This window comes from Mauremys reevesii, unplaced genomic scaffold (genome assembly GCF_016161935.1).
Source record: "Mauremys reevesii isolate NIE-2019 unplaced genomic scaffold, ASM1616193v1 Contig85, whole genome shotgun sequence".
Lineage (NCBI taxonomy): Eukaryota > Metazoa > Chordata > Testudines > Geoemydidae > Mauremys > Mauremys reevesii.
This window is the reverse complement of record NW_024100901.1, coordinates 141,116-281,631: the sequence shown is the minus strand read 5'-3', so window position 1 is coordinate 281,631 and position 140,516 is coordinate 141,116. Positions and strand designations below refer to the sequence as shown.

The 140,516-nt window shown below is 54.0% G+C and overlaps 1 long non-coding RNA gene, 11 other non-coding genes and 2 pseudogenes across 12 annotated transcripts in view; 9 read left to right on the top strand and 5 right to left on the bottom strand.

Moving 5' to 3' along the window:
• Nucleotides 1-8,739: 8,739 nt before the first annotated feature.
• Nucleotides 8,740-8,811, top strand: TRNAE-CUC. The gene has a single exon. It is a non-coding gene; the product is annotated as a tRNA-Glu (tRNA).
• A 1,619-nt stretch (nt 8,812-10,430) lies between these two features.
• Nucleotides 10,431-10,502, top strand: TRNAA-UGC. Its single transcript has one exon. It is a non-coding gene; the product is annotated as a tRNA-Ala (tRNA).
• A 17,715-nt stretch (nt 10,503-28,217) lies between these two features.
• On the top strand, nt 28,218-28,291 carry TRNAI-AAU. Its single transcript has one exon. It is a non-coding gene; the product is annotated as a tRNA-Ile (tRNA).
• A 2,732-nt stretch (nt 28,292-31,023) lies between these two features.
• Nucleotides 31,024-31,097, top strand: TRNAI-AAU. Its single transcript has one exon. It is a non-coding gene; the product is annotated as a tRNA-Ile (tRNA).
• A 36,939-nt stretch (nt 31,098-68,036) lies between these two features.
• LOC120394950 lies at nt 68,037-68,172 on the top strand (annotated as a pseudogene).
• Nucleotides 68,173-69,963: 1,791 nt separating this feature from the next.
• LOC120394942 lies at nt 69,964-70,127 on the top strand. The gene has a single exon (XR_005592438.1). It is a non-coding gene; the product is annotated as a U1 spliceosomal RNA (small nuclear RNA).
• Nucleotides 70,128-72,057: 1,930 nt separating this feature from the next.
• On the bottom strand, nt 72,058-72,173 carry LOC120394946. Its single transcript, XR_005592442.1, has one exon. It is a non-coding gene; the product is annotated as a U5 spliceosomal RNA (small nuclear RNA).
• Nucleotides 72,174-75,412: 3,239 nt separating this feature from the next.
• On the top strand, nt 75,413-75,570 carry LOC120394947. Its single transcript, XR_005592443.1, has one exon. It is a non-coding gene; the product is annotated as a U1 spliceosomal RNA (small nuclear RNA).
• Nucleotides 75,571-77,500: 1,930 nt separating this feature from the next.
• On the bottom strand, nt 77,501-77,616 carry LOC120394945. The gene has a single exon (XR_005592441.1). It is a non-coding gene; the product is annotated as a U5 spliceosomal RNA (small nuclear RNA).
• A 3,233-nt stretch (nt 77,617-80,849) lies between these two features.
• Nucleotides 80,850-81,003, top strand: LOC120394948 (annotated as a pseudogene).
• Nucleotides 81,004-99,883: 18,880 nt separating this feature from the next.
• On the bottom strand, nt 99,884-100,023 carry LOC120394944. The gene has a single exon (XR_005592440.1). It is a non-coding gene; the product is annotated as a U4 spliceosomal RNA (small nuclear RNA).
• A 5,081-nt stretch (nt 100,024-105,104) lies between these two features.
• On the top strand, nt 105,105-105,186 carry TRNAL-UAA. Its single transcript has one exon. It is a non-coding gene; the product is annotated as a tRNA-Leu (tRNA).
• Nucleotides 105,187-128,380: 23,194 nt separating this feature from the next.
• TRNAI-UAU lies at nt 128,381-128,474 on the bottom strand. Its single transcript has 2 exons — nt 128,437-128,474; nt 128,381-128,416 (listed from the first exon to the last, which is right to left on the bottom strand). It is a non-coding gene; the product is annotated as a tRNA-Ile (tRNA).
• A 10,898-nt stretch (nt 128,475-139,372) lies between these two features.
• LOC120394940 overlaps nt 139,373-140,516 on the bottom strand; it is a 2,408-nt gene continuing 1,264 nt past the window's right edge. Inside the window, exon 3 of the long non-coding RNA XR_005592435.1 lies at nt 139,373-139,448. This is a non-coding gene — a long non-coding RNA (uncharacterized LOC120394940). The remainder of the gene's footprint in view (nt 139,449-140,516) is intronic.

Below are 140,516 nucleotides of genomic sequence, written 5' to 3'. Positions count from 1 at the left end.
CAAGTCTAGACATATTCAGAGGCTCTATGCCAGGGTTCCTCAAACTTCCTTTCACTGCAACCCCGTTCTGCCCAAAAAAACCTTACTCCATGGCCCTGGAAAGAGGGACCAAGCCCCTCCACACTGGGCAGAGGCAGGGAAGACAAAGCCTGAGCCCTGCCCCAGTTAGGGGAGGGCAAAACCAGAGCTTGAAGGATTCAGCCCTGGGTGGTGGGGCTCAGAAATTTGGCTTCAGCCCCAGGCCCCAACAAGTCTAACGCCAGCCCTGGCAACCCCATTAAAACAGGGTCACGTCCCACTTTGGGTCCTGACCCACAGCTTGAGAACCACTGCTCTATGCTGATGGGAGAGAGTTTTCCTGGGGGTGTAGTTAATCCACTTTGCAAGAGGTGGCAGCTATGTCACTGGGAGAAGCTATATCAGTGGGTGTGCAAGCTGTGGTGTTTGCCACATTTAAGAAGTTTAATCAAACCCCATTTTTAAAACCACCTGTGGTCTGGGAATGGCAAAGGAGCTCGATGAATCAGGGTCTGTCCTTCAAAGTCCTGAAAATCACAATTCTCTATTCAGCTCATTGTGCTGGTATAGCTCAGTGGTAGAGTGGTTGATTGCAGCTCCAGTGATCCTCAGTTTAAACCCCAGTGTTCTCTTATAACCTTCTTTCCTTTTTTTAAAAAAAAGGAAAACATTTTCATTTCCATTCTCCATTCTGTTCAGGGGCTCCTCTATACGGGAGTGCTTGATATGAATGTAAACACTCAAGATTTCGCTGTCCAAATGCATAAAAACCTAGCGAAGCTGTCCATCCGCTGAAATCAGTTCCAATCCTCTAAGTGTCTAGTTTATTTTTTCATCAATTAAACAAAGGTATCATATGAATGTACATTTGCAGATCCCTCTTCTCCAGGAGCTATGTTGTGCAGAAGAACAAGAACCACATACAGCTGTAGTTCAGGAGTCTGATGACAAATGTTCTGAGGGCTGGAAAAAATGCCTTCTAGTGAGCTATTGAACAAGCTCAACCTGTTTAGCTTATCAAAAGAAGATTGAAAGGTGACTTCATTGAAGTGTTGAAGGGCCTTAATGGAGAGAAAAGGTTGTGTATTAAAGGGCTCTTTAATCTAGCAGAGAAAGGAATAACAAGACCCAGTGGCTGGAAGGTGAAAAGAGACAAATTCATATTACAAATAAGACACAAATATTCAACAGCGAGGATGATTCACCACAGGAACAAGCTACCAAGGAAAGTGGTGGATTCACAATCTCTTGATGTCATCTAATGGAGACTAGATGCCTTTCTGGAATGTGTTTGCCCAAAAGTAGCTATTGTGTCATACAGGAGGCCTGTGATATGCAGGAGGTCAGATTAGATGCTCTAGTTGTCTCTTCTGGCCATAAAGTCGACTAATTTCTGAAAAACTGAGTGTAGCATTGGGAGCAGCGTCTGATGTTTTCCTGTCTAGCCGGCTTGCTGCCTAGAACAAACGCTCCTTGAGTGGGGTGATCCACAGGGAGTAGCTCAAACCTCCAAAGTGCCTGGCCAGGGGCAGGACATTAGCCCAGCAAGGGAGGGGTGTGGCAGTGACATCACAAAGGCCTTTTGCAGGGGCTCAGACTATTGGTCAAAGGTGGTGGGGAGGTGGTGACCTCACAGAGAGATGCTGACATCAGCCAGGCAGGAGAGGGGCGAGGGGCCAGGGAAACCTCAGAGACCCCTGTGGCTTTGCTTCAGCAAGTCTCCTTCTCCAGGTCTCTATTTGAGGACTAAGAGAGTATTTGGGTTCAGGCACATGAGCGCCAGGAGGAACCTCTTTCGAGTTTTCTCCTTCCCTTTTAGTGATTTTACTAGAAAACAGAAGTCCCTGTTTAGAAGGTAAGAGCTTCCTCAAGGGAAGGGGTGTCATGGGTGTGTCACAGTTCGGATGCCAGTGGCCCCCCTACACTGTCAGGAAGTTCCCACCACCCTGCTCTGTGTTCGCAGGGCAGGAGAGAGCAGCATCCACGGCAGTGATTTGCTCCTGGCTGCCGGAGCAGAGCAGCAGGCTCAGCTGTCAGAACTTCCCAGAGCGATGAAAGGGGAGGGGCCCATCGCTCTGTAGCAGGAGTGCAGGGCAGGTGAGTTCACGGCGGGCATTGTGGGATACTGGGAAGGCCAGTTATGGTGATATAATGAACAGCAGCATTTACTCTGTTACTTTAAGTTTGCTGCAAAAAGCTCTAGACCTCTCATCGAAGTCGTTTTATTTTGTCAGCAAAACAGGGCAGTTTTGTCACCAGACATGGCATTGCAGTGTGTACACCAGCCACAAGCTACCGACCGAGAGAGTGTTGTGTGTTTTTCACACACCTGAGCAATATAATTCTGCTGAAACAACTTTGTAGTGCAGACCTGGCCAAAGATTCACTCACACACAGCTTGCAAGGAAAATGTCACCTGCTCCTCTGCTTTGCGGAATCCAAAGACAAGCAAAGCTTGTCAGGCCCTGGTGGCGATGGCAGGGAGTCAGGTGTGGGCAGACAGTGTGTTATAGCCACCTACAGGCACCATGGCTTAGCTGACTAAAGCTTCTGTTTCATAAACAGGAGATCTTAGGTTCAACTCCCAGTAGTGCCTGGTTGCTGGGGCACCTGTTATTTGCTACTGTCAGAAGACAAGATTCAGAGCTAGATGGGCCTTTGGTCTGGCCCAGTGTGGTTTTTCTTATGGTTTAAATAACACTCACAGGCACTGATAACAGAGTTACTGAATGTTTGGGAGTTAGGAGCGGGTAGGTCAGTGGTCCAGTCTCCACACAGATGACACCCTCCCTATGGGGTAGGGGCAGTTCTGAGCTCTCACCCAACTGCTCATTGTGGCTGCCAGAATCTGTGAGCAGCTTGTTTAGTTTACAGCAAAGGTTGAGTCCTGCTTTGTGCACCGTGTGTGAGAATGAAAATCCTAAACTGCCCTTTGAAATAACGAAAGCAGCAGGACGGGTTATTGTCCCTGCCCCCAAGCAGACAGACCAATGGAGAAATGCCGTCAAGTCCAAGGTGACACTCCACTGCCATTTTACCTTTTTTGCTTGCTAAACTCCTTCTTATCTGCCTGGCCCAGGCTGTCCTCTGCCTCAACTGCTGCTCCCGGCCTGCTCTAGAGTCAGGGTACGTCTACACCACGGGACTATTCCGAATTTGCATAAACCGATTTTGTAAAACAGATTTTATAAAATCGAGTGCGCGCGGCCACACTAAGCACATTAATTCGGTGGTGTGCGCCGCGTCCGAGGCTAGCGTCGATTTCTGAGCGTTGCACTGTGGGTAGCTATTCCTAGCTATCCCACAGTTCCCGCAGCCTTATTTCCGGGTTGAGATCCCAGTGCCTGATGGGGCAAAAATCATTGTTGCGGTGGTTCTGGGTAAATGTCGCCAGTCACTCCGTCCTCCGGGAAAGCAACGGCAGACAAGCATTTCGCGGCTTTTTTCCCTGGATTGCCCTGGCAGATGCCATAGCATGGCAATCATGGAGCCTGTTTCGCCTTTTGTGACTGTCACCGTATGTGTGCTAGATGCCGCTGACAGAGGCGATTCAGCAGCGCTACACAGCTGCATGCTTTTGCTTTTGCATGACAGTAGAGATGGTTACCAACCATACTGTACCATCTACCAATCCATAAATTGGTAAAAAGATGATCATGGTTACCAGTCCTTTGCACTGCGCCATCTGTTGCTGTTATAAGTGCCCCTGGCTGCTCTTAGCCAGGGGCGCAAAGCTAAATTGGGAATGACTCCTGAGTCAATTCCTCCTTTCAAAAAACAATTCTTCCTATCAAAAAACAGAATCAGTCCTGCCTAGAATATGGGCAAGTGTACTAGAGAACCACTGTATCATAGAACCAGAGAGCATAGCTGCTCTGTGTCAGAGCCTGCAGGAATGATGAGCTGTATGCTATTCACAGGGGGTGCTCCTGCAACAACCCCACCTGTTGATTCCGTTCTTCCCACAGCCTTCCTGGGCTACCATAGCAGTGTCCCCCCACTTGTGTGATGAAGTAATAAAGAATGCAGGAATAAGACACAGTGACTTGTTAGTGATAAATGAGTGGAAGGCAGCCTCCAGCTGCTATGATAGTCCAGACAGGACATTAAGGAGTGTGGAGAAGAGGAGCCCAGCATCCTGCTGCTAGTCCAGGGGCAATTGAATCTTTTCTTTACACATGAAGGGTGGGGGCTGATGAAGCTCAGCCCCCTGTTGCTATGATGAAGACGGTTATCAACCATACTGCACCATCTACCATGAAAAATTAGGTGCATATGACATTGGGGGACCTGACAGATGCTAGTCGGCATGGTTACCAGTTCTTTTGCACTGCACCACATGCTAAAAAGCTCATGATGATGAGAACGGATACCAGTCATATTGCACCATCAGCCACCCATAGCGGGGGAGATGGGAGCAAGGATGTTGGTGTTGACTGCTGCAGCATTGTGTCTATCTGCAGCATTCAGTAAAGATAGGGTGACATGTTAAATAGTCACGAGAGGATTTTTTCCCTTTTACTTCTGGGGTGGGTGAGGGGGTGTACATTGCCGAGCTATGCCCTGAACCACCATGGACACTGTTTGTTTGACCCTAGAGCAGGGGCAGCTCTAGAAATCGGGCTGCCCCAAGCAGCGCGGAGCGCTGCGCCGCCCTTCCTCGTCCCGCGGCGGGTCTCTCGCGGCTCGTTGAGCTCCTGCCGCATGCCCGCGGCAGGTCCACCGGAGCCCGGACGAGCGGACCTGCCGCAGTCATGCCTGCGGAGCTCAACCGAGCCGCTGGAAGACGGGACCCACCGCAGTCATGCCCGCGGCAGGTCCGCTGTCCCGGGCTCCGGTGGACCTGCCGCAGGCATGCCGGCGGAGCTCAACCGAGCCAAATGCCGCCCCGAAACGGCCGCCCCAAGCGCCTGCTTGGCGCGCTGGTGTCTAGAGCCGCCCCTGCCCTAGAGGCACTTGGAGCTCAGCCAAGAATGCAAATGCTTTTCGGAGACTGCAGGAACTGTGGGATAGCTTGAGTCCTCCAGTCCATGAGCATCCATTTGATTCTTTGGCTTTCCGTTACGCTTGTCATGCTGCAGTGCGCTGAGTCCCTGCTATGGCATCTGTCTGGAGAATTTTTAAAAATGATTCTGAATTTCGTCTTCTATAACGGAGCACTGATAGAACGGATTTGCCTGCCCTTACTGCGATCACATCCGCATGGTCCATGCTGGAGCTCTTTTTTTATTTTGATTTCGGACTGCATCGCCACCCGTGCTGATCGGAGCTCCACGCTGGGCAAACAGGAAATATTCAAAAGTTCGCGGGCTTTTCCTGTCTACCTGACCACTGCATCCGAGTTCAGATTGCTGTCCAGAGCGGTCAGTGGTGCACTGTGGGATACCGCCCGGAGGCCAATACCGTTGATTTGCGACCACACTAACCCTAATCCGATATGGCAATTCCGATACTAGCGCTACTCCTCTCGTTAGGGAGGAGTACAGAAACCGGTTTAAAGAGCCCTTTATATCGATATAAAGGGCCTCTTGGTGTGGATGGGTGCAGCGTTAAATCGGTTTTATGCTCCTAAAACCGGTTTAAACGCGTAGTGAAGACCAAGCCTCAGACACGCAGGGCCCCCAGGGGAACAGAGGCTGGGACAGGGCAGCAGCCTGGGCTGGCTGGGAAGATGCTGGGAGTTCTCGTTCCCTGAGAATTGGCCCGGCTCCCTTCTCAACAGCAAACAAACCAATTCCACGTCCCCTCCCCAGAAAAACCAGCCTGGAGCCAAGGGCAGCAGGGGATGATTCCCTCCAGTTCCCACCGAGGCAGGAGAGAACCCAGGGTGTTTCTAGCAGAGCTTATGGAACTGATATGGGGAAACCAGCCTTTACTAACAGGCAGTTCCAGTTTAAGCTCAGTGTTTTTAACAATTTCTACAACATTAAATAACCCTTCAATCGTAGTGTCACCATCCATAAAATTGCTTCAGCCTTATAGGTTCCTAAGTGCACAACTAAACATCTCTTCAAACACAAGGGAGTGGAGATCAGTCAATGTTCAGAGTCATCCCACATAAAAGAACCATATTGTCGTACATACTGGCCCCATCATGTGGCCATCGCCTTTCCCTCCTCTCTGTTAAAAGTTTTAGTATTTTGCACAGAAACTTTCTTCCCTGAGGAGAGTCCTGGGAACCAGGGCTGCCAGCCAGACAAACACCTTTAAGAGGAGGCGTAATCTGCCAAAAAATGATCTCACTCCTTCAGATCAGTGACACCCTGAAATGTTACTTATCAGGGCAAAGCCGGAGGATTGAAAGCAGCTACATCAAACCCCCGTGTAGCTAACAGGAATGAACACAAACACTCCCTTGTATCTGAAGAGATGGTTAGTTTTACCCTTGGTAAACTACAAGACTAAAGGGAAAGGCAGTGGTGCCAGATATAAAGAGTGAAACACGAGACAATCAGCATAGTTATGCCCATAGTGACTGCAGATTATTTCTAAATTCTTCTTATTATCATCAGTGTATTATTTTTTCTGGAGTCTAGACATTGACTATATCTTGACCAAGAAATTTAGATCTTGATAAAATAATCGACTATCCCTGGTTAAGGGAATGGACTTGATACCCACTGGGGTGTCCCTACACAGGTTCAAGTACTAACAACAGTGGCTTCCTTTTAGCCATAGATTTTAATCAGGGCAATAAATTGATACGAACTCCTGTAAAATCATTTTCCAGCCCGACTCCTTCACCCACATTTGTTAGGGCATTGGGCCACCATATGGACGTTTCATTTCCCTCCTCAATTTCACACAGAGACACAATTTCCTTTGCACAGATCCATGAACAGCAAAACCTCCCTGTGTCTCTGGTCTGAGCCAGGGCATTCGATTCCATTGAAACCTTCTCTCCTGCAATGGCGATGGTCAGACAGAGGGGACGTGGCCACCTTCACCTCTAACAGTGAGATATTGGCTCAGCTCTTTCTTTATGCTGCTGCTGTTAGTCCATGAAATATCAGGGATGGAATGCAAGGCTGAGTTCATGCACCAACCTCCTGAAACATTTCAGTGCCCAGAGAAATCCTGACCCCGGCTGTTGGAATAATATGGTGGAGATTCGAATAGGAAAGGGACTGTCTGAATTGTCAGTGTGGGGAATGGACAACAACCTATAGCAATGTCATTAACCACAAACACACTCTCATCCTGCTCCAGCTGGAAGGGAAATGGGCAGGAACTCTTGCTGTTCAGCCATGGACACACTTACACTAATGCACAGCCAGGAGTGTGCTGGGGGAGCTGGTCTGAGCAATTTGAAGTGACAATTCTGTGAGAACAGAATCATGGTGTAGTGAAGTAACTGTACATTAAGTACTTGTGGCTGAGTGGCTAAGGTGATAGACTAAAAATCCATTGGGGTCTCCCCATGCAAGTTTTAATCCTGCCAACTATGGAGGCATTAGTATGTTACTAGTGCCTGAGTGTCCGCAGAGCTGGATTTGGTCTCACTGTGAGGCTGGTTACACTTAAAATTCTGCTGTGACACTGCTCTAGCACTGTGGAGTAGACAGCTGCTACAGTGATTAGAGTGGTTTTCCATCCCTGTAATAGCTGCATTGGCAGAACAATCTTTCCTTTCATTTAGCACTATCTAACCACAGCTTAGGTCAGCTTAATTATACTGATTTTGGGGTTTTTCACACCCTGAAAGACCATCATGCTCTACCAACTGAGCTAGCTAGATTTAAAGTCAGTCATCTGCCCAGTCGCAGTGTAGAAGGAGCCTGAGGGTGTTTATTTGTGAGCTGAGGTTCCCTGTCTGACATTTGCCTTCTTTCCTGCTCCGTTATGTCTCCAGCGAGCAAACCGGAGCTGTCACAAGGCTGGTTAGATGCTGCTTTCTAGCCCAGAGAGCTGGGGTTGATGTAGCATGCTGTCGCCATCAGCTGGTCAGAGTAACCAGGGTGGGAGGGTGGAATTTAGGATTCTCCCACCAGTGGGAGGTGCTGTTGGATTCATCTAGTGGGGGAGAGTCTGAGTCTGAGTTCCCCACACACACATTTTCACAGGGAATCAGGTCCCCTGGGGAAAAACTCAAAAGAAGCCCAGGCCCAGGAGTGTCAGAGAAGGGAATCACTGTTTGCCTTAAGAGGTGGGTGAGGGAAACCTGCAGGTCCTTAGATCCCTCCAGCGCCTGATAGAACCATTTGTGGGGAAGGTCTGGGGAAGCCGAGGAGGACAAGGAGACAGGAAAAGGGCTTGCAGCTGTTGTGCAATCCCCATGCTCCCAGCAGAAGTGTCCGGGGGGCTCAGTGCTCAGAACTCACAAGATGGCAAAGCTCAGAGCCCTGTTACACAGAGTCAGAATGTGATCAGCTCACACCCAGGGGGAGCAACACCCCTCCCTTGGTCTCTATGTCAGGGCTCCTATCAGCTCAGTGTCCTTCCCACAAGAGCGGGCTGCTGAGAGGGTTGCGATGGGGTAAATGAAGGCAGAGGAGGATTGTTCCTCATGTGGTTTTTTTGTGTGTCTCTGTGATCCTGCTGGAGGAAGCATCATTTGAGTTTGTTTCAGTGACTTGGGTTGGGCTGAGGTTGTGACCCTGAGCACAGGGGTTCTCTGCTCTTAGCCCCTCAGGGAGGGGACAGTGGAACAGTTTCAGAAAGTGGCTAGAAAGTAGCCTAAGAAAGTGTACCATAAGTGAGAAGAACAACACCATCATCACCTCCCTGGTGGTCTAGTGGTTAGGATTTGGCACTCTCACTGCCAAGGCCTGGGTTCAATTCCCAGCCAGGGAAAAATGGCTTTAAACCAGAAAAGCTTCAATTATTCTTCACTTGCAATGTAAACGAATCCATTGTATTTTCCTGATTCCCCCCATCTTCCCAGTGTCTCCATGGCAGGGCTGGCTCCAGGCACCAGCGCAGCAAGCAGGTCCCTGGGCTGGTCAATGGAAAGGGGAGGCTTCAGCGGCAATTCGGCCCTCTCAGTCCCTCTCAGAGGGAAGGAATTGCCACCAAAAGTGGCAGCGGTAGAGCTGCCATTGATTGCAGCTTTTAAATTTTTTTTTTCCGCTTGGGGTGCCAAAACTACTGGAACTGGCCCTGCTCCATGAAAGACAATTTGTTAAATCCCAGATGAGTGGAGTTCTATCAGTTCTCAGCCTGAGTCCTTAGGTCTTAATCCTGAGGCTATTGTCCCATCATGGGGCCATTTCCCGCCTCTCTTTCATACAGAAGCACAATTTTCCTTGCACAGACACAGGAACAGCAAGATCTTTCTCTGTCCCTTGTGCAAAGCAGGAGGCCAAATTCCATGGAAACAATGGACAAGCAGGGGGCCCTGGGCACATTCAGCCCTGGCCGTGAGATGTTCCCTCCCCTCTTTCTTTATGCCCCTGTTGTTATTTCATGGATAGTCTGGGATGGGGGAAAAGCTGAGTTCACTCCAGGTGGAGGGGGAAAGAACCCTGAAAATCTCAGGACCCAACTCCTGCTACCAGGATCACCGAGGTGCTGGGAATCTGCATGGGAAAGGGACTGTATGAATAGTCAAGGTGGGGAATGAATAACAATCTATAACTAGATCCACCTCATTAATCACTGACACAGGCTAATGCTGCTGCCAATAGAAGGGAAACTGGGAGAAATTATTTGCTGCTCAGCCATGGAAACAGTGACCCAATTGCACTGCAGTGAATGTGCTGGGGAAAGCTGGACTTTACAGGCAGGTGTAAAAAGCAGATCCTAGAAACACCTGGAGCTCCCACAGCACTGCTGCCACCAGGGTCAGGTGTTGAGCGACTCACAGCGCCCCTCCCCTCCCATTACCTTCCAGCAGGGGGTGGCAGCGCCCCCCACCCAATGCTGGGGAGAGACCTGATTATATCTCTGCACCCTGAGTCCAGGGCACCCACTCTCTCTGCCCCACACATCAAATCTGGCCCTGCTGCAAAGTGACCCTAAGAACCAGCAATCTCCAGGACAGCAGGTTTGGCCCTCAGAGCAGGGAATGTGTCCCCCAGGCTGCTCTTAGGCCACTGGGTGCTCTGGAAACAAGAGGGCTCTGAGTGTAACCCAGGGGTCAGCAACCTTTCAGAAGTGCTGTGCCGAGTCTTCATTTATTCACTCTAATTCAAGGTTCCGCATGCCAGTGATACATTTTAATGTTTTTAGAAGGTCTCTTTCTATAAGTCTATAATATATAACCAACTATTGTTGTATGTAAAGTAAATAAGGTTTTTTAAAATGTTTAAGAAGCTTCATTAAAAATTAAATTAAAATACAGAGCCCCCAAGACTGGTGGCCAGGACCTGGGCAGTGTGAGTGCCACTGAAAATCAGCTCATGGGTCACCTTTGGCACACGTGCCATAGGTTGCCTACCCCTGGTGTAACTCATAGCAAGAAAAGACTATCTGGGGATGTAGCTCACTGGTAGAGCACATGCTTTGCATGTATGAGGTTTTGGGTTCAATCCCCAGCATCTCCAGGTTTCTTTTTCACCCTGCTGCTTTGCTCATACCCAGAGGGGATGTGGCCCAGCAGTCTCCCTGCAGGAATTTCAATCCTGCTCAGTGAGGGGCAAGTGCCAATTGCATGGAAGGTTGTGGGGGTTCTGCTCCTAAGTCACCTCAGTACATGTAAGATTCCCACCCGCTGTGCTGCCTGGGACAAGGGTAGATGAGAAGGGCGAATCCTCCAGCACTGGAGGGAAAGGTCCCATCTGCACAGACTGAGAGGCCAGGAAACAGAGGGGCAGTCAGTGCTCAGAGAGGAGAGAGGTCAGTGATTTACACCCACCAGGGGACACTGTCTTTTTGAGGCGAGTGCAGCTGGCTTGGGATGGTGCTGACGATGGGTAGAAAAAAGGCTGGAGTCAATGACAGCCGAGACCACAGAAGGGGAAGGGGAATGACAGCCCCACAGAAGGTCCTGGGTGCTCAGATGCCCCAGTTATTGCACCCTGGCCTGTCACAGAGAGAGAAAAGACCCAGCGGGACCCAGCCCCCCTACAGTGATCCCATGGACAATAACCTGGCTGGGAGTGGGGTGAAGGTTCCCTGTGGGCAAAGGGTGTTAGCCAAATAGGCTCATTCCCCCTGGAGCGTTCCCAATTACCCCAAGGAGGCACGGAGAGACAGGGGGACGGTTACCAGATTCTTTATTCGGTCAGCTGAGCGGGTGTCCTTCTCGGCTCGCGCCTGAGAAAGGAGCACACTATACAGGTCCGAGACAGGTCCTTTTATACCTTCGATTCGCATGTCAAATTCTGCTAACCTATGCATTCTTTACATTTGTGCCTGGTAATAATTAGGAAGCATCTGTTCCCCCTTACCCCCTCCTCATATTCCTTTTCCATGGTCGTGGAACATTTGTTTAACTCATTCCCATTTTTGGTATACATTATATATATATCTTGTGTCCATGAAACTTTGGACGGGGGTAGCAACTGGAAAAACAGGAGGGGAAGATGACAAATGCCTGAGCATATATTTAGCTTAAGCATATATCTGGCCTTATTTGGCTTAAGCATATATCTGGCCCTTTTGTCTAACAATTCCCCCCTAAAAAGCAATTTGAGAGCCTTACGGCCCCCAGTCTTCAGCTTTTACTGGCTGATACATAGCCATCATCCGTTGATGTATCATTCGATTCACCATTCGTCGAACCAAGGTGACTACACAGGGAGCGAAGCAAGCTAGGGTCAATAGGGTTGTAATAAAGAGTACAAAGAGAAGAAAACCTTCTCGCAGCCATCCTAGTTGCGGCAACCAGGACGTAAACCAATCCGTATTCCAACCACCCCAGGTTTGGACCGGGACGTGGGCTAACTTCCTCAATTCCTTTGTTATTTGTTTTACTGCTTTTCCATTGTCATCTATTTGTAAGCAGCAGTTAGACTCGTTTAACTTTGCACAGATTCCTCCTTCCTCTGCCAACAAATAATCAAGAGCTAGATGATGCTGATAGATCACATTTCTCATCTGAGTGGACTGATCGGCTAAGAGATCAAGAGCCTCAGCCGTCTGATTAGTTATTATTTCCAAGATAGCTTGCAGCCTGATTATCCGATTTAAGTTGTAAATGGGCTCTCTTGCCCCTGCGATCCATTCATTTGGATTCCATGTAGCTGGCCCATAATGTTTTATAATTCTCTCAGGGGGCCATTCCTGAGCTCCCCACGTTTGGGAGCTTCCAACGGTCAATGAGGAATCCACAGACCGCCTCTCCCTAATCAGATCATCGTACACCTTGACTCCCAATTTGCCTCCCTGTACCTGGGGTAGCAGGAAGAACAAGGGCCTAATGTAGCCGACGTAACATATTCCTGACCAATTTGGGGGCAATCTTCGATAAGCGTATTGCCCACATATCCAGTAATGGCCTTTTAGGGCCCAATTTCCCTTTGCAAAGGGGCCCTCCCAAGTCTCGGGGTAGTCCTCGGGGCCCGGCTCTTCATAGTATAAAGAGTTACCCATCTCTAGGGGACCCCCTAGTACGATGGACGTACCTTCGGGATTGCAATATTCACATTTCCACGCCCCAGCCCCTTCCCTCCAACCACAATTACAACCGAATTTAGGGCTATTGGTTGTAGACCAGAAATGGTTGAAATGGGTTACCCGAGTTCCATTAGAGTGTTGCCATGCCCACTGGTACCAGCGTACCACATGGTCCTTACTGATGGTGTTGTCGCGCTGGCAACTTATAAAGAGGGCATCAAAGAACCCATCTAGTCCTACGGCCTTACAACCCTCGCCAGTATGCTGTTGGTAGGAACATTGTACCCAGCTATGATTAGTGAGTTGTACGTGGGTGTCGTTCCATCGCCCTTGATATTTAGAACAGTCATACGTATGGCAACTAGGGTGATCGTGGCAGTCAAACCCTAGAGATAGGGTCCAGTCACATTGACTTTCACCCACAGACACTCCCTCTTGTCGAGTCCGATTGAGACAGAGGATCCCTATTCCAGAAGAATAGAGGCGCCAAGGACTGCTATCCTCAGTCCAATGTCCCGTTCCATCATGGACTATACTCAAGTTACTGATCCACCATTTAGCTTGTACCGGCTGGGCTACCCAAGGCCACTCATTCCAATCCCCTGGACCCCCACAAACCCAGCAGCTGCTAAGATTAAAGGAATTAGCTATTGTCTCCCCTAGTTGCACAAACCTATTCTCCCAATCAGAATAACAGTGCGAATATACAAACAATAGTATTAATAGTAAATGCATCATCGTTTTCTCTTAAACAATCCTTTTAGTCCGTCTAGTCCTTGATATTCCCAGACGGTGTCTTCGCCCGTGCCACCCCGGGCCTCCGGAGCCGGGGCGGACAGAGGGCTGATGTCCTCTTCTGTTGAGTCGGCTTCCAGGTTCAGGTTCAGGAACCGCTTAACCCGTGTGTGGTGTGTCCATTTGTCGCTCCCGAGGACTTTAACCGCGGCTTGGCTGATGAGCGAAACAGTGTGTGGACCGTCCCACCTCGGCGTGAGAGGGTCACGCTTCCACTTTTGATAAGGACCTGGTCACCGATCCGGAATGGATGCACGGTCTGGTCCAAGGGAAGGGCCTGGAAAGGCGCCGCGTATCGATGCAGCTGTAACAAAACAGATTGCAACCCGGAAACCTGTTTCCATAGTAAGTCATTTCCCACTTCCCAGGTTACGTCCTCCCGGAACCCTGGGATGAGTACTCGGGGAGGAAACCCAAAGACCAGCTCAAAGGGTGAAAGTTTAAGACCCTTTCGCGGGGCCCTCCGAATGCGGGTGAGGGCGAGTGGCAAAGCATCGAGCCACTTTAAGTTAGATTCTGTGCATATTTTAGTAAGAGTATCTTTGAGAATTCTATTCATCCTTTCCACTTGACCCGAGCTCTGCGGCCTCCAGGGTGTATGTAGTTTCCACTGTATGCCGAGAGCCTGGGATACCTGCTGGACCACTTGTGAAACAAAGTGGCTTCCCCTATCAGACTCAATTACTTCGGGGAGATGGAAACGAGGAAGTATTTCTTGTACCAGGGCCTTAGTGACAGCCCAGGCCTGACAATGCCGGGTGGGGTAACATTCCACCCACCCGGTAAGTTGATCAACAAATACAAGCAGGTATTTATAGCCCCTGCAAGGGGGCACCTCAGCGAAGTCAACTTGCCACCTTTGAAAAGGGAACATAGCCCATGGTCGGCCTCCCATCGGGGCAGGAGGGCCACATCCCTTCTGGTTAGTTTGTTGACAGACGGCACAGTTATTAACAATTCTCTGGGCCTCCATGTGCATACCCAGCCCCTTAAGGGATCTGGAGGCCAAATCAACCATTGCCCCAGACCCCAAATGTCCCTCTCTATGCAAGAGCCGGAAGATTTCCTGGAGTACTGGCCTGGGTACAAAAACCTCTCCCCCAGGCAGTCTCCACCATCCAGAGGAAACCTGCCGGCCTCCCGCAGCCTGGGCTTGACCTATCTCCTCGGCCGTGTATTGGGGAGGAGGGGCTTTAGCCTCAGTGTCCTGAACCATGAGAAGCCATAGGGCCCCATCTCGGGCGGCCTCCTTCGCAGCCTGATCAGCCAGCTGATTATACCTTCGCTGTTCGGCCTCTGGGGCTTTCCCATGGGCACGCACATGTATCACGGCAACCCGGAGAGGGAGCATTAGGGCCTCGAGCAACATTTTAATGAGGCTCCCATGTGCAGTCTTTTGGCCTGAGGCCGTAATGAATCCTCTTTCTCTCCACAGGGTCCCATGTGCATGCACTACCATGTAGGCATACCGACTGTCGGTATACAAGTTAAGGGTTTTCCCGGCTCCCAAGCGGAGAGCCTCAATGAGAGCCACTAGTTCCGCTGCCTGAGCAGATAAGTTGGAGCTGAGTTTAAATTTGTGTATCCCTTTATCCTTAATCACCACCGCTGCCCCAGTAAATCGCTTGCCATTTACCACATAACTAGACCCATCAACATATCCCTCAACATCGGGATTGGGCCAAGGCAGATCTGAAAGATCAGATCGGGGTTTGGTCTCTTGTTGCAAGACTTCAATACAATCATGCATAGGACCGGCCTCAGAGGAGGCCTGGGGATCAGGCAAGAGGGTGGCCGGGTTAAGGGAACTGACTGTCTTAAAGGTCAGATTGGGGGCCAGCAGGAGCCCCACTTCGTATCTAGTATGTCGACTGGGGTTTAGATGCTTTTCCCCAGCACCAGTTCCCAGTATCTGAGGCACCCCGTGGGGGACCACAACTTCAGTATCTCCACCCAGGGTTAATTTTTCGGCTTCCTGAACGAGGAGGGCGGTTGCTGCTACGGCCCGCAAACAGGCAGGCCATCCTTTGGCGACGGGATCCAAGACTTTTGAATAGTATCCAATGGGTCGCCAGGTTGGTCCTGACCTCTGGCACAGGACTCCAGCTGCCACCCCTCTCCTTTTATGAACGTATAGGGTGAATGGCTTTCGGGAATCTGGGAGAGCCAGAGCAGGAGGCTGAACCAAGGCTTCTTTAAGCTCTCGAAATGCTTTTTCCATTTCCTTGGTCCATACCCAGTGAAGCAAACCTTCCTTAGTTAGGGACTCATATAATGGTTTAGCTTTTCCCCCATAGTCAGGAATCCAGAGTCGACAAAAGCCAGTCAGTCCCAGAAATGCTCTTAATTCTCGGGGGTTCCGGGGCTGAGGGCTGTCGAGTATAACCTGAATTCTTTCTTTCCCCAAACTGCGACTCCCTTGGCAGAGGTGATACCCGAGGAAGGTGACCTGTTGCTTAACTAATTGAGCTTTCTCCCGTGAAACTTTATATCCTTGTTCCCCAAGGTAATTAAGGAGCTCTATTGTGTGTTCTTTACATGCTGCCTCTATTTCAGTACTTAAGAGTAGATCATCACAATATTGAACTATGTTCCATGCAGGGTGGTTAGCTAGGAATGGAGCCAGGTCCCTTTTTAGCTGGCTGCCAAAAATCTCAGGCGCACAGGTAAGCCCCTGTGGGACAACGGTCCAGAGATATTGGGCCTTGTAGTGGGTGTCCGGATCCTCCCATTCAAAAGCAAACAACTTTTGAGATTCTAAATCAAGGGGAATGGAAAAGAAGGCGTCTTTTAAATCTATTACCGAGAACCAGCCGTGGTCTTTAGGTACTTGGCCTAAAATCGTATGGGGATTTGGGACAACTGGGTAGGGGGCTTCTATTAGTTTGTTAATCTGTCTCAGGTCCTGGACCAATCGATACTGTCCGTTAGGCTTAGGCACTCCCATTATCGGAGTATTGTATGGGGATGTGCCTTCCCTTAGCCATCCACACTGCAGGAATTTTTGAATCAGAGGTTTCAGCCCGATTCGAATGGTTAACTTAAGGGGGTATTGTTGAATTCGGGCCGGGCTACTTCCCGCCTTAAGGGAGATGCGCGCTGGTGCAGCATTCTTAGCCCGGGCAGTTCCTCCCCCCTCCGCCCAAACCTCAGAGTTAACCCCCGGCAGCTGGCTCTCGTCACTCTCCTGACATTCCGAGGAGTGATTTCCAGCACTTATGAGAGCCATCTGGTAGTTAGATGTTTGTTGCTTCGGGATTCTAACTTCCATTTTCCCGTTCTCGAACGAGATCTCCGCCTGTAATTTAGTGAGGATGTCTCGTCCGAGTAGTGCTATTGGACAGGAGGGACTACAAACAAACTGGTGAGAGATCTGTTGGTCCCCGACTTTTACTAGGAGAGGGAGAGTTTTTTCCAAAACTGTGATCTGCCCCTCAATCCCTTGAACAATTGCACTTCCCTGTGTTCTACCCCGGGGAGCCTTATTGAGGGGGAGTAGACTAAGGGTAGCCCCAGTATCGATTAGGGCTTCAATTGGGCGGCCCCCCTCCACTTTAATTTTTACCGTGGGATCCAAGCTGGCAGCTTGTGCTGCCAGGAGGGGCCGCTGGGTCCCCCGGCCCCCCTATGGGGAAGATCTCTCTCCCGAAAGTCCTGTACCGTTGTAGTAAACGGGGGAGGGAAAAACCCTGTCCGTGTACTCTTTTCCTTTGGCATGTCGCCGGGGGCATTCGTTTTTCCAATGTCCCTCCTCCTTACAGATAGCACATTGATTTCGCCCTAAACGGGGACCCTTTCCCCTACTTTTACCAGTGGCCCGGTCGTCCTTTAGCCTTGCCCCCCTTCTCCTCATTTCCCTCCCTTAGGGCCAGTGCCAAAACGCGGGCCCCTTTCTTTCGTTCCTCATCGTCTCTGCGATCATAAACCTTCATTGCAATCTCTAAAAGCTCCCTTATATTTTTAAATTATAGTTGGCGGACAAGATTTCTTAACGGGGGGACCGGGCTTTTTAACGGGGGCACGGGCCATCAGAGTTTTAAGATTTTGTGTTCTACATTTTTGCAACCATGGGGGAGGGTTGGCCACGAGATCCTGCCAAATATCTATATAAGGATATTGATCCCAATTGCCATTCCGGGTCACAGTGCTATGCACAGCTTGTACGATCTCTGGTTTGAGTGTTCCCCCCTCGGGCCATTCCACCCCAAGTGATGCCCATTCCAGAGTACAGAACTTTATAAGATTGTCCTTACATAATACAATGCCATAATCAGCCTGGCGTCTAAACGCTTTCCAATTATTCAACATACACCCTAGGGGTGTCCCAAGAAAGGTGCTTTGAGAGGACCCCATTATATTTTGACCTGATCTATTAGAGGGAAAGAAGAGGAGGAGTATCATTCATTCAGGGTTCCACTGGGTCACGAGGTTCGGCTGACCCCCCTTGCGATCAAGATTTTCCGGTCATCTAGTTTCCTCTCGCAGAAATCTTGGGGCGGCTAGGATCAGCTTAAGTCCCAGACCTGGTCAGCGGCATTCACTCCTTTCATACACACACAGGTTCCCTAACTGCTTGCTCAAATGATTATAATTTCGGTTTCCAACAAAACATTAATAGAAAGAACAAGAATACTGTTGTCAAAAACAGGATCAATCCCTGGGGTTGTTCCAGGTCCCCGTAATTGCCCAGAACAGTCCACGAACTGGTGGAGTTAGTCATTGGCAAGTAAATATTTAACAAGGAACATTACACATTTGATATATCAACATAGTATACTGCAGTCCACTATCCCATGCACGTGCTACCTAGAGGGTTCCCGTGTCCAACCTACACTGCAGGGGCGCTCCTGTTAGGTATTATACCTCAAACCCGACAGGCAAACGCACTTACCGCCTGGAGTGGCCGCGTCCGGCAGTTGGACTCCCCTCTGCTTCGTCCGCCCTGCTTCCGTGACCTGTGGAGTTCTCTATAGAGGGGGCGCAGCCGTCCCGGCCGATTGAGGCGACCTGGAGCTCGAGCAAACCACAGCCCGAGGTGGCCACTCTCCTAGGTCGTCCTCGGCCGCCGGTCAAGCTCCCCCTACAGGGAGAGAAGTCCCTTCGTGGTCGCCATTTGTTAGCCAAATAGGCTCGTTCCCCCTGGAGCATTCCCAATTACCCCAAGGAGGCACGGAGAGACAGGGGGACGGTTACCAGATTCTTTATTCGGTCAGCTGAGCGGGTGTCCTTCTCGGCTCGCGCCTGAGAAAGAAGCACACTATACAGGTCCGAGACAGGTCCTTTTATACCTTCGATTCGCATGTCAAATTCTGCTAACCTATGCATTCTTTACATTTGTGCCTGGTAATAATTAGGAAGCATCTGTTCCCCCTTACCCCCTCCTCATATTCCTTTTCCATGGTCGTGGAACATTTGTTTAACTCATTCCCATTTTTGGTATACATTATATATATATCTTGTGTCCATGAAACTTTGGATGGGGGTAGCAACTGGAAAAACAGGAGGGGAAGATGACAAATGCCTGAGCATATATTTAGCTTAAGCATATATCTGGCCTTATTTGGCTTAAGCATATATCTGGCCCTTTTGTCTAACAACGGGAGCTGAAATCCCTCAGTGTCCTGGAGTTTAAGCAATGGAAGCTTCAAACCCTGCAGGGGTGTGGGCTGAGGTGCATCAGCAGAAGGTTGGGCTGGACGGGGCGGTGGGTTTGTACAATTTTTGGTGGTGCCCAGAATGTGACCAAGTCCTGCCCCACCTCACCCCCACCCCCAACCCCACCCCACCCCACCCCAGCTTTAGGCCGATTCTCCCGATTCCCCTGAATCGGGCCCCACCCCTAAGAGGGCCCCGTGCCCAAGCCCTGGTACCGTGTACCAGCAAGAGCCGGTTCGCCGCACTGGGGTGGCCCGGCTTCCCCAGGGGGCAATTTAAAGGGCCTGGGGCTCCCAGCAGGGGCTGGGATAGGGCTGGGGTAGGGCTGCGGGGCGCTGGGGGCTATTTAAAAACTCCAGGGTTCCCATTGCTTCTACCACCCAGGCCCTTTAAATAGCCCCAGAGCCCCCCCGCTTCCCCAGGGCTCCCTCAGCTATTTACCAGGCCGGGGCAGTGGACGCAGGGGAGCCCCGGGCCATGTAAATAGCCCCCGAGCCCCAGGCTGCTGCTGCTACCCCGGTGCTGAGGGAGGGATGAGGGGGCACTTACCGTACAGGGTGGGCTGTACCCCCTGCCCTGCCTCCAGCCCCTCACCCCCTGCCCTGCCTGCACCAGCCCCTGCCTCCAGCCAGCCTCACACCCCCTGCCCATAGCCAGCCCATCTCCAGCCAGCCCTGCACCCCCTGCCCTGCCTGCAGCCAGCCCCTGTCTCCAGCCAGCCCCACACCCCCTGCCCACAGCCAGCCCCGCACCCCCTGCAGCCAGCCCTGCACCCCGTGCCCTGTCTCCAGCCAACCCCTGTCATACCCCCTGCAGCCCTGCCTGAAGCCAGCCAGCTCCCCACACACCCCTGCCCGCACCAGCCCTACACCACCGGCCCTGCAACTCCTGCCCTGCCTGCAGCCAGTCCCGCACCCCCTGCCCTGTCTCCAGCCAACCCCTGCTGCACCCCCCTGCCTGAAGCCAGCCAGTCCCACACACCCTGTCTCCAGCCAGCCCCGCACCCCTTGCCCTGCCTGCAGCCAGACCCTACCTCTAGTCAGCCCCTGCCCTGCCTCCAGCCAGCCCCATGTCCACTGGTGCCCTGCAGTTCCCAGGGCAGTAACCCTGCACACCTGCTTCAATGAGGGGGGCAGGGAGCAGCTGGAACCCACACATGTGCACACCCTAGGGTGACCAGACAGCAAGTGTGAAAAATTGGGACAGGGGGTGTTGGTTATTAGGATCCTATATAAGAAAAAGTCCCAAAAATTGGGACTGTCCCTATAAAATCAGGACATCTGGTCACCCTAGCACACCCCCAGGGAGTGGCAGGGACCCACACATGTAAAACGGAATTCGTTTCTGGTTCAGGCCCATCTTTTTAAAAAAGAACTTTAGGTAGGGTTAACATACACCCGTATTTTCCTGGACATGTCAGGCTTTTTGGTTCTTAAATCACTGTCTGGGAGGAATTTTTAAAATTAAAAAATTTAAAAATTCCTCCTGGGAAAATACAGACGCATGGTAACCCTATTGGTACAAAAAATACATACTGTGGCACATCCCTTAAATCAGAACTTTTTATAGGGAACCGGTTCCTAAGGAATGAAAGTCTTTTTTATGTATACATATATATATCTATATAAATTTTTAGTTATCCCTGCTGGGGCCTGGCTGAAAATGACTGCCCAGAGCAGGACTGCCCAGAGGATTCCGGGGGCCCGGGGTCTTCGGCGGCGGGGGGCCCTTCCGTTCCGGGACCCGCCGCCGAAGTGCCCCAAAGACCCGCGGCGGGACCCCCCCGCTGCCGAATTACCGCCAAAGCGGGACCCGCCGCTGAAGTGCAGCCCGGTCTTCGGCGGTAAATTGGCGGCAGGGAGAGGCAGGTCCCCGCCGCGGGTCTTCGGGGCACTTCGGCGGCAGGTCCCGGAACAGAACGGGTCCCCGGCCGCCAAAGACCGGGCTGCGCTTCGGCGGCGGGTCCCGCTTCCCCGCCCCGGCCCCAGCCTCTTACCCCCGGCTCCCTCCTCACCCGGAGTCTCAGCGCCTCGCCGGAACAGCCGCAGCGTGTGGCCAGCGGGGCCTGAGCTCCGTCCCGCTGAGAGCCGCGTAGGGAGGGGGCGGGGCTGGGAGCTCCACGCCGAGCGGAGGGAGCAGAGCTCAGCCCAGAGCTCTCAGTCCCGCCCCCTGACGACGCGGCTCGGAGCGGGGCGGGGCTCAGGGGCCCCGGCGGAGACTCGGCGTTTGATGCGCTGAGGCTCCAGGAGAGGGGCGGAGGCGGGAGCCTCCGCTGTTCTCTTGGGGGCCCGTGCGGAGCCCGGGGCCCGGAGCAAATTGCCCCCTTTGCCCCCCCCTCTGGGTGGCCCTGGTCCAGAGTTTGAGAACTGTCCCTGTTCTCATTGGACATATGGGGAGAAGCCTGAAGTACAAAGAAGGGAAGTGACCTTCCCAGGGGCCTACACAGCAAGGTGGTGGCAGAGCCAGAAAGAGAAGCCAATAGTCCTGACTCCTGTTCTAATGGACAAAAAAAAAACCCAGAGAAAGGGCTAGAGCCCAGGAATCGAGATGGTGGGGAAATTTCATTGAAACCATTTCTGTCAGAAAATCCTCCTCAGACTAAACCAGTTTGTTTCTCGAAATCAAAACAAGTGAGATGAAAGTTCTTTGCAAAAATATTTTGTTGAGCCCTGATTTTCAAACTAACCATCGGATCTTGAATTTCAGACACTGAATGACCTGAATAAAGTGCTCTCAGATGAGCTCCAGACCAACAACAGTGCACAATAAATATTCAGCAAGTATTTGAGGAGAACTGCAATGTTAGAGAGAATCATGAACTGCTCAGAGACAATTAATGCAGAGGAGCAGCAAAATTCATCAAACATATGACGGGTTCTGACTTATTTCCTTGGGCTTAAAAGAGAACAACAAGGACCTGAGTCTCCTCCCTGTCAATAACCCCCTGCTCAGCCAATCAGGGTACAGACTGAGGACGGGAGGCTGAGGGTTCTCGCCCAAAGGATGGCCCAGGTCACCGGTGGGGATCACTGCCTGAGCACTATTTCAGCCCCACACTTTCGGGTGGACCTCCCAGAGTGGGAGCTGCAGAGCATTCCCCTGAGACACATACGCACACTCCTCCTGGTGTTGGGAGGGGAACAGGAGAAAGGACAAAAGAAGCAAGAGACAAAGAGAAAGGAGGGAGGGATGGATGGATGGAGGAAAAGGTGAAACCAAAAGGACAAACCCTAATGACCCCAGTGATTCTAAGGGACAAAATCCCAGGTGTGCAATAAAATTCTGCCTCCTTAAGCTCGTGTTTTCCATGCCTAGAATTCAACTGTCACCAGATGGATCAGACTGAACAGGTTTCAAACCTCGAGAAGGCTCTTACCTTCTAAACAGGGACGGCTGTTTTCTAGTAAAATCAGGAAAAGGGAAGGAGAAAACTCGAAAGAGGTTCCTCCTGGCACTCACGTACGTGAACCCGAATATTCTCTCAGTCCTCAAAGAGAGACCGGGAGAAGGAGACTTGCTGAAGCAAAGCCACAGGGGTCTCTGAGGTTTCCCTGGCCCCTTGCCCCTGTCCTGCCTGGCTGATGTCAGCATCTCTCTGTGAGGTCACCACCTCCCCACCACCTTTGACCAATAGTCTGAGCCCCTGCAAAAAGCCTTTGTGATGTCACTGCCACACCCCTCCCTTGCTGTGCTAATGTCCTGCCCCTGCCCAGGCACTTTGGAGGTTTGAGCTACTCCCTGTGGATCACCCCACTCAAGGAGCATTCATTCTAGGAAGCAAGCCGGCTAGACAGGAAAACATGAGACAGAAAAACACGTTCCAGAAAGGCATCTAGTCTCCATTAGATGACATCAGGAAATGGTGAATCCACCACTTTCCTTGGTAGATTGTTCCTGTGGTGAATCATCCTCGCAGTTGAATATTTGTGTCTTAGTTGTAATATGAATTTGTCTCTTTTCACCTTCCAGCCATTGGGTCTTGTTATGCCTTTCTCTGCTAGATTAAAAGCCCTTTAATGCCCAATCTTTTCTCTCCATTAAGGCCCTTCAACACTTCAATGAAGTCACCTTTCAATCTTCTTTTGATAAGCTAAACAGGTTGAGCTCGTTCAATAGCTCACTAGAAGGCATTTTTCTCCAGCCCTCAGAACATTTGGTGGCTCTTTGGTTATCAGACTCCTGAACTGCACCTGGATGTGGTTCTTGTTCTTCTGCACAACACAGCTCCTGGAGAAGAGGGATCTGCAAATGTACATTCATATGACAACTTTGTTTAACTGATGAAAACATAAACTAGACACTTAGAGGATTGGAACTGATTTCAGCAGATGGACAGCTTTGCTAGGTTTTTATGCATTTGGACAGCGAAATGTTGAGTTTTTACATTCATATCAAGCACTCCTTTATAGAGGAGCCCCTGAACATAATGGAGAATGGAAATGAAAATGTTTTCCTTTTTTGTTAAAAAAAGAAAGAGGGTTATAAGAGAACAGAGGGGTTTGAACTGAGAACTACTTGAACTGCAGTCAAGCACTCTACCACTGAGCAAGATCCCCATGACACTAAGAGTGTGGAATCGTGATGTCCCGGACTTTGAAGGACAAACCCTGATTCCTCGAGCTCCTTTGCAATTCCCAGACCACAGGTGGTTTTAAAAATGGGGTTTGATTAAACTTCTTAAATGTGGCAAACACCACAGCTTGCACACCCACCGATATAGTTTCTCCCACTGACATAGCTGCCACCTCTTGGGAAGTGGATTAACTACACCCCCAGGAAAACTCTCTCCCATCAGCATAGAGCAGTGGTTCTCAAACTGTGGGGCAGGACCCCAAAGTGGGTCATAACCCTGTTTTAATGGGGTCGCCAGGGCTGGCGTTAGACTTGTTGGGGCCTGGGGCTGAAACCAAAAGTCTGAGCCCCACCACCCAGGGCTGAATCCCTCAAGCTCTGGTTTTACCCTCCCCTAACTGGGGCAGGCCTCAGGCTTTGTCTCCTCTGCTTGTGCTCAGTGTGGAGGGGCTTGGTGCATCTTTCCAGGACCATGAAGTAAGTTTTTTTTTTTAAAAAGCAGAAAGGGGTTGTAGTGAAAGGAAGTTTGAGAAACCCTGGCATAGAGCCTCTGAATATGTCTAGACTTGGCTCCCTGGGGCAGATCAGATACTGACAGTGCAGCCATGGAGACACCACACCCCAGCCTGGCCTAGCAGGCAAGAATCAAACCTCCATAAACAAATGCGTGTTGTTTGCTAACCCATCTCCCTAAGCCCTCAGCCACCACCACTTAACAAAGGGGCTTTCCTACACTATGGTTCTGGTCTCACTGAAGGGTCATTTCCAATTGTTTGCTCAGACCAGCATTAGGGAAAATGGTGCCCTGGGCAAAGTTTGTACTTTGGCACTTCCCCATTGCCCCTGGACGATCCCCACTCCCCCTTTACCGCTAGCTCCTGCACTCCCACCCCTTGCACCTCCTTCACCCCTACCTCCTGCCCCCTCCTGTGACCCCTTTGCCCTTAACTCCCTGGGCCACCAGCCATTGCTCCTCTCCTGCAGCCCCTTCACATGGCTCCAGTGCTGGGGGCCCCGCACTTGTTCTCCCTTTCCCTGGGCTTTGGCATCACTAGCCCCTGCTTAGCCAGTAGGGTTCAGTGGTCCCCAAAATGTGCGGCATGACTCTTAGGGGGACACAGAGGAACATTCATGGAGTCAATGAAATGAATTGAGCTTCTTCAGTCTCTCGCTGCAGACATTTCCCTTGTTTTTAAAGGCAAAAATCCTGATCTTTCCAACGGGAGCTGCTGCTTCAATGTTCAGTTTGGGGAGGGATTTGGCTGCACTCGGAGATCTGCCCGCGGGTTACAATCTGCGATCCGAAGGGCCGAACGCAAACAGCGTTTAGATGGGACCGTTAGTGCCGCCCCCGTGTGGCCAAAGGTTAGAACCGACGAGCAGAGTTTACAGCTGGAGCCTGGGACGCTCCTGAACAAACTGGGCCCGAAGCCTCTCGCGTGGGATCCTCGCCGTGCAGCAGGAGGCGGAGGGAAGCTGATTGTCAGGGCTCAGGGCAGCTCCCTGCCAGGCTGAGCCGGTGTCTGTGCTAAGCTCGGCATCAATCAGGTGATTCTGGGAAGTTCGGGGTCCCCAGGCTCCCAAAGGAGGGTGAAGTAGGTCACCCCTGGAGCAGGGTAAAGTTGCAGGGTGACAGTGGGGTTGCTGCCCCTGTGAACAGCTGCTGTAGCACCACCTGGGCAGGACAGGGAGAGCCAGTTATACCCCCCCCCCAGCCTGTATCGGGGGATGGGAGCACTCACACCCTGGGGACCCACCCACCAGAGATCTACTGGGGGAGAGAGTGGCACCCACCCACTCAGGATCTTGTAGGGGGGGACAAGGGTATCCACACTCCGGGATCCTCTGCAGAGGGACGGACACCCACACATCCAGGATTCTGTATGGGGGGCAGAGGTACCCGGACACCTGGGCGGGGGAAGGGGGCACCAAAACGTCCGGGATCTTACCTGGCAGGACAGCGGCGCATGCAGCTCGACATGAGACAGGGTCGGGGGGAGCAGCAGCATTTCCCAGTTCCAGGCTGTCCCCGTCTGGCCAAGGCACAGAGCTCACAAGCAGAGTTTAAAGCTCCAGTTGCCAAGCTGCAAAGCAAGCTGGGCCCTGTGGCTGGTGCCTGTGATCCTAGCTCCTGGGGAGGCTGAGGCTGGCAGATTGCTTGAGCTCAGGAGTTCTGGGCTGCAGGGGGCTGTGCTGATCGGGTATCTGCAGTAAGTTCAGCATCAGTATGGTGATCCCGGGGAAGCTTGGGATCTCTAGGTTACCTAAGGAGGGGTGAACTGGCCCAGATCAGAAACAGAGCAGGTCAAAACTCCTGTGCTGATCAGTAGTGGGATCACACCTGTGAATAGCCCCTGCAGCGTAGCCTGGGCAAGACAGTGAGACACAGTCTCTTTTTAGACACCCCTACCCCACAGAGCCTGGATGGGGGGATGGGAGCACCCACATGCTGGGGAATCTGACTTCGGGGGAGGGAAGCGCCCAAGCAACACGGATCTTGAAAAGAGGAACAGCGACACCCACACACCACAGAGCCTGGATGGGGGCAGGGGAACCACACACGGGAGCTAGTTCATGGGGTGGGGGACACACCCTTATGCTCCGTTGCACCATTCTTAATGAGAAGAGCGGGGGCATCCGCACAACACGGATCCTTAACGGGCGGGGGGACACCCACACACTCCACTATTAACCAGGAGGGACAGGGGCACCAGACACCCCCAGTAGCATGGAGAACCCCCACATCCACCGGATCCCTCATGGGGGGTAAGACAGAGGGGATTGTAATGGGGCCCAGCGCACCCATGCACCAGGGATTGTTAAGGGTTGAAGGGACAGGGACACCCACACACACTGAGATCACGTCCTTGGAGGAACGCAAACCCTCCACAGAAGGACCTGGTCTGTTCCATGATGGCAGCCCAGCCTGGGTGAGTCAGTCTCCTTTTATACAGGCACGCCCCAGAGATCCTGACTAGGGCGAGAGAGACACCCACCCACCAGAGATCCTTAATGGTCTGGGGTGCACCAACACACCAGGGATTCTTATGGGTGGGAGGAATGGAGACAGCCAGACACACTGAGATCACTTCCTCCCAGGAGCCTGGGCCAGACAGGGAGACACAGTCCCCCTTCACATATCTGCCAGACAACCTTCCTCCCACTCCCTCCACACAATGTTCTTATCTGGAGGTGAAGCCAGGGAAATCCCATGGAGGATTCTTATCTGGGGAACTGGGGGGACCCACTTACCACCAGGGATTCTTAAGGGCAGGAGGAACAGGGACTCCCACCTCTGCAGCATGGGGGTGGGTCGCCTGCTGGGATCATCGGGGCATATTTCACCTCGTCAGTTCCCTGCCATTGCCTTGGGGGCTCCTTGTTCGCTGCCTCTGGCACCCAGTTTAGCCTCCTTCCTGAGGGCTGAAACGCTTTGATCTATCTAAGGTCTGTGGGATCAATATGTGTCATTGTGTAATTCTGTGTTATTCGGGGGTCAGACTAGCTGAGCTAATGGCCCCTTCTGTCCTTAAACGCCATGAAAACATTTCCCTGGTTCCTCCTTGCACCTGACAGACACCACGGTGAGGGGCCCAATAGAGGATCCTGGACCCAGCGCTCTGGCTCTTACGTTACTTGGGGACGTCAGCGCTTTCCTAGCAAAGCTGCTGCTAAAGCGCTGGATTTGGGGAACGGTTCGGCTCCGATTCAGAGATCTGCCTGTAGGGTGTGAACCTGCCACGAGGAGCGGGAAACACAACCAGCAACGGGAGGCATTGGCTGAGCTCCAGGCTGCCCCCGTGTGGCCAAAGCTTAGAACTGAGCAGCGGAGTTTAAAGCTGGCGCTGGGAGGGACCTGAACACGCGGGGCACGAAGGCTCCTGCGTGTAATGCTTGTTGGGTGGGCAGCTGAGCGTAGCTGATTGCGGGAGTTCAGGGCTGCACCCCGGGGTGCTGAGCAGGTGTCTGTGCTCAGGTTGGCCTCACTATGATGGTTTCTGGGAAGTTTGGGGCTGCCAGTTCCCCTAGCAGAGAGGGGAGCCAGGTCAGCCAAGGAAAAGAGGCTGGCAAAACACTGGTACTAATTGGCCATGGGACTGCCCCTGTGAAGAGCCACTGTAGAGCTGCCAGGGAGAGCCGGTCTCTCTTTATGCAGCCCCAGCCCCATTCCTCAGGACGAGGGTTGTGCTCAAAGATCTGTGCCCCGTGTTTTTACCTCTGTGTGAAGCGCACAGTGCAAATAACCCTCAGCGCATCAGCTCAGTTCCAGGCTCCACTTCCACCGGCTCAGGCAAGATGGTGCAGAGGAGCCCCTGGGTGGCTGAGGGCAAGGGGGAGAAGGGCCAGGGAGGAGGAGCTTTGTGATCCGCAAGGGCTGGCTTTTTGGGAGGCCAAGCGGGGAGAGGGATGGAGGCCACTGGAGGAGCTGAGCCGGCTGACTGTCCATGGCTTCTAAAAGAAGGGCAAGAGAAGGTCCCGCGGGTGCCTTGCCTCTGGAGAATGCAGGCATTGATCCTGCTCCCTTTCGCATGCGAAGCGAGCGCTCTACCACTTGAGCTAATTCCCCTACCTTGGCAAGTGCTGTCTTGATCCATTCATTCGATAACGGAGGCCACATTGTTCCCCGTGCCAGCCGGTGACTCCTTCCAAAAGGGTGAAGCAAGAGAGAGCACCCCGTAGGCTGGCTAGCTCAGTTGGTTAGAGAGTGGTGCTAATAACGCCAAGGTCATCGGTTCAAGCCCCATGCTGGCCACTCGGGTTGCAGGAGGGAGAGGGTGGCTTCTGCTCTTTTGGCTGACTGCTAGGGGTGGCAGAGGCCAAAACCAGGTGGGCCGGGAGCAGGCAAGGTTCCTGCTGGGCGCGGGCGCAGGCGCTGGGCAGGAGGAGGCTCCGGACACCTCGTTGGGCTCTCCTCCCTGGGCTCCTCGCTCCACCTGCTGCCTGAAAGGAACTTGGGCCTGGGGAGGAGACGGGTGAGCCTGGCCAGCTGCCTTCCAGGCTCATAGGAGGCCAGGCTTGAGCTGCCCGCGAAGCCAAAATCGCAGGCCTGCCGGCTCACCCCCATTTCCACAGAGGGTTGACCTGATGGCCCGAATTCTTGCCGGCCGCCAGCTCCACCCAAATGGACCTGACGCCGGATCACGCTCCCCAGCCCAAGCCACAGAGGAAGGCTTAATCCTCGGCACCCCAACCTAGGGGAGAGGCTTCACACTCCGCCGGCGCAGGGTGACCTTTGGAACTTCCCTGGACACCATCCTCCCACCGCCCACAGCCAGACCCCCCAAGCCCACACTCGAGCCCACACCTCCGACAGGAAGGAGCAGGAGGACCACTCCGCCCAGGGGCACCACCACTCAAAGTCAGCTTCACTTGCTTCCTCTTCTACCCCTTTCCTCCCAAGTTATGCACGCCTCACGGAGCCGGCCCTGGGAAGACGCAGGCACGGCACTCTGACTGGCGCAAGCCAACCGCCCACACCGAGAGTTTAGCACGGGCTCTTGAGGCACTGGAGGAACCCCATGCAGACGCACTGACTGAGCTGAGGTTTACGGCCAAGGGCCCTACCTGTGCAGAAAGCCAACTTGCTTGTGAAAAAGACGCCTCTTTCGGCTCCCCTTCCAAACTTCCAAATGCCTCCAAATGGGAAAACACACACACTGAAACACCCAAACGGTCCTAACGCTGGGGCCAGGTGAAAAAGAAAAGCAAGGAAAAGATTTCTAAATGGCCACCCGGCCAGAGTCGTACAGCTCCGCAAGTGAAACCCGTGGGAGGGACATTACACAGAAAAGGGGAATGGAAAGCTGCCCAAATTGAGATGCTGTGGAAAGCTACAGCCCCATCGCTACTCCTACTCTGCACACTTCTTGCAACAGCTGATGAACGGCCAGGTGCTTTTCGCATCCAAGCCCACACCAGGGAAAGACCTTGAGAAGCTTCCCGTGGCTTGCCTGGTTCAGCTGGTCAGAGTGTGGCACTCGTGGAGGCAAGATGGTGCAGAGGAGCCCCTGGGTGGCTGTGGGCCTGGGGAGGATGGCTTTTGATTTTTCGGCCTGACCGCTACGGGCAGCCAGGCCAAAAGTCAGATGGCCAGCTCTCCCGTCCACCAGGCTCATCAGGAGCCCTTAGTTGACCGGCTCGGAGAATGCGGGCAGCGTCCCCCACTACCTCTCGCATGCAAAGCGAGCGCTCTGCCGCTTGAGCTAATTCCCCGCAGCTGGTCTGACTCTCAGGCACCGGGCAAAAAAAGGCAAGGGCTCTGTGGCCTTAAGCAGAACACAGCCTGAAATGGGGGCGAGGGGGGCGTGCTACCCAGAGCTGGGGAAGGGAGTCCGAGTCCCAGTCACGCTCCTCGGCACAAACACCAACGCTCCCTCCCTGGAGTGTGTCTGGGCTGAGAGTTAGCCCCTGAAACAAGCACCAAGCTTCAGAAGACAACGCAGGGATAGATCACTTGACGATTGCCTGCTCTGGCCATTGCCTCTGAAGCGCCTGGCATCGGTTACTGTCAGAAGACGGGATAGTGGCCTAGCTGGACCATCGGTCTCACCCAGGAGGGCCGTTCTTATCTTCACCACTTTCCTCTAACCCAAGCAAAGCCAGGAGCAGGCCCAGCTCAGCAACTCTAGCAGACTCCCTGGCCCCTGGCCCAGCATACAGCAAAACGACCCTGCCTCCGCCAGGATAGACAGCCACCGACTCCCTCTTCCAGACCAACGCAGCCCTTCCCCGCTTTGGCTGTCTCCAAGCTGTCTGGGTGCTCTGCTCTGCTCCACGGCTGCCACGCTGCCTGAGATCAGGAGGCTGCGAGGTCTCACGGTCTCAGCTGAGCTGGTATCGCGTGCCACCCCGCCCATCTCCTCATTCCCTTCATGGACCCCAGGGATGTAAGTAATTCTGTATTTGAGTGGCTCTCCCTCCCGGCCAATGAGCTTGGCGTAGACTAGCAGGGAGGGAGGAGGAAAGGGATTGTGCTCCAGTGAGAGCTCAGAAAGAAAGGTGCAGGTCCCACACTAGAGCCCAGCCCAGCAGAGCAGAGCAGGCTGGAGAATGTGTGTATGGGTCTGACTACTTCTCCCCTGCTCTCCCATTTGAGCTAACTTCCCCCAGCTGTCGCCAGCCTCCCAGTCAGCGCAAGGGGGAGAAGGGCCGGGGTGGAAGAGCTTTGTGCTCCGCAAGGGCTGGCTTTTTGGGAGGCCAAGCGGGGAGAGGGATGGAGGCCACTGGAGGAGCTGAGCCGGCTGACTGTCCATGGCTTCTAAAAGAAGGGCAAGAGAAGGTCCTGGGGCTGCCTTGCCGCTGGAGAATACGGGAATTGATCCCGCTGCCTCTTGCATGCAAAGCGAGCACTCTACCACTTGAGCTAATTCCCCTACCTTAGTAGGTGGTGTCTCGATCCATCCATTCGATAATGGAGGCCACATCGTTCTCCGCGCCAGCCGGTGACTCCTTCCAAAAGGGTCAGGCAAGAGACGGCTTGCCATTGGTTGGCTAGCTCAGTTGGTTAAAGCATGGTGCTAATAACGCCAAGGTCATGGATTCAAGCCCCATGCTGGCCACTCCAAGTGTAGGAGGGAGAGGGTGGCTTCTGCTCTTTTGGCTGACTGCTAGGGGTGGCAGGGGCCAGGAGCGGGCAAGAGCCCTGCTGGGCGCAGGCGCTGGGCAGGACCAAGGTCCTGACACCTCCTTGGGCTCCCCTCCCAGGGCTCCTCGCTCCACCTGCTGCCTGAAAGGAACTTGGAGACGGGTGAGCCCGGCCGGCTGCCTTCCAGGCTCATAGGAGGCCAGGCTTGAGCTGCCCGCCCGCGAAGCCAAAATCTCAGGCCTGCTGGCTCGCCCCCATTGTCCACAGAGGGTTGACCTGATGGCCTGAATTCTTGCTGGCTGCCAGCTCCACCCAAATAGACCCGACGCCGGATCACGCTCCCCAGCCCAAGCCACAGAGGAAGGCTTAATACTCGTCACCCCAACCTAGGGGAGAGGCTTCACACTCCGCCGGCGCAGGGTGACCTTTGGGACTTCCCTGGACACCATCCTCCCACCGCCCACAGCCAGACCCCCCAAGCCCACCCCTCCGACAGGTAGGAGCAGGAGGACCACTCCGCCCAGGGGCACCACCACTCGAATTCAGCTTCACTTGCTTTCTCTTCTACCCCTTTCCTCCCAAGTTATGCGCGCCTCACAGGAGCCGGCCCTGGGAAGACGCAGGCACGGCACTCTGACTGGCGCAAGCCAAACGCCCACACCGAGAGTTTAGCACGGGCTCTTGAGGCACTGGAGGGACCCCATGCAGACGCACTGATGGAGCTAAGCTTTACGGCCAAGGGCCCTACCTGTGCAGAAAGCCAACTTGCTTGTGAAAAAGACGCCTCTTTCGGCTCCCCTTCCAAACTTCCAAATGCCTCCAAATGGGAAAACACACACACTGAAACACCCAAACGGTCCTAACGCTGGGGCCAGGCGAAAAAGAAAAGCAAGGAAAAGATTTCTAAATGGCCACCCTGCCAGAGTCGTACAGCTCCGCAAGTGAAACCCATGGGAGGGACATTACACAGAAAAGGGGAATGGAAAGCTGCCCAAATTGAGATGCTGTGGAAAGGTACAGCCCTACTCTTGCATGAGCTGGGGTTGTTGATATCCTTGCTGGTGTGGAAAGGCAGAGGTGGTTTTGAAGTTCTTCAAATTGTTGTTAGTGTTGCAATTGCTCACCCTAAGCTTATGCCATTAGATCTTTTTCATGGTGTATTTTGTTTCTGAGGGCTTGGCTACATTTGCAAGTTGCAGCGCTGGTGGAGGCTTTCCAGCGCTGCAATTATTCTTTGTCCACACTTGCAAGGCACATCCAGCGCTGCAACTCCCTGGCTGCAGCGCTGGCTGTGCACCCGTTGGGGTATAAGGAATGCAGCGCTGGTGATCCAGCGCTGCTCATCAGGTGTGGACACACACCAGTGCTTTAATTGTCCTCCAGGGAATAAGGAGATATCCCAGAATTCCTGTTCAGCCACTCTGCTCATCAGTTTGCACTCTACTGCTCTGGCCTCAGGTGACCCGCCCTTTAAGTGCCCCAGGAATTTTAAAAATCCCCTTCCTGTTTGCTGCAGCCAGGTGTGGAGTGCAATCAGTTAATCTTTCCAGGTGACCATGCCTCCACGCGGCAAACGAGCCCCAGCATGGAGCAATGGAGAGTTGCTGGACCTCATCAGTGTTTGGGGCAGGAAGCTGTGCAGTCCCAGCTGTAGGAATTATGATATCTTTGAGCAGGTATCAAGGTCCATGCTGGATAGGGGCCATGATTGGGACGCGCTGCAATGCAGGGTTAAAGTAAAGGAGCTGCAGAGTGCCTATTACAAAGCCCGCGAGGGGAACCGCCGATCCGGCACTGCCCCCACGACCTGCCGTTTTTACAGGGAGATGGACGCGATACTTGAGGGTGACCCCACTGCCAATCCGAGGACCACGATGGACACTTCTGAGCATGGTGGGGGACAGGAGCAGAAGGAGGAGGAGGAGGTGGGGGGTGTGGAAACCGCGAGTGAAGCTACTGGGATGGGGGAAGACACCCCAGAGTCCCAGGAGGCATGCAGCCAGGAGCTCTTCTCAAGCCAGGAGGATGGAAGCCAATCGCAGCAGCCAGCAGTTGCTGAAGGACAAACAGAGGAGCAAGTTACCGGTAAGCGTCTTTTATTTTCAGGGTGGAAATGTTTCGGGAGAGGGGGGGGTTAGGGCTGCATACATGCATGCCTAGATGTGGAATAGCCCCTTGATGTGGTCTATCACGTCGCGGTAATCGGCTGCAGTAATCTCCTCAAAAGTTTCAGCCAGATCGTGGGCAATGTGCCTGTGCAGGTTTATAGGGAGAGCCACGGTGGTCCTTGTCCCAGTCAGGCTAACGCGTCCGCGCCACTGTGCCGCGAGGGGTGGGGGGACCATTGCTGCACACAGGCAAGCTGCATAGGGGCCAGGGCGGAATCCGCATTGCTGTAGAAGACCTTCCCGCTCTTCCCTAGTGACCCGCAGCAGGGAGATATCTTCCAGGAGTAACTCCTGTGGAAAATTTTGGGAGACTGTTTAGTGCAGATCCCCCATGTAGCTGTTTGCTGTCCCCAACGCACAGAAACCCTGCACAGCCCTGAAGCAATCTCAGTACCCTGTCATAAATAGTTAGTTAAGGGTTAAGTTTCCACCTGTAAAGGGTTAACACATAGTACCTGGTGAACACCTGACCTGAGGACCAATCAGGGAAGAGAATTTAAAATTCCTAGGAGGGAACTTTTTCTCTCTGTTCATGTGTGTGTTGTTCTTAGCCGTTTGGAGTTACAAGGGTCCAGATGTTTAATCAAGTCTTCTGCAAGTTTCCATCTTTCTGAACTAATTTTTTCTAGTCAGGATAGTGAGTATTAGAAAGGTACTTTGTGTCCTCATCTAATAATCCTATGTTTGCAATTCTGTGTGTTCGTTATTGATTATTCTTAATTCTGCCTGTATTGTTTGTACTGAGAAGGAGAGAAGATTCTCTCCAGAAATTAGTAAGGTTATACCCTATGAATGTCCAGGTTGGATTCATAGAGATTGTGTATTTTCTTGTTTTTCTTTTAATAAATTCTTTCTATAAAGATTTGATTAAATCCCTTCTACTGTGGATACAGGGGGAGGGGGCTAAGAAACTCTCTCGGTGGTGAGACAAGCTTATCTCCGGGCAGAGAGGGGAGGGAGGAGACGGGGAGGTTTCTCCCTCTGTGAGTTGATCTGTGTTTCCCCAGGGAACGTCTTTGGAAAGAGGAGGGGGAAAACAGGGGTGTCCCGGCCCACGTAAATTGACCGGGTGGTGGCAGCAAAAAGGAGACCTACCCTAGGATTTTAGGGTGGGGGGGGATACATGCTGGTCCTCAACTTGAAACCCCCCAGTTTCAAGTGAGGGTGAGACCATGACAACCCCTTACTCACCATTTCCTGTCTCCTGTTGTGTTATGTGTGGTCTTATTTGGTATGGGAAAAGAATGCTAAAGTGAACACTGAAAACTCCTTCAGTGTGTGGGAATTACTGTTTGGATGAGATAATTAACAATGCTACCCTGTTAAATGTTGCCATTTTTGCCTTCAAGAAGTGACCTTGACTGCTGGACTGCCCAGATCTACCACAGCACAGAGACTACAGAATCTGAAGAAAAAGCTTCGAAAAACCAGGGAAGACATGCTGAAAACAGTTATTGATCACTCTGCTCAAGAGAGTAAACAGCTGCAGGAGTGGAGAGAAAGGGAAAGCAGGATCCGCCAGAGGGACAGCAGGATCCACCAGAGACATTGGCGGAGAAACGCTGTGGCAAAGAGGAAAAGCACAGACCTGCTGCTAGGCATCCTGGCGCGCCAAGCGGACTCTCTCCAGGCACTCGTAGCTATGCAGGCAGAGCAGTCCCGTGCTGCCCCACAGCCCCCCCCGTCCCAAATTTTATTCTCTTCTGCCCCAATGTTAGCTCCAAACCCCCTTCCCCAGCATCCAGGTTCTTACCACCACCAGCTGCCTCCAACACCTGTACATTCACCAACCAGCCCTGAGAACTACGACCCTTACCCTCTGCACTCAACCCCCATCACCATGCAGTATATGCACCCTGAAGTGCAGCAGCCATTGCACAGCACTGCAGACAGGACATATACAAACTTGTGACTGTACAGTTCACCCACCCACCCCCCTGCCCTAGGTTTCTGAAATGTTGTGTGTGTCTGTCAATGATGTATTTTTCTATTCAATAAAATAAATCTTGGCTTTGAAAACAGTCTTTATTATTGCATAGTGAAAGATACCTTATCCCAGTAAAGAAACAGTCACTGGAAATCATGTTAGGGATAATAGAATCCTAACAGTGTAACCACTGCACTTCACTCCCATGCAAGGCAGCAAACATTACTGTTGGCTTTCAGCCTCAAATTCTTCCCTCAAGGCATCCCTAATCCTTGTAGCCCTGTGCTGGGCTTCTCTAATAGCCCTGCTCTCTGGCTGTGCAAATTCAGCCTCCAGGACTTGAACCTCAGTGCTCCATGCCTGACTGAATGTTTCACCCTTCCCTTCACAAATATTATGGAGGGTACAGCATGCGGATATAACCGCGGGGATGCTGCTTTCCCCCAAGTCTAGCTTCCCATACAAGGACCGCCAGCGTGCTTTTAAACGCCCAAAAGCACACTCCACAGTCATTCGGCACCGGCTCAACCTGTAGTTGAACCGGTCCTTGCTCCTGTCAAGCTTCCCTGTATAGGGTTTCATGAGCCAAGGCAGTAACGGGTAAGCGGGGTCTCCAAGGATCACAATGGGCATTTCGACGTTCCCTACTGTGATCTTCCTGTCTGGGAAATAAGTCCCTGCCTGCATCTTCCTGAACAGGCCACTGTTCCGAAAGATGCGTGCATCATGCACCTTTCCAGGCCAGCCTGTGTAAATGTCAATGAAACGCCCGCGGTGATCCACAAGCGCCTGGAGAACCATAGAGAAATACCCCTTCCGATTAACGTACTCTGATGCTAGGTGGGGGGGGTGCCAGAATAGGAATATGCGTCCCATCTATTGCCCCTCCACAGTTAGGGAAAGCCATTTGTGCAAAGCCATCCACAATGTCCTGCACGTTCCCCAGAGTCACGGTCCTTCTTAGCAGGATGCGATTAATTGCCCTGCAAACTTGCATCAACACGATTCCAACGGTCAACCTTCCCACTCCAAACTGGTTCCCGACCGACCGGTAGCTGTCTGGAGTTGCCAGCTTCCAGATTGCAATAGCCACCCGCTTTTCCACCGTCAGGGCAGCTCTCAATCTTGTGTCCTTGCGCCGCAGGGTGGGGGCGAGCTCAGCACAGTCCCATGAAAGTGGCTTTTCTCATACGAAAGTTCTGCAGCCACTGCTTGTCATCCCAGACTTCCATGACAATGTGATCCCACCACTCAGTGCTTGTTTTCCGAGCCCAAAAGCGGCATTCAATGGTGCTGAGCATTTCCGTGAATGCCACAAGCACTGTAGTGTCACACGCGGCAGGCGACTCGATATCATCGATATCATCGTCGGACTCCTCACTGTCACTTTGGAGCTGAAGGAATAGCTCAACTGCCAAACGTGTTGTGCTGACGACACTCATCATCACAGTCCTCAGCAGCTCGGGCTCCATTTCTAACAGAAATCGCGATTCACAGACAGAGAGTAAAAAACAGAAAGAGACTCACAATGGCGCCAAACGTGGCCGGAAAGACTGTGAATTCTGGGATGTGAAGCGATGCACCACGGGGCGTTGGCACAGGAAGCGGAATGAGCCACACACTTCCTTCCCCTTCCCACAATACTCAGCGCCAAAATGGGACGAGGTGCTCTGTGGGATAGCTGCCCACAATGCATCTCTCAATACAGCACTGGAAATGCTGCAAGTGTGGCCACACTGCAGCGCTGGTAGCTGTCAGTGTGGCCACACTCCAGCACTGGCCCTACACAGCTGCATGACCAGCGCTGTAACTCCCAGCACTGCAACTTGTAAGTGTAGCCAAGCCCTTTGGAGGGTAACATTCTGCTGCCAACATGGAAGGACATCGGTGCAGGCCCAACAGAGACCCAGCTCGTCCTTGTGCCCAGCTTTCCTGGCCAGTTACCGCCATAAGCTACGAACCCAAGCTGCAAACTCAAGTCACAAACTCAAGCTATCTTCAGGACTGGTAACTATGCAGCAGCTGCAGAACATCTGATGGATGTGTGTGTGTATAGGTATTAGGTATAATGTGTGTGTATAAGGATTAACATATTAGTTATTGGTCATAAATCAAATTGTTCTCATAATAAATGTGGCATCTTTGTCTTGCCCCCTGAAAAGATCCTGTGTAGCTTTGTCTGTCCAACACTTGTGGCTTGTCCGGGCAGGCTCCAAGCAGGGGACACCAGGTGCTGCAGGGTGGCTGCCCCCCAACGCCACAGCCGGGTGGCCAGAAGCAGCAGCAGCAGCGGCGGGGTCATAGGGGTGGGCGCTGCCATGCGGGCCCACGCCCGCTCTCCGGGGCTCCACTCCCTCTGGGGCTACCCTGCCCCGGCTCCTCAGCCTCCTGCCGGGACAGTCCCCCAGCTCTGCCCTCCCAGGTCCCAGCTGGTCCTGGAGGCGGGAGCCCTGGCTGGAGGGACCCTGGGCTGAGGCCCGGCCCGGGAGCCCCACTGCTTACCCCGACCCTGCCAGCACCGGACCAGCTGGAGGTGAGGGGGGAGTGGGCAGAGTCAGCACTGGTAGGTGGGAGCCCAGGGCCAGGGCAGCAGGGGGTGTGAGTGCGGTGGGGTGGGGGGGAGAGCCCAGCAGGGGGTGTAGGGGGGGACAGACAGCCCAGGGCTGGGGTGGGGGGCACCCCAAATTTTTTTTTGCTTGGGGCAGCAGAAAGCCTGGAGCCGGCCCTGCAGGTGGGCTGGAAGCCCCCACACTGTTGTCCTGCCGGGGATCTCAAAGCCAGGTACTTGCTTCAGGTAAAGGAGCTTCCAGAGGACAAGCTGCCCCCTACACAGAGAGGGATGAAAGTACCTGACAAAGCCCACGATTGAACCAAGGACCTTTAGTTTTTCAAGCTAATGCTCACCCCACTGAGCTACTTTGGCAGCTGCATAGGGCTGCTGTGGTTTGATGCTTCTCTGGCCAGGAGGTTTTTGCAGCAGTTGCACACAAAAAGGACGTCATTGTGAGCGGCCCATGAACACAAGACTCGCTTTTGCCTGCCTTGCTCAGCTTGACTTGCTGCCTCACCCCGTTCCTGCCCTAGTGCCCGGGTTGACCTGGTGGTGGAAGGGGACTGGGGGCCAGTGGCGCGGGGAGGAAGTTGAGCTGGATCCTGAGCTAGACTAGACCCTGGCGGTGAGAGTCTGGCCACCACTTGCCGCCCCACCCTGGTGTCCTGGCTTCCCCCACTGGGCGTCATTTCGGGAGGGAAGTGGGGCTTCTGCCTCCCCTCCCCGATTTTCACACCGCAGAGGAGTGTGAACAGGAAAACGAACGGCTGCTCCACACCCCCACCGGAGGAACCCGACTCCCTTAGCTGCTCCCCCTGCTCCCCCCCAGCTGTGCTACTGAGTGGAAGCGTCCTGTGCCCATCACACAGAGGTCGATTAATCAAAACCCTCTTCTGCCAGCACCAGGCCTCCTGCTTCTTACACTGGGCCTGCAAGCGAGGGGGCGGCTGGCACAGCGCCAAGAGTCTAACCTGTGAGGCAGGAGGCGGCTGACGCCCGCAGCCTGCTGGGGAGCTCCCAGAAGTTATTAAGGGACAGAGACTCCTCAATGCCCTTAGTGACAAGGGTTTGGGGGTCACCGAGGCCAGTAAGGGGGTCATTATGTCAGCCCTATAACCCTGGGTGTCAGGTCACTGTGCAGCTTTGATCTAGAGCTCGGATCCCAACAACCAACCAGCAGCCCACAGCCTCCCCCTGGGTCTGCCCCACCTGGTTCCTCCTTACAGGCCGACCTCACCCCCCTTCCAGCCCCGGATTCACCCCCTAATCATCCTACTGCCACTCAGAGCCACAGATGTGGAGGTGCTGAAGGAGGGAGGGGTGACTCTAGGGTGGGGTTCTTCTCTAAAGATGGCTGGCAGAAAGGTGGTGCTCAGCTCTGTCCGTTGCCTCGCTGCCAGGGGATGCAGACGTTTCTGTAAGGCCATTAAATGGGGTATTTGGCTTCTGAGTGAATGTGAGGAATGTGCAATCCTGAGAGGGAATTTCCATTCCACCTTCCAGTGTTCTTCAGTGGCCTAATGGATAAGGCATTGGCTTCCTAAGCCAGAGATTGTGGGTTCAAGTCCCATCTGGGGTGGAAAAACTCCTTTCTTCTTGTATATTGCAAAGAAGCCTTGGTGTTATTTTCACCAAGGAAGCTGGGAGATGTTTGAACCCAAAGTACTGGATCTTGGGAACAAACCCCCAGAAATGGCATCTTCTACTTGACAAACACTTTCTAGACCCATCAGTAGCAAATCCTTAATACTAGTGTTTATCTGTATAGAATAGAAGGAAGGGGAGTGTTTACTCCGACACCTCAGTGAGTGACACAGACAGAAAGAGCAAGGCTGTCCTGAGAGAGAATGGATCTGTCTGGAGACAAAGCAGAACCTGAGAATGAGCAACAGTGTGAAAAGAAGAACTTTAAATGTGTGTTAGGTGTTAGTTAGGTTGGTCTGACAAATTTCAAGAAAATACCAATGCTCGTAGACTGATGCGGACACTGGCTGCTTCTGGTCTTTTACTGAGAATTCATTGAGAAATATTTTCCTTAACTATGTTATGGAATATTGGGTGGGCTATGAAGGCACCATTCCTCCTGCTTTCGCCCTTCGAGACAACACGGCTACATGGCATGCGGCCAATGCTCACCTTCCAGTCAACTAGAAGACAACACAGACAGGGATGGCAGCAGGGCAGACTGGAGCTCCACGGAGATGGTGGGACCAGCCCACCATACACAAGGCTGAGCCAGCAAGTGTGGTGTGTGCTTCACTGTGTCCCTACTCACTGCACATGGTGGTGGAGGGCAGTTACTGAGTTCGGTTGGTCTGGCAAATTTAGGGCTTGGCTACACTTGCAGAGGTAGAGCACTGGGAGTTAAACCACAGCAGGGAAACCACTGCCGTGTGTTCACACTGACAGCTGCAAGTGCACTGGAGTGGCCACATTAGCAGCTCTGGCAATGCCACAGAGAGCAGTGCAGTGTGGTAGCTATCCCAGTGTACAAGTGGCTGCAACGTGCTTTTCAAATGGGGGATGGGGATGGAGTGTGACAGGGAGTGTGTTGTGTGTACGTGGGGGGAGCGGCAGTGTGTTTGGGGGGCTGACAGTGTCTCAGCATGCTGTCTTGTGTGTTCGGACAGCAGCAGACCCCCCCTCTCTCACACACACTCACAACAGCAGCATTCCACACTAATGGTTGCTTTGTCCCAGAGCAGATAAGCAGCCGGCTGTCAGAAACGGAGCTTCGAAAGGGGATATCCGCATGCCTGCAGCCGATTTCAAAACACTGACCAGAGTGGGCACTTGACTTCAGGGGATTATGGGCCATTTCCTGATGCCAAATGTAGTGCAATGATGCAACACGTCATCCACACTGATGCCCGGGCATTTCAGCAGGACTCAGCAAGCTTTATACTTCTCATGGAGGTGGATTACCAGGAGTGCTCCACCTGCAGAGCCCAGGTGCTGCATGTGCCTTGCCAGTGTGGACACCTCAGGAGTTAGGACCCCTGGGGCTGCTTTAATGGGCTCTAACTTGCAAGTGTAGCCAAGCCCCTAGACTATGTCACTTGTGTGACTTACTTGTGCTATTGTAATAAATACAATAGACGTGCAATGGTCAGAAATTGCACCAGCAGAAAAGTATATTGCAGGGAAACCATAAGGAAATTAAGAGTTTAAATTCTCCTCCACATGTCCCACGTCTCACTAAAATGAATCCAACCCACAGGTCACATGGGCAAAAGTATCAGTGTCAGGCTGCTACATTGTTAGCACAGTAAATGAAGTTGCAAAATAAATGATGTTTAAGTGACCTCACTCTATTTTTTACAATCCTGTGTTAAGATGTAATAGATACAGATGTGCACCTGGCAGGGTCGCTTGGAGGACGAAGCCTTTATGCTTCCATCCCCCAACACTGTCAAGTTTTAGCAAATTAGGACAAGTCAGCAAATAAGAACAACCTCAGGGCTCAGTAACTGCTGCAGGTAGCAAAGTCCTACAGGGAGCAGTTTCTGGCACTACACCAGCCAACAGTCCCTTACATGACCCAGTCCTGTGAGGGTCACCGATGGGCAGAGAAGGCAGCATGAGCTGGTCCCATGGTGTAATGGGCAGCACTCAGGACTCTGAATCCTGCAATCTGAGTTCAAATCTCAATAGGACCTTGTGTTAGCTTGTGGTAAAGCCCTGGAGCTCACAGTCTTCAACTTCCCTGCCTCCAGCTGTGCAAGAACCAATCTTTCCCCTCCTGCTGGGTGACTCAGGCTGTGGTGGGTCAGGGCTCTGGTACTGGTCCCTGAGGGTGAGGATTATCACAGCTTCATCTGGTGCCCACAACTTTGTGCTTTCCCTATTGCCCACCTGGCACTTGAAGAAAGGAGTGTCAGGGCCAGGCTTCATAGTCAGGGCTAGGCAGGAGGGAGGCAGAGTCCCAGGCTGGAGCCCAGCACCTCTCCTCCTCTGGGCACCTAGAGCAGAGGCGGCTGGTGCTGACAGCTCCAAGGGAAGGCTTAAAAGCTGCAGGGCCAGAGGAGGAGAGGACCATGCCTATGCGTGGCCAGCAGACAGCCACAGAGACACCCAGCCAGCCTGCTCCCTGCTATGCCAAACCCCCACTGAAGACGTGCTTAATCCACTTGCTGATCAGGAGGAAAACTTGTCAAAATCTGTGTGCGAGGAGAACCCGCTTGGCTCGGAAGGAGAGAGGAAAAAGAGCGAGTGAAAAAAATAACCACCGAGAAGCAAGCGAAAAGAACGTGAAAGGCAGAGAAAGAAATAAAGGGAGAGAAAAAAGCATTAGAAAAAGAAGGAAAGAAAGCAAGAGCATGAAAGGTAGAGGGGAAAAAAGAAAGCAAGAACATACAAGCTAGAGAAGGAAAGGAATGAAAAAGAAGAAATGAACCACAAGCGCTAGTTGAAGCTGGAATGGGACAGTCAGAGAAAGGACAGACAGACCTGTTAAGTAAGGTTGAACCCCATATTTTTCATGTTGGGGGAACAGCCCCCCCCCATTTCCATCCAGGCCCTGCTTGGAGGGACCATCCATAGGTGCCTATTGGTACCCCCATGCTCTGAGCAGGGGACAAGCCCCCCCATACCCTCCCCTTGGGACACGGGCTCTCCCCAATCCCAACCCCCTTCCTGCACGCTCCTGGGAATGGGGGGGAAGGTGGGGGGTAGGTGTGTGCTGAGCAGCACCGTGGGTGTCTCTCTCTGGGGCGAAGGAAGAGGATATTTTTTGTACCAGAAGGAAAGAGCAGGGGGCGGGGGCGTTTGTGGAGCCGGGGCGCACACCAGAGACAGGAACTGAACGCAGCCCAGCGTGAGCCCAGTGCCAGTTGGAGCCGAGACGCCCGTACCTGGAGGACCATCTGCAGAACCTGCCTTGATGGTGCCGTCCATCACCGCTCCCACACGGAGCTTCCCGCCTAGACCTCCCTGGACGAGGTGAGGTGGTGCATTGGCAAAGGGGGCAGTTTGAGCGGGGCTGTGTGTGTGTGTGTGTGTGTGTGTGTGTGTGTGTGTGTGTGTGTGTGTGTGTGTGTGTGTGTGTGTGTGTGTGTGTGTCTAATTTTGGGAAGTGAAGTCAAACTGCTGGGGCTGGTTTCCTATTGGTGTGACCGATTTTTGCAAAGCTTTCCCCCCCGCCATCTTCTTTTGGCACTAGGGCTTTCTGCGCTGCCATTGACAAGGGCAGTGGCACAAGGGGCTCAGGGTGGAGAATCAGGGAGCCAGGGGGAGAAAGGGTGCACGGGGGTGTGTGTGTCACAAGGATAAGAATCACATTTAGCCCATGCACGGCAATGGTGGTGCACTCACGCACTGCCACAGCTTCTAGTATCACGACTATTTATCTGTACAACAGCAGCACCTTCAGAGACCGGGGCAGAATCAAGGCCCCCGTTGTGCCAGGCACTGCCCAGACACAGCAAGATACAGGCCATGCCCCAGAGAGTTTACAGGCTCCATATCCAAAAAGTGGGAGGAGAAACTGAGGCCCAGGGTCAAACAGCAGCACTGAGAGTAGAACCCAGGAGTCCTGACTCCTCCTGCTCTAACCATTAGACCCCACTCTGCTCCCAGAGTTGGGGACAGAACCCAGGAGTCCTGGCTCCCCAAAGGGGCGGGAGTGGGGTCTAGTGGTTAGAGGAAAGGAAGATGGGTGTCAGGACTCCTAGGTTCCAGTCCCAGCGCTGGGGTTAGAGTAGAGTCTCGTAGCTTAGCACAGGTGGGGCTGGGAGCCAGGACTCCTGGGTTCTTCCCATCCCCCCCTGAACCACCTTGCACAGCAGGAGGGGCTGGGCAGGAAGCAGTGATGGGGTGAAAACTACCAAGAAATGCAAATCCTCCAAGGAGCCTGTGCCAGGAACCGGGTGGTGCAGAAACCATGGCCCCATCCCCACCTCTGATCCCCCCTTGGCTGGCACTGGATCATACCCCCTGTGCCCCCAATCTGCCCCCTGAGAGCCCTGGGGGGCAGGGAATAGCCATGGTGCCGGGCCCCCCATCCAATTGAAGTATTCAGTGTCGCAGTGACCCAAGGTGTGTGCACAGAGTGGGGATGGATTGTGTGTGTGTGGGTGGATGGATGGATTTTTGCATGTGTTTGTGTATGTGTGGTTTTCTGTAAGGGTTTTGTATGTGTGGGGGGTATTATTACAGCTGTGGGGGTTGTGTTTGTGGCTGTGCAAGTGTGTGTGTTCATGTGGCTGGATTTGTGCATGTGTTTGCCTCTGTTAGCAGTTGTGTTGATGTTGGCTGGATTTGTGCGGGTGTTTGTGTATATTAGCAAGTGTGTATGTGTGTGTGGCTGGATTCATGGATGTGTTTGTGTATGTTTGCAATTGTGTGTGTGTGTGTGCATGCTCTGCTGCTCTCTGCCGGTGCAACAACCGTTTCTCCGTATGTCACAGCCCCATACCGTTGATCCCGGTGGTGATTTCCCCATGTTCCAAGGGCTGGCTGGTCTGACCCTTCTCCCCTCTGCACAGTGTGGCGGGGCTGCAGCTCACCCCTGTGGGGCAGGAGTGCCAAGGTGCGGGCGCTGGGTTCCGATGCACCTGGAGAGCAGCTCAGGTGAGGCAGGTCAGGGCCTGTGGTGTCCGTTCTGTGTTGCCTGGTGCTGGGCCATTGCACAATCCCCAGCCACGCCGCACAGCGCACCCCGAGAGGGGGCAGGGGGCCAAGCAGATGATCCAGCACGAGGGGGAGAGGATGTGTGGTTGGGGGGAGGAAAAGCCTTGGGCTGCACTGGGGGAATGCAGAGCAGGGGTGACACCCCAGAAACCTGCAGCAAAGGGATGGACAGGTGGGGTGGGTGGATAGAAGAGGCAGCGGGACTAAAATCTAAAAGGGGAGTGTGGGGTCTAGTGGTCAGAGCGGGGATGTGTGGGGAGCTGTTGGTTAGAATTCCTGGGTTCTATCTCCAGCCCTGGGAGGGGAGTGGGGTCCAGTGGTTAGGGAGTGTGTCGGGGGGGAGCCAGGACTCCTGGGTTCTCTCCCTGGCTCTGACTCTCTCGTGCAATCCCTCGGCAGTTACCCAACTCGCCAGCATGTGGGAGCGAGGGGCTGGGGCCGGGTTGTGACATGGCCCAGAGTCCTGTGCTGCCCCTTTGTTACCCAGCCCGGGGCAGGGCGGGGGATGGCCTGGGACACCCGCTAAGAAAGGCACTTCTGGTGGGTTTGTGTGTGGGTCACGCTGCCCCTGGCTGGATAGACCCCTCTAGGCAGTGATGAGCTGCCAAAATCTTAACAACGGGTTCCCTATAAAAAGTTCTGATTTAACAATGGGTTCCCTATAAAAAGTTCTGATTTAAGGGATGTGCGAAAGCATGTATTTTTTGTACCAATAGGGTTACCATACGTCCATATTTTCCCAGGAGGTGATTAAGAACCGAAAAGCCTGACATGTCCAGGAAAATACAGATGTATTTTAACCCTACCTAAAGTTCTTTTTTAAAAAGATGGGTCTGAACTAGAAATGAGCTCCGTTTCACATGTGTGGGTGGTGATCAGGGACAGTCTCAATTTTTGGGTCTTTTTCTTATATAGGCTCCTATTACCCCTCACCCCCGTCCCGATTTTTCACACTTGCTGTCTGGTCACTCTAGGGTGTGCACATGTGGGGTCCCAGCTGCTCCCTGCCCCCCTCATTAAAGCAGGTGTGCAGGGTTACTGCCCTGGGAACTGCAGGGCACCAGTGGATGTGGGGCTGGCTGCAGATAGGGGCGTGGGGCAGGGCTAGCTGGAGGCAGGGAGTGACACGGGCTGGCTGTGGGCAGGTGATGCAGACGGGCGGGCAGGGGGTGGCTGTGGCAGGGGCTGCAGGCAGAGGCTGGCTGCAGGCAGAGGGTGGCTGTGGCAAGGGCTGGCTGCGGGCAGGTGATGCAGACAGGCGGGCTGCGGGTGGCTGGGGGCAGGGGGTGGCTGGCAGTGGCTGGGGGCTGGGGCTGGCTGCAGGCAGGGGCTGGCTGTGGGCTGGGGCGGGCAGGGGGCAGGGGCTGGCTGCAGGCAGGGGTGGCTGTGGCAGGGCTGGCAGGGGCGGGGGCTGGCTGTGGCTGGCTGGGGGCAGGGGGTGGCTGTGGCAGGGGGTGGCTGTGGCAGGGGCTGGCAGGGGCTGGCAGGGGCGGCTGGGGGCAGGGGCTGGCTGCGGGTAGCTGCGGGCAGGGGCAGGGGTGGCTGTGGCAGGGGTGGCTGTGGCAGGGGTGGCAGGGGCGGCTGCGGGCAGGGGCTGGCTGCGGGCAGGAAGGCGGGGAGGGGCGCAGACACTCACATGGGGGCAGGGGCTGGGGGAGGAGCCAGCCCCTGCCCCCAGCTGGCTGCGGGTGGCTGTGGGCAGGGGGTGGCTGTGGGTGGCTGGGGGCAGGGGGTGGCTGCGGGTGGCTGTGGGTGGCTGGGGGCAGGGGGTGGCTGGGGGTGGCTGGGGGCAGGGGGTGGCTGCGGGTGGCTGTGGGCAGAGCAGGGGCGGCTGTGGGAGGGGCTGGCTGGGGCAGGGGTGGCTGCGGGCAGGGGGCAGGGAAGGCGGGGAGGGGCTGGCAGGGGGCAGCTGGGGCAGAGGCGGCTGCAGGCAGGGTGAGCGGGGAGGGGCTGGCAGGGGAGGGGCTGTGGCAGGGAAGGCGGGGAGGGCGCAGACACTCACACGGGGGGGCAGGGGCTGGGGGAGGGGCTGGCTGGGGCTGGCTGCGGGTGGCTGTGGGCAGGGGGCGGCTGTGGGCAGGGGGGTGGCTGCGGGCTGGCTGGGGGCAGGGGTGGCTGTGGCAGGAAGGCGGGGAGGGCTGGCAGGGGCTGGCTGGGGCAGGGAAGGCGGGGGAGGGGCTGGCAGGGGCTGGCTGGGGCAGGGAAGGCGGGGGAGGGGAAGGTGGGGGAGGGGCGCAGACACTCACACGGGGGGGGGGGCTGGGAGCAGCCGGGGACTCACAGGGCAGCAGCAGCAGGAGCCCCAGGGCCAGAGCTCCGAGGAGCAGCAGCAGCAGCCGGGCCAGGAGGCAGCTCACGTGGCTCTCGCAGCACAGCGCAGCCCCGGCGGCCGGGAGGAGGAATTACAGGCTTCCCAGGCAGAGCCCATCAAAGCTTCCCTCGCAGGGAAGCCAGTTAACAAGCGGTTCTAAAACCGCTTCTAAATTTAACAACGGGTTCGTGTGAACCGGTGCAAACCGGCTCCAGCTCACCCCTGCCTCTAGGTCAGAACCAGTCTCAGCCCGGGTCAGACCCTGGGAGCCCAGCCCCCTCTGTCGCCACGGCTATGTCTATTGGTCTCCTGGAAAGGTCCATTCTCATGGGTAGCTGTCCAGTGGCAGTGAGTTCCACAGGCCTCAGCACAGGCTGTGTGGGGCAGGAGGTCCTTGTGTTGGGAGCAGTGGGAGTGAACTGTGTGTGGTTGTGTCTCTGAGCACAATTGTGAATATTCTGGGGTTTGTGTGTGATTGTGAGTGTGGCTGGGGGTGTGATTGTTTTTCTTTTTGGGGGTTGGGCTAGCATGCCCCTCTGGGTGTGTTGTGTGTGTGTTCTTGGGATTGTGTGAGTCCCTTTGTGCATCAATGTGTGTGTGTTTGTGTGTGTGTGTCACTTGCTGCAGGATACAAAATCCTGCAAAGCAACCACACACACAGAGCGGGGCTCAGCCCCACCAGCAGGGGGCAGCAGGGACACACACGTCTCTCCTGGGCCAGCTTGGACAATTTCCCATCACGACCCGCCACAGTGCTGGTGCCCCCCACACGGGGGTGAGCAGTGACTGGGCAGGGGGGGCTGATATGCTGGATTCAGAAGGAAGCACTTTGCAACATCAGTCAAGGCCCTTAGCAGAGCTGGGACACAGACCCAGTGACCCCTGCACCACCCTGGGAGGGGAGTGGGGTCTAGTGGTCAGAGCAGGGAGGGGGCTGGGCACCAGGATCCCTGGGAGTGGAGGGGGTCTAGAGCAGGGGGACTGGGAGCCAGGACTCCTGGGTTCCATAGGGGAGGCTGTTTGTTTCCTGGGCTCCCCTCCCTAGAGATCTCAGCCCAGCCCCCTAGTAGAGAGTGAGTGGCAGCGGGGGAAGTTGCTCTCCCACTTCACAAACATGATTCAATTCCCGCCCCCCTTCCATGGGCTGTGACATTACAGAGCCGCCCCCCTCCCCAAGGCTGAAAGTAGAAGCCCCGCCCTACCAGAGAAGGGTGGGGTCTATACGTAGCTCAGTGGCAATCACTGCCCCGAAGTGACTCCGGTGCAGGCACCCACAGCACGAACTCCCCACACCGGATAGTGTCCACACGCAGAAAATTCTCTCCGCCGGGCTCCTTCGGTTCCTCTCGCTGCTCCCCGTCCTGCCGCCAGACACTGCTCATCTGCATAAACCCGCCCATGGACACGTGACACCTTCTGTCATTTTGGTCTCGAGTGAATGAGTTGCCCGCGGGGAGTGAGTACGTCACCGCACGTCACAGTCGCCGGGCGGGGATTGTCTGTGAGCCCCGCGCTGGGGGCGGGGCTTCAGGGAGAGACCCAGCCCCATAGACAGCCTGGGGCAGGGAGCTATTGGGAAAAGGGATGAGGGGATGGGGGGAGAGACCCAGCCCCATAGACCTGCAGGGACAGGGGATATTGGGGTCAAGAGGGGAGAAGGGGGGGTGGCAGAGACCCAGCCCGGGGTGCAGGGGAAATGGGGTGGGGGGGAGGGAGACGTGGGGCGGGGTGGGGTGAAACGTTGGTCCAGGGAATCTGAGTCACTCCCAGGACATGCTGTGCAGGGGAGCACAGGGGCAGGAGAGAGCCCCAGCCCCACAGAGCCCCAAAGGGATATTGGGGGCAGGGGAGGATGGAGGGAGGAGAGACCCAGCCCCATAGACCCCGAGAGGCAGGAAATGAGGGGAGAAGGGGATCCAGCCCTATAGACCTGTAGGGGCAGGGAGATATTGGGGGCAGGAGGGGAGAAGGGGGGGTGGCAGAGACCCAGCCCGGGGTGCAGTGGAAATGGGGTGGTTTGGAGGGAACTGGGGAGGAGAAGAGACACAGGGCAGGACACACCTTGGGACAGGGAAACTGACTCACTCGGAATACATGCAGAGCAGGGCAGGGCGGAGGCAGATCATGCTGGTCCCAGGGTAATTTCGGGGGGTTCTGATTCCCCACTCAGCCGGGGGGCTCCCCTCTGGGCTGACGAGACCTGGGGTGGGGCGGGTGCAGGGGCTGTGTGTGTGTGTGTGTCAGGCTGGGGGAGCTGCCTGGGCAGAGGGGCTGGAACCAGGGGCGGCTCCAGGCACCAGCACACCAAGCGCATGGTTGCGGGGAGCAAGCTGCAGGGGGCGCTCTGCTGGTCGCCGTGAGGGCAGCAGGCACCCCAACCCCTCCCCCACTCTATCCCCCCCAGCCCCACTCCCCTCCCAGAGCTGGGGGGAGAACCCAGGAGTCCTGGTTCCCAGCCCTGCCCCTCCCCCACTCTACCCCCCTAGCCCCACTCTCCTCCCAGAGCTGGGGGGAGAACCCAGGAGTCCAGGGTCCCCGCCCTGCCCCTCCCCCACACTACCCCTAGCCCCACTCTCCTCCCAGAGCTGGGGGGAGAACCCAGGAGTCCCGGTTCCCAGCCCTGCCCCTCCCCCACTCTACCTCCCTAGCCCGACTTCCCTCCCAGAGCTGGGGGGAGAACCCAGGAGTCCTGGTTCCCAGCCCTGCCCCTCCCCCACTCTACCCCCCTAGCCCCACTTCCTCCCAGAGCTGGGGAGAACCCAGGAGTCCTGGTTCCCAGCCCTGCCCCTCCCCACTCTACCCCTAGCCCCACTTCCTCCCAGAGCTGGGGGAGAACCCAGGAGTCCTGGCCTCCGTATTTCCATATGGCTCCATCCAACAGCTACCCGAGTTGGGAGAGACGAGGCCAAGGGAGAAGCAGGCGGGGGCGCTGGCGGGCGGCGCTGCAGGGGCAGGGCCGGGCCGAGACCCGGGACACGCGAGTTCACGTCAGGAGCCGGAGGGGGGCGGGGCGGGGATGAGGAGTTGCGTTGTGGGGGAGGTGTCAGGTTGACCAGGGACCCGCCCTCACCTGGGCTGGAGAGGACGGAGGCGCCCCGGGGCAGGCTGGGAGTTGTAGTTCCTGGCTCGTCTCACAGCGGAAGTGATGGACGGTTGCTCAGACAATGCCCCCCCGGTGCACACTGGGAAGCGTATTTCTCTCTCTCTCACACACACGCGGCCTCTATTGGAGGAGGGGCCGTAGCTCGTCACTTCGCCGCGCCCCTCCCCGCTCCCTGATTGGCGGAGAGAGCGCGGGACAGAGACTCGGCGCATGGGGAGGCTCCGGGTCCCTCGCCGCGAGGCTTCGCTGCCCCCCACCCCAGGCCTCAAATAAAATCTGAACAAATAGACAAGATAGGCAAACAGTAGGATAAAGAACTATTAACCTCCATTTATAGATGGAGAACTGAGGCAGAGATGAAGGAGCAGCTTTTCAAAGGTATTTAGGTGCTTAAGATGCAAAGAGATTCTTAAAGGTGCTTTTGAAAATCCCACCAGCAGGTTAGGTGCATAACACCCACCGATTTCAATAGGAATTAGGTGCCAAACCTAACTTAAGCACGACTGGTCTATCTCTCGTTCCAATTTTCACCAAAACCAATATGGTTCTGCTCACTGATGCCTAGAATATTCCTGGAATTTTGGAATTGATTGGATGTGGTGTTCACAAGTTCATGTTACAAACAGACAAATGCCATCAGGTAGAGTGAAGAACTCACTCAGTAAACAAGTTTTCAAATGTTTTCCTCACACAGATCACTTCTTCAGATAAAGAATATTTCTTCTCCCAACCCGCCCTGCCTCACACGTACAGTACCCCACAGCAACAAGAGAGCTCAGTGACAGGAGAAAAGATAATTTTAGGACAGGAGTAAGGACAGAGCCAAGTGGTTTAAAAGTGATGGGTGCAGTCATTCGTTACATGATGATGGACACAGTCTGTGACATCACACTCCATTGCCAAGGAAACAATTGTGACATCTCATGCAGAGGAGTGTAAACAAGAAGCGGGCAGCATTATCTCCTGCAAATATAAACAACTTGTTTGTCTGAGTGATTGGCTGAATAAAATATTATATTATGCTTATAACATCGCAGGGTATAGATGGTCAAAACACCTGACTTTATGCCCTGATACCGGATGGGCCGCCCCTTTGAACTGGTCCCTCCAAGCACCTGCTTGCTACACTGGTGCCTGGAGCCAGACCTGCTCCCATGACAAGCAGGGGCTGGTGCAGAGCGTGGCAGGACAGGGAGATGACATCTCCCCTAATGGCGGGGCCTTTTCACAGCAAGGGCAGCACCTCCCTGCAGTAGCACAGACCCCACCTACTCCTCCTACTTTCTCCTGACACCAGCACCACCCTTCCCAGCACCACCTCATGGCAGCATCTGCTTCCGGACTCGCACCAGAAATGGGAAGTCTGGGCTGGACCTGGCAGCGGCTGTCAGGAAATGGAAGCAGGAGACATGACTACTCCCATGGTGCAGGGGGGGCCACCCTGGCTGGTGGGAGATGGAGGCAGTGGACACTACCACTCCCATGGTGCTGTAGGGTTTTCAGGTGGGGTGCCTCCCCCCACCAGGGTTGGGCACCTCCCCCCACCACCAGGGTTGGGCTCCAGGGGAGGTTTAGCATCTTAAGGGACTGGGGGGGCGTTGCTTGGAGGAGGTTTGAGGACCAACAGCGAAAGGGAAGTTGGACACCGCCCAGAATACCAGGGAGACAAGGCAGGTGAGGTGATACCTGTTACTGGACCAGCTTTGGAGCCACACAGGGTTTTCTTCATGCAGGGGAAAGGTGCTCAGAGTATCACAGTTCAATAGAAGGTGGAATGCTCTGCTCTGAACACCAGACATTCCCCTACTTCCTGGAACGGGGGGGCCTGTCCCCATTGTCCTGTAAACAGCCCCACCATGTAACCCAGCGGTGGCTGCATCTTAGCACCAAGACACCAGTGGTCACTGCTCCAGAGGAGATGGTACATACAGGCCATTGCTCTACGTGGTCACCAGACTGTGCACTGTCTTAGCTGGTCCCACACGTTACTGCCCCAAGAGGTGAGGTACACACAGGCTACTACTCAAACTGGGCACCTGGGGTCACTGCAGCAATGGTTGGGGGGGATACATGCAGGGCACTGCTGCACATGGCCACCAGGGGGCACTGCTGCAATGGTGGGGGGGGGGTGATAAACAGGCCTCTGCCTGAAGTGGCCGCTACCACAATGGTGTGGGGAGAGGGGGAGGGAGATACCAATAGGGCACTGCCACACCAGGGCACCACGGGGAGGTCACTGCTCCAATTAGTAGAGATACACATCGGGTAGTTCCCCAACTGGGGGCCCTACCCCAGAGAGAGAGGAGGCTGGGGAGAGAAGAGGAAATCAAAGGCCACTGCCTCACTTAGCCACCAGGGGTCACTACCTAAATAGGGGGGGGACAAACACACAGGGCACTGCCCCACCTGACCAGCAGGGGTCACTGCCCCAATTGGGGGATATACAGAGGGTATTGCCCCACGGGGATGCCAGGGATCAGTGCCTGCCATACCTGGCACAGGGGTAGAGGGGATAGGGTGACCAGATGTCCTGATTTTATAGGGATATTCAGGGCTTTTTCTTATGTAGGTGCCTATTACCCTCCACCCTGTCCCGATTCTTCACACTTTCTATCTGGTCACCCTGGGGTGGGGAGGGGGCTACACACAGGGCACTGCTATACTTGGCCACCAGTGCACATCCCTAGTGGGGGAGTGACACACACCAGGAGCAGGGATCACTGCCACAAAGGGGTTGGAAGATACCCAGGGCAGTGCCTGACACGGCCACCCAGGCACCCTGCCACCTTGGGGGAGGTGAAGAACACACCTCAGGCACTGACTCCTCTGGCTACCAGTGGTCACTGGCCCAATGCAGGGGTTGGGGGGAGTAAATACACACAGGGGACTGCCCCACCTGGGCAACACGAGTCACCGAGATGAGAGTGGGATACGCAGAGGGCACTGCCCCAATGGCTGATATACATACAGGGCCCTGCCTCACCTACCCACCAGCGCTCACAGGCGCAATGGCAGTGGTGGGGTCACATAGGCAACTGCCCTCAGTGGCCACCAGGGGTCGCTGCAGCAATGCTAGGGGGGATACAAGCCAGGCATTGCTGCCCCTCGCCACCAGGAGTCACTGCTCCTAGAAGAAGGCACCTACAGGACACTCCCGTGCCTGGCCAGCAGGGGTCATTATCACTGGGGAGGGGCTATGGGGAAGCAGAGAAAGGGTGCACGGGGGTGTGTGTGTCACAAGGATAAGAATCACATTTAGCCCATGCACGGCAATGGTGGTGCACTCACGCACTGCCACAGCTTCTAGTATCACGACTATTTATCTGTACAACAGCAGCACCTTCAGAGACCGGGGCAGAATCAAGGCCCCCGTTGTGCCAGGCACTGCCCAGACACAGCAAGATACAGGCCATGCCCCAGAGAGTTTACAGGCTCCATATCCAAAAAGTGGGAGGAGAAACTGAGGCCCAGGGTCAAACAGCAGCACTGAGAGTAGAACCCAGGAGTCCTGACTCCTCCTGCTCTAACCATTAGACCCCACTCTGCTCCCAGAGTTGGGGACAGAACCCAGGAGTCCTGGCTCCCCAAAGGGGCGGGAGTGGGGTCTAGTGGTTAGAGGAAAGGAAGATGGGTGTCAGGACTCCTAGGTTCCAGTCCCAGCGCTGGGGTTAGAGTAGAGTCTCGTAGCTTAGCACAGGTGGGGCTGGGAGCCAGGACTCCTGGGTTCTTCCCATCCCCCCCTGAACCACCTTGCACAGCAGGAGGGGGCTGGGCAGGAAGCAGTGATGGGGTGAAAACTACCAAGAAATGCAAATCCTCCAAGGAGCCTGTGCCAGGAACCGGGTGGTGCAGAAACCATGGCCCCATCCCCACCTCTGATCCCCCCTTGGCTGGCACTGGATCATACCCCCTGTGCCCCCAATCTGCCCCCTGAGAGCCCTGGGGGGCAGGGAATAGCCATGGTGCCGGGCCCCCCATCCAATTGAAGTATTCAGTGTCGCAGTGACCCAAGGTGTGTGCACAGAGTGGGGATGGATTGTGTGTGTGTGGGTGGATGGATGGATTTTTGCATGTGTTTGTGTATGTGTGGTTTTCTGTAAGGGTTTTGTATGTGTGGGGGGTATTATTACAGCTGTGGGGGTTGTGTTTGTGGCTGTGCAAGTGTGTGTGTTCATGTGGCTGGATTTGTGCATGTGTTTGCCTCTGTTAGCAGTTGTGTTGATGTTGGCTGGATTTGTGCGGGTGTTTGTGTATATTAGCAAGTGTGTATGTGTGTGGCTGGATTCATGGATGTGTTTGTGTATGTTTGCAATTGTGTGTGTGTGTGTGCATGCTCTGCTGCTCTCTGCCGGTGCAACAACCGTTTCTCCGTATGTCACAGCCCCCATACCGTTGATCCCGGTGGTGATTTCCCCATGTTACAAGGGCTGGCTGGTCTGACCCTTCTCCCCTCTGCACAGTGTGGCGGGGGCTGCAGCTCACCCCCTGTGGGGCAGGAGTGCCAAGGTGCGGGGCGCTGGGTTCCGATGCACCTGGAGAGCAGCTCAGGTGAGGCAGGTCAGGGCCTGTGGTGTCCGTTCTGTGTTGCCTGGTGCTGGGCCATTGCACAATCCCCAGCCACGCCGCACAGCGCACCCCGAGAGGGGGCAGGGGGCCAAGCAGATGATCCAGCACGAGGGGGAGAGGATGTGTGGTTGGGGGGAGGAAAAGCCTTGGGCTGCACTGGGGGAATGCAGAGCAGGGGTGACACCCCAGAAACCTGCAGCAAAGGGATGGACAGGTGGGGTGGGTGGATAGAAGAGGCAGCGGGACTAAAATCTAAAAGGGGAGTGTGGGGTCTAGTGGTCAGAGCGGGGATGTGTGTGGGGAGCTGTTGGTTAGAATTCCTGGGTTCTATCTCCAGCCCTGGGAGGGGAGTGGGGTCCAGTGGTTAGGGAGTGTGTCGGGGGGGAGCCAGGACTCCTGGGTTCTCTCCCTGGCTCTGACTCTCTCGTGCAATCCCTCGGCAGTTACCCAACTCGCCAGCATGTGGGAGCGAGGGGCTGGGGCCGGGTTGTGACATGGCCCAGAGTCCTGTGCTGCCCCTTTGTTACCCAGCCCGGGGCAGGGCGGGGGATGGCCTGGGACACCCGCTAAGAAAGGCACTTCTGGTGGGTTTGTGTGTGGGTCACGCTGCCCCTGGCTGGATAGACCCCTCTAGGCAGTGATGAGCTGCCAAAATCTTAACAACGGGTTCCCTATAAAAAGTTCTGATTTAACAATGGGTTCCCTATAAAAAGTTCTGATTTAAGGGATGTGCGAAAGCATGTATTTTTTGTACCAATAGGGTTACCATACGTCCATATTTTCCCAGGAGGTGATTAAGAACCGAAAAGCCTGACATGTCCAGGAAAATACAGATGTATTTTAACCCTACCTAAAGTTCTTTTTTAAAAAGATGGGTCTGAACTAGAAATGAGCTCCGTTTCACATGTGTGGGTGGTGATCAGGGACAGTCTCAATTTTTGGGTCTTTTTCTTATATAGGCTCCTATTACCCCTCACCCCCGTCCCGATTTTTCACACTTGCTGTCTGGTCACTCTAGGGTGTGCACATGTGGGGTCCCAGCTGCTGCCTGCCCCCCTCATTAAAGCAGGTGTGCAGGGTTACTGCCCTGGGAACTGCAGGGCACCAGTGGATGTGGGGCTGGCTGCAGATAGGGGCGTGGGGCAGGGCTAGCTGGAGGCAGGGAGTGACACGGGCTGGCTGTGGGCAGGTGATGCAGACGGGCGGGCAGGGGGTGGCTGTGGCAGGGGCTGCAGGCAGAGGCTGGCTGCAGGCAGAGGGTGGCTGTGGCAAGGGCTGGCTGCGGGCAGGTGATGCAGACGGGCGGGCTGCGGGTGGCTGGGGGCAGGGGGTGGCTGGCAGTGGCTGGGGGCAGGGGCTGGCTGCAGGCAGGGGCTGGCTGTGGGCAGGGGCTGGCAGGGGCAGGGGCTGGCTGCAGGCAGGGGTGGCTGTGGGCAGGGGCTGCCTGTGGCAGGGGGTGGCTGGGGGCAGGGGCTGGCTGCGGGTGGCTGGGGGCAGGGGGTGGCTGTGGCAGGGGGTGGCTGGGGCTGGCTGGGGGCAGGGGGTGGCTGTGGCAGGGGGTGGCTGTGGCAGGGGCTGGCAGGGGCGGCTGGGGGCAGGGGCTGGCTGCGGGTAGCTGCGGGCAGGGGGCAGGGGTGGCTGTGGCAGGGGTGGCTGTGGCAGGGGTGGCAGGGGCGGCTGCGGGCAGGGGCTGGCTGCGGGCAGGGAAGGCGGGGGAGGGGCGCAGACACTCACATGGGGGGGCAGGGGCTGGGGGAGGAGCCAGCCCCTGCCCCCAGCTGGCTGCGGGTGGCTGTGGGCAGGGGGTGGCTGGGGGTGGCTGGGGGCAGGGGTGGCTGCGGGTGGCTGTGGGCAGAGCAGGGGCGGCTGTGGGAGGGCTGGCTGGGACTGGCTGGGACTGGCTGTGGGCAGGGGCTGGCTGGGGCAGGGGTGGCTGCGGGCAGGGGCAGGGAAGGCGGGGAGGGGCTGGCAGGGGGCAGCTGGGGCAGAGGCGGCTGCAGGCAGGGTGAGCGGGGAGGGGCTGGCAGGGGGAGGGGCTGTGGCAGGGAAGGTGGGGGAGGGGCGCAGACACTCACCCGGGGGCAGGGGCTGGGGAGGGGCTGGCTGGGGCTGGCTGCGGGTGGCTGTGGGCAGGGGCGGCTGTGGGCAGGGGTGGCTGGGGGCTGGCTGGGGGCAGGGGTGGCTGGGGCAGGGGCTGGCTGGATGTGGCTGGGGCAGGGGCTGGCTGCGGGTGGCTGTGGGCAGGGGTGGCTGGGGCAGGGGCTGGCTGGGGGTGGCTGGGGTGGCTGGGGCAGGGGCGGCTGGGGGCAGGGGCTGGCAGGGGGCAGGGGCAGGAAGGCGGGGAGGGGCTGGCAGGGGCAGGGGCTGGCAGGGGCGGCTGGGGGCAGGGGCGGCTGGGGAAGAGGCTGGCAGGGGCAGGGGCTGGCTGGGACTGGCTGTGGGCAGGGGCTGGCAGGGGCAGGGGCTGGCAGGGGCTGGCTGGGGGCAGGGGCTGGCTGCGGGTGGCTGTGGGCAGGGGTGGCTGGGGGTGGCTGGGGCAGGGGTGGCTGGGGTGGCTGGGGGCAGGGGTGGCTGCGGGTGGCTGTGGGCAGAGCAGGGGGCGGCTGTGGGAGGGGCTGGCTGGGACTGGCTGTGGGCAGGGGCTGGCTGGGGCAGGGGGTGGCTGTGGGCAGGGGCTGGCAGGGGCAGGGGCTGGCTGTGGCTGGCTGGGGGCAGGGGTGGCTGTGGCAGGGGTGGCTGTGGCTGGGGGCAGGGGTGGCTGTGGCAGGGGTGGCTGTGGCAGGGGCTGGCAGGGGCGGCTGGGGCAGGGGCTGGCTGCGGGTAGCTGCGGGCAGGGGGCAGGTGGCTGTGGCAGAGGGTGGCTGTGGCAGGGGTGGCAGGGGCGGCTGCAGGCAGGGGCTGGCTGCGGGCAGGGAAGGCGGGGAGGCGCAGACACTCACATGGGGGCAGGGGCTGGGAGGAGGCCAGCCCTGGCTGTGGGCAGGGGTGGCTGTGGGTGGCTGGGGGCAGGGGTGGCTGCGGGTGGCTGTGGGTGGCTGGGGGCAGGGGTGGCTGGGGTGGCTGGGGGCAGGGGTGGCTGGGGTGGCTGGGGCAGGGGTGGCTGCGGGTGGCTGTGGGAGGGCTGGCTGGGGCAGGGGTGGCTGCGGGCAGGGGCAGGGAAGGCGGGGAGAGGGCTGGCAGGGGCAGCTGGGGGCAGAGGCGGCGGCTGCAGGCGGGGAGCAGGGAGGGGCTGGCAGGGGAGGGGCTGTGGCAGGAAGGCGGGGAGGGCGCAGACACTCACACGGGGGCAGGGGCTGGGGAGGGCTGGCTGCGGGTGGCTGTGGGCAGGGGGCGGCTGTGGGCAGGTGGGTGGCTGGGGGCTGGCTGGGGGCAGGGGGTGGCTGTGGCAGGAAGGCGGGGAGGGCTGGCAGGGGCTGGCTGGGGCAGGGAAGGCGGGGAGGAAGGTGGGGAGGCGCAGACACTCACACGGGGGGGGGGGGCTGGGAGCAGCCGGGGACTCACAGGGCAGCAGCAGCAGGAGCCCCAGGGCCAGAGCTCCGAGGAGCAGCAGCAGCAGCAGGGCCAGGAGGCAGCTCACGTGGCTCTCGCAGCACAGCGCAGCGCCCCCCGGCGGCCGGGAGGAGGAATTACAGGCTTCCCAGGCAGAGCCCATCAAAGCTTCCCTCGCAGGGAAGCCAGTTAACAAGCGGTTCTAAAACCGCTTCTAAATTTAACAACGGGTTCGTGTGAACCGGTGCAAACCGGCTCCAGCTCACCCCTGCCTCTAGGTCAGAACCAGTCTCAGCCCGGGTCAGACCCTGGGAGCCCAGCCCCCTCTGTCGCCACGGCTATGTCTATTGGTCTCCTGGAAAGGTCCATTCTCATGGGTAGCTGTCCAGTGGCAGTGAGTTCCACAGGCCTCAGCACAGGCTGTGTGGGGCAGGAGGTCCTTGTGTTGGGAGCAGTGGGAGTGAACTGTGTGTGGTTGTGTCTCTGAGCACAATTGTGAATATTCTGGTGTGTGTGTAATTGTAAGTGTGGCTGGGGGTGTGATTGTTTTTCTTTTTGGGGGTTGGGCTAGCATGCCCCTCTGGGTGTGTTGTGTGTGTGTTCTTGGGATTGTGTGAGTCCCTTTGTGCATCAATGTGTGTGTGTTTGTGTGTGTGTGTCACTTGCTGCAGGATACAAAATCCTGCAAAGCAACCACACACACAGAGCGGGGCTCAGCCCCACCAGCAGGGGGCAGCAGGGACACACACGTCTCTCCTGGGCCAGCTTGGACAATTTCCCATCACGACCCGCCACAGTGCTGGTGCCCCCCACACGGGGGTGAGCAGTGACTGGGCAGGGGGGGCTGATATGCTGGATTCAGAAGGAAGCACTTTGCAACATCAGTCAAGGCCCTTAGCAGAGCTGGGACACAGACCCAGTGACCCCTGCACCACCCTGGGAGGGGAGTGGGGTCTAGTGGTCAGAGCAGGGAGGGGGCTGGGCACCAGGATCCCTGGGAGTGGAGGGGGTCTAGAGCAGGGGGACTGGGAGCCAGGACTCCTGGGTTCCATAGGGGAGGCTGTTTGTTTCCTGGGCTCCCCTCCCTAGAGATCTCAGCCCAGCCCCCTAGTAGAGAGTGAGTGGCAGCGGGGGAAGTTGCTCTCCCACTTCACAAACATGATTCAATTCCCGCCCCCCTTCCATGGGCTGTGACATTACAGAGCCGCCCCCCTCCCCAAGGCTGAAAGTAGAAGCCCCGCCCTACCAGAGAAGGGTGGGGTCTATACGTAGCTCAGTGGCAATCACTGCCCCGAAGTGACTCCGGTGCAGGCACCCACAGCACGAACTCCCCACACCGGATTCTGTCCACACGCAGAGAATTCTCTCCGCCGGGCTCCTTCGGTTCATCTCGCTGCTCTCCGTCCTGCCGCCAGACACGGCTCATCTGCATAAACCCGCCCATGGACACGTGACACCTTCTGTCATTTTGGTCTCGAGTGAATGAGTTGCCCGCGGGGAGTGAGTACGTCACCGCACGTCACAGTCGCCGGGCGGGGATTGTCTGTGAGCCCCGCGCTGGGGGCGGGGCTTCAGGGAGAGACCCAGCCCCATAGACAGCCTGGGGCAGGGAGCTATTGGGAAAAGGGATGAGGGGATGGGGGGAGAGACCCAGCCCCATAGACCTGCAGGGACAGGGGATATTGGGGTCAAGAGGGGAGAAGGGGGGGTGGCAGAGACCCAGCCTGGGGTGCATGGGAAATGGGGTGGGGGGGAGGGCGACGGGGGGCGGGGCTGGGCGGGAAACGTTGGTCCAGGGAATCTGAGTCACTCCCAGGACATGCTGTGCAGGGGGGAGCACAGGGGCAGGGAGAGAGCCCCAGCCCCACAGAGCCCCAAAGGGATATTGGGGGCAGGGGAGGGGATGGAGGGAGGAGAGACCCAGCCCCATAGACCCCGAGAGGCAGGAAATGAGGGGAGAAGGGGGGGATCCAGCCCTATAGACCTGTAGGGGCAGGGAGATATTAGGGGCAGGAGGGGAGAAGGGGGGGTGGCAGAGACCCAGCCCGGGGTGCAGTGGAAATGGGGTGGTTTGGAGGGAACTGGGGAGGAGAAGAGACACCGGGCAGGACACACCTTGGGACAGAAACTGACTCACTCGGAATACATGCAGAGCAGGGCAGGGCGGAGGCAGATCATGCTGGTCCCCGGGTGATTTCAGGGGGTTGTGTTTCCCCACTCAGCCGGGGCTCCTCTGGGCTGACGAGACCTGGGGTGGGGCGGGTGCAGGGGCTGTGTGTGTGTGTGTCAGGCTGGGGGAGCTGCCTGGGCAGAGGGGCTGGAACCAGGGGCGGCTCCAGGCACCAGCACACCAAGCGCATGGTTGCGGGGAGCAAGCTGCAGGGGGCGCTCTGCTGGTCGCCGTGAGGGCAGCAGGCACCCCAACCCCTCCCCCACTCTATCCCCCCCAGCCCCACTCCCCTCCCAGAGCTGGGGGGAGAACCCAGGAGTCCTGGTTCCCAGCCCTGCCCCTCCCCCACACTACCCCCTAGCCCCACTCTCCTCCCAGAGCTGGGAGAACCCAGGAGTCCTGGTTCCCAGCCCTGCCCCGCCCCCACTCTACCCCCCTAGCCCCACTTTCCTCCCAGGGCTGGGGGGAGAACCCGGGAGTCCGGGGTCCCAGCCCTGCCCGTCCCCACTCTACCTCCCTAGCCCTACTTCCTCCCAGAGCTGGGGAGAACCCAGGAGTCCTGGTTCCCAGCCCTGCCCCTCCCCCACTCTACCCCCCTAGCCCCACTTCCCTCCCAGAGCTGGGGGGAGAACCCAGGAGTCCTGGTTCCCAGCCCTGCCCCTCCCCCACTCTACCCCCCTAGCCCCACTTCCCTCCCAGAGCTGGGGGGAGAACCCAGGAGTCCTGGCCCTCCATATTTCCATATGGCTCCATCCAACAGCTACCCGAGTTGGGAGAGACGAGGCCAAGGGAGAAGCAGGCGGGGGGGGGGCGCTGGCGGGGCGGCGCTGCAGGGGGGGGGCAGGGCCGGGCCGAGACCCGGGACACGCGAGTTCACGTCAGGAGCCGGAGGGGGGCGGGGCGGGGATGAGGAGTTGCGTTGTGGGGGAGGTGTCAGGTTGACCAGGGACCCGCCCTCACCTGGGCTGGAGAGGACGGAGGCGCCCCGGGGCAGGCTGGGAGTTGTAGTTCCTGGCTCGTCTCACAGCGGAAGTGATGGACGGTTGCTCAGACAACGCCCCCCCGGTGCACACTGGGAAGCGTATTTCTCTCTCTCTCACACACACGCGGCCTCTATTGGAGGAGGGGCCGTAGCTCGTCACTTCGCCGCGCCCCTCCCCGCTCCCTGATTGGCGGAGAGAGCGCGGGACAGAGACTCGGCGCATGGGGGGAGGCTCCGGTTCCCTCGCCCCGAGGCTTCGCTGCCCCCCACCCCAGGCCTCAAATAAAATCTGAACAAATAGACAAGATAGGCAAACAGTAGGATAAAGAACTATTAACCTCCATTTATAGATGGAGAACTGAGGCAGAGATGAAGGAGCAGCTTTTCAAAGGTATTTAGGTGCTTAAGATGCAAAGAGATTCTTAAAGGTGCTTTTGAAAATCCCACCAGCAGGTTAGGTGCATAACACCCACCGATTTCAATAGGAATTAGGTGCCAAACCTAACTTAAGCACGACTGGTCTATCTCTCGTTCCAATTTTCACCAAAACCAATATGGTTCTGCTCACTGATGCCTAGAATATTCCTGGAATTTTGGAATTGATTGGATGTGGTGTTCACAAGTTCATGTTACAAACAGACAAATGCCATCAGGTAGAGTGAAGAACTCACTCAGTAAACAAGTTTTCAAATGTTTTCCTCACACAGATCACTTCTTCAGATAAAGAATATTTCTTCTCCCAACCCGCCCTGCCTCACACGTACAGTACCCCACAGCAACAAGAGAGCTCAGTGACAGGAGAAAAGATAATTTTAGGACAGGAGTAAGGACAGAGCCAAGTGGTTTAAAAGTGATGGGTGCAGTCATTCGTTACATGATGATGGACACAGTCTGTGACATCACACTCCATTGCCAAGGAAACAATTGTGACATCTCATGCAGAGGAGTGTAAACAAGAAGCGGGCAGCATTATCTCCTGCAAATATAAACAACTTGTTTGTCTGAGTGATTGGCTGAATAAAATATTATATTATGCTTATAACATCGCAGGGTATAGATGGTCAAAACACCTGACTTTATGCCCTGATACCGGATGGGCCGCCCCTTTGAACTGGTCCCTCCAAGCACCTGCTTGCTACACTGGTGCCTGGAGCCAGACCTGCTCCCATGACAAGCAGGGGCTGGTGCAGAGCGTGGCAGGACAGGGAGATGACATCTCCCCTAATGGCGGGGCCTTTTCACAGCAAGGGCAGCACCTCCCTGCAGTAGCACAGACCCCACCTACTCCTCCTACTTTCTCCTGACACCAGCACCACCCTTCCCAGCACCACCTCATGGCAGCATCTGCTTCCGGACTCGCACCAGAAATGGGAAGTCTGGGCTGGACCTGGCAGCGGCTGTCAGGAAATGGAAGCAGGAGACATGACTACTCCCATGGTGCAGGGGGGGCCACCCTGGCTGGTGGGAGATGGAGGCAGTGGACACTACCACTCCCATGGTGCTGTAGGGTTTTCAGGTGGGGTGCCTCCCCCCACCAGGGTTGGGCACCTCCCCCCACCACCAGGGTTGGGCTCCAGGAGGTTTAGCATCTTAAGGGACTGGGGGGGCGTTGCTTGGAGGAGGTTTGAGGACCAACAGCGAAAGGGAAGTTGGACACCGCCCAGAATACCAGGGAGACAAGGCAGGTGAGGTGATACCTGTTACTGGACCAGCTTTGGAGCCACACAGGGTTTTCTTCATGCAGGGAAAGGTGCTCAGAGTATCACAGTTCAATAGAAGGTGGAATGCTCTGCTCTGAACACCAGACATTCCCTACTTCCTGGAACAGGGGGCCTGTCCCCATTGTCCTGTAAACAGCCCCACCATGTAACCCAGCGGTGGCTGCATCTTAGCACCAAGACACCAGTGGTCACTGCTCCAGAGGAGATGGTACATACAGGCCATTGCTCTACGTGGTCACCAGACTGTGCACTGTCTTAGCTGGTCCCACACGTTACTGCCCCAAGAGGTGAGGTACACACAGGCTACTACTCAAACTGGGCACCTGGGGTCACTGCAGCAATGGTTGGGGGGGATACATGCAGGGCACTGCTGCACATGGCCACCAGGGGGCACTGCTGCAATGGTGGGGGGGGTGATAAACAGGCCTCTGCCTGAAGTGGCCGCTACCACAATGGTGTGGGGAGAGGGGGAGGGAGATACCAATAGGGCACTGCCACACCAGGGCACCACGGGGAGGTCACTGCTCCAATTAGTAGAGATACACATCGGGTAGTTCCCCAACTGGGGGCCCTACCCCAGAGAGAGAGGAGGCTGGGGAGAGAAGAGGAAATCAAAGGCCACTGCCTCACTTAGCCACCAGGGGTCACTACCTAAATAGGGGGGGGACAAACACACAGGGCACTGCCCCACCTGACCAGCAGGGGTCACTGCCCCAATTGGGGGATATACAGAGGGTATTGCCCCACGGGGATGCCAGGGATCAGTGCCTGCCATACCTGGCACAGGGGTAGAGGGGATAGGGTGACCAGATGTCCTGATTTTATAGGGATATTCAGGGCTTTTTCTTATGTAGGTGCCTATTACCCTCCACCCTGTCCCGATTCTTCACACTTTCTATCTGGTCACCCGGGGGTGGGGAGGGGCTACACACAGGGCACTGCTATACTTGGCCACCAGTGCACATCCCTAGTGGGGGAGTGACACACACCAGGAGCAGGGATCACTGCCACAAAGGGGTTGGAAGATACCCAGGGCACTGCCTGACACGGCCACCCAGGCACCCTGCCACCTTGGGGGAGGTGAAGAACACACCTCAGGCACTGACTCCTCTGGCTACCAGTGGTCACTGGCCCAATGCAGGGGTTGGGGAGTAAATACACACAGGACTGCCCCACCTGGGCAACACGAGTCACCGAGATGAGAGTGGGATACGCAGAGGGCACTGCCCCAATGGCTGATATACATACAGGGCCCTGCCTCACCTACCCACCAGCGCTCACAGGCGCAATGGCAGTGGTGGGGTCACATAGGCAACTGCCCTCAGTGGCCACCAGGGGTCGCTGCAGCAATGCTAGGGGGGATACAAGCCAGGCATTGCTGCCCCTCGCCACCAGGAGTCACTGCTCCTAGAAGAAGGCACCTACAGGACACTCCGTGCCTGGCCAGCAGGGGTCATTATCACTGGGGAGGGCTATGGGAAGCAGAGAAAGAGCAACTAACTGCAGTGGGGAAAATCGTCATCTACCGGGGAGAAAGAACGGACTCCGCTAGGACATCGCACCAACTCCGGCCAGGCTGGATACCAGCAATTCGGGGCTGGAGCAGCTCCAGCTAGAGGCTGGGCGGAGGCAGGTGACCTCGGTCTCTGTGCTGAGCAGGATGCGTTGGAAGCGAGGAGGGACAGGGAACCCCCCAGCCAGGGTCTTGCTGCCCAAGGAGGGGGAGATCTGTGGCAGTTTTGGAGTAGCTGGTTCAGCAGCCGTGAGCTGCACGCTTGTCCCTGCCTGAGCTCTCCAGGAGCACATAACACACAGGTGTACACTGGATGTAGGCACCAGTGTAACGACAGGGCCAGACTCTGCTGAGTGCTGCCTGCGAGAGACAGGGGCAGAGTCAGACGGGCAGATGGGGGCAGGAGATGACAGGGCCAGCGGCCATGAGCTGAACCCATCACAAGTCCAGCCTGTGACATCACCATCCGTCCCTGCAGCTCTCCATCTGTCCCGCTGTCCGTCCAACTCTCAACCCCCATCCGTCCCCAATGTATGCCACACACCCCCTTCACCCATCTGCCTCACACACTCATCTATTTCCTCATGCATCCTGCTGTCCCTCTGATTGTCCCTGCAGTGCCCAGCACAAGGAGGCATAGTGGACCTTGAGCGAGGCTTTTGGGTGATGCAGTAATGGAGCTAGCGGGTGATAAGGGGGGTTCTGGGCATCTCTAACCCTGTGCCCAAAGCCATGACCACGAGCCCACCCCTCTCAGTCTCAGACCCCACAGCCCCAAAGACATGACTGGCCACTCATGCTGTGACCCAGTTACAGCAATGAGGTCTCCTGAAGATAGAGGGTGGGAGGAGCAACCCCCTTATCCTGGCAGGCAGGACACATCCTTCCCAGTATGGCAGAGACCCTGCCCGTGGGCAGATAGACCTAGCTGAGCCCATAGGAGACTGGGGGAGGAGGAGCAGAGGAAGAGGATGAAGGCAACTGAACATGACAGGTGTCCATGAAAGGAGAGAGAGAGAGTTTGAGTGTAAGTTGACCAACACAGAGAGAGAAACCTCGGAGGAAGAAAGAAACTCAGAACAGGGAGTCACCCTCATGGATCCAACTTTCTGCTAGGGAGCACACACCACTCCTGGCCAGAGAGATGATCAGCCCCCGCAAATGGCAACATCATCTCCCTTGAAGCCACAGCTAGTCCAGAAACCCACACCCAGGTAACGGGACGCCCCTGCCTGGAGCCAGGGGGGCTGTGACCAGAGCCCTCCCCAAACCAGATACTTCTCTCACCGACAGAAACAGCTACTCTCATCCCAGCTGGGCAGGTCTTGCCTGGCATCAACAGGATTCACCCTGTCACTGCTCTCGCTCACTTGCCATCTCACCTCGGGGCTGGACTCCGTCCCCGCAACTTCTTTTCCCTTGGTATGAAAAACAACCCAAGAGGAAAAGAAAAAGCAATGGTGGCGAGGCTCCTCTTCTCGCTACTCCCACACCCCAGGGCTCCGGCTTCAACCCTCCTCCCATTCTGCCATCACAGCTACAATCAGAAATCTGAGCCCGGGGCTCACACCTGGTTGTCTCCTCAATCCTTGGCGCTGTCCAGCATGTCTCCCTCCACAGAAGTCACCTGGCCTCCTCTTAGACTCCATCTTCATATTGCTCTTCTCCTTCCCAGAGCTCCTGCTCTGCTCCTCAGACCTGTCTGTGCTCAGCTCTGCAGGCAGAGGGGAAGGGGCATGATGGGAACACACACGCCCCATTCCAGACACCACGCAGCATCCACAGGGCTACCAAACCACGTCACCTTTGGCCAAAACCACACCCCACTCCGAGGGAGCAAAAACCCTTTGTGAGCTCAGCACACACAAGCCAGGAAAAGATTAACACCCACACCCAGCCCAGCCAAAGTGGGAGCTTCCCCCACTTCCCAGCCACAGGTCCACGGGGCTCATGGATTGAGGAGTTTGGGGGGCTGTGGGGGTCCCTGAAGAACTAGCTCAGCGTGTGAATGAGTGACTGGGATGTATGTGGGGGCCGGACTGTGGGTTGGGGTGTCCAGGGGGACCCCAGGGAAGGGACGAGGGGGATTAGGAATAGAGGAGGGTGGGGATACCAAGGTGCATTGTGGGAATGTGGGATTTAGAGAGCCCAGAGTGGATGGGTGGGGGCGGGTTGGAGGACCCCACAGTGGCTGAAAAGGGGAACCCGGCAGGTTGGGGGGTAGCAGAGATTGGAGATGAGGAAACTCACACCCTGGGGATGGACTGGGGCAGTGGGGGGATGGGAAAGTGGGGCCCGGCCAGGGAGAAATGGGCTGGGGGCATTTGGGGGCAGGGCGCTGAGGACGGGAGGAGGAGGGGGGGGTCGGGGTGCTGAGCACGGGGGGGCGAAGGGAAAGGCCGGGCAGAGCGGACAGGGTGGGGAGGACGCCGGGGCGGGGCTGGCGGGAGGGTCACAGCGGGGGGGGGACACTGCAGGGGCAGGTTGGGGGGGGTTGAAGGCCCCGTGGCCCCAGGCTGCCGCTTGTGGGGCTGCTCCCAGGCAGCTCAGCCCCCCCCCCGCTGCTGCCCCCCAGGCCCAGCGGGGGGGGCTGAAGCCCTTTCACTCCGCGCTGCCTCTGCCTCGTGCCCCCCCAGCCCGGATCCCACGGGCCCAGGGCAGGGGCTGGGCCTGGCGCCTGAAACTGGGGGGTCTCCGAGGTGGAAGGACCCCAGCCGCTGGCAAAGACTGGGAGCGGAAGAAGCTCCTGCGCCGGCCCCGCAAGAGTTTTCCAGGCTCCCCAAAGCGAGTGAAGGAACCTGCTCCAGGGGCCCCGGAAAACTCTGGTGGGGGCCCCTGTGGGGCTCGGGGCCTGGGGCAAATTGCCCCTCTTGCCCCCCCTCTGGGCGGCCCTGCCTGCCAGTGCACTCAGCCTCACTTGGCAGGTAACAAAAGGGATCGAGTGGCCGTCCAGTTTCTGGAGAGTGGCTGACAACGCCCGACCTTCTGCCCTGAGGAGAAACTGAGGTGAGACAAGGCAGGGGAGGCCATTCTTGTATTGGACCAACTTCCGGTGGGGAGAGAGAGAGAGCGAGCGAGAGAGCATACGTCTTCACTACCCGCCGTATCGGGCGGGTAGCGATCGATTTTCAGGGATCGATATATCGTGTCTCATCTAGACGCGATATATCGATCCCCGAACGCGCTCCTGTCGACTCCGGAACTCCACCACCGCGAACGGAGGTGGCGGAGTCAACATGGAGAGCCCCAGACATCGATACCGTGCCGTGAGGACGGGTAAGTGATCGATATAAGATACTTCGACTTCAGCTACGTTATTCACGTAGCTGAAGTTGCGTATCTTATATCGATTTTCCCCCTTAGTGTAGACCAGCCCAGAGAAGCGACACACAAGCTGCGCTCTTTCCCCAGCAGCAGGTGGGCTACATGGTCTCTCTGCTGGCCTGGCTTCCCGGGACGGGACCAGGCTACCCCTACAGGGCACGCAAGAGTGGCGGCCCAGGCGGGCAGGGAGAGGGGCCCGAGCGGAGGGGCGGAGCCGCGTGAGCGGGTATGCAGATCTGTGTGCGAGCAGAGCATCGTGGGAGCGGACGCAGGCTGCCAGGCAGGGCCCGGCTTTGGCACCGGGAGCTCGGGGTGGGGAAGGGACGGTCTCCGGGGGCCGCGTCGGGGCAGCTGTCTGCAGTGGGGGGGCGGTGTGGGCGAGGCCGGCGGTTGGTCCGCCCCGTGTGTTAGAAGTGTGGGGCGAGCGAGGGCGGGCGGCAGCTGGGCAGCAGGAACTCATATTTACTTGGCAGAGGAGATACCATGATCACTAAGGTGGTTTTCCCAGGGTGAGGCTCATTCATTGCACTGTAGGTTTGCTGACCTTTGCAATTTCCCCAAATGCGGGCAACTCAACTGCATAATTTTTACTTCATTTCTCCCAAATCAGTTTCTTCTGCAAGGTGCCAACTGAAGCTATTGGAAAACAGAGAGATCGGGTGGCCTCCTAATCCCTGGAAAAGAGACAGAGGCCAGCGGAGGGAGTGTCAGTGCCTGTGCAGACTTCTGGGAAGTGCATGGTGTGGAAGGGGATGCTGTGATGCTTTGGAACAACTCCATACAAAGCCAGTCAGGATTCTGGGGGAGCCTCCTCTCTCCGAGCATACTGTCTCCAGGGCAGGAAGCTTACACCTTCCTGGGTCTGACCTCAGAGCATTCAGCTTGCCCTTCCACATCATGCACTTTCCACAGCGAGTCTGCCCAGGCAGGTCCTGGGGCAACCAGAGGTCCCTGCACCCCAACTCCGCAGTCAGATGTGACTCTCAGCCAGACAGTAAAACAGAAGGTTTGCAGGTAAATATGCCCAATGGTCTGGGATGAGATCTGAGTTACTACAGAGAATTCTTTCTTGGGTGCTGGCTGGTGAGTCTTGCCCACATGCTCAGGGTTTAACTGATCACCATATTTGGGGTCGGGAAGGAATTTTCTTCCAGGGCAGATTGGAAGAGGTCCTGGAGGTTTGTTGCCTTCCTCTGCAGCATGGGGCACTGGTCACTTGCTGGAGGATTCTCTGCACCTTGAGGTCTTTAAACCACGATTTGAGGACTTCAATAACTAAGACATAGGTTAGAGGTTTGTTACAGGAGTGGGTGGGTGAGATTCTGTGGGCTGTATTGCAGGAGGTCAGACTAGATGATCATAATGGTCCCTTCTGACCTTAAAGTCTATGAGTCTATGAGATGACGGGAACACAGTTTAAACAGAGCTTGTTGGTACAGAAAACAGAACCCCTCTGTCAGGTCTATCTTAGGGGGTGGGGAGCCCAGAACCAAGTTCTGTGTCTCTCCCCATTTCCCCAGCCAGCTCCAAACTGACACTCCCTCCTCTGGCCTCTGTGTCTCTTCAGGACAAGGAGACCACCTGATCTCTTTGTCCCCAACACCTTCAGTTGGCATCTTGCAGGGGAAACTGAGGCACCCACACAGTATTGAGAGAAAATATTAACATGTCCACTTCATCACAACAAGTGCAACAAAATATAATACTGTATATTGAAGTAGGCAATTGCTGCTTCTGACTTTCCACTTTTAATTGACCCTTTTAATCTTGTGGCACTGACGCGTTATAGCTTCATTTTATATCGGCTTACAGGGCGGGAGCGGGGGGGGCACCACCATTTTGGGCCCCACCAAAAATTATACAAACCTGCCGCCTATGAAAGTGGGGTATACTGTGGGTGAGTTCAAGATACAGTCAGCAAGCAGTGAGGGTACATCACGCATACAACAGTTAAAGACAGTCGTAGGTATAAATAAGCAAGCCAGGTAATGGGGCTAGAATGACCCTCACATGGCAAAGTTAAGGTCTGTCGCACTCGATCTGAGCACTACACCCCATCTGAGCTCAAAGAGCTGAGCACGCAAGAGCGGCGGCCCGGGCGGGCAGGGGGAGGGGCCCGAGCGGAGGGGCGGAGCCGCGTGAGCAGGTATGCAGATCTGTGTGCGAGCAGAGCATCGTGGGAGCGGACGCAGGCTGCCAGGCAGGGCCCGACTTTGGCACCGGGAGCTCGGGGTGGGGAAGGGACGGTCTCCGGGGGCCGCGTCGGGGCAGCTGTTGGCAGTGGGGGCCGGTGTGGGCGAGGCCGCGGTGGGGCGCGGCGGTCCGCCCCGTGTGTTATAAGTGCGGGGCGAGCGAGGGCAGGCGGCGGCCGGGCAGCAGGAACTCATACTTACCTGGCAGGGGAGATACCATGATCACGAAGGTGGTTTTCCTAGGCTGAGGCTCATCCATTGCATTGTGGGTGTGCTGACCCCTGCGATTTCCCCAAATGCGGGAAACTCGACTGCATAATTTGTGGTAGTGGGGGACTGTGTTAGCGATCTCCCCTGGTGATTGGTTTGAACAACAGATGACCGATAGTGGGCTGTTTAGGCTTAGTGCACTGCAAAGCAGATTCTCAGGAAAATAGCTGTTATTCTGTGTCTTTGGGAGTGCTCTTTTCCACAGGCCCTGTACTTCTAGGTATCTTTGTCACACGTTCCTCCTTGTAAGCAAAGCTCAGCTCTGAAACTTTACTTGGGTCTCTCTGTGTTCTTGGCTTTCCCTAGTCTTTTGCAGCTGATCTGCTCTCTAGTCTGCTTTTGGGGGGCTTGGACCGGTGCCTTCCTTGGCTCTAAGGGGAGCTGCCTGCCTGCTCTGCTTCTTTCCCTGCTTGTAGCTTCTTGCCTGGCCCTTCTTCTCGGGCTCTTCCTCTTTTGACGGGAGGACGGCCTGTCCAAAACACCTGTCCCACCCGGTCTCCTCGTCCAACAGGCAGCCTCGCCCCCTGCCCTGGGGCCGCTTTGGCTTTCGCTGTCTGTTCCTGTCTCTTGGTGGCCACCCTGTCTGTGCTACGGAGACTAGGCTGTCACAACCCCATGCTGGAGGAGGGCTTTCCGTCGCTTGAGGCCCACCCACCGCCTCCCCAAATGCCCTTTAGCTACGCAGCGGGTTAGGGCGGCGTGGCCGTGTCGCCCAGCAGCGGGTTTTCCCTTTTGCACACCTCTGACGGACGGAGCTGTTTTGACTTAACTGTTCAGCACGCACCGACCCTCGGGCCTGGGCTGCACGGGGAATGTAAATCGGCGCGGCTACATCAGTCCGCGCCTTGGTCGGAAGAATTCTTCCGTCGACCTAGCTCCCGCCTTTCGGGGAGGTGGATGGCCGGCACCAACAAGGAAAACCCTCTCCAGGACCCTTCTCCGGGAACAGTGCCCTTCCGTTTGGGGAGATTATGCTGCTTTAAAAAAGAGAAATTGTTTAACTGCCTTTCTCTGAGGCAAGGTTGACTTTGTATTGCTTCCCTCGTGGCTCCTTATAGCAGTTGTGTTCTGAAATCTTTAGGGTTTGACTTCATTTATGATGAAATCTTGCTGTAACTTTATTCTAATTTTCAATGAGTAACTAGACCTGAGCTGTTTGGTGTGTTAGTGGAGGATTGTTTAAAAACCTGGGATTCCACTTTCGGCTGCCTTTCCATTACATTTCCTCTGAAAGCGCACCCAAAGCCTCCACTTCCCACATAACTCTCTCAAACCTGCAGCCATCAGGCATACAGAAGATGCTTACAGTTTCACTCCATACGAGTCCAGTTCCTTGCTGTTTCCTGTCTAACCACTGCACACATATGGTATCCCCTCCCTACCCGGAGCTGCTTCCTGGCTTTTGCGCTCAGGACAGGAAAACGAGAATGGAGAGGTAAGCTGTGCAGGGAACTCTTCCTCAGCTCGCACTCCACCCCCCAAGGGCCTTTCGAGGTCTTCTACGGACTTCAGGTTTCATTTGATTTCCAAGGTTTATGGGCTCATTAATTAGCCATCTCTCCTAATGCAGGGATCCTACGGGTCAGACCAAAGATCGATGGCCCAAAAGAGCTAAGAAACAGAAATAAAGGTGAGAGCTAGGCGTTACATTCAGATGAGCATCCAGAAGCTGACTGTGCCCTGGCATGTTCAACGCTGCCCAAAAGAAGGAGCTCGTCAGGTCCCTCTGCTAGCACCCAAATCTGGTGGCTAGTCGGTCTGCTGGGAAATAAGGAAAAGGAAAAGAATTAAAGGAGTCAGGCAATAACAAGGAAATGAAAAGGTTTGTCAAACGGGTTCTGTCTGATTGACCGTCTTCCCAGTACCCGTCCAAGTTAAAGACCTAGCCCAATATCCTGTCTGCTGACAGCAGCCAATGCCAGGTGCCCCCTACTATACTTTTTTCATACTATAGAAAAGCTTCAGCCAGTGACACCAGCTCAGGGAGCACTCTTCTGTTTTTCTCACAGCAGGCAACAGCCTTGCCGAAGCAAAGCCTTAAAAAATTGGGTACAAACTCATCAACATTCCTCTCCATGGAAATCTTTAGTAAAAGGCGAAAGATTTATACGAACTGAAGAGAAAGCAGAGTATGTAGAACACGCGGCAGAGGCGCTGCCGGGGCAACCGCCTACGCTCCCAAAAGTCAGGGTGACTACTCTCCCAGCCCGCTACACCGCTAGCTTTCAGAGGAAATGGAATTGAACCGATTGGCAGCCCGAGTTGGATCATCGAAACCGGGGACACAGGGAGCAAAACCAGCCCCTCGACCAGGGACTCGCTTCGCTGCACGCAATGCACTGTGGCTATGCAACTAAGATGCTCCGGCCGTCTCCGGTGCTCAAAGGAGTCTTTTCTCCGGGCTGCCTCTGCTCCTTCCCCGGCTGGGCGGAGATTGGGATGGGGCAGCTGCTCTCCTGAGACAGTCCCGCTGATGCCCAGGCGCATGGAGGACGGAGCCCGGACGAGAAGCCAGAGGGCACTTGGCCCACAGCTAAAACCCGGAGCAAACGCACACACTTTGCAAAGTAACAGGAGCCGGGATCTCGCACATGAGATTCTATCTGCCGGCCGGGGTGCGACCCCGCGTTGTACCTGCCGCTTGGTCTGCCTCTGCTGCAAAGTAGCTCGCCTCGCTCAGATCCTTGGGGTTCGCTGAGCTGCAGCTCACCTTGATACACGGGAACAGCTTCAAATCATGGAATATCAGGGTTGGAAGGGACCTCAGGAGGTCATCTAGTCCAACCCAATCCCCAACTAAATCATCCCAGCCAGGGCTTTGTCAAGGCTGACCTTAAAAACCCCTCAGGAAGGAGATTCCACCACCTCCTAGGGAACCCATTCCAGTGCTTCACCACCCTCCTAGTGAAAAAGGGTTTTCCTAAGATCCAACCTAAACCTTCCCCACCGCAACTTGGGACCATTGCTCCTCGTTCTGTCATCTGGTGCCACTGAGAACAGTCTAGATCCATCCTCTTTGGAACCCCCTTTCAGGTAGTTGAAAGCAGCAATCAACTCCCCCCTCATTCTTCTCTTCTGCAGAGTAAACAATCCCAGTTCCCTCAGCCTCGCCTCATAAATCATGTCTTCCAGCCCCCTAATCACTTTTGTTGCCCTATGCTGGACTCTTTTCAGTTTTTCCACATCCTTCTTGCAGTGTGGGGCCCAAAACCGGACACGGTACTCCAGATGAGGCCTCATCAACGTCGAAGAGAAGGGAACGACCACATCCCTCGATCTGCTGGCAATGCCCCTATGTATACAGTCCAAAATGCCGTTAGCCTTCTTGGCAACAAGGGCACGCTGTCGACTCATATCCAGCTTCTCTTCCACTGTAACCTCTAGGTCCTTTTCTGCAGAACTGCTGCCTAGCCATTCGGTCCCTAGTCTGGAGCAGTGCACGGGATTCTTCCGTCCTAAGTGCAGGACTGGGCACTTGTCCTTGTTGAACCTCATCAGGTTTCTTTCAGCCCAATCCTCCAATTTGTCTAGGTCCCTCTGTAGCCTATCCGTACCCTCCAGCGTATCGACCGCTCCTCCCAGTTTAGCGTCATCTGCAAACTTGCTGAGAGTGCAGTCCACGCCATCCTCCAGATCCTTAACGAAGATATTGTACACAACCGGCCCCAGGACCGAGCCTTGGGGCACGCCGCTTGAGACCGGCTGCCAATTAGACGTGGAGCCATTGATCACTACCCGTTGAGCCCGAGGACCTAGCCAGCTTATAGTCCACCTTATAGTCCATTCATCCAGCCCAAACTTCTTGAACTTGCCGACAAGAATACTGTGGAGACCGTATCAAAACTTTGCTAAAGTCAAGGAAGAACACATCCATTGCTTTTCCTCATCCACAGACCCAGTTCTCTCCTCACAGAAGGCAATTAGGTTAGTCAGGCGTGACTTGCCCTTGCTGAATCCATGCTGACCGCTCCTGATCACTTGCCTCTCCTCTAAGTGCTTCAGAATTGATTCCTTGAGGACCTGCTCCATGATTTTTCCAGGGACTGAGGTGAGGCTGACTGGCCTGTAGTTCCCCAGATCCTCCTTCTTTCTTCCCTCTTTTAAAGATGGGCACTACATTAGCCTTTTCCCAGTCATTTGGGACCTCCCCCAATGGCCATGAATTTTCAAAGATAATGACCAGTGGCTCTGCAATCACACCCGCCAACTCCTTTAGCACCCTCGGATGCAGCGCATCCGGCCCCATGGATTTGTGCTCATCCAGCTTTTCTAAATAGTCCCGAAGCACTTCTTTCTCCACAGAGGGCTGGTCACCTCCTCTCCATGCTGTGCTGCCCAGAGCAGCAGTCTGGGAGCTGATTTTGTTCGTGAAGACAAAATCACGAAGGAGGGTGGGGAAGCATTGAGTACATTAGCTTTTCCACATCCTCTGTCACTAGGTCGCCTCCCTCATTCTGTAAGGGGCCCACACTTTCCTTGACTTTCTTCTTGTTGCTAACCTCCCTGAAGAAACCCTTCTTGTTGTTACTCTTAACATCTCTTGCTAGCTGCAACTCCAAGCATGAGTTGCCCTTCCTGATTTCACTCCTGCGTGCCTGAGCAATATTTTTATACTCCTCCCTGGTCATTTGTCCAATCTTCCACTTCTTCAAACGGCGCTGCCTGCCAGTGCACTCAGCCTCACTTGGCAGGTAACAAAAGGGATCGAGTGGCCGTCCAGTTTCTGGAGAGTGGCTGACAACACCCGACCTTCTGCCCTGAGGAGAAACTGACGTGAGACAAGGCAGGGGAGGTCACTCTTGTATTGGACCAACTTCCGGTGGGGAGAGAGCGAGAGAGAAGCGAAATGCAAGCTGCACTCTTTCCCCAGCAGCAGGTGGGCCACGTCGTCTCTCTGATGGCCTGGCTTCCCGGGACGGGACCCGCTACAACTTAGATAATTTTTTACCTCAAGGTTCCCAAGACACAGACAAGGTTTTCATCTCGAGGCCAAAAGACCAAAAACATCAAGACACTTGATCACGGCCAAGCACTTGGATAGGCCAAGATTTAAAAGTTTATTAGAAAATATTTGAAAATGAACGATACAGAGAGTTGAAATGTCAGATATTGGTCATCGGGGGTGACATACAGAGTATAGGGCAATTTTAGTTTTAAATGTTTATTAGAAAATGTTTAAGAATAGATACAATTTAGATAATGCTTTCCCAGCCAGAAGGCCGAGAAGCACAGAGAGTTTGTAACATCAGTTACTGGTCATCAGGGGTGACATACAGAGTATAGGGGGATGCTAGTACTTTGGTATTGGACAGCACATAACTTATACAGTGTGCAATGTCCCCAATGTGGGGTATACTGTGGGTGAGTTCAAGATACAGTCAGCATGATACCATGATCACAAAGGTGGTTTTCCCAGGGTGAGGCTCATCTATTGCACTGCGGGTGTGCTGACCACTGTGATTTCCCCAAATGCAGGAAACTCAACTGCATAATTTGTGGTAGTGGGGGACTGCGTTCGCGCTCTCCCCTGGTGATTGGTTTGAACAACAGACGACCGATAGTGGGCTGTTTAGGCTTAGTGCACTGCAAAGCAGATTCTCAGGAAAAGAGCTGTTATTCTGGGTCTTTGGGAGTGCTCTTTTCCACAGGCCCTGTACTTCTAGGTATCTTTGTCACACGTTCCTCCTTGTAAGCAAAGCTCAGCTCTGAAACTTTACTTGGGTCTCTCTGTGTTCTTGGCTTTCCCTAGTCTTTTGCAGCTGATCTGCTCTCTAGTCTGCTTTTGGGGGGCTTGGACCGGTGCCTTCCTTGGCTCTAAGGGGAGCTGCCTGCCTGCTCTGCTTCTTTCCCTGCTTGTAGCTTCTTGCCTGGCCCTTCTTCTCGGGCTCTTCCTCTTTTGACGGGAGGACGGCCTGTCCAAAACGCCTGTCCCACCTGGTCTCCTCGTCCAACAGGCAGCCTCGCCCCCTGCCCTTGGGCCGCTTTGGCTTTTGCTGTCTGTTCCTGTCTCTTGGTGGCCACCCTGTCTGTGCTACGGAGACTAGGCTGTCACAACCCCATGCTGGAGGAGGGCTTTCCGTCGCTTGAGGCCCACCCACTGCCTCCCCGAATGCCCTTTAGCTACGCTGTGGGTTAGGGCGGCTTGGCCGTGTCGCCCAGCAGCGGGTTTTCCCTTTTGCACACCTCTGACGGACGGAGCTGTTTTGACTTAACTGTTCAGCACGCACCGACCCTCGGGCCTGGGCTGCACGGGGAATGTAAATCGGCGCGGCTACATCAGTCCGCGCCTTGGTCGGAAGAATTCTTCCGTCGACCTAGCTCCCGCCTTTCGGGGAGGTGGATGGCCGGCACCAACGAGGAAAACCCTCTCCAGGACCCTTCTCCGGGAACAGTGCCCTTCCGTTTGGGGAGATTATGCTGCTTTAAAAAAGAGAAATTGTTTAACTGCCTTTCTCTGAGGCAAGGTTGACTTTGTATTGCTTCCCTCGTGGCTCCTTATAGCAGTTGTGTTCTGAAATCTTTAGGGTTTGACTTCATTTATGATGAAATCTTGCTGTAACTTTATTCTAATTTTCAATGAGTAACTAGACCTGAGCTGTTTGGTGTGTTAGTGGAGGATTGTTTAAAAACCTGGGATTCCACTTTCGGCTGCCTTTCCATTACATTTCCTCTGAAAGCGCACCCAAAGCCTCCACTTCCCACATAACTCTCTCAAACCTGCAGCCATCAGGCATACAGAAGATGCTTACAGTTTCACTCCATACGAGTCCAGTTCCTTGCTGTTTCCTGTCTAACCACTGCACACATATGGTATCCCCTCCCTACCCGGAGCTGCTTCCTGGCTTTTGCGCTCAGGACAGGAAAACGAGAATGGAGAGGTAAGCTGTGCAGGGAACTCTTCCTCAGCTCGCACTCCACCCCCCAAGGGCCTTTCGAGGTCTTCTACGGACTTCAGGTTTCATTTGATTTCCAAGGTTTATGGGCTCATTAATTAGCCATCTCTCCTAATGCAGGGATCCTACGGGTCAGACCAAAGATGGATGGCCCAAAAGAGCTAAGAAACAGAAATAAAGGTGAGCGCTAGGCGTTATCTTCAGATGAGCATCCAGAAGCTGACTGTGCCCTGGCATGTTCAACGCTGCCCAAAAGAAGGAGCTCGTCAGGTCCCTCTGCTAGCACCCAAATCTGGCGGCTAGTCGGTCTGCTGGGAAATAAGGAAAAGGAAAAGAATTAAAGGAGTCAGGCAATAACAAGGAAATGAAAAGGTTTGTCGAACCGGTTCTGTCTGATTGACCGTCTTCCCAGCTACCCGTCCAAGTTAAAGACCTAGCCCAGTATCCTGTCTGCTGACAGCGGCCAATGCCAGGTGCCCCCACTATACTTTTTTCATACTATAGAAAAGCTTCAGCCAGTGACACCAGCTCAGGGAGCACTCTTCTGTTTTTCTCACAGCAGGCAACAGCCTTGCCGAAGCAAAGCCTTAAAAAATTGGGTACAAACTCATCAACATTCCTCTCCACGGAAATCTTTAGTAAAAGGCGAAAGATTTATACGAACTGAAGAGAAAGCAGAGTATGTAGAACACGTGGCAGAGGCGCTGCCGGGGCAACTGCCTACGCTCCCAAAAGTCCGGGTGACTACTCTCCCAGCCCGCTACACCGCTAGCTTTCAGAGGAAATGGAATTGAACCAATTGGCAGCCCGAGTTGGATCATCGAAACCGGGGACACAGGGAGCAAAACCAGCCCCTCGACCAGGGACTCGCTTCGCTGCACGCAATGCACTGTGGCTATGCAACTAAGATGCTCCGGCCGTCTCCGGCGCTCAAAGGAGTCTTTTCTCCGGGCTGCCTCTGCTCCTTCCCCGGCTGGGCGGAGATTGGGATGGGGCAGCTGCTCTCCTGAGACAGTCCCGCTGATGCCCAGGCGCATGGAGGACGGAGCCCGGACGAGAAGCCAGAGGGCACTTGGCCCACAGCTAAAACCCGGAGCAAACGCACACACTCTGCAAAGTAACAGGAGCCGGGATCTCGCACATGAGATTCTATCTGCCGGCCGGGGTGCGACCCCGCGTTGTACCTGCCGCTTGGTCTGCCTCTGCTGCAAAGTAGCTCGCCTCGCTCAGATCCTTGGGGTTCGCTGAGCTGCAGCTCACCTTGATACACGGAACAGCTTCAAATCATGGAATATCAGGGTTGGAAGGGACCTCAGGAGGTCATCTAGTCCAACCCAATCCCCAACTAAATCATCCCAGCCAGGGCTTTGTCAAGGCTGACCTTAAAAACCCCTCAGGAAGGAGATTCCACCACCTCCCTAGGGAACCCATTCCAGTGCTTCACCACCCTCCTAGTGAAAAAGGGTTTTCCTAAGATCCAACCTAAACCTTCCCCACCGCAACTTGGGACCATTGCTCCTCGTTCTGTCATCTGGTGCCACTGAGAACAGTCTAGATCCATCCTCTTTGGAACCCCCTTTCAGGTAGTTGAAAGCAGCAATCAACTCCCCCCTCATTCTTCTCTTCTGCAGAGTAAACAATCCCAGTTCCCTCAGCCTCGCCTCATAAATCATGTCTTCCAGCCCCCTAATCACTTTTGTTGCCCTATGCTGGACTCTTTTCAGTTTTTCCACATCCTTCTTGCAGTGTGGGGCCCAAAACCGGACACGGTACTCCAGATGAGGCCTCATCAACGTCGAAGAGAAGGGAACGACCACATCCCTCGATCTGCTGGCAATGCCCCTATGTATACAGTCCAAAATGCCGTTAGCCTTCTTGGCAACAAGGGCACGCTGTCGACTCATATCCAGCTTCTCTTCCACTGTAACCTCTAGGTCCTTTTCTGCAGAACTGCTGCCTAGCCATTCGGTCCCTAGTCTGGAGCAGTGCACGGGATTCTTCCGTCCTAAGTGCAGGACTGGGCACTTGTCCTTGTTGAACCTCATCAGGTTTCTTTCAGCCCAATCCTCCAATTTGTCTAGGTCCCTCTGTAGCCTATCCGTACCCTCCAGCGTATCGACCGCTCCTCCCAGTTTAGCGTCATCTGCAAACTTGCTGAGAGTGCAGTCCACGCCATCCTCCAGATCCTTAACGAAGATATTGTACACAACCGGCCCCAGGACCGAGCCTTGGGGCACGCCGCTTGAGACCGGCTGCCAATTAGACGTGGAGCCATTGATCACTACCCGTTGAGCCCGAGGACCTAGCCAGCTTATAGTCCACCTTATAGTCCATTCATCCAGCCCAAACTTCTTGAACTTGCCGACAAGAATACTGTGGGAGACCGTATCAAAAACTTTGCTAAAGTCAAGGAAGAACACATCCATTGCTTTTCCCTCATCCACAGACCCAGTTCTCTCCTCACAGAAGGCAATTAGGTTAGTCAGGCGTGACTTGCCCTTGCTGAATCCATGCTGACCGCTCCTGATCACTTGCCTCTCCTCTAAGTGCTTCAGAATTGATTCCTTGAGGACCCGCTCTTTGATTTTTCCAGGGACTGAGGTGAGGCTGACTGGCCTGTAGTTCCCCGGATCCTCCTTCTTTCTTCCCTCTTTTAAAGATGGGCACTACATTAGCCTTTTCCCAGTCATTTGGGACCTCCCCCAATGGCCATGAATTTTCAAAGATAATGACCAGTGGCTCTGCAATCACACCCGCCAACTCCTTTAGCACCCTCGGATGCAGCGCATCTGGCCCCATGGATTTGTGCTCATCCAGCTTTTCTAAATAGTCCCGAAGCACTTCTTTCTCCACAGAGGGCTGGTCACCTCCTCTCCATGCTGTGCTGCCCAGAGCAGCAGTCAGGGAGCTGATTTTGTTCGTGAAGACAAAATCACGAAGGGGGAGGGGAAGCATTGAGTACATTAGCTTTTCCACATCCTCTGTCACTAGGTCGCCTCCCTCATTCTGTAAGGGGCCCACACTTTCCTTGACTTTCTTCTTGTTGCTAACCTCCCTGAAGAAACCCTTCTTGTTGTTACTCTTAACATCTCTTGCTAGCTGCAACTCCAAGCATGAGTTGCCCTTCCTGATTTCACTCCTGCGTGCCTGAGCAATATTTTTATACTCCTCCCTGGTCATTTGTCCAATCTTCCACTTCTTCAAACGGCGCTGCCTGCCAGTGCACTCAGCCTCACTTGGCAGGTAACAAAGGGATCAGTGGCCGTCCAGTTTCTGGAGAGTGGCTGACAACACCCGACCTTCTGCCCTGAGGAGAAACTGACGTGAGACAAGGCAGGGAGGTCACTCTTGTATTGGACCAACTTCCGGTGGGAGAGCGAGAGAAGCGAAATGCAAGCTGCACTCTTTCCCCAGCAGCAGGTGGGCCACGTCGTCTCTCTGCTGGCCTGGCTTCCCGGGACGGGACCCGCTACAACTTAGATAATTTTTTACCTCAAGGTTCCCAAGACACAGACAAGGTTTTCATCTCGAGGCCAAAAGACCAAAAACATCAAGACACTTGATCATGGCCAAGCACTTGGATAGGCCAAGATTTAAAAGTTTATTAGAAAATATTTGAAAATGAACGATACAGAGACTTGAAATGTCAGATATTGGTCATCGGGGGTGACATACAGAGTATAGGGCAATTTTAGTTTTAAATGTTTATTAGAAAATGTTTAAGAATAGATACAATTTAGATAATGCTTTCCCAGCCAGAAGGCCGAGAAGCACAGAGAGTTTGTAACATCAGTTACTGGTCATCAGGGGTGACATACAGAGTATAGGGGGATGCTAGTACTTTGGTATTGGACAGCACATAACTTATACAGTGTGCAATGTCCCCAATGTGGGGTATACTGTGGGTGAGTTCAAGATACAGTCAGCATGATACCATGATCACAAAGGTGGTTTTCCCAGGGTGAGGCTCATCTATTGCACTGCGGGTGTGCTGACCACTGTGATTTCCCCAAATGCGGGAAACTCAACTGCATAATTTGTGGTAGTGGGGACTGCGTTCGCTCTCCCCTGGTGATTGGTTTGAACAACAGACGACCGATAGTGGGCTGTTTAGGCTTAGTGCACTGCAAAGCAGATTCTCAGGAAAAGAGCTGTTATTCTGGGTCTTTGGGAGTGCTCTTTTCCACAGGCCCTGTACTTCTAGGTATCTTTGTCACACGTTCCTCCTTGTAAGCAAAGCTCAGCTCTGAAACTTTACTTGGGTCTCTCTGTGTTCTTGGCTTTCCCTGGTCTTTTGCAGCTGATCTGCTCTCTAGTCTGCTTTTGGGGGGCTTGGACCAGTGCCTTCCTTGGCTCTAAGGGGAGCTGCCTGCCTGCCTGCCTGTTCTGCTTCTTTCCCTGCTTGTAGCTTCTTGCCTGGCCCTTCTTCTCGGGCTCTTCCTCCTTTGACGGGAGGACGGCCTGTCCAAAACGCCTGTCCCACCCGGTCTCCTCGTCCAACAGGCAGCCTCGCCCCCTGCCCTGGGGCCGCTTTGGCTTTCGCTGTCTGTTCCTGTCTCTTGGTGGCCCCCTGTCTGTGCTACAGAGACTAGGCTGTCACAACCCCATGCTGGAGGAGGGCTTTCCATCGCTTGAGGCCCACCCACCGCCTCCCCGAATGCCCTTAGCTACGCTGCGGGTTAGGGCGGCGTGGCCGTGTCACCCAGCAGCGGGTTTTCCCTTTTGCACACCTCTGACGGACGGAGCTGTTTTGACTTAACTGTTCAGCACGCACCGACCCTCGGGCCTGGGCTGCACGGGGAACGTAAATCGGCGCGGCTACATCAGTCCGCGCCTTGGTCGGAAGAATTCTTCCGTCGACCTAGCTCCCGCCTTTCGGGGAGGTGGATGGCCGGCACCAACGAGGAAAACCCTCTCCAGGACCCTTCTCCAGGAACAGTGCCCTTCCGTTTGGGGAGATTATGCTGCTTTAAAAAAGAGAAATTGTTTAACTGCCTTTCTCTGAGGCAAGGTTGACTTTGTATTGCTTCCCTCGTGGCTCCTTATAGCAGTTGTGTTCTGAAATCTTTAGGGTTTGACTTCATTTATGATGAAATCTTGCTGTAACTTTATTCTAATTTTCAATGAGTAACTAGACCTGAGCTGTTTGGTGTGTTAGTGGAGGATTGTTTAAAAACCTGGGATTCCACTTTCGGCTGCCTTTCCATTACATTTCCTCTGAAAGCCACCGAAAGCCTCCACTTCCCACATAACTCTCTCAAACCTGCAGTCATCAGGCATACAGAAGATGCTTACAGTTTCACTCCATACGAGTCCAGTTCCTCGCTGTTTCCTGTCTAACCACTGCACACATATTGTATCCCCTCCCTACCCGGAGCTGCTTCCTGGCTTTTGCGCTCAGGACAGGAAAACGAGAATGGAGAGGTAAGCTGTGCAGGGAACTCTTCCTCAGCTCGCACTCCACCCCCCAAGGGCCTTTCGAGGTCTTCTACGGACTTCAGGTTTCATTTGATTTCCAAGGTTTATGGGCTCATTAATTAGCCATCTCTCCTAATGCAGGGATCCTACGGGTCAGACCAAAGATCGATGGCCCAAAAGAGCTAAGAAACAGAAATAAAGGTGAGCGCTAGGTGTTACATTCAGATGAGCATCCAGAATCTGACTGTGCCCTGGCGTGTTCAACGCTGCCGAAAAGAAAGAGCTCGTCAGGTCCCTCTGCTAGCACCCAAATCTGGTGGCTCGTCGGTCTGCTGGGAAATAAGGAAAAGGAAATGAATTAAAGGAGTCAGGCAATAACAAGGAAATGAAAAGGTTTGTCGAACGGGTTCTGTCTGATTGACCGTCTTCCCAGCTACCCGTCAAAGTTGAAGACCTAGCCCAGTATCCTGTCTGCTGACAGTGGCCAATGCCAGGTGCCCCAGAGGGAATGAACAGAACAGGGAATCATCAAGTGCTCCATCCCCTGTCGCCCATGCCCAGCTCCTGGCAAACCGGGATACCTAGCTAGGGATACCATTGGCGAAGCGCCATAGATGGACCTATCCTCCATGAATTTATCTAGTGCTTTTTTGAACCCTGTTACAGTCTTGGCCTTCGCGACATCGTCTGGCAAAGAGTTCCACAGGTTGACTGTGTGGTGCGTGAAGAAAGACTTCCTTTTGTTTGTTATAAAGCTGCTGCCTATTAATTTCATTTGGTGACCCCTAGTTCGTGTGTTATGAGAAGGAGTAAATAACTCTTCCTTATTTACTTGCTCCATGCCGGTCATGGTTTTATAGACCTCCCTCGTATCCCCCTTTAGTCGTCTCTTTTCCAAGATGAAAAGTCCCAATCTTATGAATCTCTTCTTAGACGGAAGCTGGTCCATATCCCCTCATCATCTTTGTTGTCTGTTTCTGACTCTTTCCCATTCCCATATATCATTTTTGAGGTTGGGGCGACCGCATCAGCACGCAGTATTCAAGATGTGGGCGTACCATGGATTGATATTGAGGTGATATGATAGTTTCTGTCTTATTACCTGTCCCTTTCTTAATGATTCCCAAAGCTCCGCTGCACATTCAGTGGATTTTTTTCAGAGAACTATCCACAATGACTCCCAGATCTCTTTCTCGAGTGGTAACAGCTAATTTAGACCCCATCGTTTTATAGGGATAGTTGGGATTATGTTTGCCAATGTGCATTACTTTGCACTTATGAGCACCGATGTTCATCTTCCATTCGGTTGTCCCGTCACCCAGTTTTGTGAGATCTCTTTGTGGCTCTTGGCAGTCTGCCTGGGACTTAACTCTCTTGAGCAATTTTGTATCATCTGCAAATTTTGCCACCTCACTGTTTAGCCCTTTCCCCAGGTCATTTATGAATAAGTTGAACAGTACTGCTCCCAGTACAGACACCTGGGGATAAGAGAGGGCAGATCCTCTTCTGACACTGGCAGACCAGGTGCCAGCTCATGCCAAGGCCCCTAGGCCTTACTGAAAAGTGAAAAACGCATGGCTGGAAACTAGTCTTGCTCACCTGTTTGTTAGTGTTGTTAAAACAGGCATTAGCTTTATAAAAAAACGTGTTTAGAGTTTATGACAAGCTTGTGAGTTGCTTCATGCATTATTCTCACTTATAATAGCCGTAGCCCATGTTGTAAGGTGATATATAAGCGTTGGCACTAAACCCCGCCACCAGTCAGGAGAGAAGCATTACCAAGTGTGAAATGCCAGTTTACCAGAAGAGGTTTCATCTCCTTTCCAACAAGAGAAGGCCCTGACTGAGACCAGAACTGGGGTGGGCGGGGCACATGACTTTTGCAGGACATGCACCACCTTTGTAACTAACCTTTGCTATCTCACTGTAACACCACACACAGAGCACCTTTTTACCTCTAAGGACCAAAATACACTGTGAAAAAATCTAACTGCATAAACTTATGATGAGGAACTGCAGCACCAACAACAATTTTAAAAGATTTAAAACTGTCTCTGTTTTTCCACACCAGGACCAGCACATACAAAGCCACCACCACTGCCAACAAAAATCTATTTTCACCACCCACCATGTTTTGCTGTTAGGAACCCATACCCCATATTGGTGAGTACTTTTCAGACGAGGATGACGCTCTCAGGCCTCAAATGCCAGGTACAGTTACTCTGTCCTTGATCCAAGATCAACAGGAAAATACACTGGATTACTCCTGCCCCAATAACAAAGAGACTGGAACTGAAATGGCCATTTGGACAAGCAATGCCATCATGCAATCCGGGGTGGGTGTAACCATGCAAATGACATCAGCCCCAAAAGGCCTTGACAACAGATCACCCGGTAGACTTCATACTGACCCTGTTTCAACTAGATTGTGGTAATTAGTGTTTGTCAATAGTACAGACGCCATGGTGGACTCTAGGCTCTGCTTGAGGGATCCTGGCACAGGGGCTGGGGGAAGAAAGGATTGTAGAGTCTGACCTGTGCTCTGAAGAGGAGGTAATAATGGAAGGGGGCATTATTGACTCCTTTTCTTCTCAGGGTTCCCTGGGCTGGAGTTCTACATTCCACAGGGCCAAATGAGAGGGTGATGCCATGTTGTTAATGATAACCAGTGTTACAGGTGAGGTTTGAACTCACAATCTCAGCATAGTTCCTTTCAGTAGTGCATGCTAAAAAACTGTGCCACTGTAGCACCTGTCACTCAGTGTTTTCTGAGACCCCCTAGGCTGATAAAGCCAAGGAGTGACCCCAAAACATTCTCAGTGGGGTTGAGAGCAGGTAGCGACAAGTGTTGGTACTTGGTGGGGTGGATTCTTCTTAAGGGTTCCAGGCCCCATTTCACCCTTTTGTTCTTCCCTGTGTAATAACAGAGCTGGTTAATACTCAATGGAGAGTCTTGCTGCAGACCAACAGATCTGAAATCACTGATAACCAGCTCTAAGTACTAGTCCTGCTTTGGGACAGTGTCTCTCATGCAACAAACTGCCCAGTCTGCGCTAGCAGGGAGGCTCCCTCACTAACAGCTGAAATCAGGGAGAGCTGTGTGAAGCGCAGGGACCCAGGGGTGCCTGAACAGGGGGGAACAACACTCCAGGACTTTTAAAAATGGGAGGGCTCTGCCTTACCACTTTGTAATGACAGTAAGGGCTAATGATGGGGAGGATGGAGACCAGTGAGCTGGAGGCAGGGGCGGCTCTAGACAGTAGGCTGCCCCAAGCAGCGCGAGCGCTGCGCCGCCTTCCCGGTGCCGCGGCGGGTCCCGTCGTCCCGCGGCTCGGTTGAGCTCCGCCGGCATGCCTGCGGCAGGTCCACGGAGCCCGGGACAAGCGGACCTGCCGCAGTCATGCCTGCGGAAGCTCAACCGAAGCCGCGGGAAGAGGGGACCCGCCGCAGTCATGCCTGCGGCAGGTCCGCTCGTCCCGGGCTCCGGTGGACCTGCCGCAGGCATGCCGGCGGGAGCTCCACCGGAGCCAAATGCCGCCCCCCCGGGAAACGGCCGCCCCAAGCGCCTGCTTGGCGCGCTGGTGTCTAGAGCCGCCCCTGGCTGGAGGAGGGGTCTTGGGGGATGAAGCAGCAAAGGAGTGGGGCCTTGGGGAGATGGGGGGGGGTTGGGGCGTGGCCTTGAGTGGAAGGGGTGGGGCTACTGTTTGGGCTCTGGTGGCCGCTACTTTTAGGCAGGGCCACCCTGGGGGGGCAAGTGGGGCAATTTGCCCAAGGCCCTGGGCCCCGCAGGGGCCCCACAAACTCTGGCCAAGAATCCCTTCCCTGGTAGCGCTCCGGGTCTTCAGATGCACTTCTGTGGTGGGTCCTTCAGTGCTGCCAAAGACGCAGACCGAGTGAAGGACCTGCTGCTACTGAAGACTCAGACGCCGCCCAGTGAGTACAAGAGCCGCAGCAGGTGGCGCCTTTTTTTATGTCCGCTCCCCCGCTTTGCCCCAGAGCCCCGAATCCTCTGGGCGGCCCTGCTTTTAGGGAGCCTGTTCCGCTCCTGGTGGGACCACAAGACATCCCAGAGCAGAGAGGGTGGCCAGCAGAGCGGTGACAGGGGGGAACAGCAAGTGGCCGGCAATGTGGCCAGACAGCGGAGGGAGAAAGGGGCTTTCCCCCCGGGAGGTGAGAGGTGAACTCTGGGTTTTCATTGACCCAGGGCAGCAGCTGAGGGTGAGGTGCAGTGAAGGGAGGGGCACATCCACAGAGCTTCTGGGGTCTTGATTTAAGAGCCCGAGGCCAAAGGCCACTGCCCAGTGCACTGTGGGTGGGTGTTTTGCTCATAGTGTTGTGTTATGAATCCTGATTGTGGTGTTTTCCCAAGTTAATACAAGGTGATTTTCCTCCTTTTTATTAAAGTTTCTTTTCTGCACTCAGTGGTTGTGAGTGGGGAAAGTATCGCCTCTTAGAGGCACCCAGTGGCCAGGGTTAGTTTCCCCAGGTTACTGGGTGGGGGCTTAGGCACATTGTGTGTTGTATTGTTGAGGAGGAGCCCCAAGCACCCAGACAGGGAATTGTAACTTCGACCTTCAGAGTAAGAGCCAGAGGTGCTGCCAGCTGAGCTAGCCAGGCTGCCTAAACGTATTAACCCCTTTCACCACAAGAGCAAACAGTGGGTACTTCTGTGCTTCTCAGCAGCTGGGAAAAAGCCTCTTGGGGGAAATGTCTCCTGCCCCACTGCCAAAAGGAGCCCCTTGAGTGGGAACGGTCAGAGGCCCCACTTGGGGGCTGGCCCTGCTTTCCAACCACCTTGTGATGCTGGCCGCAGAACGAATGCTGGTCTGTGAGTGGCCTTTACTGGGGGTTTGGCATGGCAGGGAGCAGCCTGGCCGGGTGTCTTTGTGGCTGTCTGCTGGCCACGCATAGGCATGGTCCTGCCTTCCTCTTGCCCTGCCCTTGGTTGATCTGTGGCTTTTAAGCCTTCCCTTGGAGCTGTCAGCACCAGCCGCCTCTGCTCTAGGTGCCCAGAGGAGGAGAGGTGCTGGGCTCCAGCCTGGGACTCTTCCTCCCTCCTGCCTAGCCCTGACTATGAAGCATGGCCCTGGCCCTCCTTCCTTTAAATGCCACATGGGCAAGAGGAAGAGTGTGGCAGCTGGAGGGTCCAAAGTTGTGGGCATCAGGTGAAGCAGCGAGAAACAACCATATGGTCAAACCACAGGACTCTCTAGCCAGACTGTTAAGTTCTAGGACCCCAACCTATAGCAGCCAGCCCATTGAACCAGCCAGACCAAAGACCTATCTCCAGTGGCCCTCAGTCACCCAGCACGAGGGAAAGAATTCACTCTAGTTCACCCTGAGAGAGGGTAGCCAAGCACATTGAGCTCCAGGGCTTTGCAGCAAACTAACATACCTCCAGGAGGTCACACTGAGATTTGAACTCAGATTCCAAGATTCAGAGTCCTGAGTGCTGCCCATTACACCATGGGACCTGCTGCTATTTTATTTTCTAGACCCCTGTGACTCTCATCTGGATGGTTTGCACTCTGCACTTATTGCTTCCCACCAGCGGCTTCCTCTCGCAGGACTCTCTCTCCTCCTCCAGCGACTGTGGTCCTGCTCTACCAGATCTGTGGGTCCTGCCCTGAGACCCCACATCCCCCTGCTTTGTCTCCATTCCCTGCAGGCCACAAACATGTCAGGGGAGGCCACCCCTCCCTTCACTCGGTGCTCCCGCTCATATCGGCCAGCTGCAGCCTCATCTCCTGGATCTCGGGCAGCTGTCGCTTGATCCGGTCGTACAGTCACACGCTGACTGGCTCCCCTGCCTGGATGCTCTTGTGGAAATCCCACAGGCGACGCTGCAGGACTTGGCACCATTGGTTTCTTAAATGTTGTGGTGTTTGCCCGACTGCCACAGCAAAGCTGCCAACTCCTCCCTCACCAACTCCCACCAATCCCCCTGGTTGCCATAGAACCCTCTGATGCTTTTCCGTTCTGCCAACACCACCAGGCCTCCCCCTCTGCTCCTTTATCTTGCAAGCTCTGGATGTTCAGCTTCCAATATCCTCTGCCCTGGGTCAGGGAACTGAAATCCTGCTCAACACCAAACAGTCTAGAGGAAGGGAGCCAGTTCCTTCATAGAACTTTCCTTTCACACCTTAACTGGGGACCATACACACTAATATAGCCATAACCAGTGCTACAGAGCACAAAGCCCACCAGTAATGCCCTCCCTGGTTGGAGCTCCAGCACCTTCTGTACTCGCACCATGAATATGAAGAACAAGACTCCAACCCCATCATTCTTCACTGGCCTGGAGGACCAGAGAGATGGGCCCTTCCACCAATCACCCTCTGCTCATCTAGCTACCCTAGACTTGTTAATGTGCATTTCCTGAACACCCACCATGTCCAAGCCCAGCTGCTCCAAGGCAATGAACATCAAGTGCCTCCTCCTGGGCCCCCAAATCCCTGCCACCTTCCAAATGGCCATTTTCACAGATGCCCCTTCCCTGGTACTGCCCTTGCTCAGTTGCACAGAGGACTTTTCATCCCCAATCCCTGCCTGTCATTGCCCAGCACCCCCTCTGGCACCATTCCTGAGGGCCACCCTGCCTCACTCTCTTCCTGCTATATTGGGTCCACCAATACCTCATGTAGGAGAGACAGCTCCCATCCCTCATTGGAAAAGGTGAGGCCAGCAGCACACAGTTTTTTTTCTTCCTATTCCAGAACCGAAGCTCAGGGCCTCACCTTGGGGTGCAGGCACCCCTGTGCTCCCAGAAGACAAACCACCATTGTACAAAGAGGGATGAAAGGACCTGCCAAAGTCTGGGATTGAATGAACAACCTTTAGATCTTCAGCCCAATACGCTCCCAACTGAGCTACTTTGGCAGCTGTGTAGCAGTATTTTGGCCTGTTGCTTCTCTTTCCGGGAGTTTTTTGCAGCCGTTGCACACAAAAAGGACGTCATTGTGAGTGGCCCATGAAGACAAGACTCGCTTTTGCCTGCCTTGCTCAGCTTGACTTGCTGCCTCACCCTGTTCCTGCCCTAGTGCCCGGGTTGACCTGGCAGTGGAAGGGGACTGGGGGCCAGTGGCACAGGGAGGAAGTTGAGCTGGACCCAGAGCTAGACTAGACCCTGGCAGCAAGAGTCTGGCCACCACTTGCCACCCCACCCTGCTGTCCTGGCTTCCGCCACTGGGTGTCATTTTGGGAGGGAAGTGGGGCTCCTGCCTCCCTTCCCCGATTTTCACCCCGCAAAGGAGTGAGAACAGGAAAACGAACGGCTGCTCCACACCCCCACCGGAGGAACCCGGCGCCCTTAGCTGTGGGGAGTAAGAAGTGGCTGTTGGCTGACAGGGCCTGTCCCCGAGGAGCTGGAACAGCAGCTGGCGCCTCCCCCTCGGCTCCAGGCTGTGGGAAATGCTCATTGCCTGGCTGCATGGGCGGCTGCTGCTCCGTGCTCTGGAGAGCGTCTGTATTGCTCTGTCAACCCCCCATCTTCACTGAGCGAGTCTGGTAAGGTCCCAAGTGCCCCCTCCGGCCTGGCAGCTGAGAGTCTGTGCAGACATCAGCCCCCCTGCCAGCCCCACAGGCAGCAGCAGCGCCAGCCCCCCAGCACCACAGGGGCACTCAATGCACTCTCTGTGGGGAAATGGGTCCCATGGAGTCGCTGACTTGGCTCCTTTCGCACTCTAGAGAGAGGAGCAGAACCAGGGCTACGGTTGATCTATAGGGCACCAGGTGAGTAGCAGACGGTTCAGGTGCTGAGAGTTTGCCTGACCTCTCAGGGACACAGTGTGAGGGGTTGTCCCAGGCATCTCTATGAAAGGAGCAGAACAGGATTTACTTGGGGTGGGAAGAGAATTGAGAGTGTCTTGGGGGGTTGTACAGAGGTATTGCCCCGGTGAGAGACTGCCTAAAACACAGGCCTCGTTGTGAGCAAGATTCCAACCTGCGCAGGGGAACCCTATTGGATTTCGACTCCAATGCCTTAATCACTCAGCCATCAGCACAGTAATGCCCTAATGCCAGAGAATCACAATGCCCAGGTGTGAAGTCATCTGAACTACAGAATTCCCACAGCAAACCTGGCTCCCAAAGCACAGGGGGGATTTGGGGTTCATTCTCTTTGCTTAGCCATGTGCAGTCGCACAGCCGGATGCGGCTGGTGGGACAGGGATACTGAATGCTCAAGGGTCAGACCTAGGAAGGTTGAAGCTTCATAAGCTTCTTGCCCTGCAGTCAGCCTGCTCAGAGAAAGGAAACTCCCGCAGAATCCGGACTGGCTGTGTATAGCGCACTTCCACCGCATTGCCCAGCGCCCCAGCGACAAGCCAGAGCTGTGGTCTGGGAGTGAGAGGCACAGGCAGAGCCCTGACTTGTAGCTCAGGGCTCGGATAGCAGGGGCTGCAGGCAGGGAGTCAGGGGCACCGGCAGAGCATTTAATTGAACCGATTTAAATCTCAGGTTTGATCATTCCTGGGACTGGACCTGGCTAGGACTCTCGGGCATCACTGAAGTGTTCTTGAAATCAGGTTCCAGCTTTGTCCAGCCCCTCCTTTTCTCAGCTGGGCTGCAGCCCCTGACGCAGCCGCCCGCCCGCCTGGCGCGGAGAGCGGGCCCAGCAAAGGCTGCAGCGGGAACCGGGCGGCACTTTGGCAAGGGCCCCTGGTGGGGCTGGCGGCCGGGCTCTCAGCGCCGAAGAACCCGGGCTGGCCAGGGGAGTGCACCAGGCAGGGGGAGGGGCCAGACTGGAGGGCTGGAGCCGCGTGAGCAAGTGTGCGAGCAGAGCATTGTGGAAGAGGAAGCAGGAGTAATCCAATGTATTTTCCCTGTTGATTTTGGATCAAGGCAGTTTTGAATCTCTTCAAATTGTTGTGAGTGCTGCAGTTGCTCACCCTAAGCTTATGCCGTTAGATCTCTTTCACGGTGTATTTTGGTCCTGAGAGGTAAAAGGTGTGTTGTTAGGGAGTGAGGTAGCAAACGTTAGTTGCAGAGATGGTGCATGTGCCACAGAAGTTGTGTGCGCCCCCCCCCGCCCATCCCCGCTCCCGTCCAAGAGTCCAGTATTTCCATAAACCCACCCACTGACCTGTGACTAACAATCTCGCTCTCCTAACTCTTCCAGCAAAACAGGCCAAAGAAAGTGTATGCGAGCGCTGTACCACAGCCCCGTTGCTCTTTTTGGTTCCTTCCCACAGAACTTTCCTCCCATACCAGTCCAGTTCCTTGCTGTTACTTGGCTAACCACTGCATGCATGTGCTATACCGTACCCTGAGCTGATTCCCGGCTTTTGTGCTCAATATAGCCTTGCCCCTCCGTGTCTCTGTGGTGCAATGGGTCAGCGCGTGCGGCTGTTAACCGAAAAGATGGTGGTTCGAGCCCACCCAGGGACGATGCTAAGCCTGTGCTACTTCCTTGCTTGCCTGTGGGGGGGAGCCTCAAAGGTCCCATTTTGCTGCCTCTTGGCCTCAGTGCTTTCAGCTGGTGGTCCAAAGAGCGGGCTGGATGCCATTCAGAAACCCATCTGCCAGCAGCCGTGCCGGAGGCTCAGGCTTAATCCTCAAAGCCGAGCACAAAAACTTTCAGCCGGGAACATTTCGCTCCCTTCCCGCCTCCGCCCAAGCGGCAAGGGAGAAGCGGAGGAGACACGCCGGCTCAAAGACGCCTCCCTCCCACTTCCCTGTACGCTGTGCAAAGCTCTTGGCCTGCCTCATGCCTCGTCAGGAAAGCACGGCCATGCGGCCCAAGCCTGAGTCACGTCCGCAGCCTGGCCCGCCCCGCCCCGGCTGACGGCCGCGCAGAGCCACGCGAGTCAATGGCAGGTCGAGTCGGGAGCCTCGGCTCTTTCCCCTGACAGCCACACACACAGCGCTGCCTAGCGCCCCCAGAGCCTCCCTCGTGTTCTCCCGCAGCAGCTGCCTGCCGGGGTGGTGGGAAAAGGGGACCAGGAAGCACTGCAGCCTCATTCCTGGAGAGGAGGCCCTCCCCACGCCCAGGCCTGCCTCTTGCCTTCAGCCCAGGCAGCCAGAGGTGCCAGGGAGCTCCCTGGCAGGCCGCCGCTTCTCCTCAGCCACCTCTTGCCCCGGCTCTTGGGGCTCTGCTGGTCACCGGCTTGCTTGAAGGCCCAGAGGGAAAAGAAACAAGCGCACATGTAGCAGAGGATGGTTTTGATCCATCGACCTCTGGGTTATGGGCCCAGCACGCTCCCGCTGCGCCACTCTGCTACTTTTTCACACTCTCCCCCTGCCACCTAGCTGCCACTATCCGGATTAGTGCCTTACGCGCTCTCGTGCTGGCAGGCAGATGCGCAGGCTGCTAGGCAGCTGCCCTGGTCACAGGATTTTACAGCTAGCTTCTACAGGGTAAAAAGGATCTGGTTGGGGTTTGGACCCCATTGGGAGCTGGGTAGCTGAGTGCCGGAGACGGGAGCACTTCTTAAACTGTTTTCAGTTACGCTTGTGGGGGACGAGGTTCAGCCTTGGATCCATGTCTGCAGCAGGCAAGCACCTCTGGCTCAATCGCCCCCCGCCGTATTAGCAGACTAAAACGCGGAGCGAACGCACACGCCTTGCAAAGGAAGAGGAGCCGGGATCTCGAACAAAAGTCAGCATTTTATTAAGATGAGGTTCAAAGAAAAAAAAAGTGTACAGTACAGAGTTTCGGCGTAGACTTTTCTGGTGCTCAGGGAACAACGTACAGCTTACCCAAGGGGTGCAAAGTTCGGTTTAAAATGCGGTGGCGTAAGGAATACATAATCTGCAATAGCCCTGACTGGGGGTAAAAAGTTAACATACAGACACTGAGTTAGGAGGAGCAGCAAAGAGTCCTGTGGCACTTTATAGACTAACAGACGTTTTGTAGCATGAGCTTTCGTGGGTGAATACCCACTTCTTCAGATGCAAGTTCACCCACGAAAAAAAGCTCATGCTGCAAAATGTCTGTTAGTCTATAAGGTGCCACAGGACTCTTTGCTGCTTCTACAGAACCAGACTAACACAGCTACCCCTCTGATACTTGAGTTAGGAGGGTATGTTGTCCATATGAGGGCTACGTTCGGGTGTGGAGTATAACGAGCGGTTACGATGATGAGGATGGATTGACCCACGTTAGGTGAGTTTTAACGTTCGGTGTTTTGGAATCTTTGCCACAGTCTAGTTGAAGCAGGGTCAGTATGAAGTCTACCCTGCCATCTGTTGGTGATCTGTCGTCAAGGCTGATGTCATTTGCATGGTTACACCCACCCCGGATTGCATGATGGGAGTGCTTGTCCAAACGGTCATTTCAGCTGCTGCGGGATCCCCGGTCTCTTTGTTATTGGGGCAGGAGTAATCCAGTGTATTTTCCTGTTGATTTTGGATCAAGGACAGAGTAACTGTACGTGGCATTTGAGGCCTGAGAGCATCACCCTCGCCTGAAAAGTACTCACCATTAAGGGGCATGGGTTCCTAACGGCAGCATGTGGAGGGAGGTAGAAAGGGATGTTTGTTGGTCTCTTGCAGGTGTTGCTTATGTCCTTTCTGCTGTCCCTGGTGTGGAAAGACAGAGGCAGAGGCGGTTTTGAATCTCTTCAAATTGTTGTGAGTGCTGCAGTTGCTCACCCTAAGCTTATGCCGTTAGATTTCTTTCACGGTGTATTTTGGTCCTGAGAGGTAAAAGGTGTGTTGTTAGGGAGTGAGGTAGCAAACATTAGTTGCAGAGATGGTGCATGTGCCACAGAAGTTGTGTGCGCCCCCCCCTGTCCCCACTCCCATCCAAGAGTCCAGTATTTGCATAAACCCACCCACTAACCTGTGACTAACAATCTCGCTCTGCTAACTCTTCCTGCAAAACTTTTCTGCCAGGTTCTTATTCCCATCTGTATTCCTACAAATTTAAGCTTTTAAGTAGCATCAGAGTCCACCTCCTTCAGTATAACTCAATTTTTTTACTTATGTCTAATATTTTAAGTTTATGCTTTAACACATTCTTTGTAATGGGATAATAATTAATTCTATTTTTCAACTAAAGAGAAAAGAAAACCATAAAATGTGCATTTAGAGAGCTCAGAAGAATCTCAAAAATGTTAAACATATATTTATTTTCAATTTCTCTTAAATTACTATTCTTTGGAACCCATGTCCCTTGTCTAACGATTTTTATCTAGGTTCGGGTGAGTCCCGAAATCATGAACTGCTAAGTACCGTTCTACTGTCTTGATTCATATATCCAGGATTACTACACTTTATTACTCCTGCCCTATTAAGAAAGAGTTTGGGGATCCCACAGCAGCCAAAATCACCATTTGGACAAGCACCCCCATCATGCAATGTGGGGTGGGTGTGACCATGCACATCAGCAACAAAAGGCCTTTACAACACATCACCAACAGATGGCAGGGTAGAGTTCATTCTGACCCTGCTTACACCCTCCCCCCCAGCCAAGAATTGGTGGTCCTGATAAATCACACTCCCTATTATACCAGCTCACTGGTATTGAATGCTGAAGTTATGGCTAGCAAAAGTAGCCACCCATCTCTGCCCTGTAGCATCCAGCTTAGCCCTTGTTAACACAGAAGTCAGTGGATTGTTCTCTGTCCATACCTGAAACTGAGCACCAGACAAGTAGTCTGGAAATTTCTCAGTGATGGCCCATTTCAAGGCCAAGAACTGCAGCTGGTGGATGGGATAGCGAGTTTCGCTATCAGGCAGTCCTCAGCTGGCAAAGGCTACAGATTTACATTTACCTTCCACTTCCTGGTAGGAGAGTGCTCCCAGACCCTCCAAACTGGCATCAGCATGCAGGATAAACAGTCTGTTGGGTCAGAAAGGACTAGGACTGGCACATGAATCAGGCAAATAATGATTTCCCGTAAAGACCTGTCACATCTCTCATCCCGCCATGTCCCCAATGGAGAGGAGAGGAGCCCCTCCCCTGTCCCAGGCCAGGCACACCAGATCTTTGGGGGGAGGTGTCCATGTCCCAGCCTAGGTGTGCTGGAGCTGCTGGAGAGAGAAGTTCCTTCCTCAGCCCGAGCCCACCAGAGTTGATGTTTCAGTGGGGGAGAGGTATCTCTCACCTGGTTTTTAGATGCTCTGATGAGAGGGAGCAGGAGGAAGATTTTTCTTCTCCTTGCATTTCAAACCCTTCACCCCGCCCCCAACCATTTTCTGCTCTAGCCTGATCTCTCTCTCACGTCTCCCGGGCTGTCCTTAGCCATAGACAGCCACGTAGGGCACCGCTAGGTTTGGGGGCACGGCTCTCCTGGGAGCCTGGACAGATGGGAAGCAGTGGAGCAGGCTGCTGGATCCTAGAGAGAGCTGAATGCAGCACAGTCTGAGGGAGGGGATTGGCTGCTGGGGTCTCTGGGAAGGGGAGGGGGTAGGGGTTGGGGAAGGAGCTCACCTGTGAGTGTGACTCTTTCCCCCCGGCTGAGGTGAGGTGAGGCAGGCTCTGCGGCTCTGGAACCAGTGTCCTTTGTTGTCCCCCATAACATCCATTCTTCTCCCGCCCTGCCCCATGGAGCACCCCCTCCTTTCTCCCTCCTCCCCAGGAGCATCCCTCTCTCTCTCCTCCCTCCCCTCCGTCAGGGCTGGGTTGGGTGAGGTGCTGGGGGGTAGGTGGGGGGAGGCTGGCTACCTGCTGAGGAATGAAAGTGAAAGTAACTCACTTCCTCGGCCAGGATTGGAATGTCACACGGGGCTGGGCTGGGGTTAGCCAGATGTGTGAAAAATCAGGACAGGGGGTTGGGGTAGGGTGAGCAGATATCCCTATTTTATAGGGCCAGGCCCAATTTTGGGGTCTTTTTCTTATATAGGCTCCTTTTACCCCCCCACCCCCACCCCCTGTCCTGATTTTTCACACTTGCTGTCTGGTCACTCTAGGTGGGGGTAATTGGTGCCTATATAAGACAAAGCCCCAAATATCGGGACTGGCCCTATAAAATCAGGACATCTGGATCTGGTCACCCTAGCTGGGGAGCGCCTCTCCCCCGGGCTGCCAGTGATCCATCTCATCCGGGGGGAGCTGCACAGGGCAGGATGAGCTGCTGTGGCTCCATGGGTGACCTGTCCCTGAGATCAGATGCTGGGCTAACTTCACCATGGTCCGTAAGGCTGGTGGTAGTGCCCATTGGCGTGTGATTGGACCTGAGGGTTTGCTGCTGCTGTTGCCACTTTGCACCCCAAGAGGTGGATTTGGGGGTCTACTGCAGCTGTTGGACCAGCAGGCTTGGGGGTGAGCCAAGCATGAAAGCAGGACTGTGTTGCCATTTAGATTGTCATTTAACAACTTTGTTTGCCAAAAATTCTTGCTAACAATCCTGAATCCAATTTCAATATTTTTTTTTTAAAAAAATCAATATCTTAGCCAAAAACAGAAAATTAAGTTGTTGACAATTATTAGTGACAGGTTTGGTTTGAGGCAGGGAGTGGGCCAGTTTTCATCAGAGAAACAAAAAATGTCGACTGACTTTCCCATAGCCTGTTACTCCTGATAAGAGCCCTCCAGCAGCTGTAATATGCTCATCTCCTTACTAGTGTATAGAGCAGGGGTCGGCAACCTACGGCACACACGCCAAAGGTGGCAGGTGAGCTGATTTTTGATGGTACGCAGTGGCAGGCTGAGCGGCTCAGCCCATCACTGCTCTGGGGTTCCGGCTGCTGCCCTATTGCCAGCTGGGATACCGGCCGTCGGCCCCACTCAGCACCTGCTGCTGACCTGGGGACCCCCAAGGAACCCCAGGCTGGCAGCGTGCTGAGCAGGCCGGCTGAACCACTCAACCTGCTGTCAGCCTGGGGTTCCATTCACTCAGCCGGCAGCGGGCTGAGCAGGGCCGGTGGGGGGGTTGAGTGGCTCAGTCTGCTGCCAGTCTGGGGTGCCGGCAGCACTCAGCCTGCTGCTACTCCGGGGTTCCGGCTGCCGGCCCCTTGCCAGTCAGGAGCCCAGCCGCTGGCCCCACTCTGCCTCCTGCCAGCCTGGGTGAGCAGAATCCCAGGCTGGTAGTGGGCTGAGGGGGGTTGGCGGCCGGGATCCTGGCTGGCAGGAGTTGGTGGTCAGAACCCCAGACCAGCAGCGGGCTGAGCAGGGCCTGGGATCCTTGTCTAGGGTTCCAGCCACCAGTCCCACTCAGCCCGCTGCCGGTCTGGGGTTTCATTTACTCAGCTGGCAGCGGGCTGAGCAGGACTGGTGTCCGGGACCCCAGATAATAATAGTTTATTTATATATTATACACATAGAGAGAGACCTTCTACAAATGTTAAAATGTATTACTGGCACGAGAAACCTTAAATTACAGTGAACTTGGCACACCACTTCTGAAAGGTTGCTGACCCCTGGTATAGACTGACCATATGTTGTACTAAGATTCTCCTGCTTTTTTTTTTCCTGTGAGTCAGTATAGCTTTTGCCAGCCCAGAAGTTGGGCAGCCAATGTTTTACGTTTTCACAATGTTTTCTCCAACTTTCATAAAGTAAATATATAGTTAATATAAGTTAAAAAGGCCAGGGACACTTCCTTGTGAAGAATCTGTACAGCAGCTCATGCTAGAGCTGTGAAAATGTCAGTTTTTGATGGAACTTTAGAGGCAGTGATTTATCATGTATTTTATCATGTGAATGTGCTGCTATTGCTAATGTCTTTCCAAACAAAATAAGGCACAATAGGACTTCTGTAACATTTCTGTGCGACCTTAATCTAGATGAGATGATTCTGTGCTGACTTCATTTTGGTCACTTTGTGCTTTACCTAGCAGTAAAACTAGGGTTATATTGTCCCACTGTTTGGAAACCCAGCTTATTAAACTGATTTTGCAGCCAAAAAAGCCAGAAAGATTGCTTTTAATTAAAAACAAATCTTTGTTTCAATACCTCTTCATAGAAATTTCCAATAAAAATTAGACAAATTAAAAAAATTATATTATTTGCATCATTCTGTCAAATCAGAATTTTTTCTATAGGGCTACTTCTTTAGTGCTAGTGCATCAGCATTACATTGTGCTTCATTAAGTTAAACTGCTTTAATAACGTGAATGTGGCAAGTTTTCAAATAGTGTAAGCTTATATTTGTGTTGCTAAGAGCAGATCAGGCACAGGGGCACCAGTTTCATAATCTCGCCTAGGGCACCATCAATCCTAAGGACGGCCCTGCATGCCTCAATTCTCTTTTTCCTGGCCTTGTTCCAGAGCCCTCACAGCCCAATTCTCTGCCCTAACATTGAGCCCTCTACTGCACCCTGAACCTCTCATTCCACCCCCACCCCAAAGCCTGCACCCCCTAGCCAGTGCTCTCATCCCCCTGCACTCCAACTCTCTGTCCCATGCAGCCTGATTTAGGGTGTACTAATAATATTAATTTGGAAAATATGATGAAAATTTAATTTATTAGCTTACATTTTATTTAATTTAATTGAGTTATAAAGTTACAGTTGCATTACTGCTATTCAAAAGATACATATGGCATTATATGCAACAAAGTTTTGGTTAATATACTCACACCCTTCCTTGATAACCTGGTGGTAAGAGACACGGGACCAGCCTTGCAGTTCAGGTTTCTCAATTCTTGAGTGAAAGATGCAGTGCTTAGAAAAAGCTAATGTTACTTTGGGTTTACTTGAATAAGTTAAACTTAAAATCAAATCCTAATAAAGAATAAAAACTTAGGGAAACCAAGCTTAGCCGAGTTACTTTGAAACTTAAAGTTTAAGAACAAGTACAGGCACCTACTGATAGTAGATAGAGAGAGAGTGGAGGAAGTAAGTCAGAATGACAGAGCGATGTGCTCTAGCGAGGTGGGTTACCTCTTTTATAGGGCACAAGCGCCGGAAATCCTTCCTCCTATGCCCAAATTTCATTCCTTACCCACAAAACGTTAGGGTACGCTTACTTCATAGGCTAGTATGTTTGTGCCTGTTGATGACATGTACATATGCACATAAGTTCCCTTGTGGTGTACCTGTTAATTCTGTGGGTACAACACTGAAAAACCCCTTATGCCATTCTCCATTGTCGATTGGTCTAGGTAAAGGTCTTAGACAAGCGTGGGTACTTCTCTCTTTATTTAACAAGATAAAGGTCAATTTTCCTTTCTCTATAGCATCTCTATAGTGTAAAAGGTCACACTATAGAGATGCTAACTTTGCCTTAGCTTAACATACAGGATATGGCCTGTAGGTCCTCTTAAGTCATGTGCCCCAGCCCCCTAATCATTTTTATTGCCCTCTGCTGGACTCTCTCCAGTTTGTGCACATCCATTCTCATGTGGGTCCCAACCCCAAAAGTACTCACATTTCACCCCAATGGCTCCAAAACGTACATAGGGTGCTGCCATGGTCAAGTCACTCCCGAGCTCTCCAGTGGAGCCTGCTGGCAGAGAACAAGGTGAAAATTAACCAAGACGTTGCTCAGTCAATTCCCTCTGCTCCCAGCAGGTGGTATCGGAAACCTCCAAGATCACACACTTCCCTTTCTCTCATCAGCTTCAGGCCCCAGGGTTACAAATGCACAAACCAGTTGAGATTCTCCCCTGGGCTCAGGGTGTGGGGCTGCTCTGAGGGGATGGACTTGCACATTTGGGATATTAGTGCAAAGATACAATTTCAATTTCTCATAGAGAAAACTGAGGGCATTGGGAAAAGTTTTCAACTAGCAATAATCACACCTCGGATTAACCTAATTGGCTATGATACTGCCACTTCTCATTTAGTGAAAGGAAAGCTGCAGTGACAGCCTGGTTACTGAGATGCAAAACACTTTCCTCCTGGGAGAAACAAGAAGTTAGAATTAGAAATTTACATAGTTTGTTCCAGTGTTGGCACAGGTTTAATTTTGCTTCTGTGTAGGTTTGTTTCAGGCTTTGACCTGTTTTGGTTTATTGGGTTGTTTTGTTTTTTTTAATTGGAATGGAGCTTTTAATTGACATTTGCTGGATTCGAATGGCTGACCTGCAACACCAGTTTTGACATAGTTCTGCATATTTTATACAGATTTGGCCAGTATTCAAGGATGTGATTCCTTTATGGGAGGTTTTAGTGGTCAGGCTTATTTATTTTATGTTATTTTCTCATCCTGCTGTAGCACACCTTTTTGATAAAATGTTGAAATTATTAATTTATGGCATTTGTTAGTTTTTATTTTTAAAAACAAAGTTTTTCTTAATGTTTGGGTTTTAAATTAAGCATTGTTTTTTGTTTCAATTTTTCATTTAGGTTTTTGTTGTTGATGGGATCTTTAAGAACTTTGGATTTAAATAATATTTTTATCTCAAGGTTCCAAAGACTCAGACAAGGTTTTCATCTCGAGGCCAAAAGACCAAAAACATCAAGACACTTGATCATATCCTTGGATAGACCAAGAGACTACTCACACTTGATCTGAGCTCATAGTATTAAAATTTGGACAGATTTAGATTATTAAAGTAAACCGTTTACTATTTTATTTTAATAAAGGTTGTATTGCTCCCATAAAGGGTGGGGCCAGGTGATGGGGGGCACAGCCCCCCAATTTTTTTTGTCTAGCCCATCTCAGTCCCCCGCCAAACGAGAAGAGTCTGATGCCACCCCTGCTGGTAACTGGGTGTCACTGCTATATCAAGGAAACACCTTCTGTGCATTACCCTCAATGACCACGAGGTGTCACTGCTGCGCCAACGGAGACACCTTCTGTGCATTACCCTGATTGGCCACTGGGTGTCACTGCTGCGCCAAGGGAGACATAAGAACGGCCAGTCTGGGTCAGACGCAAAGTCCATCTAGCCCAGTATCCTCCTGTCTCCTGCCAGGGGCCCCAGAGGGAATGAACAGAGCAGGGAATCATCCAGTGATCCACCCCCTGCCGCCCATTCCCAGCTTCTGGCAAACAGAGGCTACAGGCACCATCCCTGCCCACCCTGGCTAATAGCCCTTGATGGACCTGTCCTCTGTTCATTTACCTAGTTTTTTTTTTTTGAACCCTGTTATAGTCTTGGCCTTCACAACATCCTCTGGCAAGGAGTTCCACAGGTTGACTATGCAACTGCCCTGAGTTTCCCCCCACCCACCCCGGGTTGTATCTGGAAAAGAGGATGAGGATGAGAAGAGCCATGATGTGTCTGTCACTAGCTGGTGCCTCAGTTTCCTCTAGGCAGCAGTGCTGCAGGCTCCTTTGGTCAGTTCCCGTGCAACTGTGTCGGGGGAAGGGGGAGTAGAGGCTCATGCTCCCCAGCCCCACGTCCCTCCCCCAGCAGCTGGGGAATCCAGGCCAAATTTAACCCTGGTAGCTGAGCCGGGATTAGCCTGGGCCGGGCTAGGGCTGGGGAGGAATTGTGGGGGAGACAGATGCACCCGCTGTGAGGGGAGATCCTCCCATTCCCTGCCAACCCTCCTCACTCCTTGCAGCACGGCGCCCCCTAGCACTTTTTACTCTGTCGTGGGGGTGTCTGCTGCCTGCTTCTCCCTTAGCATCATCTCTCCCCACCCTGGGGCACTGGCATCACCTGTTCTGTGCAAACAGGCAGACCCCGGTGTGCCCCATGGTGCTGCCCTGCAATTGGGGGGGGGCAGCTGCTGGATGGAATATGAGGGTGGGCAAGGCTGGGGACCAGGACTCCTGGGTTCTCCCCCCAACTCTGGGAGGGGAGGGGAGGTTAGGGGGTAGAGTGAGGGAGGGGCAGGACTGGGATCCAGGGCTCCTGCTTTTTCTGGTTTTCTCCACCTCCTGCAGCTGCCTTGCTCCTTTCAGTGCATTTCCTGTTCCAAATTCATTTGCTGACTTGTGCAACCCACCCCAGAGGTGGCTGCATCTCTGTGTTGGGTGAGGCATCCTTGAATGCATCACCTCCTAACCGTGTCTCTCTCTCCCTGCAGGTGACCCTGCAGCACTCGGCAAACATCCGCAAGATCGTGGGGGGCGCTTTGGGCATTGGGCAGGCAGGAGCCAGGGGCCCAACCCCCGCCCAGAGAATGGGACCCAGCCCCCCCTATTTTTTACAGGGATTAAAGAGGGCAAAGGGGGGCAAATCAGAGGAGGGGGGTGGCCAGGGTCTGAGCAGGGGATGGAAATTGACTGGTCAGGGGGTCAAGCAGCTGGAGGCAGAGTTAGGAGAGGGACTGAAGGGCAAAGTCAGGGAGGGGGGAAGGAGCCGGAGTTAAGCCCAGGGGGAGGCGCTGCCAGAGGGTTAAACCCCGGCACAGGCAGGGGCAGAGGGGTAACAGTTACCCCGGGGGGCTGAGACTCCAGTGTTTGCAAAAACAGGTTGGGGGGAGCAGAGGGGCTTTTCTATTTCCCCTCCCACAGGCAGCACCTCTCAGCATGGGCTTCCCAGGGCTGGGCTCTTAAAGGCACAGGCATCCCACTGCCTAGACACTGCAGCTCCTCTCTGATGTAACCTGCTGAGGTGCTTCAGTAGGGGACTCAATTCAGTGAAACCGGACATTCCCTATACACCCCCCAGCCAGGGGGCTGTGCACCCCCTCCCCTGAATTTCCCCAACGCCCCCCCCAGTGGTCAGGTAGTTACATGCAACACTGCCAATGTTGTCACTGGCTGCAAATCTGAATGAAAATTGAAACATTAACACACACTTTAAAAGCAGATCCAACGTATGAAAAATACTTGTACCTGAGAAAGTAAAATAGGTTTGAAAAGTCTGGACAAAGCCTGGTTTCCTCACCCAGCTGTTGTGTTTGCTGACAATGTCGGTGCATTGGCTTCGGCAATGTTGGCCAACCTCAGAATTTCAAATGATGATTTGGAAGCGAGGTGTGAATGAGCTCTCCCCTGACAGCTAGTGATCAGCCAGGGTTGGGGGAGGCTTTGGGACCAGCCTGTATTTACATGAACTCACCTACTCTGCCGAGGTGTCCAGCAGACAGAGCTGGGCCGCCTCTGCTCTAGGTGCCCAGAGGAGGAGGGAAGGTGTGTGGGGCTCCAGCCTGGGAATCTTCTTCCCTCCTGCCAAAACCTGACTATCAATCCCAGCCCTGGCTCTCCTTTCTTCAAGCACCATGTGGGCCCCAGGAAAAGTGTGGCAGAAAGCACAAGGCCCCAACTTGTGAAGCAGCAAGAATCCCAACCACCATGGTAGCAAATTCTAGAGCCTCAACCCATTGCCGCCATCCCAGCCAGAGACCTGGCTCTAGGAGGTGTGAGTCATCCAGCAGGACCGGGGAGACTGGATCTTGCACAACTGGAGACAGGGAAGTTGAGAACTGTGAGCTCCAGGGCTTTACCACCAGCCAACACAAGGGCCCACTGAGATTTGAACTCAGATTGTAGAATTCAGAGACCTGAGTGCTGCCCATTACACCATGGGACCAGCTCATGTTGCCTTTTCTGCACATCAGTGACCCTCATGGGGCTGGCTTGTGTAAGGGGGCTCTTGGCCCTTTACTAAAACTTAGTGTGTGTGTGTGTGGTGTGGTGGTGGTGGGGGGTTTGGTTGGCTAGTTCCCAGTCCCAATAGAAGGGGGAAGGGCCAATGGGAAATCAGGACCCTGAGACTGACAGTCCCCAGGAGCAATGGGGAGAGGCCAAAGCTCCAAGTTAGCCGCACTGACAGGCCAGGCAGTGCAATGAGGGAGTCACCAGGCCAGGGGGTCCCATCCTCCGTGGGAGCTGGAAGTGCCTGGGCCAGAGTGGGGCAGAGCTAAGGAGAGAGCAGGAGCCCGAGAAGAGCCGGGGAGCAGAGCTGCACAGGTGTAGTGCCAGAAACTGCTCCCTGTAGGACTTTGCTACCTGCAGCAGTTACTGAGACCTGAGGTTGTTCTTATTTGCTGACTTGTCCTAATTGGCTAAAACTTGACAGTGGTTTCTCTAGCAAAGGCCAGTCCCTGGCCCCTTGCTCCAGACATCCTCATTCACATCAGGCTGGGGTGACCAGATGTCAAAGATGAAATATCGGGACGCGGGGGGCGGACCAAAAAAAAAAAAAAGCCGGAGACTCCGTCCCCACCACCAGGTGGCAGTGGCACAACCCCGTCTCCTCCCAACTCTCGGCTCCGACCCCCGATACACCCCCAGCTCCCCTGTCCCCTCGCTCCTGGGCCCAGCCTGGGCTCCGAGCTCTGCAGCCGAGCCGCGCTCCAGGTCCCTCCTGCAGCTCCCGGGCAAGGGGCGAACCAGGCAGCCGGGCCCAGGACCTCCTGGCAGGAGCGTGTCTGCCCCACGTGTGTCTCCGCCCCCTGCCCACATGGGTCCTGCCCGCTCCGCACTGCCCCCAGCACCACTGCGCTGCCCCATAGGCTCCAGGGCTGAATTTGGGGAGAGATCTAATGGGGCAGTGAGGGGGTGGGGCTGGGGGCAGGGCCAGGGTGAGGATTTGGGGAGACATGCAATGGGGCTGTGAGGGGGTGGGGCTGGTGGCCGGGCCTGGGGGGGGATTTGGGGAGGGATCCAATGGAGGAAGGAGGGGGCGGGGGCGGGAGGGCGAGTGTCCCTCCGGGCTCTGCCTGTGTGCCGGAGCAGAGGGCAAAATTGTTTGTTTGTCCAGTGTCCCGACCAAACATCGGACGGGACGTGGGACCAACAAGCAAATATTGGGACAGTCCGGATAAAATCGGGACGTCTGGTCACCCTACATCAGGCTTCAAGTTGAGAATCATTTGCCCTTCCCGCTCTGTGGGAGGGGAGACTGTTAAACGCGCTCTCTGTGCGACTGCACACGGCTAAGCAAAGAGAACAAACCCCCAATCCCACCTGTGCTTTGGGAGCCAGGTTTGTGGTGGGAATTCTGTAGTTCAGATGATTTCACGCCTGGGCATTGTGAGTCTTTACCAGTTTCTCTGGCATTGGGGCAGTTTTGTGCTCACAGCTGTGATGGCCGAGTGGTTAAGGCGTTGGAGTTAAAATCCATTAGGGTTCCTCTGCGCAGGTTCGAATCCTGCTCACAGCGAGGCCTGTGTTTTAGCCAGTCTCTCACCAGAGCAACACCTCTGTACCAGGGCCGCCCAGAGGGTGGGGCAAGAGGGGCAATTTGCCCCAGGCCCCGAGCTCCACAGGGGCCCCCATGAGAGTTTTTTGGGGCCCCTGGAGCGGGGTCCCTCACTCGCTCCGGGGGGACCCGGAAAACTCTTGCGGGGCCGGGCGCAGGAGCTTCTTCTGCTCCCGGTCTTCGCCGGCGGGGTGGGTCCTTCCGCCCCGGAGCGGAAGGACCCCCCGCCGGCGAATTACCCCCGAAGACGGAGAGGGACCCGCCGCCGAAGTTCAGCTCGGTCTTTGGCGGTAATTCGGCGGCGGGGGGCCCTTCCGTTCCGGGACCCGCCGCCGAAGTGACCGAAGACCCGCAGCGGGCCCCCACCGCCGAATTACCGCCGAAGACCGGGCTGTGCTTCGGCGGCGGGTCCCACTCCAGCGGTAATTCGGCAGCGGGGGGGCCCCCGCCGCGGGTCTTCGGGCACTTCGGCGGCGGGTCCCTGAACGGAAGGGCCCCCCCGCCGAAGACCCCGGGCCCCCGGAATCCTCTGGGCGGCCCTGCTCTGTACAACCCCCTGAGACACTCTCAATTCTCTCCCCACCCCAAGTAAATCCTGTTCTGCTCCTTTCAGAGAGATCCCTGGGACACCCCCTCACACTGTGTCCCTGAGGGGTCAGGCAAACTCTCAGCACCTGAAGCCTCTGCCACTCACCTAGTGCCCCATAGATTAGCCATAGCCCTGGTTCTGCTCCTCTCTCTAGCGTGTGAAAGGAGCCAAGTCAGTGAATCCATGGGAGCTACGGGGCTGCAGAACCAACAGAGCAAAAATAGCTGCTCAGGGCCCACTGGCAGCCAGCTCCCCCCACCCCCACTACCAGGGGCGGCTCTAGAAAGTAGGCTGCCCCAAGCAGCGCGGAGCGCTGTGCTGCCCTTCCCCGGTCCCGCGGCGGGTCCCCTCTTCCCGCAGCTCCGGTTGAGCTCCTGCCGGCATGCCTGCGGCAGGTCCACCGGAGCCCGGGACGAGCGGACCTGCCGCAGCCGCGCGCCTGCGGGAGCTCAACCGAGCCGCGGGAAGACGGGACCCGCCGCAGTCATGCCTGCGGCAGGTCCGCTCGTCCCGGGCTCCGGTGGACCTGCCGCTGGCATGCCGGCGGGAGCTCAACCGGAGCCACATGCCGCCCCCCCGGGAAACGGCCGCCCCAAGCGCCTGCTTGGCACGCTGGGGTCTAGAGCCGCCCCTGCCCACTACAGGCCTTGCCGACAAGCTCCTCCTCTTCGCCTTCAGCACCTCCCACCTGCCAGTGACCAGCTGTTCAGTGGGGTGCAGGAGGCGCTGGGCCGGGAGGGGGAGGAGAAGGGACAGTAAGAGGTGGGGGAGGGAGAGGAATGGGGCAGGAAGGTGCAGGGCGGGAAGAGATGGGACAGGGGTGGGGGCTTGGGGGAAGGGGTGGAGTGGGGGCAGGGCCTGGGGAGGAAAGGGGGGGATTTATCACAGACCCCTCTAGGGCCGGCCCTGAAGAGAAGCACCGACTATAACAGTGACAATACAATTGACCAGCATTGCGGGGGAGGCTGAGGGAGATCCGCACTCACCAGGTCTCTACTCTCCCCCACGGTGAGCCAGACACTGCTCTCTCCTGGCTCTCACTCTAGCAGCTGGACGCCAAGGAGCCATTTCCCCACAGGAAATGCATCGAGTGCCCCTGTGGTGCTGGGGGGCTGGCGCTGCTGCTGCCTGTGGGGCTGGCAGGGGGGCTGATGTCTGCACAGACTCTCAGCTGCCAGGCCGGAGGGGGCACTTGGGACCTTACCAGACCGGCTCAGTGAAGACGGGGGGTTGACAGAGCAATACAGATGCTCTCCAGAGCACGGAGCAGGAGCCGCCCATGCAGCCAGGCAATGAGCATTTCCCACAGCCTGGAGCCAAGGGGGAGGCCGCAGCTGCTGTTCCAGCTCCTCGGGGACAGGCCCTGTCAGCCAACAGCCACTTCTTACTCCCCACAGCTAAGGGTGCCGGGTTCCTCCGGTGGGGGTGTGGAGCAGCCGTTCGTTTTCCTGTTCGCACTCCTCTGCGGTGTGAAAATCGGGGAGGGGAGGCAGAAGCCCCACTTCCCTCCCAACATGACACCCAGTGGGGGAAGCCAGGACAACAGGGTGGGGCGGCAAGTGGTGGCCAGACTCTCACCGCCAGGGTCTAGCCTAGCTCAGGGTCCAGCTCAACTTCCTCCCCGCACCACTGGCCCCCAGTCCCCTTCCACCACCAGGTCAACCCGGGCACTAGGGCAGGAACCGGGTGAGGCAGCAAGTCAAGCTGAGCAAGGCAGGCAAAAGCGAGTCTTGTCTTCATGGGCCGCTCCCAATGACGTCCTTTTTGTGTGCAACTGCTGCAAAAACATCCCGGACAGAGAAGCAACAGGCCAAGATGCTTCTATAGAGCTGCCAAAGTAGCTCAGTTGGGAGAGCATTAGACTGAAGATCTAAAGATCCCTGGTTCTAATCTCTGGCTTTGGCAGGTCCTTTCATCCCTCTTTGTGCAGTGGTGGCTTGTTCTCTGGGAACACAGTGGTGTTTGCACCCAAGATGAGCAGGGCTGCCCTAGGGGGTCTGGAACAAAGCAATTTTGGGGGCCCCTTCCATTAAAAAAAAGTTGCAATGCTGTATTCTCATGGGGCCCCTGTGGGGCCCGGGACAAATTGCCCTACTTGCCTCCCCTGTGGGTGGCACTGAAGGTGAGTCCCTGATCTTGGATCTCTGCAGTAGGAAAACATAGAATGGGCTTCTGCCCCTAGTTGGCCCACCTGACCTTTAACAAGGAGAGATGGGAGCTGTCTTTCCCAACGTGGCAGGAAGAGAGTGAGGCAGGGTGACCCTCAGGAATGGTGCCAGAGGGCTGCTGGACAGTGACAGGCAGGGACTGGGGGTGAAAACTCCTCTGTGCAGCTGAGCAAGGGCAGTACCAGGGAAGGGGCATCTGTAAAAGTGGCCCTGTGGAAGGTGGCAGGGATTTGGGGGCCCAGGAGGAGGCGCTTGATGTTCAGTGCCTTGGAGCAGCTGGACTTCGACATGGTGGGTGTTCAGGAAATGCACATTAACAACTCTAGGGTAGCTCAATGGGCAGAGGATGATTGGTGGAAGGGCCTCCTGGCCAGGGAAGAATGATGGGGCTGGAGTTTTGTTCTTCACATTGGCGGTGCGAGTACAGAAGGTGGTGGAGCTCCGACCAGGGAGGGCATTACTGGTGGGCTTTGTGCTCTGTGGCACTGGTTACTGCTATATTAGTGTGTATGGTCCCCAGTTAAGGCATGAGAGGGAAGATCAAAGGCTCCCTTCCTCTGTACTGCATGATGTTTGTTGTTGGGGAGGATTTTAATTGTGTCAGCCGGCCTGAGCACCGCTGGTCCCGTTTTCCCAACCTTCAGAGGAAACATTTTTACAATGAGCACTACCTGGCGCAGGTCTGTAGTGAGGTCGGCTTAGAGGAGCTCACTCCAGCCACAGAGGGGGTTCACCTTTCTGCGGGGACAGACCAGGACTCGCATTGACCAGATTTATGCTTAGCTTTTGTGTCTTTAGCATGTTGCTCCTCAGATTCTTTCTTGGCCTGACTTGTTAGACTTGACACTTAACAGGCCAGAGTTTGTGCACCTTCCTATTATCCTCACTAGGATCTGATTTCCAAATTTTGAGGAATGACTTTTTGCCTCTAACAGCCTCCATTACTCGGCCATTTACCTAGAGTGGCGTTCTGCTGGTCGTCCTATTGTCGTTTCTGATTTAGGGCAAACGTTTCATCTGAGCCTCTAATTGCAGTGTTTTTAAACAGTCTGCATGCTGCTTGCAGGCACCTAACACTTGTGACAGCAGCTCCTTTTAATTCCCATCCAACCATCTGTACTTATGCCGATAGGTCGACTTTAGGTCTTTAACTTTGAGCGGTAGCTGAGAAGATGGTAAATCGGGCAGAAACCTGTTCGACAAACCTCTTCATTTCCTTGTTATTTCCTGACTTCTTCATTCATCGCCTTTTCCTTATTTCCTGGCTGAGGCGGCGGCCTGCCAGGGAGCTCCCCGGCACCTCTGGCTGCCTGGGCTGAAGGCAAGAGGCAGACCTGGGCGTGGCGAGGGCCTCCTGTCCCGGAATGAGGCTGCAGTGCTTCCTGGTCCCCTTTTCCCACCCACACCGGCAGGCGGCTGCTGCGGGAGAACACGAGGGAGGCTCTCGGGACGCCAGGCAGCGCTGTGTGGCTGTCAGGGGAAAGACCCTTCTTCTCTAAAGATGGCTGGCAGAAAGGTGGTGCTCAGCTCTGTCAGCGACCTGCCCAGTAGCCTCGCTGCCAGGGGATGCAGACATTTCTGTAAGGTGCAGAAAGAGGTTATTTGGCTTCCAAGTTAATATGAGAAATATGCATTTAGGAGATGGAATTTCCTTTTTTTCACAGGGCCCCAGTGGCCTAATGGACAAGGCAATGGCTTTTTAAGTCAGAGATTGTGGGTTCAAGTCCCATCTGGGGTGAAAAACTGCCTCTATATTGCAAGGAAACCTTAGCCTTATTTTCACCAAGAAAGCTGGGAGATGTTTGAACGCAAAATATTGGATCTTGGGAAAAATGTCCCAGAAATGGCATCTTGACAAATGCTTTCTAAACCCATCAGTAGCAAACAATTAATGCTAGTGTTTGTCTGAGACTAGAGGGAAGGGGAGTGTTTACTCCCACACCTCAGTGAGTGAAACAGACAGAAAGAGCAAGGCCGTCCTGAAAGAGAATGGATCTGTCTGGAGACAAAGCAGCCCCTGAGAATGAGCAATGGTGTGAAAAGAAGAGGTTGAAATGTGTGTTAGATGTTAGTTAGTGTTAGAGGGTTTATCCCTTCACCCTCCCATTACCGGGTCCTTCTTGCGTACACACAGAGCAGCAATACGCAAAGTCCTAAGGTGCAAACAATGAGATGTTTATTGGATTGAACTTCCAGCAAGCAATGATTCCAGTTTCCTTCCTCGGTGTCCCCATCCCAGCCCTGACGCCACAGAGCCTTGCCTGTGTCCCTGTTCCCATTCTCCCCCTTAGCAAAACATAGGACATATGGTGACACATTTCCTGATAGGGCCAGGCATCAAGGTGGAAGGTGCTGATATTCCATTTGTCCCACTGCCCCGTGCGTAGTACAGTGCCCTGCACCTTCTCTCGTACGGGTGTGTCACACCTGTTCCAATTAGTGTTCCAGACTTCCCACTATAGTGGGCCCAGGAAGGTTGGGTCCAGGTTGTCTAGTACAGGGGGGAGGGGCTTACTCCATTACTTCTCGGTTATTTCCATAGGCAACGTAACACAAGTATACTTAGCAATACACCAGCCACTGTAATAATCCACAGCAACACCGAGAGACCTGAGCACTGCAGCATGGTCCAACATCCCGGCCACCACCGAAACACCTCCTCTCCTCCTTCGACGGGGTCAAGCTCTTAACATGTCCAGTCGCTGGCAGTTGCAATACGCTGCCGCTGCAGGTTTTACGTGCTTTTGTCCATATCATAAGTCCATTGAATGTCCACAGAGAAATGGGTTATTGTCCAAACCAACTTAACCACATGGTGTGGAATCAGGCTGTATGCGCTGGTTCGATTATTCACAGCAGTAAGATTCACAGATCTATCTGTGCGCCAAAGCCCAGAGAGCAGCGTGTAGTGTGGAATTTGGTTAGGGGCTGGTGTAATTGTGCCCCCAGTAATATGTACATTTCCAGCAAAACACCTCAGACACAGTACACCCAATTGTCCACCCCTTGCCATGGGCCATTGGGTGTGCTCCTCCACGGCCATCAGGGAGGGGCACATTCAAACATCTTCTCTGGATTTACACCATTTTACACACCCCTCCATTGATTCCCAGTGAGCAAATCCCCTTCTCATTATTCCCATAGGGCATGTGGGGCCCACCTTAGCTGCCGATTCACTTCCAGATACCACGGTAGCTATTACACAGGTGCTGGCCTCCTAGTTGAGCATTTTGAATGTCCACACACATCTTCCCTCAGGTCAGCCTTTTGAAGCCATCCCCACCCACGTCATGAGGTTTTCTGTTCATTGAAACACAACAATGCTAACAACAAGACAAATACCACAGACAAACAACACAAAACATAGATTCATGGTATTATGGGTTAGTCTTTTGCTGGCACCAGCTTGCTTGTAGAGTGTCTGAAAAACAAAAGAAACAATTTCCACACACACCCCCGGTGGGGACAGATTAGTGCTTAATAATAATAATACCACTTCCTTTTACAAATTTCCTTGCTAATTGCAGGAAAAACAGAAGAATTACCTCCAGGCTGTCCTTATTTTGTTCTATAGTCAGATAGTGAATTACCCCACTCGCTGTTCCTTTATGAAACTCATGAAGTGGTGTGCCTCAGTTTCCCCTCTTGCACAACAGACCCAGTTTGCAATAGTTTCTCTGCTGTACCAAGCTTTACGTTTATCCTCAGGTAATAGCTGAGAGACAGCTTTAGATTTAGCTTTAGCACTGTACATACACACACACACTCCTTAGGGTTAACTGTCCCCCTTATTTTCAGGCTTGACTTGTTTTTTCACCTCCCTTTCCTGGAGGGCCACAATCTGAGTCTTCCAGTAGCTTGTTTGCTGACCAGATGTATTTATTATTTGCAGCTCCTTTGTGCTGCCACTGATGGGCAGTTCTCTCCTTCCCCCATCAGCTAGGTCATTTGCATTCACCCCGGCTTTCGGGCTTGGCTTTTGGATCCAAAGCCATCAGCAGCTCAGAGACTATCTTAAAAGGCACACAAACAACTTCCACCGGAGTTCTGATTACTTTCCACTTTCATCTTCTGCTTCAAAACATACAGATCTGAAAAAGAAACCACAACCTATTGTGGCTCCCTTTGGAGCCCTAATAGGGTTTGAATTAAGTACCAAGTTTTGGTTGCATTTCTTTTACCCCTTCTCCAATATACACTGCACAGGTCCTGGCACATTCCTTCCATAGTTTAACCTTCATAACATTATGTTACAAAACATAAGTCTCACTTTAGGTTTTTAAAACCTTACACAATTACACACAACATTTTGTTTTGTCTAACATCCCTTGCACTGCAATAATTTTTTTTTACACAACTGTACCCCAATTACACGTCCATCTTGTACAACCAGAGACAGCCAGGGGCAGGCACGTTAAGTGCCAATAGAAACCCCGGACATTCCTTTAGTGATTTTGCTAACATTACCCAGGAGTCAAATCATTTTGATGAGATTATCTCTCCGCCTGCTGCCTGCAGCCGTCCCCTATAGACCATTTCTGTGGACAAAGGGCCCATTTCCCCTCAGAATGGCTGTGAAGGCTTCTCAGGACAAAACTTTACCTGACCCTCTTGTATAATTTAATTACTAAGCTTCCATCCAACGTGAGTGCACAGAGCTGCACATACAGTTACATTTATATAACTGGGTTTTATTATTAAACCAAAAACTGCCCTTCTTGTAACACCACAACTGTTGCCTTTTGCTATTTCCACAACTCCCAAATGTTTACTTTCCTCCAAACTCTGTATTATTAATTTTTGCAAAGCCCTGGGCGGCTGCACTGCAGTGCTGGGGTGACTCTGCAGGTGGAGAAGCTGCTGTGGAGCAATGTAGAGCAGGTGCAGGAAGGAGCCAGGGTCACTATTCACATTCTGAACTGCACAATTTTCCAAATTTGGGAATGTCCGAGAACAATTCTAAGGGGAAGGTGAATGCAGAGCAGTGACACTGGAGATGCCCAGACCTCCAATGGGGGCGGTGTGGAAATTAATAATGGGAAGATCATTTGCGAAATTAGTCGTCACTGACAAGATTTGTCTCTGTTCTCATTTCACATTGTGGTGTTGTTTAGCAGAATCAAGACATAGTTTTACTGTATTAATTAAACACGTAATTTTATTTAACCAAGCCAAAAACTTAGTGTCACTTATTTTTTCTCTGTCCTAGCAAGAACTAAATGAATTTTGTGACTTTCTGGAAAGTGCAGCGAGATTAAATGTGGGGAATTCAGTCCCTGTGTTTGGAGCTGATGTTTTCCTCTCACAGGTCAGTGCCTGCATTGAAATACCAAGAGGGATCTAAGGGCTGGTGTACGCTGGGCACAGGGGTGTTTGCAGAAGGGGCGGGGCCTCAGGTGGAAGGGGCGGGGCAGGGCGTTAGTCTCCCCCAGCTGGCGGTTCTCGCCCTGCCCATGGTGTTGCAATGACAGAGGCTGCCCAGGCTGCACTTGTAGCGAGGTTCCCCCACTACGTGGCCGCGCAGAGGCTGCAGGAGACAGGCAGGTGGCAGCAGGGGAAGTGGTGACACAGGAGCTCTCAGCAGCAGGGTGAAGGACAATGCCGTGGAGCGGCAGCGACGCAGAGTGAACAGGGCAAACCGAGAGCCAGTTGAGGGAGTGTCGGCAGCAGAAGCGGAGGTGTCTTTTGATGCCTTCCCCTCCCTCCCCCACTCCTGGGGCTTTGCTGCCCAAGAGGAGTGGGGGTTGGGGGAAGGAGAGCGGAGGGGTCTCTTAAAGGAACATTGGATTGGCCTGTCACACCGCAAGGTGAGAAACTGAGGCACAGCACTGCCCAGCGTACTCTGGGGTGGGGGGTTGCTGATGAGCGTAGATTTGAATGTGGTTGTGGGGTTTTCCCAAACTCAGGCTTGATTCTCTTTCCCTTTTAATAGAAGTTCTCATTGGCTCTCCGCCCACGCAGAGCTGGGGAGTGGGGGCGTGTTGCCTTTTCCCCAGGCTGAAAGGTGACACCTGCCTGGCGAGTGAGGGTCGGTTTGGGTGACCCCCACTCAGGGCAGGCTAAGGGCAGGTCTCTGCCCTTTACTCAGCCCAGGAGGAGTTTTTTGCACTAACATCCCAAGTGTGCAAGTCCGTCCCCACAGAGCAGCCCCATAGGGTGACCTTAAAGAAACTGGAAAATGGGACAGGGCGTGGGGGGTAATAGGCTCCTATATAAGAAAAAGTCCAGCCAAACCTTTAAAAACGGGACATCTGGTCACCCTGGAGCAGCCCCGCACTCCTGCTCCCCGGTTGGTGCGTTTGTAACCCGGGGGCTGAAGCCGACGCGAGAAAGGGAAGTGAGTGAGCTCGGAGCTCTCCGGTGCCACCTGCTGGGAGCAGAGGGCAATGACTGAGTGACGTCCTGGCTAATTTAAATATCACCTTGTTCTCTGCCGGGTGGCTCCACTGGAGAGCTGGGGCGTGGCCTGATTGTGGCAGCACCTTATTTGCATATATTAAAAGCAGCAGTTTGGGGCCATTGGGGTAAAATAGGAATAAGTTTTGGGGTTGGGCCCCACATGTTTATTGCAGGCTGTGGGGAGCCGGGCTGAGCAGAGCCTGCCCCGACGGGGTGTGTGGTCACCCTGAGCTGGGAGCGTGTTGCCAGATATGGGGAAGGGGCTGGGTTAGGGGTAAGGGTGGCTGTAGAAAACTGGAAAGGATTCCCCCATTTTTGGTGTCTGGGTGGAGTTCTTGTTGTGTAAATAAAAAACAGCAGTGGGGGGACAAGGGGAGTTGAGACTTGTGTTTTGCGGGTTGCTGGGGGGCCTGACCTGAGCCATCTGGGGCGGACTGCTGCTGGGTGGGGTAGGATGGGGGGGTGCTGTCTGTGTGCTTGAGAAGAGGGGCAGTTCCTGGTTGGCTGGTGCTGGCCTGTCTAGTGTTTTCTGACAGCTGAACTCCCATTGGCCTTCAGGCAGGGCGGGTCTCTGAAACCTGGTCTCCCATTGGTCCCTCCCCAATTGACGTTTCTGACAGGCTCAGCTCCCATTGGTGACGTTGTCTGACAGCGATGCGGGGCGGAGCCGCCAGAGCCTTGTGCGCTCAGAGCTCAGCGCCCGCCCACGAAAAGCGGCGCGAGGCCGCGGGCGGGTCCCGCTGCCTGGCGGAGGAACAGAGACCGCAGCAGCAGTGCCAGCGAGAGAGCCATCAGCCGGTCCTTAGTTTCTGCTTGGTAAAGGCAAGTCAGTGGGGTCCATCGGTCAGAAAAAGAGTCCCAGGACTTCTTGCTGGGCGCCAGGGTCCAAAAGCAGCGCATTCCCTCCTGGAAAGGGCTGTGTTTCGAATGTCCGTCCAGTGCGCGTTGAAGGGAAGGATCTGCGTGCCAGGGAAGCTGCGTCCCTCCAGAGGCGCTTGAGACGCCAAAGGGGCCGTGGGTGCGTTTGTGATGAGGTGAGTGTGAAGTGTGGACGGGGGAGGGTGGCAAGAGGAGGTTTTGAGAGGACAAAAGGTGCTGCTGAGCTGGTAGGGGAGGGCAAGGTCCCAGGCGGGGGTTGTGTGAGGAGCTGTGTGGGCCCGGAAAGGCGTCGTGCTGGGCAAGGGCAGGTGAGGAGGGCCAGGGTTTTTCCCAGGGCTGTTGCTGCGGCCAAGGCCTTTGGGAAGCAGAAGAGGGCCAGGGGTGCTGTTGCCTGCTGGGGCCCATGCGATGGTGTAGGTGTACGCTGACCATAGGTGGTCTGTGGGAGCTGGGGCCCCTCCCTATGCCCCTTTCCTCGTTAGTATAGTGGTGAGTGTCCCTGCCTGTCATGCGGGAGACTGGGGTTTAATTCCCCGATGAGGAGGGTGACCTCTTTTCAAGGGGGGAACAAAGAAATCCCTGGCCTGCCCACCCCATGCCTTGCATTCTCCTTCAATGGCCACTTCCCTTCTTTTGAACTGATGACTTTCTCCTCCAGAGAGACAATTCCTCGCAAGGACACGCTGGCCCTAGCCAAAGCCTCTCCCTGGCCTTCCGCCCCGGGCCCAGCTTCGGGTCCTGCACGTGGGGCACGTTTCCAGAGCGGCAAAGGAAATAGGCTGGCCAGGGCATGAGGACAATGGCCCAGACAAACCGGGAGGGACTTGGTCCAGGGGTGGAGGAAGACAGAAAAAGGGACAGGCATGGGATTGGCTTCCTCTATTTTTTCCTTTGCTCAGCATTTTACCTGTGACTGTAATGGGCAGACTTGAGAAATACCCGTGGCCGCCGGCGATGTAGGTGGCCGCCCCGAGAGCGCAGACCTGAGCATTTTGCGCTGGGCTGGTGCCTGCTCGCACAGCGCCTGGCCGTGATCGTAGAGTGGTTAGTACTCTGCGCTGTGGCCACAGCAATCTCGGTTCAAATCTGGGTCATGGCATTAATTTTTGGTGGGGAGGAGCTATCCTGCAGCACGCCTCGTGGCTCAGTCTGATGGCGTCCGTTTGCAAAGAGAGCCATCGGCCGGTCCTTAGTCTCTGCTTGGTAAAGGCAAGTCAGTGGGGTCCATCCATCAGAAAAAGAGTCCCAGGACTTCTTGCTGTGCGCCAGGGTCCAAAAGCAGTGCATTCCCTCCTGGAAAGGGCTGTGTTTCGAATGTCCATCCAGTGCGCGTTGAAGGGAAGGATCTGTGTGCCTGGGAAGCTGCGTCCCTCCAGAGGCGCTTGAGAAGCCAAAGGGGCCGTGGGTGAGTTTGTGATGAGGTGGATAGAAAACTGGCTAGATGGTCGGGCTCAACGGGTAGTGATCAATGGTTCCATGTGTAGTTGGCAGCCGGTATCAAGTGGAGTGCCCCAAGGGTCGGTGCTGGGGCCGGTTTTGTTCAATATCTTCATTAACAATCTGGAGGATGGTGTGGACTGCACCCTTAGCAAGTTTGCAGATGACACTAAACTGGGAGGAGTGGTTGATATGCTGGAGGGTAGGGCTAGGATACAGAGGGACCTAGACAAATTAGAGGATTGGGCCAAAAGAAAGATGATGAGGTTCAACAAGGACAAGTGCAGAGTCCTGCACTTAGGACGGAAGAATCCCATGCACTGCTACAGACTAGGGACCGAATGGCTGGGCATCAGTTCTGCAGAAAAGGACCTAGGGGTTATGGTGGACGAAAAGCTGAATATGAGTCAACAGTGTGCCCTTGTTGCCAAGAAGGCTAATGGCATTTTGAGTTGTATAAGTAGGGGCATTTCCAGCAGATCGAGGGATGTGATCATTCCCCTCTATTCAGCACTGGTGAGGCCTCATTTGGAGTACTGTGTCCAGTTTTGGGCCCCACACTACAAGAAGGATGTGGATAAGTTGGAGAGAGTCCAGTGGAGGGCAACAAAAATGATTAGGGGGCTGGAGCACATGACTTATGAGGAGAGGCTGAGGGAACTGGGATTGTTTAGTCTGCAGAAGAGAAGAATGAGGGGGGATTTGATAGCTGCTTTCAACTACCTGAAAGGGGGTTCCAAAGAGGATGGATCTAGACTGTTCTCAGTGGTAGAAGATGACAGAACAAGGAGTAATGGTCTCAAGTTGCAGAGGGGGAGGTTTAGGTTGGATATTAGGAAAAACTTTTTCACTAGTAGGGTGGTGAAGAACTGGAATGGGTTACCTAGGGAGGTGGTGGAATCTGCTTCCTTAGAGGTTTTTAAGGTCAGGCTTGACAAAGCCCTGGCTGGGATGATTTAGTTGGGTTTGGTCCTGCTTTGAGCAGGGGGTTGGACTAGATACCTCCTGAGGTCCCTTCCAACCCTGAGATTCTATGATTCTATGAGTCTGAAGTGTGGAAGGGGGAGGGTGGCAAGAGGAGGTTTTGAGAGGAAAAAAGGTGCTGCTGAGCTGGTAGGTGAGGGCAAGGTCCCAGGCGGGTGTTGTGTGAGGAGCTGTGTAGGCCCGGAAAGGCGTCGTGCTGGGCAAGGGCAGGTGAGGAGGGCCAGGGCTTTTCCCAGGGCTGTTGCTGCGGCCAAAGCCTTTGGGAAGCAGAAGAGAGCCAGGGGTGCTGTTGCCTGCTGGGGCCCATGCGACAGTGTAGGTGTACGCTGACCGTAGCTGGTCTGTGGGAGCTGGGGCCCCTCCCTCTGCCCCTTTCCTCGTTAGTATAGTGGTGAGTATCCCCGCCTGTCATGCGGGAGACTGGGGTTTGATTCCCTGATGGGGAGGGTGACCCCTTTTCAAGGGGGGGAACAAAAAAATCTTTGGCCTGCCCACCCTATGCCTTGCATTCTCCTTCAATGGCCACTTCCCTTCGCACCCCGAACTGATGACTTTCACCTCCAGAGAGACAATTACCTCACAAGGACACGCTGGCCCTAGCCAAAGCCTCTCCCTGGCCTTCCGCCCCCGGGCCCAGCTTCGGGGCCTGCACGTGGGGGCACGTTTCAGAGCGGCAAAGGGAAATAGGCTGGCCAGGGGCATGAGCACTGATTTCCCAACACCCCCCTGCAGTTTTGTGAACTAGTTACATGCCAAACCTGGTTGCTGAACTTCGCGACTTTGTCCTCACCCACAACTATTTCACATTTGAGGACAATATATATCTTCAAGTCAGCGGCACTGCTATGGGTACCCAAATGGCCCCACAGTATGCCAACATTTTTATGGCTGACTTAAAATAACGCTTCCTTAGCTCTCGTCTCCTAATGCCCCTACTGTACTTGCGCTACACTGAAGACATCTTCATCATCAGGACTCATGGAAAAGAAGCCCTTGAGGAATTCCACCATAATTTTAACAATTTCCATCCCTCCATCTACCTCGGCCTAGATCAATTCACTCAAGAGGTTCAGTTCCTTGACAGTACTGTGCTGATAAGAGATGGTCACATAAACACAACCCTTTACCGGAAACCCACTGACCGCTATACTTACCTACATGCCTCCAGCTTCCATCCAGGACACCCCACATGATCCATTGTCTATAGCCAAGCTCTAAGATACAACCGTATTTGCTCCAATCCCTCAGACAGAGATAAACACCTACAAGATCTCTATCAAGCATTCTTAAAACTACATTACCCACCTGCTGAAGTGAAAAAACAGGTTGACCGAGCCGGAAGAGTACCCAGAAGTCACCTACTACAAGACAGGCCCAACATAGAAAATAACAGAACACCACTGGCCTTTACGTTCATCCCCCCAATTAAAACCTCTCTAGCGAATCATCAAAGATCTACAACCTATCCTGAAAGATGATCCTCACGCTCCCAGATCTTGGGAGACAGGCCAGTCCTTGCTTACAGACAACCCCCAAACCTGAAGCAAATCCTCACCAGCAACCACAGAACAACAACACTAACCCAGGAATCTATCCTTGCAACAAAACCCGATGCCAACTCTGTCCACTTATCTATTCAAGTGACACCATAATACGACCTACTCACATCAGCCATGCCATCAGGGTTCGTTCACCTCCATATCTACCAATGTGATATATGTCATTATGTGCCAGCAATGCCCCTCTGCCATGTACATTGGCCAAACCAGACAGTCTCTGTGCAAAAAATAAATGGGATGTAAAGCAGACGTCAAGAATTATAAGATTCAAACACCAATAGGAGAACACTTCAACCTCTGGCCGTTCAGTAACAGATTTAAAGATGGCAATTTTGCAATAGAAAGCTTCAAAACAGACTCCAACGAGAAACTGCTGAACTTGAATTAATATGCAAACTAGATACAATCAATTTAGGCTTAAATAGAGACTGGAAATGGCTGAGCCATTACACACATTGAATCCATTTCCCCATGTCAAGTATCCTCACACCTTCTTGTCAAACTATCTTAAATGGGTCATCTTGATTATCACTACAAAAGTTTTTTTTCTCCTGCTGAGAATAGCTCATCTTAATTAATTAGCCTCTTAGAGTTGGTTGGGCAACTCCCACCTTTTCATGTTCTCTGTTTGTATGTGTGTGTGCTTATACATATATCCTCACTATATGTTCCATTCTATGCATCCGATGAAGCCATTTATCAACATTGAATTTCATCTGCCATTTTGTTGCCCAATCACCCAGTTTTGTGAGATCCCTTTGTAACTCTTCGCAGTCTGCCTGGGACTTAACTATCTTGAACAGTTTTGTATCATCTGCAAATTTTGTCACCTCACTGTTTACGCATTTTTCCAGATCATTTATGAGTATGTTGAACAGTAATGGTCCCAGTACTGACCCCTCTGGGATACCACTATTTATCTCTCTCCATTCTGAAAACTGATAATTTATTCCTACCCTTTGTTTCCAAGATTTTAACCAGTTACTGATCCATGAGAGGACTTCCCTCTTATCCCATGATGGCTTACTTTTCAAAAGTCAATTTAAATTAAATACATTTTTTTTAAAATTATATATATTTTTAGAAATTTAGACCTGTTATGTGTAACTTGCATTATCCTTAAGTTAAATTTGCATTATTCTAACAAAACATTTACTTTATTCACATCTCTTTTATATATCTCATTGGCCCTGACACCCCCCCTGTAAATTCAAACACCCCCCCTAATTTCAATTCCTGGGGAAACTACTGGGCGCCGCCTCCTGCCTGGCGAGAAGGTGCAGCACCGGGGGGGTCACAGGGTGCGAAGGGCTTCCGCGCGCGGCTGTTTTCTGCCGGTCGCGGGGTGACGGTTCCTGCCCGGGGCGGCCGGGGGCCGCGGGGTCCCGATGGCAGCTGGGGGCTCTGGCATCCACCTGCAGCGTCTGGGACCTACGGGGCCATCTGCAATAGCCGGGGGCTGCGGCTTCTCCTCACCCCCTCCGTGACTGGGAATGCCAGGCTCTGCCTACAGTGTCTGAGAGCTGGTGGCTCCCTCTCTTGCCTGTGGCGGCTGAGGGCTGCCTGTGGTGGCTGGGAGCTCCAGGGGCTTCGGAGCTGCAGGGTCTATTTGCAATGACATGGGGCTGCAGGGTCCTCACACCATCAAGGCCTGTTGGGAAATCCTGGGTCCCTCCGCAGCGGCTGGGAGCTCTGGGGTCTACTTGTAGGAGCTGCAGGGTCTATTAGCAATGACGTGGGGCTGCGGGGCCCTCCCGCCATCAAGGCCTGTTGGGAAATCCTGGGTCCATCCGCAGCGGCTGGGAGCTCTGGGGTCCGCTCCTAGGAGCTGCAGGGTCCATACGCAGTGGTGTGGGGCTGTGGGGGCTCCCCGGCCACCCATGGCTGCTGGGAGCTCCAGGGTCTGCCTGTGGGAGCTGTGGGGAGATGAGGGGTTTGGGGTGGAGGAGGGGGCTCCAGGCTGCAGGGTGGGGCCGAGGGATTCAGAGTGCAGGAGGGGGCTGTGGGTTGAGGCAGGGGGTTGGGGTCCAGGACGGGGTGATGGCTCTGGGGTGGGGGCAGGGATGATGGGTTCCAGGTGTGGGAGGAAGCCCTGGGCTGGGGCAGGAGGTTGAAATGCAGAGGGGTGAGGGCTCTGGGGTGCAAGAGGGGGCTCTGGGTTTGGGGGGGTTCAGGGCTGGGGCAGGGGGTTGGGGTGCAGACTTACCTCGGGCGGCTCCTGGTCAGCGGTGCAGCAGGGGGGACCTACTGGCCTCTTCCAGGGCACAGTGCGGTGCCCTAGGACACGTAGGGACCAGCCTGCCTGAGCCCCGCAGCACCGCTGACCGGACTTTATAACCCAGTCACCCCGACTGGGAGCTCCAGGGTCCCCCTGTCCCATGTGGTACCTGGGAGCTCTGGGATCCACCCACAACAGCTGGGAGCTCTGGGGGCCTCCCGCTGCTCACAGTAGCTGGGAGCTGTGGGGTCCATCCGTGGTGCCATGGGCCTGTGGGAGCCCCTTCCGACACTGGTGGCTGATAGCTGTGAGGCCCCCACCAGCCGACAGCTCCAGTCTTGCTGCCCCAGGGCTGAGGAGGAAAATGTCACTGAGATCTCTGAAAGTCACAGTTTCTGTGACCCCCTTTATATAATCTGAGCCTTAATCGTTGTTGACTGTCTCTCTCGATCTCTAGGTCTGCTCTAGCGCGGCTGGGACAGGGAAGACAGACGCTCACCCCCCAGCACAGGTTTGGGCAGCAATGGCTCTTGGGCTATTTGCTGAGCATGCAGAGGACTTGTCCAGGCCGGTGGAGCAGCTCAGCCAGATGAGGAGCTGGAAGAAGGAGACCTGAGCAGCCTGGAGATCCCTCTTTTTCTCCACAGCCACTGCCTGTCAGCAGGATTCCTCCTTCTCCTCAGTGAGACCAAATCTAAGCACCTAGACAGCCGGTCTGTCCGCTGCACCCCAATCCCTCATGCCAGAGCCTCCCTGCCAAAGTCCTGTACCTGGCTCCAGAGAATTGTCTCACATCTCACTGGGAACTCGACTACTTGTGCCCAGACAGTCTTGGCCCCACTCAGTAGAGGACCTGAGAAACACAGTGTCTGCCTTTTCCAAATCAGTGCTTGGAAAGGTTTTGGTCCTGTGACCATGTGGCCTAATGGATAAGGCGTCTGACTTTGAATCAGGCAATTGAGGGTTCAAGTCCCTTCATGGTTGTGTTGGTGCAGTTTTACCTTTGTGCTGAACGTCCTGCTCCCTTCAGGGCTAGAACCTCTTCTTGGCCGCTCAGGCCAATGCTCTGGCTTCAGCTAGAGCCCCGGGAAGGAGTTGGGGGTTGGGTGTCACAAAGGCTGGGGCATGAGCCCCAGGTGCTTCCAGTCTCACCTTTGCCCTTCCTGACTTGCCAAAGAAAATGGGCAGCTGCCCGGGCTAGAGTGTGGAGCAGTTTCCCTCTTCCAAGTGTGCGCCTGTCCCTGTGCTTGAGGGGGTTGCTACATAGCCCCTTGGGAGCCTGGGTGTTTCTCTGCTTCTCGCCAGCTGGGGAAAAGCCTCTTGGGGTAAAATCTCCTGCCCCACTGCCAAAGTGAGCACCTGGAGTGGGAACGGTCAGAGGCCCCACCAGGGGGGCTGGCCCTGCTTTCCTACCATCTTCTGATGTTGGCCACAAAGCATCAGCAGCTGGCTGTGGGTGGTTTTCAGTGCGTGTTCGGCATGGCAGGGAGCAGGGAGCAGCCTGGCTGGGTCTCTGTGGCTGTCTGCTGGCCACGCATAGGCATGGTTCTCCCCTCCTCTTGCCCTGCCCTTGGATGTACTGTGGCTTTTAAGCCTTCCCTTGGAGCTGTCAGCACCAGCCGCCTCTGTCCTAGGTGCCCAGAGGAGGAGAGGTGCTGGGCTCCAGCCTGGGACTCTTCCTCCCGCCTGCCTAGCCCTGACTATGAAACCTGGCCCTGACACTCCTTTCTTCAAGCGCCATGTGGGCAAGAGGAAAAGTGTGGTAGAAAGCACAAGGGCCAAACTTGTGGGCATCAGAAATCCCAAACACCCAGTCCAACCATAGCCACTTCTAGACCCCATTCCAACCAAAGACCTGGCTCCAGTGGGTATGAGTCACTCAGCAAAAGGTAAACAACTCATTCTTATACAGCTGGAGACAGGAAAGCACTTGGATCTCCAGGGATTTACCACAAGGTCCCACTGAGATTTGAACTCAGATTTCAGCATGCCAACCATTACACCACGGGACCAGCTTGTGCTAGTTTTCTAAACATTGGTGACCCTATCATAGAATACCAGGGTTGGAAGGGACCTCAGCAGGTCATCTAGTCCAACCCCCTGCTCAAAGCAGGGCCTATCCACAGACAGATTTTTATCCCAGATCCCTAAATGGCCCTCTCAAGGACTGAGCTCACACACCTGGATTTAGCGGCCAATACTCAAACCACTGAGCTCTCCCTCCCTCACAGGCCCAGCTTGTGTAAGGGACTGTTGGCCCTTTACTAAAACTGAGTGGGGTTTTTTTGGTTGGCTAGTTCCCAGTCCCAATAGAAGGGGGAAGGGCCAATGGGAAAGCAGGACCCTGAGACTGACAGGCCCCTGGGGCAATGACCACCAACTGGTAGGGAACAAGTGAAAATTCGTTAATGAGTAAAATTCCTGGTGAAAATTGGCAAAGCTGTGGAGAGTTTCAAAAGTTCCAGTGAATTTACACATGAAGATACAAACAGAGAGAAAGAGAACATCACAGACTGCACAGGCCCACACAGACATAAACAAAAACCAAACCCACACAGCACATAGAGCCATATACCCATAAGGGAAAGCCACACAAAATATAGAAAGAACAAATCCACACCAAAAAATACAGCAAAAGCCCACAACAAGAAAGCACAAAACCCACATACCAAAAGAATACTTAGCAAAAAACAATATTCATGCAAAAATCATACACACACCCATGCACACAAAACTATGCAAGGCATCCACCAAAATCACACAGGACCCACATGCACATCAACACGACAGATGAAAACTACACCAACATACAGAAAGCCAGGTAGGGTTTGAGTCTCACAGCGAAGAGGGTGAGCACACAGGTGGTTTGGGGAGCAAAGACTGAGGGGGAGTTGGGGGCAGTGCTCTGGGCTCTACTCGACCCCTCCTGACACAGGCGGCTGGTGGAGAGCAGAGCCTGGTAGATCTGTGGAATCTGCCCTGCTCTCTGTAAAGCAAGGGGACCTCGGTGTCTTCTGAGCTGCAATTGTATTTTCTGCAGGGCAAAATGATTGGCAGAAGCCATTTGCTTAAAAGAAACTAGTGCTGTAGGTGAGGTTTGAACTCTCAACCTCAGCATGATTCTACTCAGCACTGCTCTATAATTATTGGGCACTAACCCATTGCACCACTGGGCCCTGTTTTCAGGAGCTTATCTCCATGTTTCATGGATGGATTAGCAAAGTGCGGGGATTGCATTAGCTAAAACAAATCCATATTAAAGGCTGCAGGATGGCAGCAGCAGAGGTGGGGAGCCTCCTTCCATGTGATAGAGCTGGTTGCCCCTTCCGTTGCTCAGGGGAAGGTTGGTGCTTTGAGCCCACCCGGTGCTGGAACATCTTGGGGGGAGGGATAGCTCAGTGGTTTGAGCATTGGCCTGCTAAACCCAGGGTTGTGAGTTCAATCCTTGAGGGGGCCACTTAGGGAGCTGGGGCAAAAAATTGGTCCTGCTAGTGAAGGCAGGGGGCTGGACTCAATGACCTTTCAAGGTCCCTTCCAGTTCTAGGAGATTGGTATATCTCCAACTATTACCTTTAACGTCCCATGGGTGAGATTAATGGGACTCTTGGGAAGGGAGGGGAAGTATTTTCTATGCCTGCCTAGCTCCATTGGTCTCCTGTGGCCCTTTCAGCTCTCTGCTCCCCTGTTGGGGAGATGCAGAGACAAGCCCCCATCTGGGTGAGTCACCGAGAGGCTGTGTCCCATGGCGTGTGTGGGGGAGAGGGGTAGGGGTGGGATGGGGCTCAAGGGGAGAAGGTTGTGTGTGACAGTGTGTGGGGGAGGGGGAGGGTGCATTCCTTAGGATAGAAATAATGGAAAACACAGGGGCAGTGACAGTGGAGCCCCGTGTCTGAGTGTTATGACCCTGTGTGGTGCTGCCGTTCACCTTCCCCTCCTATGGGCTCAGCTTTCATTGAATCCAGCATTTTTTCACCTGTCCTCACCACAGAGGTGTCCCACATGCCTCAGCTACGGAGTGTCCCTCTTAGAGACGCGGAGGACTGGAACTGATTTCAGCTGCTGGACAACTCTGCCAGGTCTTTATTCATTTGTACAGGAAAATGCTGAGTGTTTAAATTCATTTCAAGCCCCCGCCCCCATTCAGCGAACTCCTGAACATACTGGAGATGGGTCTGGAAATCGATTTTCATTCAAAAAAGTTTTTAAAGGAATCACTTGGATTGGAACTAGGAACCCATTACCCTGCAGGAAACATTCACCCACTGAGCTCTACTCTCAACAAAGAGTGTCATGTATAGCCCAGAGCAAGAACATTATTTAACCTGGGGGTTAGTAAACTTTATACAAACACCACAGCTTACAAACTCCCCACCCCCGCTCTGTGTCACCAGAGCACAACAACAACTCTCCTTGGGGCACACACAGCTCCCCAGCTCCCTGCCCGTCAGTCTCTCCAGCGTTGCTCCAATCCCTTAAAGCAGGGTCTCAACCACAAGTTACCTTAGGGCCGGTGCCAGTCCTCCAGTCCTCCCAGTGGCCAATAATGTCACTCATACTGCCCAGAACCCGCCCCCCAAAACTCTGCCCCTCACCTGTCTAAGGCTCTGGGAGGGAGTTTGGGTGGGGGGAGGAGGTCTAGGGTGCAGGCCCTGGGCTGGGGATTGGGGTGCAGGATCTGGGAGGGAGTTTGGGTGCAGAAGGGGTGAGAGGTTGGGCTCTGGGAGGGAGTTTGGGTGGGGGGAGGAAGTCTAGGGTGCAGGCCCTGGGCTGGGGCTGGGGATTGGGGTGCAGGCTCTGGAGGGAGTTTGGGTGCAGAAGGGGTGAGCGGCTGGGCTCTGGGAGGGAGTTTGGGTTGGGGAGGGGGTCTGGGATGCAGGCTCTGGGATGGAGTTTGGGTGCTGGTGCAGGCTCTGGGCTGGGGCAGGAGGAAGGGGGAACAGGAGTAAGGGTGGGGTTGAGGGCTGTGGGAGGAAGATTGGGGGTAGGCGGGAGGGGGGGTGTGGGAAGGGGGTGGGGGTGCAGGCTCAGGAAGGGGGTCAGGGGTGTGGCACTTACCTGGGGCTCCAAGGCAGGGTGGGCTGGGGGTCCTCTGCATGCTGCTGCCCCCAGGCATCACCCCCACAGCGTCCCATTGGCTGCAGGGGCTCGGGACGGGCAGCGCGTGGAGGCACAGATCCACCCTGCCCTGCCATGCGGGAGGGGCCGGCAGCCACTGGAGTGAGCAGGCAGATGACTGGAAGGGTTTTCCCATCCCTGTAATAGCTACATGAACAGAACAATTCTTCCTTTTCTTTAGCACTATCTAAGCAGGGCTTAGGTCACCTTAACTCTATGTGTTTGGGGTGGGTTTCACACTCTAAGAGACGTTGCGCTGCCAGTTCAGTGCCCAGCGTACACCAGCCCTTAGATCCCTCTTGGTATTTCAATGCAGGCACTGACCTGTGAGAGGAAAACATCAGCTCACAAACACAGAGACTGAATTCCCCACATTTAATCTCGCTGCACTTTCCAGAAAGTCACAAAATTCTATTCATTCTTGCTAGGACAGAGAAAAAGTAAGTGACATTAAGTTTTCGGCTTGGTTAAATAAAATTAAGTGTTTAATTAATATAGTAAAAATATGTCCTGATTCCTCTAACTAACACTACAGCGTGAAATAGGAACAGAGACAAAGCTTGTCAGTGACGACTAATTTTGCAAATGATCTTCCCATTATTAATTTCCACGCTGCCCCCATTGGAGGTCTGGGCATCTCCAGTGTCATTGCTCTGCATTCACCTTCCCCTTAGACTTGTTCTTGGACATTTGCCTTCCTCTGCAGCATGGGGCTCGGGTCACTTGCTGGAGGATTCCCTGCACCTTGAGGTCTTTAAGCCACGATTTGAGGACTTCAATAACTTAGACATAGGGCAGGGGTTTGTTACAGGAGTGGGTGGGTGAGATTCTGTGGCCTGCATTGTGCAGGAGGTCAGACTAGATGATCATAATGGTCCCTTCTGACCTTAAGTCTATGAATCTATTAATCTTTACCCAAATTTGGAAAATTGTGCAGTTCAGAATGTGAATAGTGACCTCGTCTCCTTCCTGCATCTGCTCTACATTGCTCCACAGCAGCTTCTCCACTTGCAGAGTCACCCCAGCCCTGCAGTGCAGCCACCCAGGGTTCAGCAGGGGCCCCTGGCAAGGACCGTGCGTGCAGCTAACAGCCCGGTGTGCCTGGCCGTGAGGCAGCTGTAAAAAAGCAACACCCCCCCCCAGAAGTACAGAGACTGAGTTTCCCAACTATAACATCATGACCCCCTGTAGAAAGCCACACGTGTCAGTTGTAGTTTCACAGGGAGATGCTAAAATCAAGTGACACCAATTTTTAAGTTGAGTAAATAAAGTTGAGGAGATAGTTATTAACCTCTCAAAAATACACTAAAGATCCCTCAACATAACACCTGAAGGCAAAATATGAACAGAGACAAACCTTGTCAGCAAAGGCTCATTTCCCAAATGATCCTCAAAATGTTACTAATTCCCACCCCTCCTCCACAGGAGCTCTGTGCAGTGTCACTGTTCTGCAGGCAGCTTCCCATTAAATGCTGTTGTGGGACATTCCCAGACCTGGAAATGTACCAACGACAGAATTTGAAGAGCAAACCTGGCTCCCCGCACCAGGCGGGATTTGAGTGTTTTGTCCCTGTCACTTAGTGTTTGTCAATAGTACAGACGCCAGGGGCAGGACTCCAGGCTCTGCTTGAGGGATCCTGGCACAGGGGCTGGGAGTAGAAAGGATTGTAGAGTCTGACCTGTGCTCTGAAGAGGAGGTAATAAGTGAAGGGGGCATTTTTGAATCCTCCTCAGTGTCCCCCTGGCTGGAATTCTACATTCCACAGGCCAAATGAGGGGGTGATGCCCTGTGGTCAATGAAAACCAGTGCTCCAGGTGAGGCTTGAACTCACAACCTCAGCATAGCTCCTCTCAGCACTGCCCTATAAGTACTGTGCGCTAACCAATTGTGCCACTGGAGCACCTGTTAATTATGATGGGGGGAAGGGATGGAGAGCGGTGAGAGGAGGTGGGATCATTGGGGAAGAGGCAGTGTAGGAGTGGGGCCTTGGGAAGTGGGGTGGTGCAGGGGTGTGGGTTTAAATGGAAGGGATGGGGCTACTGTTTGGGCTCTGGTGGCCACCACTTTTAGGCAGGGCCATCCTGGTGAGGCAGATGGGACAATTTTCCCCAGGCCCTGACCCCACAGGGGCCCCACAAGCCCTGGCCGAGAATCCCTTCCCTGGCTAGAGGCGCCTTTTTAATTTTTACTCACCCGGCAGCGGTCCGGGTCTTTGGATGCACTTCCGCAGAGGGTCCTTCAGTGCTGCCAAAGACGCGGAGCGAGTGAAGGACCCGCTGCCACTGAAGACTCGGCCGCTGCCCAGTGAGTAGAAGCATCGCAGCGGGTGGCACCTTTTTTTATGTCCGCTCTCCTGCTTTGCCCCAGGCCCCCGAATCCTCTGGGCAGCCCTGCTTTTAGGGAGCCTGCCCTGCTTCTGGTGGGACCACAAGACGTCCCAGAGCAGAGAGGGTGGCCAGCAGAGCGGTGACAGGGTGGAACGGCAAGTGACTGGCAATGTGGCCAGACAGCGGAGGGAGAAAGGGGCTTTCCCCCCGGGAGGTGAGAGGTGAACTCTGGGTTTTCACTGACCCAGGCCAGCAGCTATGGGTGAGGTGCAGTGAAGGGAGGGGCACATCCAAAGAGCTTCTGGTGTCTGGATTTAGGAGCCCGAGGCAAAAGGCCACTGCCCAGCGCACCGTGGGGGGGTGTTTTGCTCATAGTGTTGTTTTATGAATCCTCATTGTGGTGTTTTCCCAAGTTAATACAAGGTGATTTTCCTCCTTTTTATTAAAGTTTCTTTTCTGCACTCAGTGGTTGTGAGTGGGGAAAGTATCGCCTCTTGGAGGCACCCAGTGGCCAGGGTTAGTTTCCCCAGGTTACTGGGTGGGGGGCTTAGGCAGATTGTGTGTTGCATTGTTGAGGAGGAGCCCCAAGCACCCAAACAGGGAATTGTAACTTCAACCTTCAGAGTAAGAGCCAGAGGTGCTGCCAGCTGAGCTAGCCAGGCCGCCTAAATGTATTAACCCCTTTTATCACAAGAGCAAAGACCGGGTACTTCTGTGCTTCTCAGCAGCTGGAAAAAAGCCTCTTGGGGGAAATGTCTCCTGCCCCACTGCCAAAAGGAGCCCCTGGAGTGGGAACGGACAGAGGCTCCACTCGGGGGCTGGTCCTGCTTTCCAACCACCTTGTGATGCTGCTGCAGAATGAATGCTGGTCTGTGGGTGGCCTTCAATGGGGGTTCGGCATGCCAGGGAGCAGGGAGCAGGCTGGCCAGGTGTCTTTGTGGCTATCTGCTGGCCACACATAGGCATGGTTCTCCCCTCCTCTTGCCCTGCCCTTGGTTGCTCTGTGGCTTTTAAGCCTTCCCTTGGAGCTGTCAGCACCAGCCGCCTCTGCTCCAGGTGCCCAGAGGAGGAGAGGTGCTGGGTTCCCGCCTGGGACTCTTCCTCCCTCCTGCCTAGCCCTGACTGTGAAGCCTGGCCCTGGAAATCCTTCCTTTAAATGCCATGTGGGCAAAAGGAAGAGTGTGGCAGCTGCAGGGACCAAAGTTGTGGGCATCAGGTGAAGCAGCGAGAAACAACCATATGGTGAACCCACAGGACTCTCTAGCCAGACTGTTAAGTTCTAGGACCCCAACCTATAGCCGCCAGCCCATTGAACCAGCCAGACCAAAGACCTATCTCCAGTGGGAGGGAAAAAACTCACTCTAGTTCACCCTGAGAGAGGGTAGCCAAGCACATTGAGCTCCAGGGCTTTGCAGCAAAATTGCATATTTCCAGGAGGTCCCACTGAGATTTGAACTCAGATTTGAGGATTCAGAGTCCTGAGTGTTGCCCATTACACCATGGGACCTGCTGCTGTTTCATTTTCTAGACCCCTGTGACTCTCAGCTGGCTGGTTTGCACTCTGCACTTATTGCTTCCCACCAGCAGCTTCCTCTCGTGGGACTCTCTCTCCTCCTCCAGTGACTGTGGTCCTGCACTACCGGATCCACGGGTCCTGCCCTGAGTCCCTGCATCCCCCTGCTTTGTCTCCATTCCCTTCACTCGGTGCTCCCGCTCATATCGGCCAGCTGCAGCCTCATCTCCTGGAACTCGGGCAGCTGTCGCTTGATCCGATTGTACAGTCACACGCTGACTGGCTCCCCTGCCTGGATGCTCTTGTGGAAATCCCACAGGTGACACTGCAGGACTTGGCTCTGTTGGTTTCTTTAATGTTGTGGTGTTTCCCCGGCCACCGGAACAAAGCCCCCAACTCCTCTCTCACCGACTCCCATCAATCCCCCTGGTTGCCATAGAACCCTCTGATGCTTTCCTGTTCTGCCAACACCGCCAGGCCTCACCCCCCTGCTCCTTTATCTTGCAAGGTCTGGATGTTCAGCTTCCAATATCCTCTGCCCTGGGTCAGGGAATTGCCCACATTGAGCACACAGTGAGAGGTGTGTGATCCGAACAGTCCATTGGCACCACTCTGCACTGGGCTGTCGACGTGCTCTCCTTCACGTAAATCCAGTCAATGCAACTCCTGGTCTGTCCCTGCAGAAAGGTGTATCCCCTCTGCGGCTGGTGTGAGCTCGGGTCAGAGGAATAGGAGGCTACCGCCCGCCCTCCACTGGTTCCACTGTGCAGAAACACGTCCTCTAAGCCGACCTCACTACAGACCTGCGCCAGGTAGTGCTCATCATAGAAGAGTTTCCTCTGACAGTTGGGAAAACAGGACCAGCAGTCCTCAGTCCGGTGCAACAATTGAAATCCCCCCTGACACCAAACACCGTGCGGTCCAGAGGAAGGGAGCCAGTTCCTTCCATAGAACTTTCCTTTCACGCCTTAACTGGGGACCATACACACTAATATAGCCATAACCAGTGCTACAGAGCACATCGCCCACCAGTAATGCCCCCCCTGGTTGGAGCTCCAGCCCTTTCTGTACTCGCACCATGAATGTGAAGAACAAGACTCCAACCCCATCATTCTTCACTGGCCTGGAGGACCAGAGAGATGGGCCCTTCCACCAATCACCATCAAGCTACCCTAGAGTTGTTAATGTGCATTTTATGAACACCCACCCTGTCTAAGTCCAGCTACTCCAAGGCAATGAACATCAAGTGCTGCCTCCTGGGCCCCAAATCCGTTCCACCTTCCACATGGCCATTTTCACAGATGACTCTTCCTGGCACTGCCCTCGCTCAGCCGCACAGAGGAGTTTCCATCCCCAGTCCCTGCCTGTCACTGCCTAGCAGCCCTCTGGCACCATTCCTGAGGTCACCCTGCCTTGCTCTCTTCCTGCCATGTTGGGAAAGACAGCTCCCATCTCTCCTTGTTAAAGGTCAGATGGGCCAACTAGGGCAGAAGCCCCTTCTGTGTTTTCCTACTGCAGAGCAAAGATCAGAGACTCACCTTCAGTGCCACCCAGAGGGGGCAAGTGGGCAATTTGTCCCAGGCCCTGCAGGGCCCCATGAGGGCCAGCCTCCGTCACTCATTTCCTGCCATATTGGGTCCACCAATAACTCATGTAGGAGAGACAGTTCCTGTCCTCATTGTTAAAGGTCAGGCAGCCAACTAGGAGCAGAAGCCCACAGTATCTTTTCCTACTGCAGAGCCCAAGCTCAGGAACTCACCCTTGGTGCAGGCACCACTGGGCTCCCAGAAAACAAGCCACCCCTGCATAAAGAGGGATGAAAGGGCCTGCCAAAGCCTGGGATTGAACTAGGGACCTTCAAATCATCAGTCTAACACTCTCCCAACTGAGCTACTTTGTAGTAGTCTTTTGGCCTGTTGCTTCTCTGCCTGGGATGTTTTGCAGCAGTTGCACACAAAAGGACATCATTGGGAGCGGCCCATGAAGACAAGACTCACTTTGGCCTGCCTTGCTCAGCTTGACTTGCTGCCTCACCCCGTTCCTGCCCTAGTGCCCGGGTTGACCTGGTGGTGGAAGGGAACTGGGGGGCAGAGGCGCGGGGAGGAAGTTGAGCTGCACCCTGAGCTAGACTAGACCCTGGCGGTGAGAGTCTGGCCACCACTTGCCGCCCCACCCTGTTGTCCTGGCTTCCCCCACTGGGTGTCATTTCGGGAGGGAAGTGGGGCTTCTGCCTCCCCTCCCCAATTTTCACACCGCAGAGGAGTGCGAACAGGAAAACGAACAGCTGCTCCACACCCCCACCGGAGGAACCCGACATAACCTCAGGATTAAGACCTAAGGACTCAGGCTGAGAACTGATATAACTCCACTCATCTGGGATTTAACAACTTGTTTTCCACGGACCAGGGCCAGATCCAGCGTTTTCCTGCCCCAAGCATCAAAAAAAAAAAGAAGAGTCCACAATCGATGGCAGCTCTACTTTTTCGGCAGCAAGTCTTTCCCTCCGAGAGGGACTGAGTGGGCCAAATTGCCGCTGAATAGCTGGACGTGCCTCCCCTCTCCGTTGGCTGCCCCAGGCATCTCCTTGCTGTGCTGGCAGCACCACATGATGTAGCAGGCGATACCTAACCCAGGTGGGGACATGACCCCACACACCTCATTCAAAGGGCCTCTGCCATGTGCGGATTCTCTGATGTTCAGAAAGGGATGAGTGAGTGTGGAAAATGCTTCACTAACACCTCAGCGCTTTCTAAACATCAGAGAATCCATAGAGGGAGTGGCCCTGTGAATGCCCTGTGTGAAAAGCTTCTCTTGTCACTCAGCCTCTGTGAGCCATCAGAGAATCTGCCAGGGAGACCAACACCATAAACACCTCTAGGGCTCGCCAGACTTTTTTTCTTTAATATTTTTTCCTGATTCCCAGACAGTAACTTTTGAAGCTGTTTGAATTGTTTGCAGCACCGTTATCCCTCAGTCTGACCAGATGAGTGGCCCATTTTTGCCTTTTGCAGTTTGCCCTGTTTTGAGGTGGATACATTTGTCCCTCTTCTGGCCTTTGTTCTGTTTCCCAGGCAAATTGGTCACCTGGCCTCCACCTCTCTCTTTGTTCTCTGAAGGACGTAAATCCACAACGTGTAGAGGTCAAGCAGAGGAGTTTATTACACACAGCGCTGGCGGAGTGTCACCTGGCTTATTAGGCTCAGAGGCACTGTCAGTCAATTGATTACAATAGAATATATAGGTTTTCCATGGGTGGGGGAAAGTGATGGGGAAGGCAGTTCCACACCCGGGACAGGTTTTGCAGCAAGACAAGATAGCACAGTAGCCAATTGTTAACAGGTTACATAATGTCTCCGCCCATGGTCTCAAGTTAGCAAGTTAACAATACTTTGATAAAATATTATTAGCATAAAATATGAATCTTGAATTCTGATTTGGGGTCCATAGGAATGGAGCAACTCCTTTGATTGTCCAACAGGTACATTCCTAGGGGTTAAAGCAAAGAAACAATGAAAGTATATGGCAATAAAGATTGTTTTTTGTGTGTTTTAAGGCAGGCATTGGTCCCTGGGAAGGGAGGTGGAAGGATGCCATATCTTATACTGACATGTGCCAACTTCTCGTAAACTCAAGGTTGTATCTGTGGGAAGAACGTCTCCCTACAGAAGAGACTAACACAATAGGAACAGGGATTCTTTGTTCAATCTGCAACTCTGAATAAGACACAATTCTTTAGTTCTTAGCTCCAACACCTGGCAATTTGCTGACCAGGCCTATCTTAGCAAGCAAGGCTTTCTGTTTACCCAGCTTTCTCTTAGCTGATCACGATTTGCTAGGCCTCTGGTCCCTTGACCATACTCTGGACTTTGGCTCTGGAAAAGAGCTGGCAAAATAAACCGGGTTGTTATATAAAATGCACATGGATTTTAACCCTTCACATCCAGTAATGGCAAAGTTCTTGGGTCAGGCTTGTAGCAGTGATGGAATAAACTGCAGGTTGAAATGAAGTCTCTGGAGTACATCCACACCTGGGATGGGTCATTCAGTCCTTTGTAGAGAGCTTCAGTTTGTAGCAAAGTCCCTCCAGAGGAATGAAGCAGGATTGAAGACAAGATGGAGACGAGGCATAAGCCTTTTATAGTCTCTTGCCATGTGGTCTTTGCTTTCTTTGTCCTAAGGACACTCTATCCAGCACATGACATAGAAAAAAACCTTAAAGTTCTGTCCATAGGCAGGTTCCTGCATACCTTGCTGAGTGACAAGGAGTATCTGCCTTCTCTCAGTGGATCAGTTGTATAACTCATGGTCCTTAATGAGCCATCAAGCAGGCTAGGCAGAACTGACACCAACTTGTCTGGCTGGGGTGTTCCCCAGAAGCAGAGCACAAGTTTGAAATACGGGCAGCATAGAGCCAAAATTCATAACATCAACTACAAAAAAGATGCACATCTAGAGATAGTATCATTATAATCAGCCAATCAGAACCTCTCCATAGACCCCTTACACGACAATCTTTCTACAATATTGGCTGCAAATATATGAGTGGTTGCAACAGTGAGCTATAGTTACAGATTATGTCAATAACGTCACAGGAGGTGACACGGCATCAGTGAGATTGATACTGGAATACTGCCTCCAGTTTTGGTGTCCTCATTTGAAAAAGATGTTGTGAAATTGGAGCTGGGGCAGCAAAGAGCCACGAAATGTTCTGAGGGCTGGAGAAAAATGCCTTCTAGTGAGCTATTGAACGAGCTCAACCTGTTTAGCTTATCAAAAGAAGATTGAAAGGTGATTTCATTGAAGTGCTGAAGTGCCTTAATGGAGAGAAAAGATTGGGTATGAAAGGGCTCTTTAATCGAGCAGAGAAAGGCATAACAAGACCCAATGGCTGGAACGTGAAAAGAGACAAATTCATATTACAACTAAGGCACAAATATTCAACAGCGAGGATGATTCACCACAGGAACAAGCTACCAAGGAAAGTGGTGGATTCTCCATCTCTTGATGTCATTTAATGAAGACTAGCTGCCTTTCTGGAATGTGTTTGTCCCAAAAGTAGCTATTGTGTCATACAGGAGGCCTGTGATATGCAGGGGGTCAGATTAGATGCTCTAATGGTCTCTTCTGGCCATAAAGTCGACTAATTTCTGAAAAACTGAGTGTAGCATTGGGAGCAGCATCTGATGTTTTCCTGTCTAGCCGGCTTGCTTCCTAGAACGAACGCTCCTTGAGTGGGGTGATCCACAGGGAGTAGCTCAAACCTCCAAAGTGCCTGGCCAGGGGCAGGACATTAGCACAGCGATGGAGGGGTGTGGCAGTGACATCACAAAGGCCTTTTGCAGGACCTCAGACTATTGGTCAAAGATGGTGGGGAGGTGGTGACCTCACAGAGAGATGCTGACATCAGCCAGGCAGGACAGGGGCGAGGGGTCAGGGAAACCTCAGAGACCCTGTGGCTTTGCTTCAGCAAGTCTCCTTCTCCAGGTCTCTCTTTGAGGACTGAGAGAGTATTCGGGTTCACGTACTTGAGCGCCAGGAGGGGCCTCTTTCAAGTTTTCTCCTTCCCTTTTCCTGATTTTACTGGAAAACAGATGTCCCTGTTTAGAAGGTAAGAGCCTCCTCAAGGTTTGAAACCTGTTCAGTCTGATCCATCAGGTGACAGTTGAATTCTAGGCATGGAAAACATGAGCTTAAGGAGGCTGAATTTTATTCTGCACCTGGAATTTTGTCCCCTAGAATCACTGGGGACATTAGGGTTTGTCCTTTTCGTTTCACCTTTTCCTCCATCCATCCCTCCCTTCCTCCTTTCTCTTCTTCTCTTGCTTCTTTTGTCCTTTCTCCTGTTCCCCTCCCAACACCAGGAGGGGGGTGGTGTGTATGTGTGTGTGTGGTGGTGGGGGGAGTGCTCTGCAGCTCCCACTGTGGCAGGTCCACCCAAAAATGTGGGGCTGAAATAGTGCTCGGGCAGTCAGGGCTGGATTAACCTTTTTTGAGCCCTGGCGCTAAACATATTTATGGGCCCCTATGTAGTCACTGTGGGCTCCGAGTGTGGACCTGGTGGGGCAGTGCCATTGGTGCCATAGTATAGCCAGTACTGAACCTCAGAGACATTTTTCATTTTGATCACACCCCTACATGACTATATGCATTGCAATACACATCTCCCTCAGCCCCCGGGTTTTCTCATTGAGCTGTACACCCACATGGGTTTACCAGTGTCCACAGTGAGTAGAACTTTCACAGTGACCAAGGAAACTTCCCAGATGTATCTCCTTCCTCATTTAGACCCTCTCTAGCCATGTCTCCAGTACCCCCTATGTCACCAGCCACGGCATGTGGTCCTAGTCTCAGCTCAGAGTTCTAAAGCCAGCAGATACCTGATCAGTTCTGACAGATCCCTCCCTCAGCCCCCATCCTGCCATGTGAGCCAGCCACCTGCAAACACCATCTCCCCAAAGTCAGGACAGCCCTTGGGAATCTGAAGTCACCAGCCTCTCTCCCTCTGCTCCCGTCTACATACTAGTCTGCTACCTGGTCACCACCACCTCTCCCCAGGCTTGTTTCCTTTCTACTTTGGACATGCTCCCACCCAGCTGGAAGCTCCCTCTGCAAGCCTGACCTGCTCCCTCTTTCCCTGCTCCCCCTGACATTCCTGTCCTACTGGTGACCTCTGTTCCTTGAGGTTAACTCCAGTGTCTTTAGCTGCTCTAGCTTAATGGCCCCAGTAGTCACAGAGCCACTTGTAGCTTCTCTGGCTACAGCCATGGGGCCAATTACTAGAGGCCAGCCTTAGCCAGCTGCAGCTACCAGCCGCAGGAGGGATGGCAATGCCAGGGCTGAGCATGCTTGAACCTTGCAACGGCAGCACTAGGGACTCTAAATCCTCAGCCCTGGCCCTAGGCAGCTGCAGACTCTGGAGTTAGGCACTTCCCTCCTCTAGGCCATGGCTTTAAGTACCTGAGCTGCCCATCACTGCAGCAGAGGCCACCAATTCCACGCCCCCTCAGCCAGCACCTAGTCATGCAGAAAGTGCAGCCTGAGTGATTTTGGAGGCTGGGGTGCCAGGAGGTTCCCATCCCTGAGCAGCAGCTCTGCAACAAGCTCACAAGCCCCTCCGCTGTGGGACCAGGACCCTGTGCAGACAGTGGAGTTACCCTGTGTATAACCAGTTCTGGCCAAAGCCTGTTGAAGTGAGTGGGAGTCTTTTCATTGTCTTTAATGGGCTGTGTATAGAAGCAAAGGGCCCATTCTAGACTCTAGGAGCAAAGTGCATTCTGTGCAGCACTGGTTTACTAGTGTAACAGGAAGGTCTCACTTCACCTAGTGAATAAGCAACACCTCCTACAGCACTTAACGCTTTCTGAGAGACTTCCCATCCAATTACTAAATGAGAACCTGCTTCGCTCACAAGGGCTGAACATATCAGGTGGGATGTTCACAAAAGCAGGGCACTTCTGCATTCAGTAGGGATTTTGGATGTGCACAGAACACAGACAGGACTGGTTCCGCATGGTTACAGAACTGCAGTAAAGTGGAACAATTTTCAGCTTGTGTGTTTGGAAGATGTTTGGATCCAGCTTATAAGACTGTCCTACCTAAATGAGGAAAAGTTGAGGTGCCTTTATTATTCTTTTGTTCCATTCTTTGTTTCTATGGGAATTTGCCAGTGCAATATCACTGTCTTCCTTTTAAACAAACAAAACAAAAAAATGGTAATGGCTGTTGAAAATAGCAATTCCAGCCCTAGTTAGCACTGGGAAGACCCCAGCATTTGTTGCTCAATTGTATCCTACTTTTCTACAGCAAATGACAGTGGATCAGCATATTTGATTTGGGAGAAATGAAATAACAGTTGCCCAAATTGAGCTTGAGCACTCCTGAATTGTGAGGGTGTTCAAATCTGGAAGGCAGGTGCTAGATTCTCTTTCTGAATATTAGATAAATCTGGAAAGGAAAAGTCAATTTCTATTTTCATGGCTCAGAAGTGGAAATCCTCCTGTGCTGTATCTGAAGCTGCCCAGGCCCTCTAGTAGAGCCTCCCCTCCCTTACTTACCATTTTAACTTCTGGTGGGATTCACGTACCTCCCTTGCTAGGCTTCAGATAGAGAGGGGCACTGTCCATTTAGTCCACCCAGTTCCTTCTTTGGGGGCTGCCAAGAGAGGTCACACCGGCATCCCTAAACCAGTCTGGGGAAGTCTTCTGAGGGTGCTATCTGAGCCAAAGCTTTCTACTCCTTGGGCACACTTGTTCCCCATTCACGCTGCCACCCCCTTCTAGCAGCCAGCTCTCCATTCACAGCAAGCTGCAGTGCATAGAGTCTCTCAGCTTCCCTTTCCTGTTGATACTGCTCTTGTGTGGATTGGTCCAGGCTGAGGTTGATGGTGGGATGGAAATTGTTGAAATCCTGGTGGAATTCCTCAAGGGCTTCTCTTCCATGGGTCCAGATGATGAAGATGTCATCAGTGCAGAGCAAGTAGAGATGGGGCATTACGGGACAAGAGCTGAGGACGCGTTGTTCTAAGTCACCCATAAAAATGTTGGCATACTGTGGGGCCATGCGAGTACCCATAGCAGTGCCGCTGACATGAAGGTATATATTGTCCCCAACTGTGAAATAGTTATGGGTGAGGACAAAGTCACCAAGTTCAGCCACCAGGTTTGCCAGGACTAATTGGTGAGGGTATACTCTCAAGCCTACCCAGGAAAAGGGGTGTAGGGACTTGGGGGGGGGGATTAGTCTCAAGGCTGTCCAGGAAAGGACAGGTTAGGGACTTGGGAGATATTTGGGGAAAGGCAGAGTTCCAAGTGGCTCTCCCCTAAGATTTGGAATACACTTGGTGGTGGCACCTTACTGTTAACCTAAGCTGGTAAATAAACTTAGGGGGTCTTTCATTCAGGTCCCCACATCTGTACCCTAAAGTTCAGAGTGGGAGGAACCTTGATAGGGGAAAACGGATTCCCCACTTGTCGCTTGTGCACTGTCCTCCTCCTTCTCCTCTTCATCCTCCAAAAAGTCATTCTCCCTGCAACTCCTGTAGAGAAATCTCTGTATTAACAATCTCTATAAATCTTTATGACGATGCATTGTGTTATTTTGTATTAAGTATCTTTATGACATTGCATCTTGCATGATGTTATTTTGTATATCATATGACTTGGCATTGTGCCTCTCTGTTTTCATACAACTTTGTATTAGATCCCTATATAGAAAATTGGTAGAAAACTTTGTATCAAATGTTATAGCCCCTAAGCATAGTATAGTTACAGTAAAAGAAACATGTGCCTTTTTGCTAGAAGTAGAATAAGATCTTCCCCCCACTCTGTAATCAATTGCCCTATTGACTGAATGAGGTGTGAATGAGTGAGGCTTGGAAGACCCCCACCTCCAGACAGCTACAACAGTTGCAGAGGGAATGGGAGCCGGAGCAAAGGACAATACAGCTTGTCAAGTGGGCCCAACAAAGAAGAGCAGACATATTGACGGCCTCAGGGATTAGAAGCCAGCACCTTCTTTAGAAAACACCCTCTTTGAGCAGCATTGGGACAACACCCAGAGAAAAGCAGCACAAAGACCAACGGACACAGACCAACGGACACAGATCCAGATTTTGAATCTGGTCTAGATTTGCATAAGAGGGAAGCTGCTATAAATGTGAGGTGTCTTGCAGAAGGACCCGGGTCTCGTCTTGTCACCATCGGAGCATCGATCCGGATCGGCAGAAGCCCGGCTCCATCCCTCCCCCATCTAACTCACCTCGCCAGTGCAGTTAAGGGGAGCAACTAGTTGGTAACAGCAGCAAGACGGAGTGTGTTTGTGTCTGTGTGTGTGTGTGAATGCATGACTGTGAGATATCTCATATGCATATCAGAGTATTAATTGATACCTGTATTACTAATAAATGTGGCGTTTTGCCTTAATCCCCCTGAAAAGATCCTGTATAGTACTTTGAGTACAACACTCCCAACTTGCATGTGTCCATGGACAGTGGTGGGGTAGTGGTGGCATCACCCCCCATAATTGCATGCAGTTCACGGTAGAAGCAGCATGTATGGGGCTGTGACCCAGAGAGCCCATTCGCCTCCCTAGCTTTTTGATACGC